This window comes from Phyllostomus hastatus, unplaced genomic scaffold (genome assembly GCF_019186645.2).
Source record: "Phyllostomus hastatus isolate PE091 unplaced genomic scaffold, TTU_PhHast_1.1 phas_contig_948, whole genome shotgun sequence".
In the NCBI taxonomy this organism is placed as follows: Eukaryota; Metazoa; Chordata; class Mammalia; order Chiroptera; family Phyllostomidae; genus Phyllostomus; species Phyllostomus hastatus.
Window position 1 is genome coordinate 5,029,694 of NW_025333993.1, and position 143,693 is coordinate 5,173,386.

General features: G+C 42.1%; 2 protein-coding genes and 2 pseudogenes across 3 annotated transcripts; 2 read left to right on the forward strand and 2 right to left on the reverse strand.

The window, feature by feature from the left end:
• The first annotated feature begins 3,112 nt into the window (after positions 1 to 3,112).
• Positions 3,113 to 109,486, forward strand: BRWD1 (bromodomain and WD repeat domain containing 1). 2 transcript variants are annotated; one of them, XM_045852455.1, is made up of 42 exons: positions 3,113 to 3,423; positions 3,521 to 3,579; positions 3,710 to 3,739; positions 3,914 to 3,973; positions 21,913 to 22,063; positions 24,130 to 24,228; positions 24,583 to 24,743; positions 25,960 to 26,181; positions 28,089 to 28,189; positions 29,870 to 29,940; positions 31,755 to 31,855; positions 32,615 to 32,655; positions 33,446 to 33,544; positions 38,443 to 38,593; positions 39,067 to 39,201; positions 40,021 to 40,149; positions 41,738 to 41,963; positions 44,612 to 44,797; positions 48,433 to 48,616; positions 52,050 to 52,143; positions 53,951 to 54,082; positions 59,366 to 59,460; positions 61,314 to 61,503; positions 62,884 to 63,009; positions 63,114 to 63,221; positions 64,126 to 64,250; positions 64,900 to 64,982; positions 68,694 to 68,805; positions 69,432 to 69,493; positions 71,745 to 71,900; positions 72,130 to 72,250; positions 73,525 to 73,650; positions 75,135 to 75,207; positions 76,107 to 76,145; positions 77,894 to 78,040; positions 79,000 to 79,152; positions 86,449 to 86,615; positions 88,943 to 89,169; positions 90,636 to 90,803; positions 93,168 to 94,076; positions 94,955 to 95,887; positions 105,385 to 109,486. In XM_045852455.1, exons 1-42 carry the CDS (start codon positions 3,375 to 3,377, stop codon positions 105,741 to 105,743), a joined length of 6,960 nt encoding a protein of 2,319 aa, XP_045708411.1. In that variant the 5' UTR covers positions 3,113 to 3,374; the 3' UTR covers positions 105,744 to 109,486. The 2 variants fall into 2 exon arrangements, with proteins under 2 accessions (XP_045708411.1, XP_045708410.1); XM_045852454.1 differs by lacking the exon at positions 105,385 to 109,486 and having other exon boundaries at positions 94,955 to 98,436.
• Positions 40,512 to 43,885, reverse strand: LOC123827985 (annotated as a pseudogene).
• LOC123828138 lies at positions 59,942 to 60,041 on the reverse strand (annotated as a pseudogene).
• Positions 109,487 to 109,836: 350 nt separating the features above from the next.
• On the forward strand, positions 109,837 to 118,798 carry PSMG1 (proteasome assembly chaperone 1). Its single transcript, XM_045852544.1, has 7 exons — positions 109,837 to 109,981; positions 111,445 to 111,551; positions 112,470 to 112,621; positions 114,325 to 114,387; positions 116,565 to 116,763; positions 117,767 to 117,903; positions 118,593 to 118,798. Exons 1-7 carry the CDS (start codon positions 109,845 to 109,847, stop codon positions 118,665 to 118,667), a joined length of 870 nt encoding a protein of 289 aa, XP_045708500.1. The 5' UTR covers positions 109,837 to 109,844; the 3' UTR covers positions 118,668 to 118,798.
• The last annotated feature ends 24,895 nt before the right edge of the window (positions 118,799 to 143,693 follow it).

Genomic DNA, 143,693 nt, shown 5'->3' on the forward strand with positions numbered 1-143,693 from the left:
AGAGAAACAGCAATGTGCAGTTGCCTCTCGTGCGCCCCCTTCTGGGGACCTGGCCCGCAAGCCAGGCATGTGCCCTGGCTGGGAATCAAACCAGTGACCCTTTGGTTCGCAGGCCGGTGCTCAATCCACGGAGCCACACCAGCCAGGGCTGTCATCTGCTTTCTTTATGTCCCTCTGAACTATGCTGATCTACTGTGCATGGGTGAACAACACCTGCTGGGTGAACCTAAATTCAGTTCATGTACATTTGCATCAGCATACCGATATTGGACTTTGAATTGGGCATAACGTTTTCTTTATGTGCTCTCCACTGCCGGTATTTACTTTTCAAACTCTTTCAAAATTGACCCCAATCTGCTCTCCAATCCTTATTTTTGACCACTCTCCTATGTGAATTATTGGAAACAGGCTGGTTTCCTCACCATTTTCCAGATAAGAATTTCACACTTAATGCCTTTGTGCCTCCTAAATGCTGACTTGGAGTGACCCAGTGCATTCTACTTTTTCACTTATTTTTTTTTTTTTTTAAGATTTTTCATTCTTGGGCAACTTCTTAAACTTTCAGCGCCTCAGTTTCCTCATCCTTAAAATTTAAAAAATGAGAATAACAGAATCTGAACTCCAAGTTGCCAGCGATGCGACCACGCCGGTATCTATGGCATGAATTTTCAGATTTGGCTCTCTCACGTACCAGCTGTGTGATCTTCTGCTCAGTCCTCTCCTTTTCAGGCCCCGATCTCCTCCTTTGTGGAAAGGGGTGAAGGGAGAAAGAATCTTGCTGTGGTTGTGTTCGGTCTGAGGTAGTGGTGTCCTCTCCCGGCTCACAGCCTGCCTGGCTGCACGCCCTGGGACCCTTCTCAGTCTCGCTGGGCCCCAACTCTCTCAGTGGTAGAGCACGTGAATGGCACCCGAGTAGGAGCTGTGTGAGGGTAGGTGACGTTTATCCAGGAGAGGGGCTGCTAAAATATCGTCATTCCCTTATAGCAGAGATGGGTGACAGCACATAGCTGATGTCACCAGCCATTAAGATTTTCCAACCCTTGCTCCCCAAACAACTTTTCAATAGCTTAGCTCTCCATACAGCTTTCCTGTGGTGAAATTCAAGTTATTTCCATGGACCCCAAAGCAAAACTTACTGTGTTTATCTGGAATGGCTTGGATTCAAAGGTGTGAGGGACACATACATGAATTCTTCTTGCCTTGTTTGGAGACCACTTCTGGCAGCTCCCCACCACCCCCCCTTTCCTTCTCTTCATTGGCAGCAGAGGGGGTCAAATCTGGGTCTCTGTCACTTAAGACTTGAGTGGGGAAGACATTCTGCCTTATCAGACCTCTGTCTCTATTTCAAGTCTAGTAACAGTATTTGTCATGGAGTAAGTTGGAACCACCAGAATTCTTGCAAAAAACCAAAAACCAAAAAAAACAAAAACAAACCCTCCTGTCATCATTCTTGATCTTTTGTGGTTACCATGCTGCCCACACCAGAACTATAGTTTTGGATAATGATCAGTGCTGGGGATATGCATTTTTATGACATGTTTTGGGGGCTATCTTTCTTATCTTCCTTTTATTACATTGTTACATAACAAAACATGCAACTCCTTGGTCAATCTTTGAAGGTTTCAATTCTTTTTTTCTTTCTCATTCGCTAACTTTGGTGGTGATCTTGTAGTAGCAGATCAGACTGTCTCACGGGAATGCATGCTGGCAACTTCAAGTAATCAAGTTGTCCCACAGTAGTTATCCATCTGAATGATTCAGCTCCAGCCTGTATGCCCTGCCTCAGCTGGTGACACAACCTTGACCTACCAAGGCCCAAACTGAGACTTTTTTGTGACTCTTCTCATTGCACCCAACCTCACCTCGCGGACTGAACCCATACTCAGTTCTGATCCTGTCTATTCCTCTCCATCCTTATAGCTCTTGCCCTAATGCACCTACACCTTTCCTATTTCAGGGGTCTCCTAAGTGCTTTTCCTGCCTCCTGGTTTTTACCCTCTTAGATCTATCCTGAAACTAAAACTATCTTAGAACCTTTCACTTGCTCCCAATTTTAACTTCTGACTGATCGGTCCCATCCACACCTCCAAAGTCACCCCAAGCTGTCACCCTAAAGTTGAGTTCCTTAAACTTGAAATTATTCATCTCGTGACCTTTTTGTTCATAAGCCTGGAATCCCTTTTTAGACACACCGGGTGGGGATCAGAAGGACAATGTGTATTGTACTCCGTGAAGGCAGGCATAGCATGGCAATTAAAGGAATGTTTCTGGCCTTTGTCCACTGCTCCTAAGAATATCCTAATTACACATGGTCCCCCCTGCGTTCCCCCAAGTTTCCTGCTTCTCTCCCTTGGAACAGAGTGCTGTCCGCTTCCTCCCATCCCTTTCCTATCCGTGGAGGCAACGCTCTGGGCGGCTTTCCCGGCCTAGCCAGGTTTACATCCTCTGGCTGTGCTGCATTTTCTTAACCCTTTCTCTCCACTAGCCTGCTGGGTTTTCCAAGGACTTCGGCTCGGTCTTATTTATTCTAATTTCTACCACTGCATGTGGCAACGTGGACGCTCCGCAAACGTTCGCTGTGCTCTCCCCACGACAGAGGGTCGAAGTCCGCGGACCCCTGCCCACACTCCCCCTCCCAACCTGCGGCTTCCCCGCCTTCCTCCTCCCCTCCCTGGGGAAGCTCCCCGGGCCGTTCTCTCTTTTGAGGTTGGCGGGATTCTCAGTTTTCAAGGTGTTTCGCAGCGAGCCATCTTCGTGGGGGGTCCAGGGGCGAATACCCTGGACCCAGATGACCATCCGTGCAACGTCCCTTCCGAAAGCCCGAAGAGGGCGACCCCGGCTGGCTTGCGACGAGTCCCAGAGCCTCACGTCTGGCCGGGGGCGCCAGGACCTGTCCCCACGCCCCCCGCCCGCGGCCCCCAGCTGGTCCCCCGCCCAGCAGGCCGCCCGACCTCCGCCCCTTGCACCGCCCCGCCGCGCAGCTGGGCCGCCGCGCCGGCGCCTCACCGCGCGCAGGGATCCGACACGCGCCGCCCCTCCCCCACTCGCCGTCGACCCTGAGCCGGGCCTTTGCCCTCCCAAATCCCCTTCTCGGCACCCCCTGAGACGGAGGACAGGGAGGCGAGGCTCGCCCTTCCCGGCCCCGCCCGACCACGCGTTGTCCAGTGGCGTCCCGCTGCCCCTTCGGTGGACTACTTTTCCTGCCGCGGAGGTACTACTTCTGCGGAAGCATCGGGACTGGCGGCGCGCACGACATGGCGGCGGCGGCGGCGGCGGCGCGCCTGAGCTAGAGGGACGCTGGCCCGGTCAGGCCTCGGCGCGGCCTATACGCTTCGCTCGCTCGCTCGCTCCCGCCCTTCGCCCCACGGCTGGCCATGGCCGAGTCGTCGCCAGCCCGACGCCCGGTGCCCCTCATCGAGTCGGGTAAGACGCGCCGCCCAAGCCCTCCCCGCGACGCCCCCGCCCCGGTCCCCTTCCCACGGCGCGCCCGCCCCTGACCCGACTCCCTCTCTCCCCTCAGAGCTGTACTTCTTAATCGCCCGGTACCTGTCGGCCGGCCCGTGTCGGAGAGCCGCCCAGGTGAGTGCGGGCCCTGCGGACGGCGGCGGCCGTGGCCCGGCCTCGCCATCGCCCGGGGTCCGGGAGGAGGGCGCAGGGTGGACCGGGGTGCGGCCCCCGCCCCTCTAACTGCGCGTCTCGTCGGCTGCAGGTGCTGGTGCAGGAGCTGGAGCAGTACCAGGTCTGTGCATCGCGTCGCCCTCCGCCCCGTGCCCGCCGCCCCCTCTCCCGGCCTGGTCCGAGCTCGCTCGCCCGGCCCCGCTGCCTGCGGCCCCGGCGTCGCGGCCCCCGGCCCGCCTCCCCTCCACCCCGGACCCACGCGGTGGTCACTCGTGTGCCTTTCGTGTCTTTGCAGTTGCTGCCGAAGAGGTTGGATTGGGAGGGCAACGAGCACAGCAGGAGCTACGAGGAATTGGTGAGGTTTTGACATCTCCGTCCCGGGTTTCCGAGCACCCGCCTCCCGCCCCCTTTTCGGGGCTCCCGCTCGTGGGGCGAAGTGACCGAGCCGCGCTCTGGGGCGGGCGGGCGGCGGGCCGGGGCGTCTCCGGGGCCGTGAGACTTCCCGCGGCAGGGTTGTGTTGCTTTGGGGGTGGCTGTGTTTGTTTTGGTAGGAAACGGCCCCGGGGGCGGCGGTGGGGGCACCGGGGCGCGGCGGTTTGCGGTGGGGTGGGCCCCAGGTGCGCCGCGCCTCCAGGTGCGCCGCTGGTGGAGAGAGGCACGGGCGCGCGTGCGCGGGGGCGGGGCCTCCTAACCCGACTGGTAACTCGAGCTCTGATTGGTCGTCCTCCTTGGGCCACGCCCAGGTCTTCAGACCACTTGTTCCCCAGGAATAACCTTTGGTGCCTGAGAGGTGGAGAAATGTTCCTCATCAGCGTAATGAAAATAAAAACATTGCGGCTGTGAGAATATGCCAGGCCTTCATTGGTTTTTGCTCGAAACTGCGCACTTGTTGAAGGCTTTAAAATATAGACTTTGATGATTTTTTTACAGTCACTTTCTGGACGTAATATAGGTTCTAGCTATGCAGTTTCTATTTTTGTCAATTTGTGTATAAAGACATAGAGTTTTTTGAGTTACCGGGCTGTGTTAAGCATTTTGTATGAGCAGGAAAACTGAATAAAGAGCTCTTGAATGATCTTTTACCACAGTTGTAGTATTGGGTTGGCCAAAAAGTCTGTGACTTTTTTTCGTAATGTCAAAGACACATTTCACCTTTTCACCAATAACTTTATGGACTTGGATATTTTGTGTACGTCAGCTATCTCACGCTATTGGCTTCTAGTGGGGAGAGGCCAGAGGTGCTGCTAAACATCTTCCAATGCATAGGGCAGCTGCTGCAAAGGATTATTTGGCCAAAATGTCAATAGGACCAAGATGCTTTGGGAACCACTTCTGACTTGTTTGGTCATTCACAGCACCTTCTCCATGTACTGCACAGTTCTTTTTTTTTGCATTTCAAAATGTTGTGCTTTTACTTTCCTTAAAATAATGAAGCACAATATGCTGAAATTTTGCGTATTTTTTATCTTCGATATTAAAGTGGCTGCACAAAAATTCACCAATTTTGACATTTTTAAAAATGCACGCCAATATGATAGTTGTCATAATACAAGCACTTACTAGAGTCATTGTATGCAAAAAAAATAATGGACTTTCTGGCCCACCCAATGCTGAAGCAGAAATTGTAGGATGTGATTGCCAATTTGTAAAAAAGACTTTTATTTATTTACTTTCAGAGAGGGGAGAAGGGAGGAAGACAGAGGAACATTCTGTGTGAGGTTGCCTCTTGCAGGCCCCCAACAGGGGACCCAGCCCACAACCCAAGCATATGCCCTGACTGGGAATGGAATCTGACTTTTTGGTTCCCAGGCCAGAGCTCAGTATACTAGTCACAACAGCCTCACCTCCTCTCCCCCCTCCTCACCTTTTTAACTTACTAATTAGAAAGACATGGATTTGTTTCGCTTATTTATGCATTCATTGGTTGATTAAAAAAAGATTATATTTTTAGAGGAAAAGGGAGGGGAAAAAGGGAGAGAAACGTCAGTGTGTGATTGCCTCTCGTGTGCCCCCTATTGGGCATCTGGCCTGCAACCCAGGCGTGTGCCCTGATTGGGAATGGAACCCGTGACTCCTTGGTTTGAAGGCCGGCACTCCCACTGAGCCACACCAGCCACAGCCATTGGTTGATTCTTTTATGTGCCCTGATGGGGTATTGAAAGCACAGTCTTGGCATATTGGGACTATGCTCTAACCAGCTGTGCTACCAGGCCAGGGCTGATTACCATTTTTTAATCAAATGGAAAGGACAAAACCAGGGGGATTTGTCATCTGTATGTAAACAGTTAAGTATTAACACTTAAAAGTCAGATTAACGGGGATTCTATTCCAATTGCCAGTTTTAATATGTCTTATTAGAGATTTTTTTGTTGCAAAAATTTTATCTATTTTTATTTTAAAAAGTTTTTTTAAAGGTTTTTGTTTATTTTTAGCGAGAGGGGACAGGAGGGGAAAAAGGGAGGAGAGAAACATCAGTTCATGGTTGCCTCTCACGTGGCCCTGGCCTGCAACCCGGGTGTGTGCCCTGACTGGGAATTGAACCAGTGACCCTTTAGTTCACAGCCTGCACTCAATCCACTGAGCTCAATACACCAGCCAGGGGTATTTATTTACTTTTAGAGGAGAAAGGAAGAAGAAAGGGAGAGAAATATCAACGTATGAGAGATAAATCTATCAGTTGCCTCTCACATGGACCAACTGGGGACCTGGGTTCAACCCAGGCATGTGCCCCGACTGGGAATCCAACTGTCAGGCTGGTTTGCAGGCTGGCATTCAGTCATCTGAGCCACACCAGGCAGGGCTTTTTGTTGCAAACTTTAAAAAAAATATCTTCCCCTGAGGATATGTTTTAAAAGAAATTGATTTTAGAGAGAGAGGAAGGGGGGAGAGAGAAAAAAAAAATCAGTGTAAGAGAAACATCGTTTACCTACCTTCCATACATACCCTGACTGGGTGTAGGCCTTGCCACCCAGACATGTGGATGGAACTTGAAACCTTTTGGTGTACAGGACAATGCTCTAATGAACAGAGCCACCAGGCCAGGGCTATTGCAAACTTTTTAAAAAAAATATTTATTTTCAGACAGAGGGGAAGGGAGGGAGAAAGAGAGGGAGAGAAGTATCAATGTGTGGTTGCTGCTTGCATGCCCACTGCTTGGGACCTGGCTGGCAACCCAGGCATGTGCCCTGACTGGTAATCATTCAGTGACCCTTTGATTCGCAGGGTGGTGCTCAGTCCACTGAGCCACATCAGCTAGGGCTGTTGCAAACTTTTAAAAGCAAATAATATTTTCCAGAAAGTGAGTTCTGAAAATACTGCATGGTGGCAGAATTTTTACTTTCATTGAGTTTGATCTTTTGCAAGGAAACATTTGAAGGATTGATCTGTTGTCTTGTTGGTGAGAGAGAATAGAGTATTTTTGGTGAGGCAGAGAAGTGTTGATGGTCAAGTCATGCTACTAAAGAGAACATCGTTTACATTTTAAAGCAAGTGTAATGTTATACCTCCTGGAAATAGATATATATTTTGGCTTTTGCTGTTAGAGTTGCTTAAAATCTTACTTAGCATTCTGCTTAAAAATTGTTCAAAATCTGTGATCCACTCCTGTGATGTGGCTGTGACATGTCATTGCTCATTGCCTGATTTGGTCTGTCCGGTGGGGTGTTCTCTTCCTCCTCTACTTCCTCTCTCTCCCCTATCCCAGCACTATGTGGAACAGGATGTGCTTCTCGTCTAGAGGAGTGTGAGTGTTTTGTCAAGGGTATGCGAGTAGATTCTAGCTCTCCAAAGAAAGCTTACCATAAACAGATTCGTAACTAATTTGCTATATTTGCTTTGGGTTCTGTGAGGTACATGTTTTTTTTCCTTACAAACTATCAAACCTTCAAACACGGAAAAATAGAATACTGAATTATCCACCATTCTTAGTGATTCTCAAACAGTGTTGTATCTATTATTTCCTTCCTCCAGGCTGTACTATTTTTAAGCCAATTTCAGACATTCTTTTTATTGGTTAATATGCTGAAGTATTTTATTTATTTTTTTAAAGATTTTATTTGTTTATTTGTAGAGAGAGGGGAAGGGAGTAAGAAAGAGAGGGAAGGAAATATCAGTGTGTGAAACATCAGTCAGTTGCCTCTTACATGCTCCCACCTGGAGACCTAGCCTGCAACCCAGGCATGTGCCCTGACTGGGAATTGAACTGGTGACCTTTTGGTTCACAGGCCGGCACTTAATACACTGAGCCATACCAGCCATGGCTGAAATATTTTAAAGTAAATCTCAGACATTACATTTTATCCCTAAATTTTAGAGAGTGCATCTCTAAAAAATTAAGGACAATTTCTTACGCCACCATCGTACCAGTATCATGTGTATAAAATAATCCATGGTTTCTTGGTACTGTGTGTGTGTGTATAGTTTATGTTTGATTTTTCTCTTATCTGGGTATCTTTTTATATTTAGCTTGAATTGGGCTTCAGACAAGGTCTATGCATTGCACTGATTATATCTTCTTTTTTAAAAGAGAGATATCAGTTTGTTGCATGTACTTTTTAAGAAGATTTTATTATTTAGATGGGGAAGGGAGAGAGAAAAAGAAGGAGAGAAACACCATTATGTGGTTGCTTCTCATGCGCCCCTTACTGGGGACCTGGCCTGCAACCCAGGCATGTGCCCTGACTGGGAATCGGACTGACCCTGTGCTTTGCAGGCTGGTGCTCAATCCACTGAGGGCCCTTAGTTGCCTCTTATGTGTGCCCTGACTAGGGATCGAACCTACAACCTTGGTGTATTGGGACAATGCTCTAACCAGTTAAGCTACCTGGCCAGGGCACTGCAGAGGTTCTAGAGGTATCGTGAACCTCTTATCTTGCATACTTTTTTCTTCTGTGTCATTGATTTACTGAAGAGACTGAATTAGTTATCCTGTGGAAGGTTACACATTCCAGTTTTGTCTGATTTCTTCTGTTTCATGTTGTCTTCTGTTGTTTAACTTACTCCTTTTTCTGAATAGTTCTCACTCTTGGATCACAGTCATCTGGGAGCTTTATTAAATCTGGATGCCTGGACCAGTTAAATCAGAATCTTACTGGTGGGACTGGACATTACTAATATTAAAGCCTATCAGATGATTCCAGTGTAATTGTTTATGAAGATACAGTTTATCTTACACTTAAAACCATGCTGTTATTCAATCCTGTCCTTTAAAAGCAAGAATATTTTTGATACTTAGGAAGATTGATATTATTTCTCAATACCTGCATTGGGCTGTAAATTCATAAAATTTAATTGGGATTTTCATGATTTATAAGTGGTGAAGAGGAAGAAAGAACAAGACCTATAGAACTGGACATGGGAATTTGGCAGGACTAGGTTTGTAAAGAAGGGGTGTATTTAGCCCTGTTTGGTGGGGCTCAGTGGATTGAGCATTGGCCTGTGAACTGAAAGGGTGCAGGTTTGATTCCTAGTCAGGGCACTTGCCTGGGTTGAGGGCCAGGTCCCTGGTTGGGGGCATGTGAGAAGCAACTGATCGATTTTCCTCTCCTCCTTTTTCTCCCCCCAATTCCCTTCTCTATAAAAGTAAAAGTAAATAAATTCTTTAAAAGAAATAGTATATTTAGAAAGGGGGGAAGAGATTTGATATATCCAGTAATTGAGTAACATTGTAATTTTTGTAGGCCAGTCTCTTCCTTAACCAGAAAACAAAAGTCAGAAGATCCTTATTATGTAGTCTTATTACTAGGGGATATATTGTCATTTATTAGTTTTTTAAATATTTTATGAGGAAGCCTTTTGTATAAGGAAAAGAGTTATATTTTAAGTTATTTGTATTGAAATTAGCATTTGGTTTATTAGAATTGTAAGAAGTCATTTTTCTTAAACCTTTAAATTCAGTTTCAAATTATAAATATAGTAATATGTGTAGGAACAATTATTTTTGGATTGTTTACTTTGTAATGTGATTTTAATCTTAAAATATTTAACATCACTTACATCCTTCATAAAGTCAATCAGCATATCCCACTATATTTACAAGTATATAAGTATCAGTCATCTCAAGATGGCAAACTTAGATAAATCTAAATATCTTTTTAAGGATTTAACTTGTAAATATAATATTTTAAATTTGTTAAGTTTTTTTTTTACTCTCAAACATTAGGAAAGTTAGGAAAATTTTTAATATATCAGAAAAAATATAACTTCCACACATCTGTCAGAACTTTCTTTTCCAACTTCTGGTCAAGACGGAAGCATAGGTAGACATGCTTTGCCTCCTCATGGCAACCACAAGAAGAATTACAGCTAACCTCAAAACAAGTAACACCCAGAACTCTAATCGAACTGATCAAACTGTTTAGAAGTCCGACAACCAGGGATTTAAAGAAGCCACATTCATCCAGATGGGTAGGAGGAGTGGAGAGGCAAGGAGACATGGTGTGGCACAGAGAAGTGATGGTGGCAGTGGCAGAGGCAGAATGGGCAGTCCCATATTCATTTGTGGTGGATAGGAATTGGGAGGGATACCTTGGGAAATGATGGACACATTGGGAGCAAGGGATCGAGCCCCGGGCCAGACCAGACACCCAGGGACATACTGCTGGGAAGATAAAGCCCTATAACTTCTCGCTGTAGGAACCAGTGGGGGTTGGAGCCGTGGAAGAAACTGGTGGTTTCTCAGGAGAGTCTGTGTAAAGGGCCTGCACAGACTTAGAACTTATGCAAACCCACCCACTCTGGCATTTACCACCAGGGCAACAGCTGGAAGGGTGCCAGTCACTTATGGGAAGTGGGCAAGTGCTGGGCAAGCCTCTAGAAGCCAGGCAGCAGCATTGTCCCCTCTCTGAGCCTTCCCCTCACACAGCCACAAAGCAGTAAAGGGGGTTGTCCTACTCTAGGAGTTAACTAAGGCTCTGCCATGTAGTACTTAACAAGTGTGCTAAGGCAGGGAGTCGGAGCAGTTCTAACTGATATGCAGAAACGAACAGGGAGGCTGTCAAATTGAGGAGACAAAGAAGTATGGCCCAAATGAAAGAACAGAAGAAAACCCCAGAAAAAGGACTAATAAACACAACAGAGATCTCCAGCCTATCAGATGCAGAGTTCAAAACACTGGCAGTCAGGGTTGTCCGAGAACTCACTCAGTACAGCAGCAACATGAATAAATAAATGAATGTTATGCTGAGTCTCATGTGGCAAACACAAGACCCCAGGCCGAATCCAGCCCGGCACCTTGTTTCTTCCCGGAGCAGCGCTGAGCTTTCGCTTAACTGTTAAGAAGAAGCGGTTACTTTACACAGCCCTAAAATTGTATCTGGCCCTTTGAAGGCAACTGCGAGGCTGATGTGGCCCCCGGTGAAAATGAGTTTGACACCCCGGCACTAAGTGAAATAAAAATTTACAGGAACCAATAATAAAGGGAAGAAAGCCGGGATTCAAATCAATGATTTTGAACATAAGGAAGAAATAAACATTCAATCAGAACAGAAAGAAGAAAAAGAATAAAAAAAACCTAGGATGGTGTAAGACTACTCTGGGACATCTCCAAATGTGCCAACAGTTGAACCATAGGGATGCCAGAAGGAGAAGAGGAAGAGCAAGAAATTGAAAACTTATTTGAAAAACAATGAAAGAAAACTTAACCTCATTTGGCGAAGAAACTAGACCTACAAGTCAGGAAGCACAGAGTCCCAAACAAATTGGATCCAAAGAGGACCACACCAAGACACATTTTTTTTTAAGATTTTATTTATTTTTAGAGAGGGGCAGGGAGGCAGAAAAACGATGTGTGTGAGGGAGACATTGATTGGTTGCCTCTTGCATCTGGGGATGCCAGATTTTGTCTCAGGTAAAACTTTCTTATAGCGAGTAGACGTCCTAATTTAAAATAAAAACAATGTTGTATTTTCTACCTGCATGGCAACTAATCTCATTACTATTTAATTTTTATTGTGAAATTCTGAAGGCCCTTCAGCCTGACCGCAGCTAATCTCTTTCCAGTCTGTATGGGTTCTGCATTTTCTTTGTTGTTGGCCGTAGAGATGTATCATTCTGTAGGCATTTCATTGGTAACTTGGGAACACGTGGTTGTGCCAGTGTGACGACAAGTCACAGTCTACAGTGCAGTGGTATGGAGGTTAGGGTCTTAAGTTTTGGTGCCAAGCAGCTGGGCTGTACACCGGACGTGGTCACATTGTTGTGTTGTGTCGATATTCCAATCTTAGGCAAATTATTTAATTTCTACCTGTTTCTTGGTTTGTATAACAAGGGTAATAATAATTGTATCAAATTCTAATAATTACATGGTATTAGATGGGTACCAGATTTATTGAGATGATCACTTAGTTAAATGATGTCTAATCACTAAAGTGTACATCTGAAAATAATATGTTTCAACTGCAATTGAAAACAAATTAAAAAAAAATTTGTATCAAAGGGTTGTTTTGAACATTGGAAAAAAAATGGCTTTAGAGTGCTTGGCACATGGTAATAGTAGTATTTATTCGTAACAATGCTGATGGAATGATAAGCCATAATTGTGTGAACTTCTTCACTTAATTTGTATTATGAGGTATAATGCTTGAATTAATGACCATTAATGGATGACCAGTCACAATGTGAGGTAGGGAACTAGTGGCAGTCTCTATGGCTCAGTGCTGAATAATGATAGTGGTATTACTTTTTGTGAGTTAGTTTTTTTTCTTTTAAAGATTTCATTTTTATTTTATTTTTAGAGACGGGAAGAGAGGGAGAACAAGAAAGAGAGAAATAATGTGTAGTTGCCTCTCACATGCTTCCCATTGGGGACCTGCCCCATAACCTAGGCTTATGCCTTAACTGAGAATCGAACTGGTGACCCTTTGGTTCACAGCCCATGCTCAATCCTCTCAGCTACACCAGCCAGGGCTATTCTGTTGGTTTTTGAGAAACACTTTCTTCAATTATGGTTGTGGAGTTGTCTTTGTTTTTTCCCCTCATTTCAGTTTTTTATTTTGGAGCTATGTTATTAGGTACATACAAGTTCAGAATTGTCACCTTCCTATTGAATTGTCCCCCCTTCCTTACCCATGGGGACATCCTTATTGATTTTAGGGTGGGGGATGGAAAGAGGGAGAGAGGGAGAGCCAACTGGTTGTCTCACACACCTCTGACTGGGGACCACACATGCCACCTAGGTATGTACCCTGGCTGGGAATTGAACCCACAGTCTTTCATTTTATAGGACAACCATTCAAGCCACACTGGCCAGGGCTGCCACCTTTTTTAAATAGACTTAATTTTTTTAGAGCAGTTTTACATTTATGGCAAAATTGAGTGAAAGATAACAGGTAGAGGATTTGCCATTTATATGCTTTGTTTTCTCATAATCCATAAATGCATTGTTTTCCTCATAATCCATATTCCCCAGCAGAGTGGTATATTTGTTATGGTTGATGAATCTGTATTGACACATAATCACTCATAGTCCATAGTTTACATTAGTGTCCTACTATATTTATATTAGGCCTCACATTACTATCACCCCAGCTTTCTTTTGGTTAGGGTTAGCAATGGCATAGTGTATCTTTTTCTGTCCTTTTACTCTTAACCTGTGTTCTCATTAAAGCATGTCTCCTGTAAAGAGCATATAGTTTTATTCAGGTTTTTGTTGGAGTGTCTCAACCATTTGCATGTAATATAATTAAACAGTTGTGTTAAATCTGCCAGGTATCTGTTTTATATATGTCCCATATCTTCTTTATTCTTCCTCTCACTTTATTTTGGGTTAAGCAAATATTGTTCTATTTATTCCTTTTTAGTTTCTAACCACCAGTGCATTCTGTTGGTGAGAAGTAACTGCTGGGAGGAGGGGGTTTCTCAGTACTGTACTAGGAGGTGGGGATCATTGGAGGTGGGGTCAGAAGCTGCCTATGTAGATTTCTTTGCACTTAACTTTGCTTGGGATTCTCTGAGCTTCTTAAGTCTGCAGCTCAGACAGTTTAATGTGTCAAGTCCCAAATGGAAAGAAAGAATAGAAGAGTGGTGTGAAATAATTATTTTGAAGAAATAACAGCTGAGCAGTTTTCAGCACCTGGGCCATCCCTGACTCTGCTTCTAGTGACAACTCTCTCTTCTTGACCATGGGTCACATAATGTGCTTGGTTATGTATCTCCTCATTTTTTGAAGTATGCTGGGCCTTTTTGTGTTAAATAGAGTAGAGTCCAAAGTAATACACATAATTAGCCCCAGTAAAGCACTTTCTCTTTTTGTCTCTCAAGCTAATAAAGGGTGTGGGGTTGAGTCAGTCTGATTTGTCTCTGAATGTCTATGGGCTTTTTGCAGTTTCAGTGGCATTCAGTTCATCACTGGCTTCCCTTTCAATGCAGTTTGGGATTTGGGCACTGGGGAGATTCCCGAGATAGCTTTCTTTACAGCCAAGCTGCCAGCTTCCTAAATGTTGTAAGGTCTTTCGGTAGTTTATTTGCCACTGGTAGCTTTTTTGGGTTGTGGAAGAGTACTCTTTGGTCTTCAGTCCTGCCCTTGGCTTTCCAGCCTGTCGTCTTATCCTTAGCCTTAGGAGGCCTCTGCAGGGCACTTGTGGAGGGGCTCTCCCCCAGCTGCTTTGCTTCTGGTTCTTGGTCCTGTGCAGTTGGTGAAGGCCTGTGAGAAGGAATTGGGGTGGGTGCACACTCACTGACTGAGACTCCTCAGCATTCTAAACAGTCATGTCAGCCCACAGGTGGCTGTCAACTTTTTAGGTGTATCTTGTACTTATAAGCACACGATCTTACCTATAGTTGTTTTTGTGTAAGAATTTAGAGTCTTAGTAGCTTGTCTGGAATGCTCTCCCTCCCAGGAGAGCATTCTTCTCCCCGCAGAGGTGTGAAGAATCTCCTAAACTATAAGGGGTCTACGAGACTCGAAGCAAGGGGAGCAATGGGCAGCGGTACATCTTCGAGGGCCAAGTCCCTGAACCTGTCTCCAAGGCCCCTGGGTTTCTCTTTTCTCCTCTAACTTTTCAGCGAGCCAGTGGCAGCCCCTCTCTGGCTCACTTTGTCACTGTGACTTTTATTTCTCAGTGAGCCAGAGCAGGCCGCCTCGCCTCTCTTCTGTTGCTGCTTCTGTCCCGAGCTCTTCCCTGTTTCACTGTCCCCAGCTTTAATGTACTCTCGAAAGGAAAAAAAAAAAGATAGGGAAATACCTCGTCCAGGATTTCATAACTAGTTGGATGTAGGGCTAGGACCGTTAACCACATCTCCTGTGGGTCAAGAGAGTCTCCTGCCCACTTTTTTCTAGTATCTGTTACCTTATCATTAGTATATTTGAAGGTGGCTTCAAACTGAGAGACTTTTGCTTGAAAAACACCTGTGGTCCTTTCAAGAACCTCAACTTAAAGTCTTTACTGGCCCTGGCTGGGTGGTAAACCCATTGGTTGAATGGAGCATTGTCTGTACACCAAAAAGTCGCGAGTGTAGCCCTGACTGGTGTGGTGCAGGGGATTGAATGCTGGTCTGTGAACCAAAAGGTCACTAGTTTGATTCCCGCCCAGGTCACATGCCTGGGTTGTGGATCGATTCCCAGTTGGGGGGCATGTGAGAGGCAACCACACACTGATTTCTACCTCACTTCTCCTCTTTCTTAAAAAAATTTTTTTTTTAAAGGAAAGGTTGTGAGTTTGATCCTTGGTCAGGGAGCTCACAGGAGGCAGTCTGTATTTCTCTCTCACATCAATGTTTCTCTCTCTCTCTCCCTTCTTTTCTCTCTAAAATCAGTAAACATATCCTTGGGTAAGGATTGAAAAAATTCATTATATTTGCCTATATTTATATGTAAATGTTTGGTGATGTTGATAGTGGCTTTTCTGTGGGGTGTAACTAAAAAGTGGTATGTCAGGGTGGAAGTTCACAGGTGGCTGGGCCTGCAGAGTCAGGAGACCTGGCCCTTCTCCCACAGATTCTGCCCCCACCCCGTGCTTCCCTGAACCATGTCCTGTCACTGGGAGGGGGCCACCTGGTACTTACTCGTGGGCCCAGGCTCTGGTGGGGGTGTCTGAACGGCCAGGCAGCGGCCTGATGATTTACTAGCTGCTGGGAGCCACCCAGTTGTTTCCGTAGGGGGGACCCCACAAATAAAACTCGAATTGTGTGTTGGCACTCTTAAGGTACTTTCCAAAGTGACATCACACTGTGAGGTGTCCTTAGGACGGGTGGTGGGGTGTCTGTCACCTGTTGTCCCCGTGCACACTGCCTTCCACTCGAGCAGTGGACCAGTGGTGGTTGGGGAGGCCTCAGTGTATCTGAGTGCAGACTCGGTGCTGCCACTCACTGGGCAGAAGCTGAGTGCAGTATGTTGGGCCATGGAAGTTAGGAATGTCAACCCTGCTCCCTCCCTGGTGCCAGTTCAACACCAGGGGGAATCCCTCGATTTGGGGATGTGCCAAGGAAAGAAACTACTCAGTGTAAACAGCTATATTGTGAAATAGCATGAAGTCATCTCCTAGATGGGTCAAACAGTGTTAGCCAGGTAGTGTCAGATGTGGCACCAGCCTGCTGGCTCCATGGCTCCATGGCTCCATTCCGGGAGGGATCAGATAAGGGACAATGGCCTTTGCTCGCCCCAATGCCAGACACTTCAGCTTCTCCCAGTATGCCGCTGGTGCCCTTCACGTTGCCGCCGTGGTGTTAGAGCTAAGAGGGAGTGAGTGTGAGTAGGTGAGTTCATGTGTAGATTTTTAAAGAGGAACTGATTGGGCTTCCAGAAGTTTCTTCCACCAACTCAATCCTTGCTGGTTTTGGCAGCCAGAAGTTGTGAGGACTTAACCATCCTGGCTCTGGAATCCTGGGCTTGGGGTGCTGGTGTGGGGCTGGGACTCCTTATTCCTGAGATATCCCCCAAATTTTTATCCACCACATGTGGATGAGAGATCAGCTGGTTCCGCATCTGCACCCCTTGATGGGTGCAGTCTCGATGGATGTGGTTTCTTTATTTCCCTAGTTGTCAGAATTCCATTTAACTTGGTTTCTGATGTTTCTGAGTGATAGTGGTTCTATATTTTAGTTGTAATATTGATGTAGTTGTGTGAAGAGGTGAACCATGTCTGCCTCTGCTGCCATCTTGACCAGAAGCCTCTGGTTAATGTTTCTGAATTAAAATAAGTAAATGCTTTTAAGTAAAGGATCTTCACACTAACACTAGGACATTTCTCTGCCTAGGTCCTTTTGTATAAACTGAGTGAAGCTCTTTCTCCTCTTCTATAGGAGTATTTATCCTGTCATTGACTACTAAACTTTCACTTCTTTATAAAGCATAGAATGTGAAGCATAGAAAAGAGGCCAAAAACATCCATCTCATCAGAAGTTGAGGGGAATTATTATTATTTTATAAATTGATCTTAGAGGAAGGGGTGGGGGGGGAGAGAGAAACATTGATCTGTTTTACTCATTTTGCATTTATTGGTTGACTCTTGTCTGTGCTCTGACCAGGGATTGAACTAAAACTTGGCTCATTGGGACAATGCTCTAAGCAACTGAGCTACCTGGCCAGGACTGAGGGGAATTATTTAAGCAAGGAAGACACAAAATTTTTATTTTGTGTAAAATAATTGTGCTTGCTCTGTCACTTTTCATTGTTGTACTTTTTTGACAGTTAAAAAATTTTATTGATTTTTGAGAGAGAGACAGAGAGGGAGGGAGGAAAAAAGAGGGATGGGGGGGGAGAGAGAGAGAGAGAGAGAGAGAGAGAGAGAGAGACGGAGACTGAAACATCAGTTGGTTGTTCCACTTATTTATGTATTCATGGGTTGATTCTTGTATGTGCCCTGACCTGGAATTGAACCCAAAACCTTGGTGTATCAGGATGATGCTCTAACTGAGTAAACTACCTGGCCAAGGCTGTACTGTCTTTTTTTTTTTTTTTTTAATCCTCATCCAAGGATATGTGTATTGATTTTAGAGAGAGAGGAATGAGGGCAGGTGCAGGTTGGGGTGGGGGGAAAGAGATTGATTGACTGATTGATTAGTTGCCTTCCATATACGCCTGGACCTAGGTATGTGCCCTGACCTGGGATCAGTCCTGCAACCTCTTGGTCCATGGGTCAACGCTCCGACTAAGCCATCTTGTCAGGGCTGTACTGTACTTTTTATTGAGGAATTGTGATATGATACTATAGTTTACTTATATAATCACCATTGTGAGGGTTGTAGATATAGTTTAAAGTAATTTTAGAGAAAGTTAAAGGTCAGATAGGCACATATAAAATATATTAAATATTTATTTTAGATCCTGGTTAGATTACAGCATCCCAAACTTGATAGAAAAAGTTACTTTTTCCCATAACTTTACAATTGGTCAGGCTATCTAGACCCTACTACCTCTTTCTATAACTCATGGACTTGAAGAGGCTCATGCTCACAGCAGTATTTGGTGGTGTAGTGATAGTAATGAAGCGATCCTAGGGTTGTGGCTGATCAAGTTGTGAGACTGCATATGGCAGGGTGTCAGACGCATTTTCACTGGGGGCCACATCAGCCTCACGGTTGCCTTCAAAGGACTGAATGTAATTTCAACTCCTTAACAGTTAAGGAGTAGTTACATTTATACAGTCCTAAAATTATTTTGGCCCTTTGAAGGCAACTGTGAGGCTGATGTGGCACCTGGCGAAAATGAGTTTTCACCCCTGGCATATGGCTACAAAAAACCAAGATGGTAGAGAGACTGGCTATTTGACTGTTGTAGGGACTTAGTTCTGCCCTGACTCCTGGGATCTTGTGTAACTGTGGCTTACTCATTGGAGTTGGTGGATAGAGACCATTCTCACATTCTTGTCTAGTACTAGAAAATACTGAAGGAAGATTACTCTACTGATTTGGTCAGTATACTACTAATTTTAATAATCCAGAACCATTATCTGTTATTTTTGTTGCCTTTTTTGGGACTAGAACCAAAAATTATTTTCCAGATGCACTTCATTTTGTACAAAAATAGGATAATTTTCCCCCTCTCTGCCCCCATCTTTGATGGTTTTCTATAATCCTTAGAAATTTGCAAGTAATCTGTGGTTCTCTTCAGGGAAATTGCAGCTGCTGCATGGGATTGATGTGTCTGGGCGCTGCCCAAACTGTGCTGAAGCCTCCTGTTTCAATGATTAGTTTTGTGGCATCAAGGCAGTGGGGTACCATGAGTGTTTATAAAGTTCTCCTTCCAGATCATTTAAGAGAGAAAGTGAGATCATGTCTAGCACTAGGAAGCAACTTGTTTAAAATGTTCTGTCCATACTTTTTGTATCTAGGGAAATTGCTTTTATCCATACCTTTTACATCTGATCTTCAAAAACAAACCTCCGTTCTCAGGTAGGCTTGATTGTGTAACTTGAAAACTTAAAGTCAGTTGTGTAAGTTCTCTAACTATGTGACTAGTGGAAATCTCAAAGCAAACTATTAGGTTAGAGATAAGTGATTTTCCCCCTTATAGAAGTCATATTGCCATTGCCCAGTGTCAATTTATCTTAAATATTTAACCCTTTTAGATACGTTGTTTAGGCTGATGAGTGCTATTTTTAGATTTGCATTACTGACAAGTTACTAGATCTGTAATTTCCTTGGTTTCTGTTAGAATTACCTTGTAGTTCCTCCTATCTTTCTTTTCCATCCTGTGATGAGCTAATCATCTACAATAGTTTTTGGACTTGTACATACTGACACTTTGAGTCACAGAGTGCTAATTAGTAATAAATACTTTTTGAGGTCTCTTTGAGCTTTGATATATCTTTTGAGTTATGCCTTGGAATATCTGTCAGGATAGGAAATGTAAGGTTGAAAAATTGAAAATATTTTATTATTTTCTGCATCAGGACTTATGAACAAAAACTTGATATTGAGTCTAGGTTTATTTTATATTTAAATTCATAATTAACAACCAAAAGTAAGATTTAGAACTACGTTTAAATTTTCTTTGGAGCAGTGTTTCTCTGGGAGTTTGAAAATGGGGTGTTGCTGGTGTCAGGAGCACGGGGGTACTGTCGGCATTAGTGGAAGGGCGCCAGGGACACCGTGTGTCTTGAACGTGGGGACGGTCCTGTACGCTGGTGTTTTGTTCTCGGTTGCTGTTAATGTCACACTGAGAAAACCTAAAGATAACTCCAAATACATTCATATCGGATAACATCAGCCATATTCATGAGTTAAACTTACACATTATTTTTGTGTTTTTTTGAGGTATAATTGACATGCAGTAAACTGCACATATTTCCCTGGCCAGGTACTCAGTGGTTAGAGTGTTGTCCCCATACACCAAGGTTGCGGGTTCAAGCTTCAGTCAGGGCACATACAAGAAGCAACCAGTGAATACGTAAATAAGTGGAACAACGAATCAGTGTTTCTCTCTCTCTCTCCCCCCTTCCTCTCTAAAATTCAGTAAGTAAAAATTATTTTTAAAAATCTCACATATTTACAAAGTGTTCAAGTTGATAAATTTGGGTGTGTTACATTTGTGAACCTACCGCTACAGTGAAGGTGGTAAACATACCTATCACATCCAAAAGTTTTCTCTTCCCCTTTGTAATTTTTTCTGCTTCTTCCCCTTCCCCTAGCTATCTCTGATCTGCTTGCTGTAACTGTATTTTAATTTGCATTTTGTGGACTTGAATATTAATGAAATCATATACTATATACTCTTACTTATTATTATTATTTTTAATATTGCTGTTCGAGTACCGTTGTCTCCAGTTTTCTACCAGCACTCCCCCCCACCCTCCCCATCCTCACTTCCTACCTTGATCCTACCCCCCTTTGGTTTTGTCCATGTGTCCTTCATACATGTCCGTGACTCTTTTTTAAAAATTTTTTAAAAAATTTATTTTTAGAGAGAGGGCAAGGGAGGGGGAAAGAGGGAGAGAAACAGCAATGTGTGTGAGATACAGTGATCGGTTGCCTTTCACATGCCCCCAACTGGGGACCTGGCCTGCAGCCCAGGCACAGCCCTGACTGGGAATGGAACACGCGACCTCTCAGTCCCCAGGCCGGTGCTCAGTCCACTGAGCCACACCAGCCAGCGCAGTGTGCTCTTCTTATGCCTTCGTTGAGTGTGATTATTTTGAGACTCACCCATGTCCTGTTTTGTTACTAGTAGTTCATTTTTAAATTCCTGTGTAGTATTCTGTTGTACAATGCAATAACGTGTATTCACATTTACTTGTTAATGGACATTTTGAATTGTGGCTACTCTTCAGCTTTTAAAAAGAAAGCTGTTTACAAACTTTTGTACACATGTATGCTTTCATTTTCTTGGGTAAACACCTAGGATTAGAATAGCTGGGTAATACGATAGGGGTATGTGCCCACCCATTTTCCAAAGTGGTTGTACTGTTTATGCCCACAAGCAGTTTCTTTATGTTCTTGCCCGTTTTTATCTGGTCAGTCTTTTTCATTTTAGGTAGTGATATCTCATGTTTGTAACTGGTATTTCATCAGTTACTGGTGATGTTGAGAATCTTTTCATGTGTTCACTTGTCATCTGTCTTCTTTGGTGAAGTGTCTGTTCAAATTTTTTGCCTATTTTAAAAATAAAGTTTTTTTTAATGATTGAATTTTTCGAGCACTTATTAGATAAGTGCTTTGCAAATATTTTAGTCTGTGGCTCATCTTTTTTTTTTAACAGTGCCTTTTGAAAAAACAAAAGTAGTTAGTTTTGATAAAGTCCAGTTTATTATTTTTTTTCTGTGAATTGTGCTTTTGGTGTTGTATTAGAAATATTTGCCTAATCTGAGGTCATAAAGATTTTCTCCAGTTTCTTCTTCTGTTATATGTTTCATGGTTTTAGATTATACATTTAAATTAGTGACCTGTCTGGAAATAATTTTTGTTTATGGAGTGATATATGGATCAAAGTAATGTTTTTGGCAAATGGATATCCAATTATGTCAGCAGCACTTGCTGAAAAGATTATCTTTTCTCCTTTGAATCTTTGTCAAAAACTAGTTGTCCTTATGTAACAAGTCATGAAATAAGGTATTGTTAGCTCTCAACTTTTTTTTTTAAAGCTTCTTTGAGTTTTCTAGGCTATTACATTTTCTAGGCTATTACTATATTAATTTTAGATTGAAATGATCAATTTCTACAAAAACATGCTGAGATTTGGGGATGGCTTTGAATCTATACATAAATTTACCATTTATTTAAATTTTCTTTAATTTTTCTCTGCAGTGTTTTATAGATTTCATTGTACATGTTTTTCACATGTTTTGTCAGACTTATCCCTAAGTATTTAATATTTTCAATACTATTATAAAATACTGTTTTTAAAACTTGCTTTCCAATCAGGTCTTGTCCAATAAACATGTGGCTCCTGATCATCTGTTGCAAATCTGCCAGCGCATCGGTCCCATGTTGGATAAAGAAATTCCACCCAGTATTTCAAGAGTCACTTCTTTACTTGGTGCAGGAAGGCAGTCTTTGCTACGTACAGCAAAAGGTACCTTAATTTGAAGAAGTGTTCTGCTTTGTATTACTAGCTTAATAATTATTATAATTGTGAAGTAATGTGAGCATTGTGGAAGAAAGGTGATATGTAACTATACACCGTACTGTGGACTATAAAATTCTCTGCATTTAGCATAGACATTGAATTTTATTACATAAGTGTTTAATGGGTCCTTCTGCATTTAAAAAAATGATGAAGGTATAGATGTTAAGCTAAAAAGTTTGAATTTATTCTGAGATGTGTTTGAGGTTTTATCAATGTGAGTTCTTAATTTTCCATTTTGTAGCTCACTTATAACTTCATTGAATGTAACTGTATGTGTCTAATAAACTCTTTAAATGCTAGAAGTATTTCATTTGATATTCAGATCTTTGAAAGCCCTTTGTTACAAAGGGAAAGTGATTTTCTAAATTTGGTAGCAGTTTGAAAACAAGCACCCAAAATGTATAATTGCATGGTTCTCTTTTCACCAACTTAATTTTTTTGCTAAGTTATGTGGTAGCAAACTGTTGGAATTGCTGTTCTTTTTCTGTTAGCTTGGTATAAATCACTTAGACTAAGTATATGTATGTGATATGATCTATGTATACAACATGGCTTAACTGCTAATGGGCAAGAATGTTGGCTCTTCTGATCCTGAGCATACGTGAAGTTCATCCCCCGCGATTATTTCTAAGATCTGTTGCTGATGTGATGCCGCCTCTTAGATGTACCACCAGTATAAAGTTTGACTGAGAAAGAACCAGCCTCCCTCTTGGTTCCATGCCAGACCGGTTTGTCAGCATTAGTCGTTTCTTTGTGCTCTATGGCCATGCCACACTGTGGCTTGAATTAGGAAACTGTTCACATTCTTCCTTTTTCTGTGTTCCTATTTATCTTGTAATTATTCTGTTTTAGGTTGTTACATAGTAGTTGCCTGGGTAGCCTGTTTTCTTTACTTGTGTCAAGCTCAATGTCGTTTTGTAATGAGCACTGCTTTAGAACTGGCAGACCTTAGAAGAGACTGCAGCAAGCTGTCCTAGGGTAGGGGCCATATTTTGCTGTTCGTTTTGTACTAGTGCCATGGGAGGATGCTCTTTGATCATTATAGTGGTAATGAATCCATTCATGTAAAACGTTAACATGCCTGTTAGTTTGGGGCACCCGAGGCTCAGTAGAAGTTTAGTAGGGTGTCTTCCTTCCTGTCCCCTTTCAGTTGTGAAGAAGCTAATTTCTAGCACAGAATACTCTGTGTTCTGCTACTCCTCCCTATAGAGGGGAAGACTTTTTTTTTTTTAGTATATTTGCTGGTAGGTCAAAGAGGGATGGGACTTTAGAATTAGTGTTTAGACTCATATATCCTACATATGTGCTCTTGTGTAAAGATCAGCTATGACCCTTAAACAAGAGGAAAGCCATTTAATTTTGTCTTTATTTCCGAAGGAGATTAAAGTCGTAATAATATTGGTCAAAATTGATTTTAAAACCTAATGATATTTAAATAGTTAATTAAATCAAGGATCTTCATATAAATCAAAGAAATTGAAATTTTCCTTACGAAAATTTTTGTTTTTTGGGAAGTTGGATCAGTTGTGATTAAGACTTTATCATTAATAATGTATGGTATAATTCCACTTTGAAAAATAAAAATTTATTTGGCATTGACTGGGACTTGGAGCCAGAAGATCTGGTGTTGTGGTCTATCTTGACTAAGCATTTGCAGCGGGTCTCCTTAAAGGTCCTGGAACCTTTGAGCCTCAGTTACCTCACTTGTAAATTGGCGATTAATACCTACCTCACAGGGTTGTTGTGAGGATTCCATGAGATAATGTATGTGGAAAGCACTTTGTAAATTGTAAAGTGCTGTACAATGTTAGTTGTTGTTGTTGTATCTGAGATGTCTTAAAATTTTTTTCCTTCAGAAATAGTCTAATAAACTTCTAGGGCTTTTCTGTTAAAGTATATTAGTTGGTAAAATTTTGAATAAACAGTTTATTAAAATATACGTAAGTATTCTATAAAATCTTTCTTGGGGTTAACTTTCAAGATTTTATGTGTATCTAAAATTCATTTTAAAGACTGCAGGCACACAGTTTGGAAGGGCTCTGCCTTTGCTGCTCTTCACAGAGGAAGACCTCCTGAAATGCCAGTGAATTACGGTTTCCCGCCAAGTCTTGGTAAGTGAGGCTGGCCTTTCAGATGCCCGAAACCGTTCTCTTAGTTTCTTGACCAAGTTTGTAACTGCTCTGTTAAGATTTTAAAGGAAATAGTGGTAGTAGCATTGTCTCAGTAGTAACGAGGATCAATTTTCACATTTGTTTTCCTAAAATATTAAAAGTAATAAAAATGAATGAAAAACCAATTTTATTATTATTAAAAAAAAAGCCTATACTAGTGATTATAATAGACCCTAACTGAGAAGAAACTTGTGTCCTTAGGATTTCTTGAACATAGATTTTTGTTTTGGAGATTTTCTTAGCTTTTTACATACTGGCACCCCCTTAACCATTTTTGTTGTTTTTATTTCCTAGTGGAGATACATCGAGGCAAACAACTCACAGGGTGTTCCACTTTTAGCACAGCATTTCCAGGAACTATGTACCAGCATATAAAAATGCACAGGAGGATTCTTGGACATCTATCTGCTGTTTACTGTGTAGCATTTGATAGGACAGGACATAGAATCTTTACAGTGAGTTAACATTTTCACCTCAATTTGTTATCATCTGGAGCACTTTGGTGTTCATCAGAATCTTTTAAGAAGAAATCTTTTAAAACACATAGATTCCATGTTTCCCATTCTCAGGGATTTTGACTCACTAGGCGTGGTGTGGGGCCTGTAAATTTGCATTTTTATTTAGTGTCTCAAGTGATTCAGATGTAGATAGGCCTTGTGTAGTGGTTGTGAGACTTGATTTAGAGCAGTGGTTCTTGGGAATGATCATCAAGGATGCTTAAAGATATACATGCCTAATACTTCTTCAGCCCATTGTAGACCTACTGACTTAGGTCAGTTTCCACTCTGTGAATTAACCGAAACCAAACCAAAACCCCTCCCACAAGTCTCTCAATCTTTCCAGGTGATTCATAGTCACATTGAGTGCTCATTGATCTAGGGAAATTGATTATTCAAACACAAATATTTCATAAATATTATAAAATTAATTGTAACTTTGGAATTTGATTTACATTTTTAATGTTGTAGGGGAAAATTAGGATGGGCAAAAAGTTCAAATTTTAGGTCCTGGTTGGGTAGCTCAGTTGGTTAGAGCACCATCTGATCTGCCAAGAATGTGAGTTTGATCCCCGGTCAGGGCACATTCAAGAAACAACCAATGAACGCATAAATAAGTGGAACAACAAATCAGTGTTTCTCTTTTAAAAAAAAAGTTTGAATTTTATTTCTCAGTTGTGAGATTCAGAGTAGATACTATTTGCAAAATGCTGGTACTATAAATTTTAGACTCTGTTGTTTGGTTATTTAAAATGAGGGTGCTAGTCCCATTATTTTTAGTTGTGTTTGGGAACAAACTACTCTTGTATCTCAGTCTGTGAAATGTAGATCTGTCCTAACAGTCATCAAATTATTTAGCTTTGTTTGATATTTAACCATTGTTATTAAAATAAGTGAGCCATGAACTTGTAGTTGGACTTATTATTTGGCAGAAAATTTTGAGAAGATAGTATTTATAATATGGTCTGATCCATAGAAATGAAAACTGAACAGTATCTTTATGTAGACATTGTTTGATTTTAAAAACTGTTATAGGTGTTCTCAGCATGAGCCAATCACATTGTTCTACAGTTGGAAAGAGGAGTTACAGATACTTGAGTGACATGTAAATGGTATTTTTTAAATGGTAAAGGACTTCTCTATTGACATTTATTGGGGGTGTATTTTTTCTTAGGGTTCAGATGATTGTTTGGTGAAGATTTGGTCAACGCACAATGGTCGCCTATTATCCACATTAAGAGGTCATTCTGCAGAAATTTCAGATATGGCAGTAAACTATGAGAATACGATGATTGCTGCAGGGAGCTGTGACAAAATCATCAGAGTGTGGTGCTTGAGGACCTGTGCCCCAGTGGCTGTGCTCCAGGGACACACAGGGTCAATTACATCTTTACAGGTAAACTGGTGTTTGTGGGCACTTTGTGTGTGGGCTCCTTTTTCTTTAAAACTCCTCTTTGGAAATGAGAAATGGTAAGATGCTTAGTAATTATATGCTGTATTTTAAATTTAGTAATCAAGAAAGAATATAATTAATCATAGTTCCATGATTCTTGGAAGGATGATTTAATAAATATGGGATGTGGTTAGAGCTTTATATGAAGGCTTAATGGATACTGAATGAGTCAATTACAAACTGATGAGTTAATGATTTTTCTACTTTAAAACTTACAGATTTTGGTAAGCTAATTAAATTTGCTACAATATATTTAAACTCACTTTTAGTCCATATTCTAGAATTTAGATTTAAATAGTCACTTTCAACATTGCTACCCTTCATTTTGTATACTTGAAGAGAGCGCTTAGAAGAAGCTTCTTCGAAAAGTCATAGGTTAAATCCTACCTCCATTAAAAAAGTATGTGAACTTGGGAGAAAAAGTCATAAAACAGATTATAGCCCTAGCTGGTGTGGCTCAATGGATTGAGCGTGAGCCTGCAAACTGAAAGGTCACTGGTTCGATTCCCAGTCAGGGTACATGCCTGGGTTGCCTGCCAGGTCCCCAGTTGGGGGCGCGTGAGAGGTAGCCAATCAATGTCTCTCTCATGCATTGGTGTTTTTCTCCCTCTCTTTCTCTCTCCCTTCTTCTTTCTCTCAAAGCAAATAAAATTATAAACTATACTCTGAGATACAAGGGTAACTATGTGAATCTTCGAAAAACCCCACCAAAACCAGTCCTTCCTCTTTCTTTTCTTCTCATGGTTTTCCTTTCCTAAGCTCCTTGTCATGAATGTCTCATGAATCAGCAAGGTTTGTTGCTTCTTCCAGGTTTCCCCCCCCATTCTGAGGGAAGAAGGAACAGTTAAAGTTAAGGTTCTTCGATTAGTTGGATTGATTGGATCAGTTCTTGGTTCTTTATCTTAACTGTTTCTTTTCAGTCACTATTTGTACATTGCCGTCAGACAAATCTTTTAGTTGACCTCAGAGTTTTATTTGATAACTACAGTTACCTCTTAATTGCTGTTATTGGACTTGGGTTCTCTGCTCATTTCAGCACCACTTCCACGCCATGTAGGTCTTGCCATTGCTATCAAATACTAAATTCCCTGTCACGTTTGTACTTTTGTTCATATTATTTCTTTGCCTAGTGTGTGTTTCTTGATGTCTTGTATTTTCCTCTTAATCTTTTAAGCCTTCTTGGGTATCTCTTGACAAGATCGAATTTTCTCTAGCTTAGTTGTGTAGCACAATTGGGCATTAACATTTATTAAATGCAAATGTTAGCCCTATTCTGAAGTCACAGTATAATTCTCACAGTTTCTTCAAATACTTGTATGATTTAAAAAAATGTTTAAATTGTGTTCACTTGGAATTTATTCTGGGGTGCAATCTGGAGGGTAGATCCAGCTCCCCCCGCCTCCCGGTTGCTGCACAGCTGTCCCTTTACCATTTATACAGTTGTTCACGGTTTCCCTGGTGGATTTGAGTTGGATTTTGGATAAATATTTTTTTGTTGGTTTTGTTAATGTACCAACTGTGCCCCATAGTTTTGATTTTTGAGGCTTGGTGATACACTTTCATACTGATAGGACTAGATCTTGACTCTGTCTTTGTAAAAGTTTTCCTGACTCTTTTGTTAATTAGTTTTGAAAATAATTTTTTACTGATATCATATTAATGTTTATGTTAATTTAGATATAGACTTTATTTTTTATTTATAGGTTATGCTTTCACTACAGTAGTGTCACCTTTATTTTTGGATGTCTTATATTTTAGATTGTCAGTGGAAGTTAACTTTGAAAAACTGTTTAAACTACAACTTTAGTAGAAGCTTAGGAAGTTGAGTTGTATATCTTATTGTTTTTTAGTTTAGCCCAATGGCCAAAGGCTCTCAAAGGTACATGGTCTCTACTGGTGCTGATGGGACAGTTTGTTTTTGGCAGTGGGATTTAGAATCTCTGAAATTCAGGTAAGTGACTTTAATCATGTAATAAGTTTTCTTTTTTGAAGTCTGGTTGTAAAGAGAAATTGCAGATAGTGGTTACCTTTTTACTTTTGAACTTAGTTTTTTAAAAAAGATTTTACTTATTTATTTTTAGAGAGAGAGGAGAGAGGGAGAAGGAGGGAAAGAAACATTTATCGGTTGCCTTCTGCGTGTGCCCTGACTGGGGACTGAACCCACAACCAGGGATGCATCCTGAGCAGAACTCGAACTGGTGACCTTCACTTCACGGGTGGACACCCAACCAACTGAGCCACACCAGTCAGGGCTGAACTTAATTTTTATTATATACAGCCCATGTGGCAAACACAAGGCCCACGGGCCGAATCTGCCTCTCCACCTTGTTTTATCCAGCCTGGCACTTTACCATTGTTTCTACCCAGCAGCAGCGCCGAGCTTCTTGCTCCTAGTTAAGGAGTAGTTACATTTGTACAGTCCTAAAATGACATTCGGCCCTTTGAAGGCGACTGTGAGGCTGATGTGGCCCCCAGTAAAAATGAGTTTGATGCCCCTGATATATAGCATATATGCCATATTGACTACTTACTGTTTCCAGTTTTCTATTTAGATAGTTGGGTATGTAAAAGAAGCGTAGCTATTCTATCTTAGTGCACATGTTTTTGTGGAAAAAAAGGATAGTATGTATTTGAAACATTTGAAAAATATTAGAAATGTATAATTAGATACATAGAAGTTTAGGCAGGATCATTTAAGAATCAGAAGACCTGGATTTTGGACCTTTGTTGTCCAGTACAGTATCCACTAGCCACATGTGACTGTCAAACACTTCAGATGTGACTAGTGTAATTAAGGAACTGGATTAGTTTAAATTTAAACTGATAACTGGATTCAGTTATTACAAAACTCTTAAGTATATTTCAAACCACTTGAAAATGTGAATTTAGTTTTTAGCTATGAGAACTGAACATTTGATGGAAACATTCAAGTTGAGATGTATTATAAATGTCCAGTATACTCAAAAAGATTTCAAAGATTTAATATGAGAGAAAGAATCCAAAGTTCTCATTAAAGGCCTTGGTGGAGCAGCTCAGTTGGTGAGAGTGTTGTCCCGACACGCCAAGTTTGTAGGTTTGATCCATGGTCAGGGCACGTACAAGAATCAACCATTGGACGTATAAGTAAGGGGAACAACAAGTTGATGGTTCCCTTCTCCTTTTCTCTCTCTCTAAAATCAATAAGTTAAAAAAAATAAAGTTCTCACTAAAATGTTATTAATACTGTGATATGTCAGCTATTTGGGGTTAAATGAAATAAAACTAATTTCATTTCCTTTTAATGTGGCTAATAAGAAATTTAAAGTTACATATGTGGCTTGCATTTTTTTCCGTTGGACAGTACTATAGCCTGGTGGTTTTATGCCCTGCTCTGTAGCCATGGTGATGGGTTCACTTAGGGACTCTGAGCTGTAGTCACCTCAGGTGCAAATGGGAGTTAGTAGGGTTGGTATGAAGATGGAAATTACAGTTTTCTAACAATCCATCCAGCTGTAATAGCATATATGGAAATATTTGGTGTACTGTGAAGCACTGTAGAAATAACATAATATTTAAATATGCTAGCTTAAAATCAATATTTAAATCATGTTAATTATAAAACTAATGTATTTTAAAACATCATCTTTTAAAGTCCACGTCCCTTGAAGTTTACTGAAAAGCCTAGACCAGGCGTTCAAATGCTTTGTTCTTCTTTTAGTGTTGGTAAGTACTTCTTTTCTTTATTTTAGCATTTATTGAATGACTGCATTATTGATAGATAGTAAGTTACTTTTGTTCATTTCATTAGGTTTAATCTGTGATGTTCATTTTATTGGCCTTTTTTTTCTCTTTCACTCCTTTATTTTGCCTTTTTTTTGATTTTGATTAGTAATCAGTCAGTGACAGAAGAGATAGCTGGCCAACAGGAGGCTCAAAGTGTTCACACCAGCAATTCCCGGGCACGTGCCCCTGGTGTTATGCTGTACCAAGATTGTGATTTTCTCTTAACAAGCTAACCTGTATATTTTTTTTGTAGGTTAAATTTGTCGTCTACACATCTTGGTGAAATTATTCCCCATGTTCTTTTCTTGCATAGTTAACTCATGTGCTAACCTTTCTGTTTAGGAGAGGTCAAGGATTTTTTCCCTGTAAAAGTCTGAAAACTTCAACAAGTGAACTTCATATTCCATAGCTAGGTTTAGGTATGAGAAGTTGTCTGGAAAGCAGAGCCCCTCCTGCCCAGCATTTTTAGAGCAGCAGCATTTAGGGCAGCACTTACTGCCACCACTCATAAAGCAGAGGGCAGCAGTGAACATTTCCAGATTGAATTAACTTTTAAAAATTAAAACCCAGCCTGGCTGGTGTAGCTCAGTGGATTGAGTGCGGGCTGCAAACCAAAGCATCACAGGTTCGATTCCCAGTCAGGGCACATGCCTGGGTTGCAGGCCACGGTCCCCAGCAACCTCACATTGATGTTTCTCTTTCTCTCTTTCTCCCTCCCTTCCCTCTCTAAAAATAAATAAATAAAATCTTTAAAAATATATTAAAAAAAAATTGAAACTCCATCAGATTTTTTTTCCCCCAGCTCCACCAAATAATTCTTGGGTGTCCCCACCATCTGGGCGTCCTACAGTTGAACCCAGTTCTGACACGGTTTACCTAGAGAATAGTGAGAGATGCCACAGGCTAAGGGCTCGTTCCTACATGATTCCCCCTCCCCCCACCTCAAGCTTCAGACCCGGTTGTCACCTGTGCTTCTGACCTGCTGACTATTAGGTTGGAGGTTTCCACACACTCCTTTGAAGTTCTCCGAAATCTTTCTGGGTTTTTATGGAGGCTTGCTTACATAGGAATGATTGAGTCAATCACTGGCCGTGGGGATTGATTACCATATTTTTTGGACTGTGATACGCACCCCCGCCCCAATTTGGAAGGAATAATGGTTGTTAATGCTGCTGTTCAGTTCTCTTTACATTTACATTGGTGAAATATGTTATTTGTTATTAAATATTTTACCATATTCTTTGCTTCGAAATTTTTTTTTCCTATTTTTCTCTTCTAAAACCTAGGTGCATCTTATGGTCTGAAAAAATACAGTAACTTCTTTCTCCCTCCCCAGAGGTTGGACTGAAAGTTTCAGTCCTCTCTTCACATGGTTGATTCTCCTGGCAGTCAAGCACCCTCCCCCTGCTCCCCCAGTCCTCATACAATGCTTTCTTAAAGTCACTTTGTTGTTATAAACTCTGGTGTGGTTGAAATGGGTTTGCTGTGACTATCAAGACACCTTTATTGCTCAGGAAATTTGAAAGGTTTTAGGAGCTCTGTGCCATGAACAGGGACAAAGGGCAAATATATTATTATAAACCTAATATCACACTACATTATATTAATTTTAACATGTCTTTATGTAGTGAATTGGAAAATGGATCTGTTGAGATAAACTTTTGTAATAAGAGCTCTAGCTTTAATACAGAAATTTAGTTTGTGCAGATATTTGTTATAAAGTGGATTTTTTAACGCTTAACATTTTATTTCAGGTGGTATGTTTCTGGCCACTGGCAGTACTGATCATGTAATTAGAATGTATTTTTTGGGTTTTGAAACACCTGAAAAAATTGCAGAACTTGAAAGCCACACTGTAAGTATTCATGTTTTAAAATTCTATAGGTTAATTTAAATAATATTCCTGTTGGTATATAGTAAAATACTGCTAACAGAAATTGATATGGATTCTAATTTTAACTTAATTATAGGAGGAATTGCATTTAGAGGTGAAGGATATTGACAACTCAGGTAGCACCTTGACAGTGCTACTATTTTCCAATGGTTATTTTAGCTTTAAGTTCAAAGTCTTTAATTACGACAGTTGATTTGGGTAGGTTAGGTTCAGGTGGGCCAGTTTATCTTAACCAAGCTTGTAAAATCAGAGTGCTACTTTATTTATGTGTGGTAAGATCCATAGCTTGGTGGTCTGGAATACTGGTTAGTGGTCAAGTCATGTTTTCTCCTAAATGCAGTTTTGTGAGGTTATTTGATAAACATAGGTTTGAATCACTTTAAAAGAAAAAAACCTTTTTGGATATAAATAATCATAAAACATGCATATTTAGCCTCGTTTTCAGCTGTTTAAACCTTTATATTTTGATTGCTTTACAAATGTATCAATTTTTATACAAATATTTTACTGCATATGTCTTTGAGACAAGAGTCCTGTTAGATTAATAGATTCTTTGCACTTAAATGTGTAATCTGTGTTTGAATAATAAGACTAAGCAGCACAAGTGCAAATTTCTTGTTCTAAACCAAATGTTCTTCTAGCTCTAAAGCTGTTTTTTGTTTCTTTGTTTAGAAACTATTTAAGTGATGACTTATGTGGTTTTTTTTCTTCCTGATTTAGGATAAAGTTGACAGTATCCAATTTTGTAACAATGGTGACCGGTAAGTGTGTTTGTATTTGTACGTGTTTTTAGGCATATATAACTGCTTCATATCAGCACAGCTAATGTGTCGCTTTGTATACTGCAGGTGGTTGTTAGTAAGTAGTATATTAATTGAATGAAAAGTGCCTGGGGCAGTGGGAAACACATGAAATATAAGGTTTTAGAATTGTGGTTTCTGCTGTCTCCTGTGACCAAATGTAGGTCCCCTTTAGCTTAAATCAGCTAAATTTTTGATTTACAGAAAAATTATGTGAAACTTCTTATGTTTGAATAGTTAAGTCTTTTCTCATCAACTACTGTGCTGTATCCTGAAATGTAATTATCACTTAAATCTTTTTTTGTGATTCCCAATGTCTCTCAGTTGTCTTTTCTAATCTGCTGTTTCTAACACTGTTAAAAGATTATTTTTACACAGTGGCCAGCATGAATTAATTTGAGTTTAGAGTTAAGGTGCTTAGAATGGAGGTTTTATTCTTACTATAGTAATTTTCCCACATCTTTAATTCTTCCTATTTTCCACCTCTCCAGGTGCTATTGTCTTGTCAAAACTAATCTATTTGACAAGCTATTGATTGAGTTTGAAGGGTGCTTTATTTCACAGAGCCAGGCAAATTATAACAAACCAGATTGTTTCCATTTAGATACACCCTAATGCTCTGACTTTTCACTTAACACCTGGAGATTTACCTGCAGTCAGGACAGCTACATTACATTTTTTTTTTTGCTTGTGATTTTAACTGTAGCTCTTGGCATGTGTGTGAGTATACATCTTCTTTGAATATTTTAAGGTTTTTAAGTGGTAGCAGAGATGGAACAGCACGGATTTGGAGATTTGAGCAGTTAGAATGGAGAAGCATTTTATTGGATATGGCTACCAGAATCTCAGGGTAAGTTGAGATGGTTTGTTTTAAGTATGATATAGCATAAGTTTTTGATTTTTCCTGATTGGTTGATGGCTTTGTTCAGGGGACTGGAGCCCCACCCCCTGTTATGAAAGCTATAATAGAAGGGAATGGCAGAAGGATGGGAGTGGGTGGAGGTGGAAGAGGGTATAAAGGAGGATGACTGATAATGGAAAAAAAATACAATAAAAAGAAACTATTAGCCTTGGCTGGTGTGGTGCAGTGGATTGAGTGCTGGGCTGTGAACCAAAAGGTCGCCAGTTTGATTCCCAGTCAGGGCACATGCCTGGGTTGTGGGCCAGGTCCCCAGTTGGGGTGTGTGAGAGGCAACCAATAGATGTATCTCTCACACATGGATGTTTCTCTCCCTCTCTTTCCCTTCCCCTCTCTCTAAAAATAAATAAATCTAAAAAAAATAAACTATTAAGAAATGAAGTAAATGGCTACCTCCTGTGTGTCTGAAAGACATGTAAATCTCATCTAGCCAAAAGAATTTATTCTTAACATTTACATAGCAAAGAACAACATATTATACTGTTTCTCAAAGCATTGACTTCTTCTTAGATGTTGTATTTAAAACCACCTACATTTTTAAAAAATTATAAAAATAACTCAGGCATGTCAAATGTGAGAATTTTACTTTTCTGTAGATAGGATTTTTTGGAATATTTTAAAAATTGGCTCTGGCTAAGTCTGATGAAGAAAGGATGCATAGTTTATTGTTGAGAGGAGAAAGTTGTGGTCAAATGGGAGAGATTTTTTTTGCATGCTAAAATTTTGGCTTGTAAAATGGCTTTGGAGGCAAGTTTGTCCTTCTATCCCCCTCCCCCAAAACTCCAAAGTTTCACACTTCTTTTTAGCATCTTATTGGTAAGTTTAGTACTTCCCAAGGTAAATATTACCAATTTGAAATACATTGCCTTCTTTTGTTTGTATTGGGAGGCAGTATAGGTGGTGAAAAGAGCACATGTTTTCGAATCAGACTTTTGCTCAGATACTACTTAGATTGTTTATATCTGTATAATTTTGAAAATGTCATTTACTAATAGTCTGTTTCATCATCTGGAAAATGAAACAACCCACCTTTAAGTATTATTGGAAATTTTAAATGATAGGACGAAAGATGCTGGCATGCTGCCTGGTCCAGCATTGGCATATCAGTATTCTTTTGCCCGGTGTAAATACTACTTTGGTTACACTGTAACAGAAACCTAAAGTTACACATTTCAGTTTACAGTTTATTTCCAAGGCTTAACTTTATACTTTTTCATACCAGTTTTTCTGAGAAGTGTTACACATTTTGTCTTATGGAAATCCTCATGTCTGCTCTATTTTCAATAATTGTAAGAGAAATTAACTCATAATCTGTGCTATGGCTCAAACAGTAGTACTTGGTTTCAAACTAAATTGATCTTAATATTTTTGTGGGATGATCTGTGGTAGAGTATGGAAGGACTATATATTAAAAATCTGACAATCCTTGTTCATAAATAGATCTTTTTTTTTTGGTAGATGTAGTATGTTGTGACTTTATCTATTTTAACATTATTTTTAACATTATTTTTTATTGTATTCTTTCCATTACCATTTATCCCTCCTATACTTTCTTTTTTAAAAAATATATTTTATTGATTGTGCTATTACAGTTGTCCCATTACCCCCTTTCATTCCCCTCCACCCTGTACACCCTTTCCCACCCACATTCCCCCCTTTAGTTCATGTCCATGTGTCATTAAGTTCTTCAGCTTCTAGATTTCCCATACTATTCTTGCCCTCTGTCTATTTTCTACCTACCATTTATGCTAGTTATTCTCTGTACCTTTTCCCCCTCTCTCCTCCTCCCACTCCCCTGTTGCTATCCCTCCATGTGATCTCCATTTCTGTGGTTCTGTTCCTGTTCTAGTTGTTTGCTTAGTTTGTTTTTGTTTTAGGTGTGGTTGTTAATAATTGTGAGTTTGCTGTCCTTTTACTATACATGTTTTTTCTTTATCTTCTTTTCTTAGATAAGTCCCTTTAACATTTCATAAAATAAGGGCTTGGGGATGATGAATTCCTTTAACTTGACCTTATCTGGGAAGCACTTTATCTGCCCTTCCATTCTATGTGAAAGCTTTGCTGGATAGAGCAATCTTGGATGGAGGTCCTTGCCTTTCATGACTTGGAATACTCCTTTCCAGCCCCTTCTTGCTTGCAAGGTCTCTTTTGAGAAATCAGCTGACAGTCTGATGGCAACTCCTTTGTAGGTTACTGTCTCCTTCTCTCTTGCTGCTTCTAGAATTCTCTCCTTCATTTTTTACCTTGGGTAATGTAATTATGATGTGCCTTGGTGTGTTCCTCCTTGGGTCCAACTTCTTTGGGACTCTCTGAGCTTCCTGGACTTCCTGGAAGTCCATTTCCTTTGCCAGATTAGGGAAGTTCTCCTTCATTATTTTTTCAAATAAGTTTTCCACTTGTTGCTCTTCCTCTGCTTCTGGTACCCCTATAATTTGGATGTTGGAACGTTTCAAGATGTCCTGGAGGTTTCTAAGCCTCTCCTCATTTTTTTGAATTCTTACTTCTTCATTCTTTTCTGATTGTATGTTGTTTTCTTCCTTCTGGTCCACTCCATTGATTTGAGACCCAGTTTTCTTTCCATCACTATTGGTTCCCTGTTCAATTTTCTTCATTTCACTCAGTGTAGCCTTCATTTTTTCATCTAATTTGTGACCAAAATCAACCAATTCTATGAGCATCCTGATCACCAGTGCTTTGAACTGTGCATCTGATAGGTTGGCTATCTCTTGGTCACTTAAAAGTATTGGCTCTGTGGCTTTGATTTGTTCTTCCATTTGAGCCATTTTTTGTGGGGGGCGGTCTGGTCACTCCTGTTACATATTGAGGGGTGGAGCCTTAGGTGTTCTCCAGGGCGGGGCAACCCAGTTGCTGGGTTGTGATGCTGTATGTGGGGGCAGGGTCCGAGAGGGAACAATAGTGCTTGCTCTGCTCTCCGTGGACTTCAGTCTCTTCCACCACTTCCCCCAAGCAAACTGGACCTCTCTGGTGCTGATTCCTGTGTGAGTGGGCTTGTGCACCCTGTGGGTCTTTCCAGCGAACTCTCCTGTGAGGTGGGGAGTCTCTCCCTGTGCCTCAACCCCCACAGGTGTTTTCAGTCAGTGCCCCGAGGCTCTGTTTCCCAGCGTTGGGATCCTGGGTTGTGCACAGTGCTTTGCTTCATCATCACCGCCTCCCTGGGTCTGCCAGTTGCCACCCCTTGGCCAGGGTTTGCCACCTGTCACTTGAGTGCACCCAGGGTCCGCCTGCTGCGGTCTTACGAGCCGGGTCCCAGTGCTCTTTGTGCCATGCGACCCCTCTTCCTCCAGCTGCCTGACTCCACCCGTCCTACCGGTCTAGATGAACGTGTCTATTTTAACTCCTTGGTTGTCCAACTTTCATATAGTTCAGTTGTCTGTCAGTTCTGGTTGTTATTCTATTTCTAAATTGTTGTTGTCCCTATCTTGGTTGTGTGGGGAGGCACAGTGTGTCTACCTATGCCTCCATCTTGGCCAGAAAGCCATAAATAGATCTTTATCATTATTTAAAAGTGTTACACCTGTATACTCAAAAGAATCTTAGTGTGAAAATGAGTACTGCTAACTGAGATTATGAAGGGGAATGGGAGTGAGGATAATTTGGAACCATATTCACTTATGAATGATTGCTTTATTAGCAAAATAGGAACATCAGTGTAAACACTGGAATAAAAATTTTAAAAATGAGACTGAAAACTGCTTAGTTTTCTTGCTCCCATAGTCTTTTCACGGAGGGAACTTTTCCTATAATTTTTTCATGGTGGGAATGTTCTTTTTCATTTAAAGTTTTACTTCTTACAAATCTTCAAAAACAGTTTTCTGTATGTAAGAATTGATGGATATATAATAGTTTTAGTGTTCTAATCATGCTTCTTCAACTTGATGAACTGTAATAGGTCTGTTAGTAAATTACAGGTTATTAATAGGGAATACCTTTTAGTTTAAAGGGGAGAGTGGAGTCTTAGTCTTCTTTATATTTCCCCTCTTTTATGTTATACTTTTCCCCTGCCCTGTCTAGTTAGAATTATTCTCTTATTTGTGTTCCATTGTGTTTACATCGGTAGCTATTACATAACACTTATTCCATATTTTATAGCTGTTTTCTTTAATGAAAATGTTTAGTACATGTTTGTAGTTCTCAGAATATGTTAGATGATTTCAGAAGCTGAAATCATTAGGCTTAGGCTTTTCCTCACCCTCCCACTATTTACTGCTGACTATATTTTACAGAGAAACTTTACAGCTCACTCTTATAAAGGGTGTCTGTTGCAAAGCATTGCAGACATAGGTATCCAAGACTATTCTTACCATGGCACCCATAGGAACAGTCTGTAGGGAAGTATAAAGAGATGAGTACAGTTTCACAGTTCACCAAATTGTGTGTCTGTGTCAGGCACTTTTCTAGACATTGGGAATATGAAGATAAATTGTTTCTTTTGTCTTCCTAAAATTTCTTGTTCTTTCTGGAGAGAGAAACAGTTGAAAGTATTACTATTAGGGCTGGGGTTTAGGAGAAAAGAGGTAGAGAGAAAAAGTTTTGCTTTTATGAGTAGCAGTGGTATCCTGAAATCTGCCTTAATTTAGTCTCTGAACTGCTTCTGAATCATTTCCTACCCTCTGGGTTTTGCCCTAATCTGTTTATATAGATTATCTGTTATAGGTTAGATATGACCAACCTTCTATAGAGTTGGTAAGGTAAGCCCATGAACTGGATTACTTTAGTTACTTTTGTATAGATGAGGGATTGTTTACATTGTATTGCCTACCATCCAAGTGTATTTACACATTGTGTGTGTGTTGTGTTTTTTTTTTTAGGGACTTAACTTCTGAAGAAGAAAGATTCATGAAACCCAAAGTAACAATGATAGCTTGGAATCAGAATGATAGCATTGTTGTCACAGCTGTGAATGATCATGTCCTCAAAGTATGGAATTCTTATACTGGACAATTGCTTCATAACTTACTGGTAGGTAGTTCTTACCCAATATAACAAACTAAGATTTTTTTGAGCTATAATTTTATTTTTCAAGCTATGAAATTAATATATTAAACATGTTTCTTTTTTTTAAGATTTTATTAGAGGAAAGGAGGGAGAGAGGGAGAGAAACATCAGTGTCTGGTTGCCTCTTGCACACTCCCTACCGGGGACCTGGCCTGCAACCCAGGCATGTGCCCTGACTGGGAATTGAACCAGTGACCCTTTGGTTCTCAGGCCAGCACTCAATCCACTGAGCCACACCAGCCAGGGCTAAACATGTTTCTTTTATTTATATTATCAAGTAAAGAGAAGTTTGTATATATACTGGTAAAAATTACTGTCAAATACATTTTTTTCAAATACATTTTTAAAAGCCCTTATACACTATGCAAATGTGAGTTTTTAATTAGAAACTTATAAATTGCAAACTCCCCTTAACTATATGACTTTGTTGAATGAAGGGACATGCTGATGAAGTATTTGTTTTGGAGACACATCCCTTTGATTCCAGAATTATGTTATCTGCAGGACATGATGGCAGCATATTTATATGGGATGTTACAAAAGGTACCAAGGTGAAACATTATTTTAATATGGTAAGTGAAGTCTGCTATATCTTCATGCGTGCTTGCATTTGTTCCAATTATCTAGATTAAAAAGTTTAGCCAAAAACAGCTCTGCATGTTTTGGCAGTTTGTATTTCTAAAAATCAGGGTATTTAATGCCTAATAAATATCTGACAACCATATATACATATGTACATGAAATTCTCTGTGTAACTGAGGGAAAGATTTTCAGAAGTCATCCATTTAGCTTTGTGTGTATTGTGAATATCTCTGTGTTTAAATTGGCAGAATTATAGTGATTATACACAACTTGAGACTGTGCAGCAATATAAATTTTACATGGTGATCACTCAATCTTAGTAGAAAGTTTAAACTCTAGAAAAGTATTGATTTTTAGTTATAAATACTATATTAATTTTTAATTAGTTATTAATTTTTAGTTATTTACCTTGTAGGCTATCAGTCAATAGCCTTTTGTTATGTATTAAAACAAAAGTTTCTGAAGGTGATTGTCATATATTTGTCTGAAAAAAAAGCCCTCATTTTGGATTCATTTAATCATTTTGAGAACTGATTCTTAGATCTTTCAAAATTTCTTCAAGGGTAGCGGTATCTAAAAGTGAATTTTCTTTACTGAAAATGTAAATTGACATGGTTAGTGAAAAGACTGTTTTTAAATTTATTTACCTGAATCATTATATTGTAGCAGGGCAGCAACAATGAAAACAGTTGATACAGCAAAAACAGTTGCATAAACTTGGTCATAACTTTATTCCTTTTTTTATGGTTAGCATGTGCCAGACTTTTATTCGACTCATGAATGAGGCTTTTTCCCTCTGTGTTTCCTAGATTGAAGGACAAGGGCATGGAGCTGTATTTGACTGTAAGTTTTCACAGGATGGACAGCATTTCGCCTGTACAGACTCTCATGGGCATCTTCTGATATTTGGGTTTGGATGCAGCAAGCCATATGAAAAGGTTATTTTAATTTTTTTTTAAAAAAGAGACATTTATTCAGCGTCATGATCAGACTATTACACTTAGCAATCAACAGCATGGGTGCAAAAAGAAAAAAAACCTACATTAAAAACCCTTTGTTGGAATGCTTTACACTTTCCACAGAACAGAAACTAAAATGACCTGTTACACAACTAGTCACAAATACAGTCCTCGAGTTTTTTGCCCATTCATATGAGCATTGTCTAAAACATGTCTTCTGTGTAGCAGCTAGGCCCTGCCATCACTATACTTGGCTGAGTTCACAAATCTGTTGTAACCTGTAGTTTCCCGGTCACTTCTCTGGCTCTCCTCTCCTGCTAAGCTTCGTTTCCTGGCAATAATTAAAACCTTCTGCCACTGCCATACTGCTGCTGCTGGAAGCGCCATAGCCACTTTGGTTTTGTGGTTTGGCAGAGTATTGGCCTCCACCACCATAGGGGCCAGAGCTGCCATCTCCCAAGTTTCCTCCTTTCCTGGGTCCAAAATTTGAAGACTGATTGTTGTAATTGCCAAAATCATTGTAGCTTCCTCCACCTCCAAAATTGCTTCCATCATTGCCAAATCCATTATAGCCATCCCCACTTCCACCGTAACCACCACCACCACGGCTACCACCAAAGCCACCTCGACCACTGAAGTTTCCTCCATGACCAAAGTTGTCATTCCCACCAAAACCACCTCCACGACCCCCTCTGAAGTTTCCAGAACCACTTCGACCTCTTTGGCTGGATGAAGCACTAGCCACCTCTTGCTTAGATAGGGCTTTCCTTACCTCTCAGCTGTGGCTGTGTACAGTATGATATTTCTGAACCACACTCCTGTCGACAGAGTCATGGTCGTCAAAGGTTACAAAAGCGAACCCTCTCTTTTTACCACTGCTTCGGTCAGTCATCGTTTCAGTCACTTTGTAGTTTTCCCATGCTGTTCAAAATAATCTCTCAGGTGATGTTCTTCAGCGTCTTCTCTAATACCACTGACAGCTATCTTTTTCACAGTTAAATGGGCACCTGGTCTTTAAGAATCTTCTCTTAAGACCGCCCGCCCTCTTTGGTTCCACAACTCTTCTGTCCACCTTGCGTGGCCTTGCATTCACGGCTGCACCCGCCGCCTCCGCAGTGGCCTATGTGACAACCCCAGAGCCTCTCATGGGCGTGGTGCTTGGACCGCTCATCGCCACACAGCCTGTGCGCGTGCTCCATTGCCCAGAATGCTGCCTCGGGCTCCCATCTGCTGTGCAGAGCTCAGACCTCTGAGACAGAGCTGGCGTGGCTGTTCTGGCTCCTTAGGAGACTGACCTGGACATGACGACTGCAGGACAGGGAGCTTTTCCACAGTGCTTACTCAGCAGCGTTCACCGGCAGAAACGTTAAATGTTTTTTACAGCATGTAAAATAAGTAGTTACGAAGGATATTTTGAAAATAGGTTAGTTGTATTATATTTCCCTGTCTTTTCTAATTATAATTAACTGCTTAATATTTTTCTTCTAACATGTATACACCTCATAGTATCAAGTATCAACATGTAAACTTCCTTCCCTTTTTTTTGTTTTTAACTTGCCTTTTCTAGATTCCTGATCAGATGTTCTTCCATACTGACTATCGACCTCTGATTAGAGATTCTAATAATTATGTCTTAGATGAGCAAACTCAGCAGGCTCCTCACCTTATGCCTCCGCCATTCTTAGTAGATGTAGATGGAAATCCTCATCCAACTAAGTACCAGAGATTAGTACCAGGCCGAGAAAATTCTGCAGATGAGCATTTGGTTCCACAGCTAGGCTATGTGGCAACAAGTAAGTACCAAGTCTTTTTTTTTTAAACAAAACAAAGCAACTTTATTTGAAAAATGTAAAGAAAAATACAAAGAACTCCTATCCTTTCAAATTCACCAGTTAATAGTTTGTAATAATTGTTTTATCATTTATCTCTAGATAGAATTGTTTTTGATTCACTTGAGGCTCAAGTTCAGAACCTCATGTTTATTTACTCCTAAGTACTTCAGTCTATTTTCTAAGAACAAAGATATTTTCTTTTCTTTTTTTTAAAGACTTTATTTATTTATTTTTTAGAGAGGGAAGGGAGGGAGAAAGAAACATCAATGTGTGGTTACTGGGGGTCATGGCCTGCAACCCAGGCATGTACCCTGACTGGGAATCAAACCTGCGACACTTTGGTTCACAGCCTGCTCAATCCACTGAGCTGCACCAGCTAGGGCTCCTTTCCCATCTCTCTAAATATAAATAAATAAAATCTTAAAAAAATTTTAGTGATATTAAGATGAATCTAATCGTAGATTATTTAGTGATACTAAGTGAATCTACAGACAATTAATGACATTCAGCTCTTGTAAGTTCCTCATTGATTTCCATAGTGAAATGGAAGTGTTATCAGTGAGCTATAAGGGAATTAACTTAGTAGGATGGAAGTATTTGTTGTTGTTGTTGATATAGCAAATAACATTTTTCAGTTTCTGGGTCTGTTATATGAAAGTGAATTAAATCTTTGCATTTCTTTTGCTTAATATGCTAACTAATTTCAGTTAGGGTTTTGCTTAAAAGTTGGTGAGGGGCTGGTCTGTGTTATATATTATGTTCAAAGAAGATGCATTTTATGGTGGGAGGGCTATGTAAAGAATATTTCACACGAAAATGTTAATGTTTTGATGAATTTCCAGATCCACAACTGTTGATGGGAGAGACCTGGTTCTTCTTGCTGATGCATGTAAAGAATTACAGATCAGCAAATCTATTAGCATGTAATCAGTTTATTAGTGACCCATTCCCATGGAAGAGAACAGGAGTGGGTAGAGTAGGGGGTGAAAGGGAAAGTTTCAGGGCAAAGCAGGGTGGCAAAAGAGCAGCTGAAGACCCAGGGTGGCAGCCCCCAGGCAGCCTGAGGCCCGGTGGCCAGAGGCCCAGTGGCAAGGGAGCCAAGAGTGTCAAGAGTGCCCCAAGCTCCCGAGAGGGAGCTCTTGGTTCTGAGGACTTATATAGTTGGTGGGATCGGAGAAAAGAAGTTACATATTGGTTAACGGGTAAATGTGGTGCCAGCTTTCCTGGGGGAACGTGACCACCCAAACTCAGGTATGTGTGGGGGTCTGTTAGCCCAAAGTCCTTATCTTGCTCCAGACTCCGTTTGTTTATCTTGCTGTGAAACAAATACGTGACAGGAGGCAGTTAATTAAAATTGGGGCACTTTCCAGAGTTATTTATGGGCTCTTTCTGTAAGCATCAGGGACTCCCTCATAACACAGATAGTGACCAGAGGTAGACAATTAACCAAAGTTGTTTTATGAACTCCTTTGGGCACCTTGAACCCTCTCCCACATTCTGGGCCTTGGGATGAAAGCACAGTTTCAAGGCTTTCTTTCCCAGATAGTGCAAATGCTATACAGAATTTCAAGGACTTCCCTTCTTTCTTGCTAACATAGTGTTTCTTGTGATGTTGGAACACCTGGCAATATTATTGGACCAGGCTCAGGACAGCTGAGTTAGTATGTGAGACATGTCTCCTTCCTCGCTGCCTTGGTTTATTACTTAATCTACCTAATTGGTAGATTAGGTAAATGCCTTTTACCAATTAGGTAAATACCTAACATGGTAAAAGGCATTTTCTGGCAACCAGAATGCTAGATGCTGGCCAATAGCAGTATTGCAGTCTCAGAGTTCTTCCTATGCTGTCTCCTGCCTCACAACTACCGAACACTTTTATTCATTAACACTTATTCTGAACTTATCAAATATCTCTGAAAATGTATTATTTGAAAAATGAAGAAAAGACACTTAAAACTATCTGATTTTGTACTTGAAGTAAGAATTATGGGTATTGGCTATGCTAAAAGCATATCTCAGGGTGGGGGAGAAACTTAAGCTTAGTGGGAGAGGCATGTATAGCTACTTCCCTCAAAGGCACCTGCTCTCTCAGGATGCTTGGAGAGGGGGGAAAGCCAGAGTTACATGGTTTGCTGAAGGTTAAAGAGGTATACTCCCCCTTTAAAAAATTTTTTTAAACAGTGGAGAAGACATGCCACTGCTTTTTCTCCCTCATAAATCATGCATTGTTGCTGTGTTCTAGTGCGAGAACTAGAACACAGAACTAAAACTTACTCTTTGGGAATAAGATTTTAATTTTAATGAGGCATATTTTGTATAAATGAGGGGTGTGGGTTAGTGTAAACTAGCAAAATAAAATTTTCACTGAAATGTGTTTCCATGTGCTCACTTGCTGGGGTCTCAAAGGCTCTACTGAGGTTTCTGTGGCATTTATTATTTTCTAAAGGAAAGGTCTTGTCTGACTTAGTTATGAATGTATAGAATATCTTTTTTTATAAAATAGGAACTCTGACAATTGCTAATGTAATTTTAATTGTAGCCTACTGGAAGTTTTTTTTTTCCTGTTTATATATGGATTATGATTTTATCTTCATTCATTGAATTTGCAGGTGATGGAGAGGTAATTGAACAAATTATAAGCCTACAAACTAATGATAGTGGTGAAGGAAGCCCAGAATCCAGTGTTCTTGATGGGATGATAAGACAGTTGCAGCAGCAGCAAGATCAGAGAATGGGAGCTGGTCAGGATACTAGTCCAAATGGACTTCCAAATGGGGAAGAAACACCACGAAGAGGTAATAAATATGTGAGATATGTTTTACCTTAATATGGCTGGATTGAAATTGAAGAGTAAATGAAGTCATTGTCAGTTACACGTTATGTGAAAAGAAAAACTAAAGCAGTGTTTTTTTTTTTTTATAATTTAAGTACTAGTTTGGATAGCTTTATTAGATGTAGAGTTGATATGCTGACAAATGGACATTTGATTTTCAAGTACTGTGAAAGGTTTTATAAAGGAAAACTACATTTCTAGGTTTTCCTTGCTTTAAACACTTACAATTTTTTAAAAACTGAATTTAATTGGGACCTGGCCGGTGTGGCACAGTTGGTTGGAGCATCATCTCATAATGGAAAGGTTTTGGGTTTGTAGCCCAGTCTGGGCATATACCCAGGTTGTGGGTTCAGTCCCTGGTCTGGGCGCAGGCACCTGCAACCCCTGGATGCAAAGGATTCCCAGTCCAGGGGCCAATCCCCGTTGGGGCACCAGTCCCCATTCAGGTCTGGGCAGCAACCAATCAGTGCTTCTCTCATGTCTCTCGATGTTTCTCTCCCTTCCTCTCTCTCTGAAAGCAATAAGAAAAATGTCCTTGGGTGAGGAATTAAGGAAAACTGAATTGGGTAGAGCACTGGTTGTGTTTTGTGAATTAGGAGGCTTGAAGTGAATTTTCAGGGCCAAGTACTTGATATTGGAATATAGTAGTAAGTACATTAGTAGTGGAAATAATCTGGAGGAGGCTGATAATTGTTATGTAAATGAAATGTCACTCTTGGAGAGATAATTATGGAAGATTATTAGAGAAGCTTTGAGAAATGTCTCAAATGCCATAAAATCCCAGCAGTGCCACAAAGATAATATTGGTCATACCATACCTGCATGGCCACTTGGCCGTGAATTTCAATACCTTCTTTTTTGGCCGTCTTTCTACTTGTCTGTTTGTGAATTTGCTTTTTCTTTTATGTAGACTTTTAATTTTTATTTTGTAATGGCAAAATAATTTACTTCAAAGAAAGCTACTTTGGACAAATTAATTTATAGGTAGTAAAGGTATGCTTTTGTTTGTAGAAGGAAACTTTAACATGTATTTGCCAAGTTTACTCTATTTCCTGAGTCTCTGTTATTCAGTTCTGTCCTCTGGACAGTTTCTTCACAGGTGTCTCTGCCCTGTCACTCTTGGTCTGATCTGCCACGTAAGTGGTCTTTCGATTTTTATTTGCAGTGGCTATCAAGTCTAGAAGTTCTATTGATTCTCTTTAAAACCTCACTTTAAATTCAGTGATTTTTGCTTTAAATTTTACTTTTTTAATGTGTTTTATTGTTTTGGATCCTAGCTGCTCAGAATTGGGTCTGTCAGTCCTTTGTTTATGACCTACTCTTACCAGTTGTTTACATGAGGTTCTCTTTTATTTGTTTTAAATCATGTTGATAACCTACATCTGTTTATGTGAGATAGCAATTATTTCAAATCTTGTTTTGGTCCTTTCTTTGCCTTTTTAAAATACACTAAAAATACATTTGTATATGTATTACTAGAAAGCATTTGTTTTCAAACTTTATAAAAAGATTATTAGGTTATATATGCTCATGTGAGACTGACTTTTTTCACATGATGTTGTATCTTCAGATTGCTCCACTGTTGCATCAGGTTCAGTTTGACAGTTGTGTATTACTCCTTGTGTGACTATATCTAATTTATACATTCTCTCGGGCTTTTGAGTAGTTTTGACATTTTGCCAGTCATGAAGAGAAATAATATTAATAGTCCTGTATGGGTCTTGTTTACATTTGAAGGATTTTCTTTTAAATATTAATCTTAGAGTGAAATTGTTGCATATAGATATATTATGCCAAACTTGTCCACAGTGGTTGTAGGATATATATGAAGGGTGCTATTGATTAATTTCTCTGATATTTGGTGGGTTTCTTGATTTTTGGCATTCAGATGGGTGTCAAATGGTAATGCAGTCATAATTTGAAATTTAAAAAATTCACTAATGAAGTTGAATTTTTTGGCCATATTTTCTTTTTTCTTTATAAGTTATTTTATAGTATATATTTCTTATTGTCTGCAGTTCTTTGGATAGCCTAATTTTATATTGTCATGTATCTGTATTATATATTATTATGTATTATTTTGGATTTTGAGTTCGTCTGTAGTAGGAAATTATCATTCCTTTGGGAATGATGAGGGCTTTTCATTCCAGAATGGTTTAAATGATTCTGTAAGTTACCCAGGTTTATCACCAACCATCAGGCCCTTTTTTTCAGTGAAATATTTGTTTAATCTATGGTCTTACCTGTTTCAGAAGTCTCGTAAAACATTGAATTAAATATCCGACAGATTGCCTTTTACTGGTAAGAAAAAAATGATGTAAAAATCAGGCTACCCCAAAGACAGGTAGTAACTGTATATAGGGTAGTCTTGGTGGAAGGTGGCATTGAAATATGCAGGTTCCACCAGGACCACTTTGTATTTTACCTTACCTTCTTTGTGGGGTTTGGATCATTGGGTTTTTGGGGGATTGGCTTTGGGGGGATCTATTTCTCATTTGTAGATGTGCACCTGGTATAGGACAGAGGCCTTATTTCTGATGGTGTGAATGATGGTTGTTCTATAGTTTAGTTATAATTTTGATGTTATGTGAGGAGGTGAGCCATGTTTACCTATGCCTCCATCTTGATGGAAAGTTCTAGAATTTGTTTGTAGTTCTCCATTCAAAATTATTTGCTTAAACATCAGTACATCTTAATATAAATGTTTAATGCCATTTTAGTAGTTTAACCAATTTGATGCAGAGTGGTTCCTTTGGTAAACAGAATGCAGAACAGAAGAATGCAGAATTTATTTTACTTATGTGGATTTTACCCTAGGCCAGGAGAGCTGGCATGGCTTGAGTAGAATTTTATAGCCTCCAGCAGGAAAGGATATAGCCCCCCAATTTCTCTGGTGCATTTGTAGCAGGAGCCCTTTTCCCTGTGTTTTAAGAAAACAAACACTTGCCCAGGACTCCCTTCTCCCTCAGACAGGTCTGCATATTCTATGACTTGCACCTCCTGGCAGGTTGCCTTGCTTCCACTGCTCACCTGATCAGCTCTGCACAGGCTCAGAGCTCACTGTTGTCTGAGTTGCCCTTTCACCCACTCGCCCAGCTTCAGTTCGAGTGCTGCCAGCATTTCCCCACTTGGCAGTTTTGTGAATTTTTAATACCCGCTCTGGCTGCTGCCTGCCTGAGTGGCTTGGATTGATTATATTATCTCGGAGGTTACAGTTAATGGTGTTAGAGCTCTTGTTATAAAGCCACTGCAGTTTGAGGAGTCTGTCTTCAATGCTGATTTCTCCAAAAAGATGTGTTTTTAATGTGCACTTTTGAAGAAGGCAAGGTTTTTAGGAATGTAAATATAATGTAATAGAAAATGCCTGCACATTAAAAAATTTCAGAAAGTCTGGTAAAAATGGAAATTGAGGTTAGTAGTTAATGTTTGTTCTCTAGTCTATGTTTTGAGCTCAGTCACATGAAGATTTTTCAGACTTTTTTCTGTAGATTTTTGTTTTTGGTGTGTGTTTCAGAAGGACTGTATATGCTTATTACATGTTAAATGCATATAGATTGAATTTTGTTTTAGAATCATTTCTTGATAATTTTTTCCTAGGTTTTAGAAGACTAAGCTTAGATATCCAGTCCCCTCCAAATATTGGTCTGCGTCGTAGCGGACAAGTTGAAGGTGTTCGCCAGATGCACCAGAATGCTCCCCGTAGTCAGATTGCTACAGAGCGTGACCTGCAGGCCTGGAAACGGAGAGTGGTTGTGCCAGAGGTACCACTAGGCATATTTAGGTTTGTTTTAGGATATCTATTTACATTGTTTATAATCTATGAAAATATATCTATATGATTATTTACATATCTTAATCCATTAGTGGTACAAATAATCATGTAAATATATTTTAGTAATAGGTTGGAGTCTTTTAATTGTGGCAAGAAAATGTCAAACTTGTTCTCTAACTCTTTACTATGGTAAATTTTTTTATAACCAGTCTTGTTTCATCTACATCGTTTTGTCCAAAATATGTGAGTATAAATTTCAAATGATAAGGGATTATCTTAAAATATAACTATAATGCCATTATTATATTTTATAAACAATTTTCAATAAAACTATCTTAGTGTTTCAGTTTCAAATCATCTCATGTCATAAATGTTTTTAGTTCTTTTGTAAAATTTCATTTGTACGTTAGGAATAATTTTGTTAGAAGGCTCTTAAAATCTATATTTTTCGTGATTCTAGCAGGCATTGGTGCTCACTGCTTAGACTCATTATTTTATTAGGGATTAGAGTGATATTTCAACTCTATGAAGTCTTCATTTATTACTTTGAATATTTCTAAAAAAGAAATTTTCCCAAGTCTAATATTTGATAATTCAGTAGTATAGTTTGTATATATAAGACAGGATAGATGCTTGATTACTTGCTGTATTTGCCTTCAAAATAAAGATTTATTCTCTTTCATCTTTTAGTAATGGCCCAGTTTGTGTGTGTTTGTGTTTTTCACTGTATAAATCATACTGCTGTGATTTAGCTTATTCTGATATTCCTTATTGATATTTAAGTTTTCCTTTATCTGACCTGGGTCTCTTCAAATTGGCTTCCTAGTCCTTTTGAAATGAACGTAGCAGCCTTCCATTCTGTCCTTGCTGTTAGGCACGGCAAGATGTCATAGGTTTGTCTTGTGAATTTCTTGACCTAGACTTGGAATTAGTCTTTTCTCTTAAGCAGCCCCATTTTCTTTTAGTGAGAAATAATGTTTCATAATTATAGCCCAGGCAGTAAGTAGGGTCTTTCTGGTACTGAGTTGTTGAAGTAGAGGCAGCAAGTACTGTTTTTCATTAATATCTAAAATCTTTTCAATATTTTGTCATATTTGTGTCTCATAATAATACTTTGAAGATCATTTTGAAAAAGTATTTCCTTCATGTGTTTATTAGCAAGAGTTTCAGTGATTGGTAGAATAATATTGCATAATACTTATAAATTGTACAGTGAATTTGAGGTATTTGAAGTATATAATAAAATAGTGAAAAGCAAAATCTGAAATGGGGATAAGAAGTATAGCAAATCATTATCGTTTATGTAGAATGCTATAATTGAGCCTTACAATTGTGTCTGAGCTGTATAGTTGTTAGAACAGGAAGTGTCATTTCGGGATACTTTTTGTTGTCAAAACCATGGGAAGTAAACAGATATAAGGAGTGAAAGACCTGAAGAATGAGTCCCTAAAACGTTGAACAAGCATCTGTTCTCTTAACATAAAGGAAGACTGGAAGTAGTTTAAGTCTGGAATCATGGTTCTGGTTTATTAGGGACTCATGTGCCTTTGTTTCTGGTCTTCATCTTAGAGTATAGCTTTTAATCCTAAGGTCAGCTCAAAGTCCAAGATAGCATTTGTGATGGATGCTGAGATTTAGACCAGAAGAAGGAAGAGGAAAGACAGAAGGCAGATTCCTTTATTTAAGCAGCCTTAATGACCCCATGTGACATTTCTACTTATAACTCATTGACTAGAATGTCATCGTATGGCCATACAAAGCTACAGAAGAGGCTAGGTAATAGTTTCCATTTAGGGCAACATAGAGCCTAGATAAAAATTGAGATTGTTTCTAAGGAAGAAAGGGAGAATGGATTTTGAGAGTCAGCTGTCTGCCACAAAATAATTTTTTCAAAGAAGAGCACTGCTCTTTCTACTACTGTATTCTGCACATACATTGAGAGTTTATGAAGGAGATGCTGAGTGACAGAATAGTGGTCAGTGCCCCTGACAACAGCCCTTATAGTGGAGAAGAATGGCAAATGTCATGTGAGATTAGAGTGTCATTTGATAAGGATCAAGAGAGACTAAAACTTTGTTTTCTGCCTATAAAAGGAGTTTGTATCCATACTGAAAAATTGAGGTAGTAGATAGAAGTGAGAAGATAGATAACCCTTTTGTGCAGAAAGATGAGCACACTGTGTTGCTTCCTAGTAGAGAAATTCCGTTTGGGGCTATCGTTCAGGCATATCACTTGTCTTTATCCAATAATGGTAGAAATTCTGTTCATTCTAAAACCTTCTATAATATCACTTTTCATAGCTGAGTGATACTGGCAATTCATTAGGCTTGTAATTGTACTCACAGGTGATAGTTTTGCAGCCTAGATAGTTCCTTTGTTTTATTATTGATTGAGAATGAATGGTATGTAGTGTTTTATCAAAACAAATATGTGGTAGGAGTTTCATTTGGCTGCAAGTGAGAAACCTCATATAATTTCTTAAATACACATAAAAGTGGTGAAATTGACAACTTGTGAAGGGTTGAGTCTAATTTAGAATTTCCCTGTGGAAAGAATAATGTTTCACTGTCTTTTGAGCATGGGCTGCAGATGAAGCTTGAGAAAAAAGGTGGTTTCCTTAGAAACCAGTTTTTGCCCTTACAGCATTTGTGCTTGTACTCATTTGAGTGTCCAGTTATATCTTGGAGCATGACCAAGATGCCAGTTTTGAGTTTTTTTCTGGTGAGGTTTTAAAAAAGTGAACAAAAACAAAGCTGTGTATTAATAATGTTCAGATTGGAGAATGAAGACATTCATTCATTCTCTTAACCATGGGGAAGGAAAATAATAATCTGTCAGTACCTTCCTCCTGGTAGAAGGTCCCTTGCTTTGAAATTGGTCACAGTAACATTATAATGTTTCTTTTATATCATGTAAGTAAAATGTAGGTGATTAGAAGAAGTACTAACATTGCTATTCTGGTTTTCTACAAATTATAAAACATTCATTTTGAGTAGTTTGGAGGAGGATTCTGCTCCTACCCGTTCATTTGAGAAAGGCATTGCAATCTGGGAAAACTACAGGGACATTTTGAGTAGCTAATTTGAGAGATCCTGTTAGAGTTGGTCCTACTAGAGCCAATCAAAATACAAATAACCATTTCTGTGTAAAATATGAAAAATAGGCCTTCCTAGCTACTACTGAGATTTTATTTTTATTCATACTAAATTTCTAACATAAAATACAACTTGACTTAAGTTATGCTATAACTAGGTACTTGACTTAAGTTATGCTATAACTTTAGGTACTTAAGTTATGCTATAACTTTAGGTATTTCCTATATTAATTTAAAAAGTATATAAACTTATGATTTCTAGAATCACAGTGATTACTTTTCTCTGTTGATATCCTCTACTTATCTATCAGTTTAGTAACTAATATAACTGGGTTACTAACTTTGTAGGAAATTGGAAGACTTCAGAATAGAGAAAGGTGAAGAAGAAAGAAATCTTTATGTAATTGGGAGAAAAAAGAAGACTCTTCAGCTCTCACAAAAGGTAACCTAAATTCTGCTTTTCTTAGGAATGAGTAAATTAGAAATAAAACTGGAATTTATAGTTTTCTTTTCAGTGAGAATATTAGTAATTTTTACCTGAAGTAGAATAATGTATCTTGTTGAAAGCCTTCTGTTTGGGATTTAAAATGGTAGACATAAGGTTGTACAGCTGTTAGGAAGGAGTAATAATTTGAACAGTTAGGAAAAGTAGTCTAATACCTAATAGTGCTAATGGATTCTAGAAAATTACTGCCTAATGACCACTTAGGTCAAGAACTAGAACATTACCAGCCCTTTAAAAGCATTTTGTGTCCATTCCCAATCACTACACTCATTTCTCCCATAGGTAACCAGTTGTTTTACTTCTAAACTGTTGATTAGCTTTGTCTGTTTCTGAAGTTTATCCAAATCATGCATTTATAAACATTTTTAGATGTTACAGTGGTTGGTAATCCTTGAAACTCAAGACAATCTTATTCCTTAGCATTTAATTTTCTATTTAGAGTTTCTTGAACATCACATGAACAGCATTAACATTGAGTTCGTGGAAGATGCACACAATGTATGTAAGATTAGTGCTACCAAACTGGTGAAAAATAGTTGTGTATTTGCAGGATTTTCTCAGAATTCATCACAAGGATGGACTTTAGTGTTTGGGATTATTTTGTCTAATTGTTCATAGCCTAGTTAGGTATATAATGCCCTCAAACTAATTTAAAAAAATATGTATTTTGACAGATTGCTTGTTTTTCTGAGTAGTAATTTTTTTTAGGGCTTGTGTATTTCATTTTTATTTTTTAATAGTTTATTTTTTATTGTATTTTCCCCCTTACCATTTATCCCTCTTATATCCTCTTCTACCTGCACCAAACCCCTTCACTCCTCAAATCACCACACTGCTGTCCAAGTCCATGAGTTCTTTTTCCTTTTGATCCAACTGTTTTTATGTATTACCAGTAATGAAACTCATGAGTTTTTGCTTTAACATAAATTAGTACTGACAAATTAATGAAAACATAATTGATTTTGGAATCAGCCAGTGATATATCGAGATGTTGGTACACAGTACTGATTATCAAACAAAAGACACTAATATACTCTTATTGAGTGATTTCATATATGACTTTGGGGTTTGAGCAATATAGGTTGCTCCTCCCCCCTTTAAAATATATTCTGTTTGGCTGAATTTTAGAGTTTGATTATTTTGTTTTGATTAAAATATGATATTTTCCATGGGTGGGAATAGTGGAGGGAAAATGGAAACAATTGTACTTGAACAACAATAAAAAGAAAAAAAATACGATATTTTCAAAATTCAAGCAGAATTTAAAAGTACTGACAACAAATCATCCAAAAAATTAAAACTTGGACGTAACTAAGGTTAATATTGGAGGATAATTTCAGATATTTCTCTATACCTGTATATGCACAGAATGATATATTTCTCAAGGTTGGTTATGCCTCATAATATGTATTTTCACTTCTAAGATATATATTTCTAAAGTGATGAACTTTTTGAGTTGTTATTTCATTCATGGTGAACCAATTAACTGACAGTTTTATTTGGAAAATACTAAGCTAATGTGCCTAATTTAGCTTTGTGTTCCAAGTATCTCAGAACTACCAAGGTTGATTTAACAGCATATGGCAAAAATAAAATCTATTAAAGAATATTTTATTTTTTTCATCTATTATTATTATTTTTTTTTTTTGCCTTAAATCTTTTTGGAAATTTGAATGCCTGTTTTGTTGAAGATTGTACTTATTTTGGTGTTGATTTTCATCTGCCCGTTTTCTTCATGTTGCAGTCTGAGTCGGTGGTTTTGATGTCACAGTCTAGGCAGAGGACATGCAGGCGTAAATATCCAAATTACGGTAGAAGAAATGTTGGACGGATTGAGTTATCTTCTGGAAATGAGTCTTCAAGCTCTATAAGACATGTGAGTTTTAACTTTAAAATATACAAGATAATCTTAAATAATTTTTCTTAACTTTGACTCTACCCTGAAATTATATGAAAATCTACTATTCTTATTTTTTTGTTTTTAAAATAAAATAATTATTTATTTTTAGAGAGAGGGGAAGGGAGGGAGAACGGGAGGGAGAGAAACATCAATGTTTGGATGCTTCTCCTGCACCCCATGTTGGGAACGTGGCCCGTAACCCAGGCATGTGCCCTGACTGGGAATCAAACCAGCAACCCTTTGGTTTGCAGACCAGCACTCAATCCACTGAGCCATAGCAGCCAGGGCTGAAAATATACTATTCTGTAGAGATTAAGATGAAATTTCACATTTTGAATTTAAACAAAAATTATGCACAGCTTTGTTGAGATACTCATTATACTAGTGTACCATCCAGTAGTTTTTGTGTATTAACACAACAGTGCCATTATCACCACTATTTAATTTCAGAATACTTTTATTACCTCTAAAAAGAAACCCTATACTCCTCATTCCCATCATCCCCCAGCCCCTGGCAACCACTAATCTACTTTCAGTCTCTGTGGATTTGCCTGTTCTGGACATTGCATAGAAATGGAATAATATATGATTTTTTGACTGGATTTTTCACTTACCTGTAATATTTTCAGGGTTGATTCATATGTAGCATGTATGAATACTTGATTCTTTTTCATTGTCCAATATGTGAACATACCACATTTTCTTTATTCACTCATCTGCTGAGGGACATTTGTATTGTTTCCACTTTTGGCTATTAATGAACAATGCTTCTTACTACCATCCATGTGTGGGTTTTTGTTTGAACATAAGTTTTCAGTTCATTTTAGTATTTACCTATGAGTCATATGGTAACCCAATGTTTAAACCTATTGAGGAATTTCCAAACTCTCTTCCTAAATGGCTGCATATTTTATATTCCGTCAGTATTGTATGAGGGTTTCGGTTTCTCTCCATCTTTGCTAACACTTGTTATTGTCTGTCCTGATTTTAGCTGTCTTAGTGAGTGTGAACTGGTATTTCACTGAGGTTTTGGTTTGCATTTCCCTAATGACTGATGATGTTGAACATGTTTTCATGTGCTTATTTTCCATCTGTATATCTTTGGAAAGATTTCTGTGCAAATTTGTTGCTCTTTTTTTAGTTTGGTTATTTTTAATTGTTGTAAATGTTCTTTTGATATTCTGGATATAAGTCCTTTATTGAGTACATGACTTGCAAACATTTTCTCATTCAACAGTTTGTCTTTTCACTTCTTTGATGGTTTCTTTTGAAGTGCAAAAGTTTGACATCTGATGGAGTCCAGTTTATTTTTCCCTTAGTTGCTTTTACTGTTGTATCTAATCTCTTTCCTTGACTTTGAGTAATCGTATGTTAGTCACTGGTCTTCATTTTGATTTTCTTGGGAAACCAATATTTTTGGTAAAGTATATTTAAAAATTAATAATAGAATGTTAATATATTACTTAAGTAATATTTTGAGGAATGAAATGTTCCATATGGATGAATAATTTATTTTACTACTTTATAAAGCATTAGGATAATAGTGAACATACTGGGTTCTAGTTTAAACCCGAATTCTTCCACTTTAATAACTTGTTTAACCTTTCTGTACCACTGCCATGTCTGTGAAAGTAATTGGTAGTAGTGTGTCCTCAGAGGTGTGGTGAGAATTGATTTAAGGGAAGTGCTTAAAACAGTGCCTAATATCCAGTAATGTTACCTGCTGTTATCATTAAAACTGTTCATTGGCACGATTTGATCTTTTTCTGTCACCCTTTATTCCTTCATACCCTCTTCCACCTCCGCCCATCCTGCTTTCCCGCTGCCTCCACCACCACACTGTCGTCCCTGTCCCTGAGTTCTTTCTTTTTATTTTCACTCTTTTGCTCAGTCCCTTACCCCCAGTCCTCCCGTTAAATGGTCTTGCTTTAGATATTGTGAGACTATTTTATCATTTTATTGACTTCAAAAGATATTTCATGTTTTAGAACAGTTCATAGGATTTACAGAAAAATTGCACAGTAAGTACATCAAGTTCTCATACACTCCCTTGCTGCCCGAACACTGACTTGAATTACTGTGGTATCTGTGCTGCAGCTGATGAACCAAATCAGTTTTTCTGTGGTCATAAATAGTTTACTTTAGGGAGCAGTCCGTTGTGCAGTTCTGTGGGTGTTGACAAATGTATAATGTTGTGTATCAGAACAGTATTATACAGAAAAGTTTTACTGCCCTAAAGTCCCCCTGTGCTGTATACTCAGTCATACCACCCTCCCTGCTGAGCCACTCGTAACCACTAATCTTTTATTTATTTACTTTTCATCTTAAATTTATTATTTGCTTCACATTTTATTATGTCCTTTTTTTAAAAACTTTTTTCGATCATCTTTTTTATTGTTGTTCAAATACAGTTGTCTCCATTTTCCCACCACCACTTTCCCCTGCTCCACTCACCCTGGCCTCCCACCCTCAACCCTACCTCCCTTTGGCTTTGTCCGTGGGTCCTTTATACATGTTCCTTGATGACCCTTCCCCTTCTTCCCATCTCCCCTCTGGTTACTGTCAGTGTTCTTTGTTTCAATGTCTGTGGTTATATTTTGCTTGCTTGCTTGTTTTGTCGATTAGGTTCCTGTTATAGGTGAGATCATATGGTATTTGTCTGTCACTGCCTGGCTTGTTTCACTTAGCATAATGCTCTCCAGTTCCATCCATGCTGTTGCAAAGGGTAGGAGCTCCTTCTTTCTTTCTGCTGCATAGAATTCCATTGTGTAAATGTACCACAGTTTTTTGATCCACTCATTTACTGATGGGTGCCTAGGTTGCTTCCAGCACTTGGCTATTGTAAATAGCACTGCTATGAACATTGGGGTGCAAAGGTTCTTTTGAATGATCTTTTAACTGTTTCCATAGTTTTGACTTTTCCAGAATGTCATGTAGTTGGATTATATAACATGTAGCCTTTTCAGGTTAGCTACTCTTTAATGATAAGAGTTTATGTTTCCTTTTTGTCTTTTCATGACTTCTTAGCTCATTTCTTATTCATGTTAAAACTCTTGTCTGGATTTACCACAGTTTGTTTATCCATTCACCTACTGTTGGACATACTGGTTACTTCCAAGATTTGACAGTTATGAATAAAATTGCTGTAAACATCCATGTGCAGCCCTGGCTGGGTAGCTCAGTTGGTTGGAAGTATCATCCCAATATTCCAGGGTTGTAGGTTCAGTCCCTGGTCAGGCATGTGTAAGAATCAACCAATGAATGCATGTATGGGTGGAACAACAAATTGATGTTTCTCTCTTTCTTTCTCCCCTCCCCCTATTTCTCCTTCCTCTCCCTCCTTCTTCCTTTTCTTTCTTCCTCTTTCGAAAACTAATTTTTAAAAAATCTGTGTGCAGGTTATTGTGTGGACATAATTTTTCAGTATATTTGGAAAATACCAAAGAGCATGATTATTGGATCATATACTATAACCAGGGGTGTCAAACTCATTTTCACGGGGGGCCACATCAGCCTCACAGTTGCCTTCAAAGGGCCGAATGTCATTTTAGGACTGTATAAGTGCAACTACTCCTTAACTAGGGGCAAGGAGCTTGGTGCTGCCACTGGGTAGAAACAAGGTGCCGGGCCAAATAAACAAGGTGGAGGGCCGGATTCAGCCTATGGGCCTTGTGTTTGCCACCTGTGCTAAGCCCGTGTTTAGATTTGTACAAAACTGCCAAACTGTCCTCCAAAGTGTCTGTACTATTTTGCATTCCCATCAGCAGTGAATGAGAGTGGGTGAAGTGGGTGGAAGGAGTCAAGAGGTTCGAACATACAGTCATAAATAAGTCATGGGGGTATAATGTACACAGTGGTGACTATAGTTAATACTGTATTGCATATTTGAAAGTTGCTAAGAGAGTAAATCTTAAAAGGTCTTATTACAAGAAGAGAAATTCTGTATTGTGGATGTTAATCAGACTTATTGTGGTAAACATTTTGCAATATATACAAATAGCAAATCATTATGTTATATACCTAAAATGAATGTAATGTATGTCAATTATACTTCAGTTAATAAAATAGTTCTTTCTAACTTCATCTATAGATTCAACCATCCCAATAAAAATTCTAGCAAGATAATTTGGTGGATATTGACAGTGATTCTTAAATTTATAAGGAGAGGAAAAAGATCTAGAATAGCTGACAATACTGAAGAACAAGAAAGTTGGAGGACTGATACTACTTGACATTAAGATTTGCTATAAATCTACTGTTTTTGAGACAGTGTGGTATTGGTGAAGAATATACGAATAGACCAGTGGAACAGAATAAGAAACCTAGCAATAGACCAATGCAAATACAGTCAACTAGTCTTTGACAAAGGATCAAAGACAACTCAATGGACAAAGTATTTTCTTTTTCTTTTTTTTTTTTTAAGATTTTATTTATTTATTTTTAGAGAGGGAAGGGAGGGAGATAGAGAGAGAAACATCAATGTGTGGTTGCTGGGGGTCATGGCCTGCAACCCAGGCATGTGTCCTGACTGGGAATTGAACCTGCGACACTTTGATTCGCAGCCTGCGCTCAGTCCACTGAGCTACACCAGCCAGGGCTGACAAAGTACTTTCTTTTCAGCAAATGGTGCTGGAACAACTGGATATCCACATCCACATTAAAAAAAAAAGTTAATCTAGACACAGAACTTGCACAAAAATTAAACATGGATCATAAACTTAAAGCATAAAATTATAAAATTTCTAGAAGATAACGTGGTAAAATCTAGGTACCTTTGGGTACATTGCTGACTTTTTAGAAAATAGAATACCAAAAGCACTGATCTATGAAAGAAAAACTTGACAAGTTGCCCTTCATTGAGATTAAAATCTACTGCTCTGGGAAAGACTGTTAGGAGAATGAAAAGACAAGCTGCAGAATGGGATAAAATATCTGTGTAACTCCTATCTGATAAAGGACTTGTATTCAAAATATACCACAACTTCTTAAAACTTATCAGTAAGAAACTGCATTTAAAAATCGGCAAAAGATCTGACAGACACCCCTCAAAGAAGATATAAGATGACAAATAAGCATATAGAGAGGTGCTCGACATCCTATGCGCTAGGGAATTGAAAGTGAAACAATGGTGAGATGCCATGACGTACCTGTTACAGTGCCTGAAGTCCAAAACACTGAGAACATATACACAACTTTTTATTACCTTCACTCAGAGATCAAGATTTTTATTTTATTCTCCCCCCTCCCCCCACCAATTAGGAGACCTCCTGTGATCAGAGTGAAGGTTCTTGTTCTTCGGAAGAAGAAGAATGGAAAAGTGATAGAAGAAGTGAAAGTGACAGTGAAAGTTCAAGGTATCTGTTTTTGATTGTTTTGATCTTTTAAGCATTATAGTCATAGCCTTGGTTGGAACTGTATTTGGATGGCATGGGTTTGCAACTTTGGAACAGTTTACATTGAGTTTTTAATACATTTAAAAGGAGAAGGAAACTGGGTTAACAACTGTTTTTATAGGTAATACTTTGTCTATTTTTATTTGACTGTAAACACTTTAGCCAGGAGTGTAAAATATGTTTACTCAAAACATCGATTGTCTTTGGCTGCATTTATATAAAGAGTAGTATCCAGAGTATGTAGTAAAACGATTATTACATTCATTACTAGTTATTTTTTGTGTTTTGTTTACTTTTGATAACCAGATTTCATTGGACCAAGATGTTAACATCTATTTTTTTCATGATTGCGTGATCTCTTTTTAAATTTTTAAAAATTTATTGTTCAGTTACAGTTGTCCCACCCTTTTCCCCATTGCTCTCCGCTACCCCGTCCCCCCACTGAAACATGGAACGCGTCACGAATTTGCCTGTCACCCTTGCTCAGGGGCCATGCCAGTCTCTCGTTCCAATCTGAGTATATATGCTACAGAAGTGAGCACTTGTCTGTGTTTTATCTTGGTAAATGTCAATTTTGTTTTGACAGATGCTTAAGCCATATACCTGGACATAATTTTCTCTTCACAATGTATCCATCACCAAGTCTAGAAAATTTCCTTTTAAATATGACTCAAATAATCTCACTTCTGTTTCCACTGATACTGGGCTAGTCCATGTTGTCATACTATTCTTTCTGCTTGCTTTCTTGTCTAATTTTATCCCATTATGAGTAAGAGCTGAAGTGATTTTTAGAACACTTGTCTACTCTTAAGATTTTTTTTAATATTGTGACAAAATTTACCTAGCATAAAATTTACCATCTGAACCATTTTTAACCATACAGTTCAGTAGTGTTAAGTATATTCACAATGTTGTGCACCCAGTCTCCAGAACTCTCTTTATCTCGCACAACTAAAGCTGTATGTCCATTAAACAACAGTTCTCTGTCTTACCCCTGCCCCTGGCAACCCTCATTTTCCTTTCTATTTCTACATTCATTGTTTTTCAGTTCAGCTTTTCTCGGATGTTATCATATAAAGTAGATGCTCTTATATTTTCTCAAACACCTCTTTTTACAATAGAAAGCTTTTGGAAATGTGTTTGTGTGAGTGTGTTTTATCGAGCCTGTGAGGTAAGTGGTTGGCCAGTGACGGTCTCAATAGAGGCCTCCGTGTGTTTGCTGAAGCTGGTAGTGGATCTATATGGCTAGTATTCTGTGTCTCATTTCCCATTTGACTCTGCTTTTGCTCAGGGTAGGCGAGGAGTGGTCCCTTTCTTGGGTCTTCTGTCATAGCTGGGAAGGTCCCTTTCTTGGCAAGAAACTGACCTCTTAGCGCTTTCTGGTGGGGCTGTGTTTTCCTTGGGCTTCTCAGTGTGTTCACTAATGGTTTGTCAATCCAGTTAAAATTTCTAGTCTATTCCTGAGCCGCCTCTTTCTAGTGTGGAGCGCTACTTCCAGTTCTGTGTGAACACTACTGTTTTCATCACTACACTTTATTTTTTAAAAGGGGAATTGTTAGTTGGCTCTAGATGTTGTCTTCATGAGACCTTATTTATGTTATAATTTACAGAAATCCCTCAGGCTTACATTCTTTCCTAATTCCCAGTGTCTGTGAAGGTTTCTTTTTCACGATCTTTGATTGTTTCAGTATTTGTTGATGGAGAGGGCAGATCGTTCAAGTTGAAGGTTCTTGGAGGTCTTTTTTCTCCTCCTCATAGTCTCTCAAGGCTTAGACTCTGGTTTCCTACAGCTTAAAATGTTTTTCTTTTTTTAGTGACTCTTCATCTCAATATTCTGATTGGACAGCTGATGCAGGCATCAATTTGCAGCCTCCTTTAAGAACTTCATCTCGTCGGCGTATTACCCGATTTTGCAGTAGTTCAGAGGATGAAGTGTCTACTGAGAATTTATCTCCTCCTAAAAGGAGACAAAAGAGAAAGAAAGAAAATAAGCCCCCCAAAGAGGTAAGAAAAGTATATCTTTAGAAATAACATACATCTATAGTTTTATAGAGGTGTTTCTGTCCATATTTAAAATTAGAAATCTTTTTTAAATTGGAGCTCTTTTTTTCTGTTGACAGTGTTATGTCATCAGGAGTTAAATGTAAAAATGCAAACTTATTTATGGAAGAGCTACTTTGTTATTAAACTTCTCTTTCTAATCTGCTCTGAGTTGGACTTGGGGCTTAAGCCCTTCTAAATCTGAAACTGAAAGGGAAAGTTCTGTTTTGCTCAGGATCCTACCCTTACACATTTTTTCTATTAATTTCAACACCAGAAATATACTTCAAGGCATTTTAAGGATTTTTCTTGTTGTTTTGTCTGTTACTGCCATGTTTCCCATTTTCATTTGTTGTGTTCTCCCTTCATACTTTTCCTTCTAATTGTCATATCCCTATTCCTATGTGTATAGTGCGCGTGCTCCTGTTGTGCAGGTAGCTTTCATTCTATAATAATGCCATGTCTTTGTGTTAGTTATCTGTTTATTTTTAACATATCACCCTGAAACCCAGCTGTATAAAATAGCAAATGTGTACTTCATGTTTTGATGGGAAAGGAATTTGGGAGCTGATTAGCTAGGAAATTTGGGCTCATGAGGTTGCATAATCATTTGGCTGGGGTTGAAGTTGTCTGAAGGCTTGATCGGGGCTAGATAATCATCTTTGAAGCCCATTCATGTGGCAGCTGGCTGGTGGCCTCAGTTCTCCACTGCATGAGCCTCTCCATAGGGCAGCTTGAATGTCTTCAAAATGTGGAAGCTGTGTTCCCCAGAGCTAGTGACCCAAAAGTGTAAGCAAGGGGTATACTCATATGCTTTCTATTACCTAATCTTAACGTCACACATTGTCATTTCTGCTTTACTCTTTGTGTTAGAAACAAGTTGAGCCCATATTCAAGCAGAGGAGACTTTGGAGAGGACGAGTATCAATGAACTTGGGCCTTATTTGAAAATTGCCAGTATTAAATCCTCAAATCAAGAGGAGATTGCCTGTGCCTGTGATGATTAGTCTGTGGTGAAATTCAGAGTGGTGTCTCAGGCAGAGCAGGCTGTGTATTGAAGAGGATTTAGGGTGGAAATTAGTTCCTTTGCGTATAGCATGTCAAGTGTTATAACAATCTGTTAAATTCAGGAGATGCCAGAAAGTGCCAGGTAGATCTACAGTGCAGACTAGCGTGTGTCCCTGTGTGTGTTCAGGAACCAAACATGTATGGTTCAAAAACCAGTCATCAGGTGACTTGCAGTCAAGAGTCATCCTGAATGGTGACGTTTCTGTTATCTTTCAATTAAAGAGTATGTGCTGCTCCTTTATTTCCTACTAAACTCTGTTCTCTTCCTCTTGGCAGAATTTGCGGAGAATGACTCCATCAGAGCTTGCAAATATGGAACATTTGTATGAATTTCATCCTCCAGTTTGGATAACCGACACCACACTTCGAAGGTCTCCTTTTGTTCCGCAAATGGGTGATGAGGTGAGAGTAATAATAACATTTGAAAACTTGAATATGGAATATAAAATTAATGTTACTCTTATGTTTTTATTTTTATTTATTATATTTCAATTATCCTTTTGTAGGTAATATATTTTCGACAGGGTCATGAAGCTTATATTGAGGCTGTGAGAAGAAATAACATTTATGAACTGAACTGTAACAAAGAGCCATGGAGAAAAATGGATCTTAGGGTAAGATGATGGTATTATTAAACATTTAGCAAATATAGAATTGAATTACTTATAAATCATTTAAAAAACCTGGAGGCATATTTCATTGCTATCTTTACATTAATTTCCTATTTAAAAACATTCCTGTTATTAATCTAAGGTTTAAGATCCAGTAGGAAAACTAATGTTTATCAGTGGGTAATCTTCATATTGCTGATTAACATGTAAAATTCTAAGTGTGTTTGAGTTTCTTAGGGAGGCAGCTTTGCAGTATGTATCAGTAATCTTAAAATGTGCATACCCAGGATAGATTTTAGAAAGCAGTGCAAATTTTCAAAAAAAGAAATACAAATTGGAAAAAAGGTTCAACCTCATGCATAGTATACAAAAGCTTTAGCTCCCCTGTACTGAAACAGTTGTCAGTCTGATAACTCAGAAGGCCCCTAAGTAACTAATGGGTGAGTGGTTTATAAGGTGTGGATACGCTGGACAAAGGGATGATTCATGTCTCAGGTGGGGCAGAGTGGCGAGTTGCATGAAGCTTTATCATGCTATTCAGTATGGGCACGATTTAAAACATGAATTGCTTATCTCTGGAATTTTTTATTTAATATTTTTGGACTTTGCATATAGTTGACCACAAGTAACTGAAACAGCAGAAATCGAAACCATGGATGAGGGAGCATTATTGTATTTTCCAAAGTGAATATATTTCTTACATTAGAAACAGTGTTAAATGTCTGTCTTCAAAAAGATGCAAAGGTAAACGTCAGCAAAAATGATTGTAATTAATAGTCACCTAAATTTATCTGCTAGTTTGGAAGTCTAAATTGTGAGTTAGCTAATTTTTCCAATATGTAGAGAATTGGAGTCTTGAGGAATTGCTTTATTTTAACTGTTTATTCTTTAAAAAAATCTGTTGAAGGATCAAGAATTGGTCAAAATTGTTGGAATACGCTATGAGGTTGGGCCCCCTACACTCTGTTGCCTCAAACTGGCATTTATAGATCCTGCATCTGGGAAACTTATGGACAAGTCTTTCTCTATTAGGTATGTGTTATTTTTTATGGAGTTATGTAAATTTAGGTTTCCTCGCTTGCTGGGTAGCATGTTATTTTTATTTAGCTGCAGGGTAAATAGCAGAGTACTGCAGACAGCCCACGATATGGGTTTAAGTTCTGATAGATGCGACCCCACTAGAGGTGAAGCTAAAGATGCTACAGCAGCCGCAGTTAGGCCACCGGCACTGGCCTTTTTTATACAGTTTTCCATGCCAGTTAAATGTGAGGAGAGTTCTGACCTGTAGGTGAAATGACTTCTGCTTTCGTTTTTGAGAAAATGTTAGAATTAATAATTTTTTAAACCTGTGCTGTCCAGATGGTAGCCATTAGCCATATGTGGCTTTTGAGCACTGGAAATGTGGCTGATCAGAATTGAGTGTGATGTAAGTATATACACTGAATTTTGAAAACTTGGTGTGAAGAAAACGAATGTAAAATACCATTATTTTGAATTCATTACATGGTGAAACGATGCGAGGACATGTTGAATTAAATATGATACACTATTAAGATGAAGCTCACTGGTTTCTCTTTATAAAAATTATATATACAGTTCCCATTGTATTTCATTTGCACAGTGTTGCTCTGGAGTATAACCTGCTATACAAGGAATTTAATAATCTTTTATTTTTGTTTAGATACCATGATATGCCAGATGTTATTGACTTTCTTGTGTTGCGTCAGTTTTATGATGAAGCAAGACAGAGGAATTGGCAGTCTAGTAAGTCTGTTTTTTACTGAGTTTTATGTATCCTTAGATATTAATTTCTCCTTTGGTTGGTAGGTACAAACATGTAAATTCTGGAAAGAAATACAAGGGACTGATAAGTATATTTTGCTTAGGGCTTGGTGTTTGCTACTTCTTAGTAGGTTTGTTAGCCAAACAGCATTTCTTCTTATGGTAGGTGACATTGTGAAGGGATGTTTCTCACTCATTGACTGTAGTGTAGACCTTTGATGTCCTTTCAGACTTCCCCGTACTGCATTATCTGTGATGACATTTAACGTGACCCTGGTCAATTCACAGAATTACCCTATGATGTAAAATAATCAGAAAGTTGAAAAATAATGCAAATTTTACACAGATAATGTCTGGCATAGCAGAAAACTTTACCTTTGTTATCATATCAGCTCAGACTTAAAGAGGCTGACTCGAGGATACCATTTCTTTAAAAAATAAAAAATATATGTAACATGCTTTATAATCATGACATATGTAGGTGGACAGAAAAAATAAATCACTTCAGCATGGGCACTGACTTGAATGTGGTTTTCTTGATGGCTGTAATTAATTTGTGCTGTAGGTCATTAACCCCTTCAGGTCATAATTGATGACTGATTAGGCCAGGTAATATCACTTAGCAATTGTAATGCCTGTTTCACAGGTGCACATAAAATATTCTCAGTATGCACTGTTTTCTTGGGGGGCTCATATCGTTAGTCACTTAGGATATATCATTCTATGATTATCAGTTTTGATAATATCTCTTATCAGATGTATTAAGTTTTACCCAGGCTGTGTCTTTTGGTATACACATTCATTCATAAATGATATTAGGACCTCATTCATTTTCCTAGTTTCTGCTGCTTTTTTCTACAGATACTATAAACAGGTACGTTTCAGATAAATTCCTTGAGCCATCTCAAGTCAAACAAAAGATTGTCAAAGTGTTGCTGTTCTTAGTAAACTATTTTTACCAGTATATGAGAACAAATAATCAAGATTATTTTGGGACTAGAGGTAAAGTAATTGTTTCTGAAGAAAAGCATCTAGCCATTTACACACAAAAAGAGACAGCTAGAATAAGTGAGTGCTAACAAGTCATACAGCCAAGTCCCAAATAACTTAGTTTCTTATCTGTTAATATTTTTTCAACCTTTTATGACATGTAAGTCAGAAGCTCTTATTTTGCTCTGCTAGCATGTCCATTCAAAAATGTTTTTAAACTTAATTTTCTATAGCTAGACTCTAGATACGGATTCCCAGTTGCCTCTTACAATATAGTGATTTTTGTTTTATTTTTGTGGCTGAGAAATTATTGTACTAGATCTTCTATACTACTGTTCAATAATTAATTCATTTTTGCTTCCCCACAAAATCTTACCTATTCTCCCGAAGTTTGAGCTGTGCTATTAGAGGAATTTGCCTGTTTCTGTTTATACTATGTTGAGAACTTACCAGAAGTTTACTCTACTTGTGAATAGCAAAATAGGTTTATTTGAAATTCTTAATGGAAATTCAGGATGGCAGCAGAGTAGGTGGAAGTTCTACTTACTCATCACCTCCCAGGAGCAAATTGGAATTACAACTAAATTATAGAACAGTCAACTTGAATAACCAAGAAAAGAATTAATGGAATAGAAAAACCAATTTTTACGAGGAGAAAAGTAATATTTATAGCTCCCTTTAAAATGTTAGCGTTAACTAAAGAAATATTTTTGTCTAAACTGAGTGAATCTTCTAGTATTAGGTAAATAGAGAAGAAAAATATTATAAAGTAAATTTTTGTTCTCTGAGACTGGCACTCTAGCCCATACTGGTGTGGCTCGGTTGGGTGTCATCCTGCAAACCAAAAGATCACTGGTTCGATTCCTGGTTGGGGCACATGTCTGGGTTGCGAGTTTGAGTCCTGGTTTGGGGTGTGTATGAGGGACAACCAATTGATGGTTCTCTCCTTCTAGTTCTCCCTCCCTTCTCTCTCTCTCAAAAGAAATTAAAAAAAAAAAAAAGACTGGTTCTCTTATAACCATGTTTACAGGCATCTCAAAATGAAGCCATTGGATTTGTTATTATAATATTTCTTATAGTAAATATGTAATTGATATCCATGTTACATTAGGTTATTTACATTATAGGATTGGACAAAAACCGTGGTTATTACATCAGATTTGTAGTACATGCCTTAAATTTAAAAAGTTAGAAAAAATTTATTAAGGTTTATTTTTAAAGTTGAAGTTTCAGAATATCTGTATATTAATGAAATACTTTCAAAAGTGGAATTTTACTAAAGGTAGAGAAGGTGGGTGGAAGGAATGATGGAAAATATATGTAGAAGTCATCTTTACATGAGTTTGAAAATACACTAAGAATATTAAAACATGTAACACTGATAGTTGTGATATTGCTGTTTTTACAGGATTCACTATAAGCATACTCTTTTTAATCAAGACTATGTGTATATTTTATTACGTAAATATTCTTTTTTTTAGGGGTGAAACATAGCTTTGATTTTGATTGGTATTGTTTCTGCAAAACTTTCATTGAAGAAGGAATTGTTAATCTACTAAATAATTATTTTATTTTTTTAAATGACAGTATCTAAAGAATTATTAATGCTAGATGGACTTTTTTCTCATTTACTTTGTTTTGAAAATGGTAGGATTGATGGGAAGGAGAGATAGAGTTCTTAGAGCAGTCTGTGTTTCTTTTGGAATATATGTAATACAAAGGTCAAATGCAGTTTATTTTCCCTGGAAGTGTTATAATTGCAGGATACATTTAGAAATGGGTGTGACCTAAAATCCTTGAAGTCATTGAAGTATTTGTTCCACAGTTGGTTTGTACAGAGGCCTTCCTAGGACCTGCTTGCCTGCTTTTATATTATGCTGAGATAATAGGATATGTGGATGTTTAACATTTCAAAACAGTAAATATGTATTATTGAAGATAGATGTACACCTGATTTTTATTATGAGATCTTAAGAATTAGAACACTGTTTGATGTGAAGATACTTATACAGGAACAACTTTAAAATAATCATGGATTAAATCTAATCATAGTTTTATAATTTGTTTTATTTTTCAGGAAATGTTTTTTTAAACATTCCATTTATTTATTTTTAGAGGGAACGGGAGGGAATAAGAGAGGGAAGAGGGAGGGAAACGATGTGCCAAGAGATACATCGTTCGGTTGCCTCTCCTAGGCCCCGAACTGGGGGCCTGGCCCTCAACCCAGGCGTGTGCCCTGACTGGGAATTGAACTAGGTCGGAACTCAATCCACTGAGCCACACCAGCCAGGGCAGGAAATGTTATATTTTATAAGTATGTATTTAATGTAGTTATTATACAAGTATTTAGTGATAGTGTACATTGTTATAAAAGATTTTTGTTAAATTTTTTCTTTATTATAAAATATAATAGAACTTATTTTGGAGTGGGCATTTCAATTCACTAAACAATGGAACCTAGTCATAAACCATTTTCGTCAATTATGTTGTATGGTTGTATACTTTCAGTGAATCGCTGAGTGTAACATTACATATTTTTTACATCTGTTTGATCACTGAAGATTGCTGGAAAGTGGGGAGGAATGGCTAATTTTGATATAGAAAAATGCTTTGATTACTTTACTGAAATCTTTATCATATGATGTAAATTAAAAATATTACTGTTTCAAACTGGTGTCTCAGACTGGGTCATATCTCTTCTAGGTGACAGATTCCGTTCTATCATTGACGATGCCTGGTGGTTTGGAACGGTGCTAAGTCAAGAGCCCTATCAGCCACAGTACCCTGATAGTCATTTCCAGTGTTACATTGTTAGGTCTGTATGCAGATGGAAACGAATCATCTACAAACATTTGTTCATTATGGCAGGTTGTTGTATGAACAACTAACACATTTCAGGTTAAAAAATCCCCACGATTTAATCTGTCATTAAGTCACATTAGTCTCACTTCTACAGTGCCTGTTAAAGATCTTAACAAGTCCCTGCCATTTCTTGTACACTAGTACCCCTAAGGGTGCAATCTCCACTTCCTTCCCCAGGGCCTTTCCTGTAGCTTCTTGATACTTCTCTATCTAACACTGCAGGATTATCTCCTTTGTACAAAAAAAAATCTTTGCTGCCTTTCCATTGGCTGTGGGATAAAATCCACATGCTGAAGCGTCACATTCGAGGTCTTCACAATATGTGTGAGGTTTTCTTCGCTTACCCTAGTGCAGACTACAAAAGGTTTCTGGTTTTGTCCTGAACGCGCCATACATTTTACACCTATTTCTTATATCTTTCTAAAAAAATTTTACTGTTGATATTTAAACTTTTACTGCTATAGTCAGGTTAATTTTCACATTTTCTCTCTTCCTCTTTCCTCTTGTAGTGGATCCTAGGTATTAGCCACAGGTTGTCTTTATGAAAGACTAACCAAACTTTCCTTTTGCTTTTAACAGGTGGGACAACACTGAAATTGAAAAGCTTAGCCCATGGGATATGGAACCAATTCCTGATAATGGTATGTAATTGCTAATTAAAGTATTTTATTTTGATATTTTTCGTTTTCTTATCTCACTAAAGTACATAGAAGAAATTGTATTCTTTGAGAAATGTTTTTAAATTACTACGGTAACTGTGAGCTTTACTAAAAGAAGTCAGCAGAATTATGTGTATCTGGTTTCTTTTTTTTTTATCCTGAGCTTCCAGCGTGATGCTGGATGTATTGTAGTAGACCACTGTCATTTCTCATGTAAACCTGCTTAAACTCACATGGCCTGCAGTTCCTGTTCCTCATCCTTACTCTGTTATCCGTGTTCTTCCTTCAAAGGACAGCTCTCACTGGACTACTTCTGTCTTTTGCTTTGCCTCAACCTGTCTGTCCACTGTGGATTGTCCGTGCCTTCCCTGTGAGAGAGGCGTGTCTGTGCTACATCCAGCCTCTCCCTTCAGTGCTTCCGGTCCCGCTGCTTTTAACTGCTGCTGGTCCTGACACTTACACTTAACTTACTCCTCGCAACAGTTTCAGTGTCCTCCTCTTTTTCTTCTTTTGAGTTTGCATTTGTCTCTTGTACCTGAAAATGCCTTTCGTTTGACATTCTTGAATGTTTTATCTACTGAATTATTTTCCTCTTACAAATTTTTTGGAGGAGTGCTCTGTGTCTCTTGCCTCCATTTCTTCACTCTCAAGCTTTCTTTTATATTAGTGTTTATTCAATGTAAAAACATACAGAAACTTTTGTCCTTCCACCCTCACCTTTTTTTTTTGACGTATGAAATTGTTGCTTCGCAAGTTTTACCTGTTTCTATTTTAGTTGAGCCCTTTGTGTTTACTCTCTGGTAGATCTTCATCAATCATGGTCTTGGTTTACTTTGGGAATAAAGATGTTTATGGAAATGAGAATTTTTTTTCAAAAAATGTTTTTCTAATAACTGCATTCTTTAGAGTCACTAGTGACCTCCCTTTGTTAGATTTTTATTTGAGCTTTTATCTTACAAATAGTAGGAGATGATATTTTTGCAATGTAGAAAGCATATCAAAAGTAAGTAAAAACCAACATTTGTTGAGGTCTTACTTTGTTTCTAAGAACTGTGTGTATCAGTCAGTCAGTTCATCCCTCCTCTGGGGTTGGTGCTCTGTTACTGAGTTTGCAGATGAAGGAGCTAAGCTCAGGGAGTTGGCAGTAGCTTGTTTAAGGTAATACACACATCTAGAAAAACGGACAGGAGCTGGGATTCTAACCCAAGCTGTGTGCTCCAACCAGTGCCTTTACTACTGACTATAGCTGCTCTTTTGTAAAGGATGCTGCAAATCGGTGAAAGCATTTATATGAAGAGATTTTTCATGTTAATGAGGTCAGTAAGTCTTTAGAAGAATTGTCAAAAGACATCAGTAGGCAGAAAAATAAACGTAGGAAGAGAGACTCACTTGCATTAATACTCTTGGAAATATATATTAAAATAACAACACTATGGTTTTATTTATTAGATTGTTAGATAGGTAAGTGTATTTTCTAGTCCTGTTAACATCTTTCTCCTTTTATTTATGATTTTCAAGAAAATGTCCTCTGAATATTAACAGTGCCCCTTGTTCCTTTTTAAAATGTGCACTTTTATTATCAATTTTTATTACACTTTTTAAATAATTTGTTTTGAAATAATTTCAGACTTATAAAATTATACAAAAGTAGTACATAAAATTTATGAATATCCAACTTTCTCAAACATTAACATCTTAGATAACTATAGTGCAGCTATCAAAATCAGGAAATTATCATTGATACAATTCTAATCTGTAGACCTTCAAATTTGGACTGTTGTCCTAATGTCCTTTCATGTACTGGATTTCACTGCCATGCCTTCTTAATCTCTTCCAGTCTGGGGTCCCTGGGTCTTTCCACTATTTTTCATGACCGTGACACTTTTTGAAAAGTACCAGCCAGTTATTTTGTAGAATTTCTTTTAGTTTGGGTTTGTCTGATGTTTTGTCATGATTAAATGCAGGGTTTGCATTTGGGGTGAGAGTGGCAGAGCAGTGATGTTGTGTTTTCAGGCCTCACGTGGGGGGCGCGGGATACCAGTCTGTCCTGTTAGTGGGAATGCCAGCTTCAGTCATTTGGTCGTGGTGTCTGCCAGGTTTCTCTGCTGTTTAGTAACTATTTTGTCCTTTGTAATTAGTGTCTTGTATATGACCTTCGACAGTTGAATGTATAGTGTATATTTGGTTTTCAGTTTGTTTTACCCTTTTTGTTCTTTTTTAATGAAATTCTTAGTTGATCCACCTGAAGAATTAGGAGCTAGTATTTCTGTCACTTCAGATGAACTAGAGAAATTGCTCTACAAACCACAAGATGGTGAATGGGGTCATAAATCGAGAGATGAAGAATGTGAACGAATTATTAGTGGTATAGATCAACTTTTGAATCTTGGTGAGTACTTTTAGTATGAAAAGTTTCACGTTCAAGCTCTCTTTTCCACACAGTATTTAAAAAAAATCATAATTGTGGTTGTGTTTATTATTACAATTTCTATTTGTTACCTTTCAGTTAAGCCTGAAGTATAAAATGTAGCTGTAGCATATTTTATGAATGATTTGTAGAGAAATACCAGTTACAGGTCATGAATTATTGATGAAAACTCTTCTGTCTGCCCTGACAGATATAGCGGCAGCGTTTGCAGGTCCAGTGGATCTGTGTACGTACCCGAAGTACTGTACTGTCGTGGCTTACCCGACTGACCTTTACACAATTCGAATGAGACTTGTTAATCGATTTTACAGGTTAGTAGAAACCTACTTTAAAAACAGCTTGAAAAGATATTTGGCCACACCAACTAGAGCAGATAGAGGTAATGGTAGTTGATTGTGGCAGCGGTAGACTGGGGAGGGTCTAACATCATTTTCTGTGTTTTTTTTTTTTGTTTTTTTTTAATTATAATTCTTGGTCCTGTAAGACAGTGGTGTCCAACCTTTTTGGTACCAGGGACTGGTTTAGTGAGCTGGGGTGGGGGGGTTGGGGGGTGGCTTGTGAGGGACTCACAGGAAGTGGAGCTCAGAGCTCAGGTGAGCTTGGTTTGCTCATGCTCACCTGCTGTGGCTGAGGGGGGTGGGTTACAGGAGGAGGGTTTTCTCAGGTGGGCTTGTTTTGCTGCTCTCACCTGCTCACCTGCCTGCTATGTGGAAGGGGTGAGAAGGAGACAGCAGGTTGGTGGCCTGGTTCCTGACCCACAGGGGTCCTCAGCTCAGGGGTGGGGATCCCTCCTGTAAGACATGGTGTTAGGTGCTTGTGGGTCGGTGTGGATAGAATCTGGGTAAGAAAAATTTCCAGATTTCATTCTTCAAGTAGTCTGTTCTTCTTACAAATTATTGTTAAGTAGTAGTTAGAAACGGTATTTTTTATTTGTATGTTTTACATTCCTATTTAGCTATAACATTTAAAAATAAAATTTAATTTTGTTAATAATTGGCCTTTGACCTTTGAAAAATTAATTCCCTAGAGTCATGTACTTTTTATGTCTGGCTTCTAGAGCATTCTATTCTCAGTGATTTTTTTTAAAAGCAGTTGATGGTATCTAATTTTTAATAATTCAACTACTTCAAAAAATTGTTATAAAAATTGACTTTTTGAGTTTAATTACATTGTTGGCATAATTTATCTCAAACATGGAAATGTGCATTTGATCAGAAACCCCTTTGCAAATTTACAGTGAGACTGACTCCCAGGATTGATGGTATTGAACACATTTTCTTCACTGAGTCTCAGCAGCTTCAAATGTACCCATAGGCAGCGTGAAAAGGGAGAGTTGTCCCTCTGTTGGTTTTCTGGATGTGAATAAGTGGTCTGTTAGGATTTTTATCCTTGAATGTATTCTCTGTAGTTCAGCATCCAGTATAATTGCGTATGACTACGATCAAGTTGACAGCATGAGAAGGTTATTCATTGTTACTTTGCAGTTATGATTTAAGTAATATTATCATGCTGCCTTAACATGTTGGATTTTTTTACTAGGTTTCTTTTTGTTGTCCAAACCCTAAATTGCCTTTTTGTTTTGAAGGAGGCTATCTGCATTGATTTGGGAAGTCAGATACATAGAACATAATGCCAGGACATTTAACGAACCTGAGAGTGTAATTGCACGATCAGCTAAGAAGATAACTGACCAACTTTTAAAATTTATCAAGTAAGTGACTTCATATGTAGGTGTTGTGGAAAAGTGAATGACTTTGCGTTTTGCGTTCTTGCTATCCACTGCTTAATTTAAGCTCTCCAGTGCTTAGTTTTTACTCTCTGAATTCTATATCCTTTCAATATGTTATTTAAATGCTATTTCTTTACATACTTAACTATGATTGTAATTTCTGTAAAGGAATAAAGAAATAATTTTTGTACTTCCAAAAATTTTGAAATAATTTTATACTAGACAGATGTTACACACACACACACATATATATATATATATATATCTTTCACCTGTTCACCGTGATTAACATTTTTTTTTCACTTATTTATGGTGTCCCGATAAAATGCAACAGAATTATTCTTGGTACAATACTATTGACTAAGCTGTAGCACTTACTTGGGTTTATTCGATTTTATATCAGTGTCCTTTTTCTGTTTCAGGGTCCTCTCCAGTATCTCCATCTTACTTACTATTTTGTTTTCTTAATTTTCTTTAACCCACTTCCCCAGTCTTTCCTTCGTGATCTCTTCATTTTTTACAAGTCTTAGACAATTTGTTGCGGGTACTTAATTTGGGTTTGTCTAGTGTTTTCTCATGATTAGATTGAATTTTAATTTTTGGATTGTGTCCTATGAGAGTGTTTGTACATGCATGAATGTACCACATGCTTTTGTGCATCAGGAAATCAGGTTTGGAATAGTATGGTGAAAATTGACCTGGAAGTTGAAATCCAAGGTCTAGCCCAATCTGTTCTAGTGAGTATGTTTTGTGTGGTTTGGACAATTTTTCAACCTGTTATCTTTTAAAATTAGTGATTTCTGCTATGTGAACTTATATGTCTCTTCCCCATAGCTCTAAATTCTGTGAAAGAATATATTAGAGAACACAGTTTATAAACTGTGCCATTATTTTCAATAGGTAGCAATACACTGAGGAGTAACTGATTATAGTCTGTCTCACCTTCCAGGAACACGTGGACTTTCCCAGAACTGTCTTCTTTTTTTCTTTAGGAAGATCACATACCCGTTTTCATCTTCTTTATGCTTATTTCTACTTCAGGCGTCTTTCTGTGTTTACAGTTGAGGTTAAGGTGTAATTTGCTTTATTCTTTCCTTTTTCTTGTATCCACTTTTATCTCAAATCAGCCATTTTTCTGGTACTCAAACTCTATGACTATTACTATTGATGATACTTAGAAAAACTCATCTGTGTAGTCATTACCTGTTATTTCTGGATTACCAGCTAAATTTGCATATGTACTTAACTGGGGATAGGGGATACACTTTTACTTTCCGTATTCTCAGTTGGTCAGTTGTTTCCATAGAGGATGGAATAAAAACCTGATATTTCTCTGCTTGAAATTCAGTATGCACAGTTGGGCAGCTGTTTATATCTAACCAGTAGTTCGTTTGAATCTTTGGCAACAATAATGACCATCTGTATACTGTTAAAAGAAAGAATTATTATTATTTTTTTTTTTTTAGGAATCAAGACTGTACAGATATCTCAGAACTTTCTATCACTTCTGAAAATGATGAGCAAAATGCCAAATCTTTGGTATGAAGTTTGTCAGTTTTACAATGACTTTTGTTAATTTCAAATGGTAACTTGAAAATAGTGAAATAGAAAAATGTTGATTTCCTATATCAGTTCTTGCTATATTCCAATGAACTATGAAAATAGGGCACTTGATAAATGTATATATTTTTATTATCTAGATGGTCAGTGATGGGATTTGCTTTAGCCAATATCAATATAGCAAACAAAATATGTCTAAGTGAGTTTCTTAGGTGTGGAATATGTTCTCTTTCCAAATTTAGTTTAAGAAAGGTGTGTTAAAGAAGTACCTTGGGAATATTTTTTTGTAAAACCAATGTCTGAGAATTGAATCTATTTGTAATTAAAAATTAATGAACTTTACCATGCTCAAAGTACCCTAAAGTTCTTCACTCAGGATGGTCTTGAAGTGTCAGAAAGGTGAATATCAGAGATGTTGAATTACAGAATCAGGCTGTTCAATTTGGTGGCAGGGCAGATACTCTTAAAAAACAATAGAGTGTGATTTCTACACAAACTTTTATTGTAGTATACCCATTTCATTTTCATGCTGATTTATATTGGAATAAAAATAGGTACAAATTTAGGGAATAAGAAAATGTGGAGAGTATGGATTATAGGCATTGTAGGGGACTCCGTATGAATAGATATAAAATGTAAATTAAAAGTTGCATTTTATAGCTATATTTTGGAGTTAGTACATGTTGTTAGGGATTGAAAAAGGTTATTAAGGTTGCTTGGTTTGTTGGAGTCTGCCTGCCACAAAGATCATATGATACAGTTTGTCTTTTGAGATTTTAACAAGTTATAACCTTGTCTTTCATATGCTTTTAAAATTAAGATTATTACTTTTCTAATGAGAATATTGATACTTAAAGTGCTCTGATTTTTGTTCCTAGGATGATAGTGATCTCCCTAAAACATCTTCTGGAAGGAGAGTAAGTTATCTGCCTGATTGACATTTGTGGTTTAGTTATTCTTTATTTAAAATCAACCTCAGATCTTAAGTGTCGCCTTGGGAAAGCCAGGGGATATAGATAGGGAATATTTTGTTAGAGAAAGAGGAGCAAACACTGAAAGCTGGATAGCTAAGGTTTAGTGGAAGAGCTGGTATTTGAAGTATGTTCTCAGAATGAGACGGAGTTCAGACAGCCAGAAAGTAGGGGATATTGTGATCCAAGCTGGAAAAGGAGGGAAAAGTGGCATGTCATTGGACTACCAAGGGCACTGGCCTGCCTGGTATCAAGGTTGAATGTCGGCATGAGCAAAGTGGCTGTGTCTGGTTATAATTTGGGAGCAGATTATGGTAATATTAACGACCAAGGTTTTTCTTTAAAGTAGAGAATCAATTGCATAGCCAAAATAGATAGATTTTGAGGGATAAGAAGATAGGTAGTAGCCCTGACTGGTGGGGCTTAGTGGGTTGGGTATTGTTCTGCAAACTGAAAGGTTGCTGGTTTGATTCCAGGTCAGGGCACATGCCTGGGTTGCGAGCCATGCCACTGGTTGGAGGCCCGTATGAGAGAGACAACCAGTGGATGTTTTCTCTGGCACATTGATGTTTCTCTCCTTTCCTTTTTCCCTCTCTGCCTTCTCTCTAAAAATAAAAAATAAAATCTTAAAAAGAAAAGGTAGTGAAGGATGTGAATCAGGGGTCTTGCAAGAATCTAGGAGTAAAGCATGGGAACCTAGTCAAGGATAGTGTTTACTTGGAATGCGGGAGAAGGGAAAAAGATAAGACCTTTGGAGGGAAAAATTAACTAGCATTTGGTGACTGAAACTTTTTTCAAAAATGAGGATTAGTTGGGGGAATGTATGGAAATGTTTTGGATATTGTATAGTTAGAATTGTGGTATGACTAGCAGAACTCTTAAAGTTCTAATGTAATATGTTAGTTAAAAGTTAAGGTTATTAATCTGAAAATGATAAAAAATGTTAACATTTTAAGTTTTATCTAAATGGTGCTTATACTGAAGCTTTTTACAACAGTTTTCATAATACGCTCGCCCCAGATAACATTGAAAAGTTAGACTTGAAGTACTGTCAGCTGATTTGTCATCTTCATACAGTTCTCCCAAGTGCTTAGTACTCGTTTAGAATTTATTTGCTATGACTGCTCTAGCAAATTACAAATCTAGCAGCGTAAACAACAAAAACACTGGGTTCCAGTTCTGTAAATTAGAAGTGTGACATGGGTTTCACTGGGCTGAAATCAAGGCGTCAGCATGGCTGTGCTCCTCTCTGGAAGCTCTAGGGTGGAAGTTGTTTCTTCACTTTTTTCCACTGCTGGAGGCCCATGGCCCCTTCCTCCCACCTTCAGGGTAACCTCTCCCAGTCTCCTCCTCTGACCCTCTGCCTCCCTCTTGTACGGACCCTGGTGGTTACATTGTGCCCACCCAGATGATCCAGGACAGTCTCCCCATCGCAAGGTCATATCTGTAGTCACAGATTCAGTTTGCTTCCTGCCATGTAAAATCACGTCCAATGTAGTATTTCAAAATCTGTGATAACATTGTCTAAACATGAGAGAGAAGTGCTGGAGTGAAAGGTGTTTCTAGAGAAATGTATGTGACATCACTGGATTTTTACAGAAGAGTGGATGTTTTTCAAGTAGATAGAAAAACAAATATCATAGAGTCACTTTCCAACACTGAAAATACTTTTAATATTGTGAATATATTTTTAGGTCCATGTTTGGAAAAAAAGGAGTGGCAAAGCAAGCAACTATGTTGAAAGCAACTGGAAGAAACAGTGTAAGGAACTAGTGAACTTAATTTTTCAGTGTGAAGATTCTGAACCATTTAGACAACCTGTTGATTTGGTTGAATATCCAGTAAGTTGCCATTGTTTGACTGTTTGGGGCTTTTCTTATTTGTGTAGAGGAGATGGGGGGTGGAGGTATTTAAATTAAACTTTTAAAGAATAAGATGTCGAGTTGTCATATTAGCTTTTTTCTCTTACTCGAGTCAGTTACAGGATGATGGAAGGCCTGTACATGGTGCCCATTGTCTAAGAAGGCCCAGCTCCAGGGAGACGATGAGATAAAAAGTGCCTATCATGGCTCTGGTGGGGTTGCTCAGTTAGTTGGAATATCGTCCCATGCACCGAAAGGTTGTGGGTTTGATTCCTGGTCAGGGCACATACCTAGGTTGCAGGTTTGATCCCCAGTTGGGGCGCATGTGGGAGGCAGTCAGTCAGTGTTTTTCTGTTACATTGACATGTCTCTCTGTCTGCCGCCTGTCTCTCTGTCTCTCTTTCTCTCGCCCTCCCTACTGTGCACCCACCTTCTCTAAAATCAATAAACATATCCTCAAGTGAAGATTTTAAAAAAAAGTGTCTCCACTCCAGTAATAGGGGAATGGAAAATGACCCTCTAGGGGGCATGCTCACAGTTCTCCGTGCCCCCGCCCCTCAGACCCTCAGGCATGCTACCTTTGCCTTTTCTTCTGCTAAACTCCAAGAGCCCTTCTTTTGCTTCTGTAATTTGTTTCCTGAGCCTACACAGCCCAGCTGGCTCACTTCTACCTTTGTAACTTTCCAAGTAAACTTTCTCTTATAATTTGGGGAGTAGGGGGAAGAAAATAACCAGTCCATGTCTTACTATCAAGTATAACTTTTTAGTATATTTCTTACCTTGTCTCTGTGTGTGGGTCTTTTTAAAAAAAATTAATGATTTTTAATCTTCTATTTGTGTTCTCTTCTATAGTTTGGAATATCTTAGAGATCTGATGTATTTACATTTCTAAAATCAGGAATGAAATCTTTGAACTAATTATTGTTTTTAAAACCTAGGACTACAGAGATATTATAGATACTCCAATGGATTTTGGAACAGTAAGGGAAACTTTAGAAGCGGAAAATTATGACAGCCCTTTGGAATTTTGCAAAGACATCCGGTTGATATTTAGCAATGCAAAAGCATACACGCCAAATAAAAGATCAAAGGTAATTTAAAGCTGGTTTATAAGAAAAAAGAGGATGATCTGTGTAGATGATTTTCTGCTGTCTGGTAGAGGTTGGAACATTAAAAATAAGTGAGTAGAGTAGGACTACTATTGAAAATAGAGTTTATGCCACTGACCAAATATCTGCTGTTGCTACCTCACAACAATTAATGTTTATCTTTCCTAAAGTTTTATAAACAAATGAGGATTGGTGGGTGAAGGCCTCACTGAAAAATTTACAAATTTAAATTTGATATGTGGAATGGGGAAAATCTATATTTTCATACATATGGAAATCTTGAAAAGTGGGTTGAAAACTTGTGATAGAGCTGGGAGAACATTAAAAGGAAGAAAAGGAAAGTCTGAAGGTGGGAGTGGGATTACTGATGTAAACTAGTATTTTGGATCCCAGGAAGAAGCACATGAGCTATTATTTAAGAATACAAGTATGGAGTACATTCCTAAATCTTTGTTTAAAAAGTTACACATCGGATAAATTTTGAGAACTTGTTGAAGCGTAATAAATGTACAAAGGAGCACATATACTGTCAGGGAATTTTTACAAACAACACAAACCCGTGTGGCCAAGGTGCTAGGTAATTTTAAAAAACAGCATTAATTTGAGAAGATTTTAAAGTAAAGCACTTGCTTGATACAGTACTTCCTCTGTCATCAGTGACTGTCATTATTAAGTAATCATTTTGTCTTAATTTCACTTTCCTCCTTATACTTACTATCAGACTTCCCTTACATTATCGGTGCTTGTCTCAATTTGAGAACTCATCATTGCATTTAGCACCCAGATTGCTTATCGGATCAGTTTAACACTCAAGTCTAAATTTTTCAGGCTTCTGTCATTGTCAGTATTCACCATTTTTGAGACTGTTCCTTTCTAGAAAGAAAATAAATTTCCTTCATGTCTTTTTTTCCTTTTATTTTAAACACATTTGAGGATTTATACCATAAAATTCACCATTTACAGTGTAGAATGTAATGGTTTTTAGTATATTATCAAATTTTCAAATTGTTCAATCTATGTAACATAAAATGTATGATTATGACCATTTAAGTGTATAACTTAGTGGCATTAATTACATTTACAATATTGTTTAACTACCACTGCTGTCTGTTTCCAAAACTCTTTCATCATGCCTAACAGAATCTCAGTAACCATTAAGCAATAACTCCACACTCTGCCCTTCCCTTAGCCTTTGGTAGCCTCTGATCTATTTTCTATTTCTAAGAATTTGCCTGTTCTAGATATTTCATATAAGTTGAATAATATAATTTGTCCCTTTGTGTCTAGCTTATTTCACTTTTTCATAATGTCTTAAAGGTTCATCCATGTTGTAGCATGTATCAACTATTTTTTTTACTGTAGTTGTCCATTGTATGGGGCATTTTGACATTTTGTTTATCCATTTATTTCTTATAGACAATGGAGCTATTTTTACTTTTTGTCTATTGTGATTAATGTTGCAGTGAATATTGTAGTAAAGGTATCTGTAAGAGTTCTTGCCCTCAATTTCCTTGGGTATATACCTAAGTGTGGAATTGCTGGTTCATAGGGTCATTGAATGTTTAGCTTTTTAAGGAACCAGCAAACTGTGTTCCATCATGGCTGAATTTTACATTCCCACCAGCCATGTGTGAGGATTCCAGTTTCTCCACATCTTTGCCAACAGTGGTCATCTTCTTAGTTGTAGCCATCCTAGTGAATGTGAAATATTATCTCAAATTGTGTGTGTGTGTGTTGTTTTTTCTTTTTTAAGAAAAAAGAAAAATTTTTATTCAAATGAGTTTTTTAAATATTTATTTTTTAGAGGGGAAGGGAGAGAGACAGAGAGGTAGAGAAAGAAACATCGATGTGAGAGAAACATCGATTGGGTTGGCTCTCACAGGCCCACAGCCTTGGACCTGGCCCTCAGTCTAGGCATGTGCCCTGACTGGGAATTGAACCAGTGACTTTTTGGTTTGTAGGCTAGCGCTTAATCCACTGAGCCACACCAGCCAGGCCTCTCATTGTGGTTTTGATCTGCATTACTCTTGTGACTTACTACAAATCGTACCTGGGATATATTTTAATCAGGTATGGCAGGACATGCGGATGAAATGACTGCCATGAAGGGGTAAGTTTATACTGACAGATTCCAAAAACAAGGAGGCATGACTCCACATGTAGGGCCACGTTGGGATGGACCAGCATTGGTCAGTAGGCAGAGGAGAGGAAGGGGAAGATTATAGCACAGAGCCTATAGTATTGAGGTTTTTGCAGGAAGGCAAGGCAGGGCAAAGTAAAGAGTTTTTAGGATTGGCTATCTTGAATATTCCCTGGAGCTCTGAGTTACAGGGGTGGTCTCCAGATGTCTGGTTCCTGGCTCTGGGGTGATTTAGGATGGGAGGAATGGAATAGTGGCTTGATATGTGAGAATTTGATAAAGAAGTTAGGGGTGGGGGCTCTGCATTGTTTTGTATATCAAAGGCATGCTTTTAAGAGAATCCTTTGCTTGCTCTAGGAATTAGCTAGCTACGTGAGGGGCAGTTTCTCCAGAATCAAGTTTCCAGCTGGTTGCAAACCAAAAGTTCACTGGTTTGCTTCCCAGTCAGGTCACATAACTGGGCTTCAGGCCAGGTCCCTGGCTGGGGGGCATGCGAGAGGCAGCTGATTGATGTTTCTCCTGCACATCAATGTTTCTCTCTCTCTCTGTCCCTCTCTTCCCCACTCCCTGTAAAATCTTAAAAAAAAAAACAAAACACAGAAAATATAGTTAATATACTCATGTTGACATCTTTTCATGTGCTTATTAGCCACTTGTATATCTTCTTTGGAGAAATATCTATCTAAATGCTGTGCCCATTTTCTTTTGTTTTAAGATTTTATTTATTTATTTTCAGGGAGAGGGGAAGGGAGGGAGAAAGAGAAACATCAGTGTGTGGTTGCCTCTCATGTGCCCCGCACTGGGGACCTGGCCTGCAACCCAGGCAGGTGCTCTGACTGGGAATTGAAACAGCGACCCTTTGGTTTGCAGGACAGCATTCAATCCATTGAGCCACACCAGCCAGGTGCTCTGTCCATTTTCTAATTGGATTTTTTTTTGTCTTTTTGTTGAGTTGTAGGAATTTGTTACTATATTCTGGATATTAAACCCTTGTCACATAAATGTTTTCCAGATATTTTCTCTCATTCTGTAGTTTGGCTTTTTTTTTCTGATCTTTAAAAAATATATTTTATTGATTATGCTATTACAGTTGTCCCATTTCTCCCCTTCACTCCCCTCCCTCTTTACATCCCTTCACACCCAAATTTCCTCCTTTAGTTCATGTCCATGTGTCGTAAGTTCTTCAGTTCCTGCATTTCCCATACCATTCTTGCCCTCCCCCTATCTGTTTTCTACCTACCATCTATGCTACTTATTCTCTGTACCTTTTTCCCCTCTCTCCTCCTCCCACTCCCCTGTTGCTGTCCCTCCATGTGATCTCCATTTCTGTGGTTCCATTCCTATTCTAGTTGTTTGCTTTTATTTTAGGTGTGGTTGTTAATAACTGTGAGTTTGCTGTCCTTTTACTGTTCATATTTTCTATCTTCTTTTTCTTAGATAAGTCCCTTTAACATTTCATAAAATAAGGGCTTGGTAATGATGAATTCCTTTAACTTGACCTTATCTGAGAAGCACTTTATCTGCCCTTCCGTTCTAAATGAAAGCTTTGCTGGATAGAGCAATCTTGGATGGAAGTCCTCGCCTTTCATGACTTGGAATACTCCTTTCCAGCCCCTTCTTGCCTGCAAGGTCTCTTTTGAGAAATCAGCTGACAGTCTGATGGCAACTCCTTTGTAGGTTACTGTCTCCTTCTCTCTTGCTGCTTCTAGAATTCTCTCCTTCATTTTAATCTTGGGTAATGTAATTATGATGTGCCTTGGGGTGTTCCTCCTTGGGTCCAACTTCTTTGGGACTCTCTGAGCTTCCTGGACTTCCTGGAAGTCTATTTCCTTTGCCAGATTGAGGAAGTTCTCCTTTATTATTTTTTCAAATAAGTTTTCCACTTGTTGCTCTTCCTCTGCTTCTGGTACCCCTATAATTTGGATGTTGGAACGTTTCAAGATGTCTTGGAGGTTTCTAAGCCTCTCCTCATTTTTTTGAATTCTTACTTCTTCATTCTTTTCTGATTGTATGTTGTTTTCTTCCTTCTGGTCCACTCCATTGATTTGAGACCCAGTTTTCTTTCCATCACTATTGGTTTCCTGTTCATTTTTCTTCATTTCACTTAGTGTAGCCTTCATTTTTTCATCTAATTTGTGACCAAAATCAACCAATTCTGCGGGCATCCTGATCATCAGTGCTTTGAACTGTGCATTTGATAGGTTGGCTATCTCTTGGTCACTTAAAAGTACTGGCTCTAGGGCTTTGATTTTTTTCTTCCGTTTGAGCCTTGGGGGGGGGTCTGGTTGTGCCTGTTACATATGAGGGGTGGAGCCTTAGGTGTTCTCCAGGGTGGGGCAACCCAGTTGCTGGGTTGTGATGCTGTATGTGGGGGCGAGGTCAGAGAGGGAACAGTGGTACTTGCTCTGCTCTCTGTTGGCTTTCAGTCCCTTTTGCTGCTTTCCCCAAGCAAACTGGACCTTTCTGGTGCTGGTTCCTGGGTGGGTGGGTTTGTGTACGTTCTTGGACCCTGTGGGTCTCTCCAACGAACTCTCCTATGAGGCTGGGAGTCTCTCCTGGTACCTCCACAAGTGTTTTCAATCAGTGCTTTTAGGCTTTATTTCCTGGCATTGGGGCCCTGGGTTGCACAGTCTGTCTTGCTGCCCGTTTTCATCTGGTTTATCTGTGCTCGAATATGTGACTGTGGACAGCCAGCTGCCGTTCACACTGCATTGGGTCTGCTAGTTGCCTCCCCGAGCTTGGAGTCTGCCAGCCACCATTTTTTCCTGCTGCGACCCCTCCCTGCTGGGCACCGACTCCACCCCTCTTACCAGTCTGGATGAATGGTTGTTGGGACTTCTGTACAGTTCAGTTTTCTGTCTGTTCTGGTGGTTTTTTTGGTTTCTAAATTTTTGTTGTCCTTAATTTTGATGGTACAAGGAGGCTCGGTGTGTCCACCTGGGCCTCCATCTTGGCCAGAAGTCTGTAGTTTGTCTTTTACCTTGTTCATAATGTCCTTTGATGTATAAAAGTTTCTCATTTAGATGATATCCATTTAATCTTTTTTTTATTTGGTGTTTTTGCTTTTGTTTTTATGTCTGACTCCTTTGTCAAATCCAGTGTCATAAAGATTCACCCATGTGTTCTTCTAAGAGTTTTGTGGTCTAGCTCTTATGTTTAAGTTGTTGATCCGTATTCAGTTAATATTTATGTATGGTGTAAGGTGGAAATACCTTTGTCCCAGCACCATCTATTGAAGATACTATTCTGTTCCCATTGAATAAACTGGGCACCATCTGAACTCAGTTCTGTTCATTGCATGTGGATATATGTGTTTGTATGTCTGCCTGTCTGTGTCTATGTCAGTACCATAATGTTTTATTTACTGTAGCTTTGTAGTAAGTTTTAAAATCAGGAAGCGTGAGTCCTCACACTTCTTCTTTTTCAAGATTTGGCTACTCAGGGTCAGGGTCCCTTGTAATTCATTGTGAATTTGAGGAATGGCTTTTGCCATTCCGAAAAAGTCCTTTGCATTTTTTATAGAGTTTGCACTGAATGTGTATATTGCTTTGCACAGTAGTGACATCTTGATAATATTACGCCTTCCTCTTTCTTAACAGGGGATGTCTTTTCATTTATTTAGGTCTAATGTCTTCAGCAGTGTGTTGGAATTTTTGGTGACAAGTCTTCACACTTCCTCGGTTAAACTAATTCCCAGTTTATTGTTTTAGATGGTAGTGAAATGCGGTTGCTTTCTGAATTTCTTTTTTTGATTGTTCATTGTTGGTGTATAGAAACACAACTGATTCTTGTGTGTTGTTGTCCCCTATAATTTTGCTGAGTTCTTTATTAGCACTGATAACTTCTTGTGGATTCTTTGAGAATTATATATAGAATCATGTCATCTGTGAATAGAGATAGTTTTACTTGTACCATTCCATTTTGAATGATTTTTATTTCTTTCTTATTGTTTAATTGTTCTGGCTAGAATTTAAAGTATGGTGTTGAATAGCAGTCATGAAAGCAGGCATCTTTGTCTTATTTCTGACCAATTTCAGTCCTTGGGGAAGGATTTTTCAGTTTTTCACCATTGTGTATGATGCTAACTGGGTTTTTCATACATGCCCTTCTTCATGACAATTTTAGCATCCATTTTTGTTAATGCTTATTTTCAATTCAAATGTATTCTTGAATTTTACATGAAAGCTAATGAGAAAACATGAAAAATGATAAGATAATTAGAGGTTTCAAACAGAATGAGAAAAAATCACTCTTGTTAAAATTGGTGACTTCTTTTAGACTTCAGGTTTGAATGAAAAGAATTTAGTGTATGCACAAAATATTGGAAATAATTGTTAAAGATTATATCAAAGATATCAGGGATCACAAATTTCACATATTTTATACTTAATATGGTATGCATATGACACATATAAGAAACTGAGTTATCTCACATGCTTTTTTATTAAAGCTTCTGTAGTGTTAGAGTCTCTCCACTCACCTCTCCCGTGCATCAGAGTGATTTATAATTACCTTTTGAACATAAGACTTTTATACTTATTTTCAGGAGTGGTTGTGGACGAATAAAGAGTACTTCCTAGAAATACATAGCTGTACCAAATGTTCCTTATAGTAGCACTTAACACCACATTACTGTTCTTTTAAAGATTTGATGTTATTTAATTATAAAAATGGTTAAAACTCGATCTTTCATATCAAAGTTTTAGGGCATATTTTCATCCTTCTACAAGGATGCAAGTAATTCTATCTGTAATTCATAGTTAGATCTGTATCAAAGGGAGTCAAATTTCAAGTAGACACTGGTGTAAAAGTTCCCTTATGTCAAGGAGATACTACTCTTTTGCTGCCTAAGTAGCACCCTGAAAACCAAGTTCCCATCTAACTTTCGGAAAAGGGGGCTTTATTAGGTTTGTACATGTAGATGTGAAAATGGGAAAAACCAAATACTTTCTCTTTCTTGCAGACTCTTGCAGATGTCATTGAAGGGAAGGGATGGGAAATAAAGTCAGTAACAGCTATTGTCTATGACAGTAATATAATACAATAGATGGCAAGTAGCCTCAATGATTACAATCTTATTTAGAAAAGTATTTTTAAAGACATTTTGTGGTTATAGTTTTGCTTTCATATTCTTACAGATTTACAGTATGACTTTGAGACTATCTGCCTTATTTGAAGAAAAAATGAAGAAAATATCCTCTGATTTTAAAATTGGTCAAAAATTCAATGAAAAACTTCGAAGAAGCCAGAGGTTCAGGAGACAGCAAAACTGTAACCGTGTCAATCAGGCTAACAGAAGTATCAGGTGATTTACCAGCTTTGTATGCAATATTGTAAAATTTCAGGTTGTAAGACCATCTTTAATTTTATTATGATAAAATTTCTCAATCATTGTATAGTATATTCAGAGTAGTCCGTTTTTGGCTGGAAAGCATTCCATGTGTATATAGAACTGGTGCATTGATTTGTAATTACATAAATTTATAAGCATTTAAATTTATCTGGCAACTAAATATAATGCACTTAGGTGTGGATTTCCTTGAGTTTATTCATCTTAGAATTTGTCCAGCTTTGTGGATGCATAATATTTTTCATGAAATTTGGGTGGTTGTCAGCTGTATTTCTTCCAATATTTTTTTTTGCCTTTTTCTTCTCTTTCTAGTGTTGCAGTTATACGTATATTGGTGGATGTATAACTCTGATGCTCTCTTCATTTTTCCCCCCCGTATTTTTCCTTTATGTTTTTCAGATTGGATCATCTTTATTGACTGACCTAACTTTGCATTCACTGTTTCTTGTACCAGCTCAAATCTGCCCTTGGGTCCATATTGGTGTATTTGTTTTCAGTTGTAATTTTTAACTCCAGAATTTCCATTTGGTTTATTTTCCATAACTCATCCCTCTTTACTGATATTCTGTCATCATATTTTCCTTTGATTCTGTATACAAGAATTTATTTCATTTTCAGATATTTATAATTGTTGACTTATTTGGTCAAAAAGCTCAGAAACAGCTGAAGTAAAATCAATGAATTTAGAAGTAATAATTAGTAAGTTTATTGTGCATTAACCAAAAAGACTTCGTAAAACAAGAGCACTCAAACGAAAACATGGAATGAGACTCGGTGTATTGTTAAAAAGCAGTTTATAGAGAGAACTGTGACTGTTTCTTCTTCATGGTGATTGATTATAATACTTGAATTTTCAGTGTTTACCCAACGATAGCTTTGGGAAATAGTGCAAGTTTTGCTTAGGATTTCCAGAGGCATAAGTAAGAAGTGATGTAGGTCAAGTTAGTTGTGCAAAATAAGCTAAATTAAGCTTTATTTGTATGGCTAAATTGCCTTTGCTCAGAATTTTCAAGGCTTGTTGCTGTTTTTCATCTGGGTCCTATCAGACAGTTTCTGTTGATGGTATCTTTTTCCTGTAGATGGACAAACACTCCTGTTTCTTCATATGTCATGTAATTATTTTTTTGTTGAAAACAGCATATTTATTTATTTTTATTGATTTTCAGAGAGAGAGAAACACCCATTTGTTGTCCCACTTATTTATGCACTTATTGGTTGCTTCTTGTATGTGCCCTGATCAGGGATCAGACCCGTAACTTGGCGTTATCAGGATCAGGCTCTAGCTAACTGAGCTACCTAGCCAGGGCCCAAACTGGGCATATTTAATTATATAATCTGGCAATTCTGGAAATCACATCTGTCCCAGGTTTTATTATTGCTGTTTGTAGAAATGCAGGATTCTGATCCTTCTCCCTTAGTGATAGGAGCTGGCAACCTTTCGGCTCGCAGGCTGACACACAGCCCACTGAGCCACACCAGCCTCAGCACAGTTATTACTTTAAAAAATTGTGGTCATCTTTTAGCCGAAATGCTTGAGATACTCCAGGAAAGCCCTTACCCAGATCTGTAATAGAAATGCAACAATTAACTTGTTTTACATTTCTACTATTTTCCCCATGGCTCAGGGGCCAAACATGGTGAATTGGCACATAGATGTAAGCAGTTTGGCCTTAGAAAAAGCCTTTTTGTTCATTTTTTTTTAGTTGAATTCACTAGGGTGACATTGGTTAATAAAATTACAGGCCTAAGGGGTACAGTTCAGTAATACAGCAGGTGTGTACTGTGTGTTCATCACCCCGAGTCAGGTCTCCTTCCGTCACCGTGTCACTCCCCACCTTGACTTTTTCCTGCCATCCCCACTCACCTGTTTGCCTCTGTTCTTTCTGCTCAGGTTTTGTTGATTTCTCTTCTTAATTTTATAGTGTGTTTAGAAACATAAATAGGAGACTAGAGAGAAAGTTGGGTCATACTGAGATGCAGATTCATAATGTGGAAAATGCCTATATTACATAAATCCTGGCTCACCTAAGTGTTTAATTCAAAGAACTTGAGATATTCAGTGTGATTTTCTCTAATTGTTACTTGGATCAGTTGTTCATTACTTCAGTTTGTAATAAAATGATGTCAAATTTAGAGTAAGAGTATTAATAGTAATTCATGCCAGAATAAGATGTTATTAATGAATGTTTTGATCTAAAATTATTTTTTGATTAAATAAGACACTTTTATTTAAGCATTTTGTTTTGTTAAATATTGTTTCCTTTGTTCATCTCTTTGACCAGAAATATGAAGCAGAAGCGTTTAAAATCTCAGACAAGAGTAGTTACTGAGTCGGTGGGCTCTCCTACCCAGTCTACCTCCAGTCAGGCAGCTTACTCTGCAAGCCACAAGACAAGCGCTAGTGTCTCTTCAGGCGTTACTTCTGGCGACTCTTCAGATTCAACAGGATCATCAGAAAGAATAAGAAGAAATAGAACTGTCACTCTAACAAATGGTTCTGCCTTATCTGGTGAGAAGTGGAACATTATGTTACTCAACTGCTGAGCGCTTAGATGTTTAATACTGCTAGTTACTGTGGGTTTGTAGGAAGGAATAAATATGACATGGCCTTCACAACTCAGGGAACTTAAAATTCAGTGGGAGACAAAAGTAACAAACATAGAGCAATTAGATTATGTTTGATAAGTATTGTCCTTTGCAAATGGTACTGCCCCATTTTATGCAAATTTGAATCCTCCACATTTTAAATAATGTGATATCACACATACGCAAACTTTGGCATTTAAGTTAAAAAAAACTTTGACATTTAAATAAAAAGAGGCATCGTAATTACAGCTGATGACCTAGTAAATTCTAAGTTATGTTACTGTTATTTGGTAGTATAACCAGCTGATGCTAATCCTTTGCTGGCATTGTGTGGGTAAGGCTGTAGTGTTTATGTGCTTCAGTGTTGCTCTGAGTGATTTTGGTGAATTGTGATGATAATATAATTGTTGTAATTAAAATAATAGGATCAAGCAGGTAGAATGTACTCATGTTTAAGAGACTGGCAAGCCTTGCAGAAGAGTCCCTTAATTGGGTCTGTTGTTGAGTAAGGGAGTCACATGAAGAATCCTGTTTTAAGAAGATAGATCATTTTGGAAGTGATATGCAGGGAAGAGGAAGAATCTGGAAACAGTCCACGTAGCAGGTAGTGGAATAGAGTGGGAGCAGTCAAAGTGGACAAACGGCAGAGCAATTTCAAAGGAAGGAACACAGTTTGGTGACCAGCATTTTTCTAACATATTCACTTTTTTCTAACAGAGAGTTGGGTCACGTAAGGTGTAAAATTTGTCTTTTAACAGTGTTCCCATTCATTTTGATGTTTTCATTCTGTGATAGGCATGTAAGAAGTAAGTCTGGATGAAGGAACAGGAAATTTGAGTTTCCTGTCTTGTGCTCCCACTGGGGCATACACTTTTTTATTGGGAATATAAGGGCGAAATGACCTGTATTATTGAAATTATTTCTTTCTTTTTCCATTTTTTTAAAGCATGTAAAAATGACCATTATTGAGCTGAAAGGTACAATTATACTGTTAGGAAGGGCTATTAGGGAGAATTCCTAGATTTGAAATGTTGGATTTGAAATGATAGGTCTTTTCTGTTGGAAATGCCTGTTTCATAACAGAAGGAAGTGGATAGCAAGGCTAATTAAATGTTTAAATGCAAGTTTGTTTATTAAATATATAAATTGAATTTTCTGAAACCAGGAGAAATATGTTACTTTCAGAAATAAGAAAACAGATTTGATTTGGTATAATGATTATGTACCTTTGATACCAAAATTTTACCAGCTGTTTTTTCAAATAATTTTTAAGAATATACTCTTAAGTATTTTAAGAATCTGCTCCAAGTCTTCTGTTGTGAAGTAACTGCTTATGTGTGTAAAGATAGAATATGTATAATGAACTGTTGATGGCTTTATTTTTTTTAGAAAGTGAAATGGAAGATTCCTTAGGTACCTCTTCATCATCTTCAGCTTCAAGTAGTTCTGAGGAAAGCAAAGAGAGTTCAAGAGCTCGTGAACCCTCCTTACGTGGAAGGCTGGCCAGAAGCAGCAGTCTCAGAGTGACCAGAACCAGAGCTGCCCAGAGAAAAACTGGTAAGAGACTCTCAGTGGTGCTTTGGAGGAATGTATATCAGGAGAATTCAAAAGTTAAACATTAAATGGCTTATTGATTTAATGCATCTACATATGATTATATGTTTTTTAGGCTTTTTAAAAAATTGAGGTGTAACTGACACATAACATTATATTAGTTTCAGGTGTACAACATAATGATTTGATATTTGTATACACTGTGAAATGACCACAAGTCTAGCTCCCATGCATCACAATATATAGTTACAGAAGTTCCTTTTTCATTTTTCTCTTGAGATGAGGACTTTTAAGATTTACTCTTTTAGAACTTTTAAACATGCAATACAATACTAACTCTAGTCACCATGCTGTACATTAAATCCCCATGATTTAGATTTATTTATTTTACTCGAAGTTTGGACCCTTTGACCCCTTTCACCTATTTCAGTGTTGTCTGTATTCATGAGCTTGGTTTTGTTTGTTTTTTAGATTCCACATACAAGTGAGATCATATGGTATTTGTTTTCCTCTAACTTATTTCACTTAGCATAATGCTCTTAAGGTCCCTGTGTGTTGTTGCAAATATGAGGAATCCATTCTTCTTATGGCTGAATAGTATTCCATTGTATCTGTATATCACATCATCTTTATCCATTCATCTATTGATGGACACTGCTTGTTTCCATATCTTGACTATTGCAAATAATGCTACAATGAACATGTAGGTTCATAGAACTTCTGGAATTGTTTTTGTTTTCTTTGGATAAATACCCAAAAGTGGAGTAGCTGGATGATATGGTAGTTGTAGTTTTAATTTTTTGAGGACCCTCTGTGCTGTTTTCCATAGCAGCTGCACTGATTGACATTCCCACCGACAGTAGGCAAGGGTTCCCTTTTCTTCACACCTTGCAAACACTTGTTATTTCTTATTGATTTATTTTTTTTGATACTAGCCACTCTGATACCTCACTGTGTTTTGATTCGTATTGCCCTGATGATGAGTGGTGTCGAGCATCTTTTCATGAGCACGCTGGCCATCTGTATCTTTTTTGGAAAATGTCTATTCAGGTTCTTTGCCTGTTTTGATTTCGATTTTTTTTTTTTTTGAGTTGTAGAAGTTCATGATTTCCTTTGCTCTGCAGAAGCTTTTAGTTTGATGATTTAGTCCCACCTGTTTGTTTTTGCTTCTGTTGCCTTTGTTGGTCAAACAAATGGGTCTCCTAAGAGTCAAAGAGTCATCAAGGCCAATGTCAAGAGTTTATTGCCTATGATTTCTCTAGGAGTTTTATAGTTTCAGGTTTACATTTAGGTCTTAAATCTATTTTGAGTTAATTTTTGTGTGTGGTGGTGTAAGATAGTAGTCTAGTTTCTTTTACATGTAGCTGTCCAGTTTTTTCTATACCATTTATTTATTTTTAAGCATTTTTTAAATTGTTGTTCAAGTACAGTTTTCTGCTCTCCCCACTACCACAGGCCCCCCCGTTTCTGTCCCTCCTTGTTATTGTCCATGTGTCCTTCATACTTGTTCTGCAGACCCTTTGCCCTTCCCCCTATAATCCCCTCCCCTCTCCGCTCTGGTCACAGTCAGCCTGTTCTCAGTATCAGTGTCTGGTTATATTTTGCTTGTTTGTTCATTTTGTTCATTAGATTCCTCTTAAAGGTGAGAGCATATGGTATTTGTCTTTCATCGCCTGGCTTATTTCACTTAGCATAATGTTCTCCAGTTCCATCCATGCTGTTGAGAAGGGTAGAAGCTCCTTCTTTCTTTCTGCTGCATAGAATTCCATTGTGTCAATGTACCATAGTTTTTTGATCCACTCATTTACTGATGGGCACCTGGGTTGCTTCCAACACTTGGCTATTGTAAATTGTGCTGCCATGAACATTGGGGTGCATAGGCTCTTTTGGATTGGTGTTTCAGGGTTCTTAGGATATAATCCTAGCAGTGGAATTCCTGGGTCAAAAGGCAGTTCATTTTTAGTTTTTTTGAGAAAATTCCATACTGTTTTCCATAGTGGTTGCACCAGTCTGCATTTCCACCAGCAGTGCACTAGGGTTCCCTTTTCTCCTCACCCTCTCCAGCACTTGTTTGTTACTCTGTTTATGATGGCCATTCTCAGCGGTCCTACACCATTTATTGAAGAGTCTGTCCTTTCCCCATTGTATATTTTTGGCTCCATTGTAGTAAATTTATTGACCATGTACGTGTGGGTTTATTTCTAGATTGTCTATTCTTTTCCCTCCTTCAGGCCTTTTAGATTTAGAAAGAAAAATCTGGTTTGGGTAGTAAAATGTAAGCAGTATCAGTACTAAAATAATAAGAGTCATTTTAAAAATGTTGAAATAAGGAAGACCTTTCTAATCTTATTGTTACTTTATTTCTAGGTCCAGTTTCTTTAGAAAATGGATGTGGCAGAAAAGCCACTAGAAAGAGGGTCTATTTAAGTGACTCTGATAACAATTCAGCGGAGACTGGTGAAAGTCTAAAAGCTCGAGGTGGAAATAACCGGAAAGTGCTACGAAAGTGTGCTGCTGTGGCTGCCAATAAGATAAAGCTGATGAGTGATGTAGAGGAAAATTCTAGCTCTGAAAGTGTCTGTTCTGGCCGTAAGCTGCCTCACCGCAACGCTTCTGCTGTAGCTAGAAAAAAGTTATTATATAATTCTGAAGATGATCAGAGCTTAAAGTCAGAAACTGAAGAAGAGGAGCCGAAAGAAAAAAATCAACCATCACCAGTGTCCAGCTCTCATGCTGCCCAGAATAATGTGAGTGAATCTGAAAATGGAGATTCGGAGTCAGAAAGCGACTTGCAGGTAGTCCGGAAAAGTTGGCACACTAATGGTTACAAGTCACACACTCCAACAACCTCTAAAACAAAATTTCTTAAAATAGAGTCCTCTGAGGAAGACTCTAAAAGTCATGGTTCGGATAACGGACGTAACAGAACTACTGGCCCGTCAACTTCTGGGCAGAAACTTAAGGCAAGAAGCATCTCAGGGGAGGAGGAGGAAGCAGATTCTGAACCAAGAAAATATGATGGTAGGAAATACAACACAGGTTGCAAGAATGCTGCTTTCCTTAAAAAAGCAAAGATCTTCAGTGATTCAGAGGACTCTGAATCTGAAGAAGATAAAAAAGATGGTAGATGTCACAAGATGGCAACAAACCCGATGTCAGGAAATCTGAAGTGCGAACCTATTGCTGGGTCCCACTGTTTCTCAGATCATGTATCTGAAACTGATTTGGAGTCAGATGATGACAAAACAAAAGAAAAACCAAACAATTTTATGAAAGGTAATTGAAAACATTTCACCGATTTATTCTTACTGTCCTTTTCTCATAGCATACGTTGCTGTGTGCTCACATAACTGTTTGTTGAGCACATTTAGTTTAATTCCCGTAACAGGCAATCTTGGCCTTAAGTATTTCTGTAAAGATTTCATTTCTTGTATTGGTAATGGGGGTATTGTATTGGCTAATAAGGGTTTAAGAAAAGCAGAGGCAAGCACATTTATGACCTGTTGGTAGTGTGAGAAGAGGAAAGAAGAGGGTAGGACTGGTTGAATGTGGTAAGTAATAATAATAATAGCAGCTAACAGAACAGTTACTGAGATGTTCTGTGTGTCATGATATTTTTCTGAATGCTTTGTTGATTAATCAGTTTAGCATTCTTATCTTTTATGAGAGAGGAACTATTACCATTATTGTCAGTTTTACTGATAACTCTGGAGCATGGAGAGGTGACCTAAGTTGCTGAATTGAGATTGCACTCCTGGTAAATGGGGATTGATGAGAAATATTAATGAGCAGGGGGCAGCTAAAGCTGGGATGAAAGGTTGTCAGTGTGATAGGAACTTCTAAAGTTAAGAAGAGTTTCAGGAAGGCTGAGAGTAAGTGGTTTGTGTGCATATGCTAGTGTGGTGGTAAAGAGAGTTTAGTCTGTATTCATGTAAAATGTTTCAGTGTCACGTGTTTTGTTGGAGTAGCTGGAAAGGCATGGGATTTTACTGATGAGAGTATGTAGTACCTGTGAATGAATGGTGCTGAGGCTAACAAGTTACTTCTTTCCACCATGCTGTCATCCTCCTTCCAAGTTAATAAGAATGAAGAATTCTGGACTGAAGTTGTTTAAATGTTCTATTAAAGATTAAAGGAATACTTTTAATTTTTAGATTCTGCATCACAAGACCATGGACAAAGAAGAAAAGTTTCCAGGAAAAGGGTCTGTTCCAGTGACTCAGAGAGCAATTCGAAGGTGGTTAAGAAATCCTCCAAAGCCAAAACGGGTCTCCTAAGGATTCCTCGAAGGTGTGCAACCACCGCTGCCAGTAAGATTAAACTTATGAGTGATGTGGAAGATGTTAGTTTAGGAACTATGTGTACTAGAAGCAAAAGTGGAAGGAAAAAGCCCCTCCATTTTGCATGTGCCACAGCTAAGACCACAGGGAGCGATTCCGACGTAGATGTAAACTGTGAAGTGCCAAACGACCAGGATGCCTGTGAAGGAGAGTCACCTGAAGTCGACTCAGAAGGGAGTACAAAGAGCATCCATCAGTCTTCAAATGGAGACTCAGGTTCTGAAGGTATGTCAGACTCGGAACATAGGAACAGGCCTGTGAGGCATACCAATAATCACAACACAAAAGCTGCACCTTCTAGAACCAAGAATTCATTGATTGCGTCTTCAGAGGAAGATTCAAAAAGCCATATTCCAGGGGGTGAGATTGGTAGAAAATTTTCTTCCGAGTCAGCTTTGGAGCAGAAAGATACTGCAGAGACTAACTTTGAAGAGGAACTGAACTACGGGCTGCGCAGGTGGAACGGCAGAAGACTCAGGACCTATGGGAAGGCTCCTTTCAGTAAGACAGAAGTGATCCAGGACTCGCAGGAAGCAGCCAAGACAGAAATAAAAAGAAAGAGACTACATCCTGAGTTGGGGAATGTGAAAACTTCAGAAACAACAGGGAATTCTGAGTGTGGGCCCGACACTAGCCCCAGATCTGATTCAGAGTTGGGGTCTGTAACTGAATCGGATGTTGACTGTGCCGATGAGACAAAAACCAAAAAGAGGAAAATGAGAGGAAAAGCAAAAGTAGTTAGAAAAGGTAAAACTTTTACAGCTAACGTATCTAAAACTGTGAGGCGACAAAGACAGAGCAAGCGCCCTAGGTTGAGTGTGGATGATAATGACTGGGAGGGTTTGGACTATGCAAGATCTAAGCGAGTTCTTCGGCGTTCAAAAATAAAAACGAGAAATCAGGGTAGAAGGACCGTGAGATACCATGATGGGGATGATGACAGAAACTTAGAAAATGTGTTAGATTTTGATGATTGCACCTTATGACCTTGAGGGAAGACCAGTTCATTTAAACAGAAAATGGACTGGAGTTTATGTGAAACCTGGCTGTTGAAATTATTTTTTGTCCTAAAATTCAGGGAATATATTTATATTTTTCTATGAAAAGTTATGAATGTGACTAAATCATGACTGTTATTTTTATTTGCACTTGCTTGCCTTTGTAGCAGCATTCAGCACAGGTGCCAAAATATGCTTCATTTTGGGGGCAGATCTACTTAAACAGTATGTGACTACATACATGTAGCAGGAGTTCGAGATATGTTAAACACTAGACATCTTGGTTATCATAACCAATGAGCATTACTTTCATGGTAGCAAGTGCCATGCAGATGTTTTCTAAATTCGTGAAGAGGTGGTCGTTTCTAACCCGTGTCCCATTGTAGTAGAACAATTTCACATGACCTATGTTTACGGATTTTTCATGAATATTACGTGCATACCGACATTACAATCATGGGGGGTGTTGACCATGATTAGTAGTAGGGAAAGTACCTACCACTTTTTTTTCTTTCCCTGGCTACTTTAGAATGCATTATCCCAGATTTGGTCATTTTCATTGAAATGGTTTTCAGTTTTCTTTCCAAATATTGTTGAGTCTCTTTATTTTAAAGTAAAATATCATTTTTATTTTATAAACTTGAATTTATAAAGTGCTGGTAAATTATTTTTAATGTTTTGATTGTATATTTCAAACCTCTAAGGCCAGACCTTCGTCCTAGCATTTTCTTTTAAATTGTGCACTAACAAATGCCATGTCATTTTCTTTCCAAGACCTCCTGGTCTCCATGTAAGGGATTTAACCAAACTCTTGGTCTTCCATAGTCTTACTCTGTGAATTAGAGGAATTTGTGTGCCTTAGATTTAGGAAAAGTTTGTTCTTTAATAGAGTGTACAGGACTAAAAGTGTTTAAATTATATGTAGTTTCCCCCATTTTTACTGAAATCGTAGGGTTGAGTGAAGTGTGCAATTACAGATCTCATCTATCCAGGAAACCAGTTCAATGTTACTCTCCATCTCTTTGTTTTAGCTTTGCTGCCTTGTGCAATCTCAAGCATTCTTCGCTGGGCAACTAAGTGTATCTTTACTAGTGACCTCTAGTTACAATCGAAGAAAGTCATGTTTTGTGGGAAAATAATTTTGGAATCCATTTAAAGTGAAACTTATATCATCAAATACCATAGTACACTTATTTTTTTCGAGCCAAATAATTTCTTACTTGATAGGTTGTGCTACTCCAAACAGTGTAGGTAGCCATTCCTAGCTTGTTGTGCCTGAAGATGGACTTGATTCAAATGGTTTACATATTTTGTTGTGAAGGGGTATGTTACAGTACTTCCACCTTTGCTGTTTATTGGCCCTAACTATTTGGTTTCAGACAAAATTAACCTTTTTTTCTCCTGTGTATCCTTAAGATGGCAGATATGGAAAAGCACCAGACTCTGGTATTAGTGTTAGAAAATGTTCTTAAGTGCTGTTACGTCGTTGTTACCTATTCTGTTGGACATGGTAGGAGCTATTTTCTCTTCCTACGTTAATGTAAGGGGAAGGATATTTTTGGACATTGCCAGCGGAGATAGGTGGTATACCGCCTTCCCTTTGGTGGTTTAGAGAGCTGTCACCACTGTAGAACTAGGACGTGCTTCTTCTCAAAGCTTGTGTTAAGTTTGTAGTAGACAGTTTGATGCAGGGTAATTGTCCTTGGTTTTTGACCTGAAAAAATTAATGGAATGCTCTTTCCTTCCTGAATTTTAAGAAGTGGTGACAGATGTCATATCCATTTATTTATTTAAACTCTTCTTTAAGTTTAATGTCTCTTCTCAGGGTTTTAACTCCATGTTTACCATCATTTGCAAAAAGGTACCAAAAACCCAAAAATAAATACGGAACACATTCATAAACACACATTCTTTTGGTAAAATGATACTTTGACCATTTAGCTTTCACCAATAGAACTATTCTTATCTCTTAGACTGAATTAATGATTTAGTTAATGATTGGCTAGTCAACTAATTACTAATTTTTCATTTTGTCCAAAATGGTTAGAGCCTTGTTTACAGAAGAAGTATTCTGGTTTCATCTGAAAAAAACAAAACAAGAATTGACCTGGTGACTTTGAAGGCATGATTGACAATGGTAGCTTCTCAAGTGCTGAAGTAAAACTAAGGGATTACAGAGAGAATAATTTTTATGGTGTTTTTTGGTCATGGTGCTATTCTTAAGTTGAACTTGGAATATGTGACACACACTCCTAAATACCTTTCAGGAAAATTAATAAATAATGGTTCAAAATGTTTACATTGAGCACTAGAAGGCTTGACTTTTTTCTGCTTGTCTTTCTGCGATAGTGCACAAGGATTTAATGCACAGATGTACTTGACTGTGTTTGGGATCAGCCTGAATGTGGACTGATCCAGGAGTGCTGAAGCTTCCCATTGCACTTGAAATAACTTAATGGTATATGATAAAAAAAGACTACTGTGGTTGTGTATATCCAAAGTCCTATGATTTTATTCATTTATGGTTTAAACAAAAAGGTTTGAGCTAACTTAGATTTGATTTTTGATTTCTTTGAAAGGCTAATTTTACCAAGCGTATTAAGAAAAAAAGTTTTCATTTAGAAAGTAGGTGAGATTTTAAAAGCATTTTTTCCATATCCTACTTATTTAAAAAAGGGTATGCTGACAATGTATAGTAATTTCTGAATAAAAGGAAAGTTTATTCCTAGATTTCTAGGGTGGTCATTCTCCCTTTTTTATTTTAGGGTAAAATCTCTGATTAAATCCTTTCTCAATTTGGTAATCCATAGAAAAGAATAACGCAGTTACGGCTTCTAAGTTAGAAAACAAAAGTTTCTTTTAAATAGTAGAGAGTTGTACCTGAAAAGGGAAATAGTTTTTTAATAACGAAGTGGGAGGAAAGACCTTCTGTTTTAGGAAAATGCACTTCAAAACCTGGAAGTGCAACTGGGAAAAGGAGACACAAACCAATAAAAATGCTGTCCGAGGGGTACTCCTGTCCAAAACCACCACCGCACATCACCAGTCTTCCCACTCCACTGGTTGATGACATTGTAAGTAAAAACTCAAATTTAGGATCACATTGGGTCCATACTACATTTCCTGTCCCTCTGCTAGTTTTTGTTTACTTTAGAATAATTAGAACACAAAATTTATTAACCTCATTGTATAGTATTAAAAACTAAGCTGAAAGGATTTAATGTCTTCTGTCAGTACAAATTGGATTTGCTTGTGCCACTTGAACAAAATGAAGGTTTTGTATATCAGAACGCAAGAACATCGTTAAAGGTGCCTAACATATATTTTTGGTTTTCTTTTCTACTAAATTGCATTGCTTTTTCGAGTGACTTATAAATGGCCAGGTAAGGGCTTTTTGTCTTGTCCTTTACTGTAGCTGAAATACCAGCCCCATTTTTTCATTGATAAATCAGCGTATCTACTTTGGCAGGTATCTTGTACCTGTTACCAAATACAGTTACTGTAGTTTTCTTACATTGTATGGAAATTATAGCTCAATTCTAGTATGATGGGGTACAGCAAAGTGTCTTCAATGTAGAAGAAATTTTTGTTTGTAAATTACTTAAGTATACCTCACACTCTGCTGTGGAGATCAGGGGATAATAAAGCAGAGAGCCTAAGAACTTGGCAGCTTCACAGCTTAAAGACTGTCTCTTATCTAGTATTTGGGAACAGAAAGACCAAATAAATATGTCAAAGCTAGGAAGGAAATGGAGTGTTGTGGAAAAAATACAGTCCAAAATATAGATTAGTAAATGTTAATCCTACTTGTAGCTCAATTGTGAGTTAATGGCAAGGAATGAAGTTTACATAGTATAATGATGAGACCCGTGTTATGTCTTCTCACATTTAAAGAGTATTTTTATAGCTGTTTTCTTATAGATGTTACCTAAGGATACACGGGAATTCTCAAAGTTCAGGGGGATTTTTAACAGTAACTCAACCTGCCAAGCTTGTTCCTACTGTATTGTTAATATGGTAGAAAAATATGTAGACTTCTCCTAGTCTCTTCAAGGACTGCTCTTACGGATTTGATGGGGGGAGGTCGGCTCCTGTATGTGGCAGCATGTCCTAGAGGGGTCCAGCCTTCTGGCATCTCTGGGCCACACTGGGAGAAAAAGAGTTGTCTTGGGCCACCCATTAAATACACAAACACTAACAAAAACTGACGAGCAAAAAAAAAAAAAAAAGTTCTAAGTAAATTTACAGTTTTGTGTTGGGCTGCATTCATAGCCATCCTGGGCCGTGGGTTCGACACCCTAACGAGTCAAGACTAAAAGTTTCACTCAAAATAATAATCAGTGTTACAATATATTTTCTGGTCACACTTTAGTTGTGAAGTTAATTTTAAGGTAAGTTTTATCATTTACTAAAAACTTTAGTGGGGATCTGGACTGCTGAAGAAGAAGGGGCATTCTGACTGACCCGCCCGACAGGGGCTGACCGGCTACGTGCAGCAGCTGGCCCTGCCCCTGTTGGTGCCGCCAGAACACACTCAGAAATTAGTACCCTTCTCAGTGGTTAAATGTTAAAGGGTTCTCATTTTTTAATATATTGAAGTTAGTTTTGTAAGTGTTGATGCATATTTTGTCCCTGGACTGCACACATTCAGTAAAATTCTCACTCACCATTTTACTGGTTGGGAAAGAGCTAGATCTTTTAATTTTCCTCTCCCACACAAGATCTCTAACTCTCTTAACTCTCTAACTCATTAGCACATCTGAGTCGTAGCATTTTCATTTAGGAACCAGTTTTTTAGTCCAGTATTATAATAAATTTAGTAAGGCCCTTTTCTAAAAAATTACTTCAGTCCTCCTCGCTGATTCAGGAAGGTCTGCAATACGGGGTCATTTGTCTGCACAGCTCACCTCTACCTCCTGTCTTCTGCAGCTCCCTCCCCTCTGCCCGGTTGTGACTCCTGGGGCAGGCAGAGCACGGGCTACAAGTTGGGGGAGCAGGGGGTGCGGAAGGGAGGCCCGAGGTGTGCCCGAGTCCCTTGTCACTGGGCTGTCTGTGTGCCTGCTGCTTTTCATTAGGGAAGCAGGAAAGTCGATGGGAAATGCAGCATTTACCTCTGGCACCTTGTCCTGTCTACGCTAGTTTAAAATGTCCTGAGATAACCTCTTAAAAGTTCATTAAGCAGATAAGGATCAGATTCCTTTCATACTTCCTCGAGCTTTCATCAGACTTTTAGAAAAAAGTTGGAAGAGCCATCACCAGTCTTGTGAGAATCCTAAGAATGTTACCAGTTAACTTTTCTAGAGATGAGAGAGAGCTGTAGATCAGCTGTAGGTGCACAATAAAACAAGGTTTTGTGGGGCCTTCACTAGATGTATGGAAGACTTCCTAAGTTCATCTATTCAACCATAAAGGTGACCAAACTCGTGGAGAATGGCTCTAGATGAGGTAATTATTTTTGACAGTCTCTTCACCTGACACTGCCATACAGTAGGAGCTGACTTCTCAACATTAGCAACTCCCCTAGGAAAGAAAACGTTAAACCCACAGAATTACAGAGAACATGTTATTCTATATTCTCTAAAGAGACACTTCAGTTTGTGGGATTCTTTTGGGAACTTCAGGGCAGGGGTGAACATCGGTGACATGCTGTTGGCCTCCTGAGCTTTGGTTAACAGTGAAGGAAAACAATGAAGAAAGGACATCTCAAGCCAGTTCTGATGAAGGCTTGAGAGAGGTCAGGATTTGCCACTAAAAGGTTTACCCTGTGCATGGAATTGATGTATCCACCACCCACACCCAGCCGTAGTGTCAGTACTTGAGAAGCGTGTGAGATAGGCCCGTGTATTGTTTTCAGTTCTGATTCAGGCATTCCCTTTCCATCTTAAGTTTGTTTTTAATATTCCAATTACAATGCTGGTCACATTAAAATTTTTTGTACTTCTACAGCAATGATGCGTAGTTTGGATTTAGGAAGACAATTTAGTATGAAGTATAATTGGAATATGAATCCTTAAAATATAGAACCTGGAGATTACTGCTTTCAGTCACAGCTGTACTGTACTATACCCATTTCTGTGCACTATGGACCCTCTTACAATACACAGGGACAAGAGTTATGACTTAAAGTGGTCACTTAGGTAACCTGATCAAACACTACTACAGGTGTAAGTTTTTATTCTACTTACGGGGTTCTTGCCATTCCCAGACAGGGATTTATTTGTAGGAGAGCAACAATGCGTCAAGGCAGTCGGTGACGTTCCAGCACACTCCACTGACCCAAGACCATCTGAGACAGAAGGACTTTGAATTATACTGTTCGCATTAAATGACACTCTAACAAGTGAATTGTGAGAGTAGCATCCTCCAAAATTGTGAAGCTTGTACACTAACATAAATTGGACTTCTCTAACTGCATTATCTGTATATATTTCTAAAAACGAGTTTTCCGAGGAAAAGAAAGTACTTCATAATTTACCAAATTCTCAGTAATAAAATTAACAGACTTACATGTATGTATTACTTTTTAGTTCCACACATTACTCATGTCTTACATTGTATGTTCTAAGACTTCGGAGATACAGCTTTATCAAGTTTGAGTTGCTATATGCAATATAACTTATTCCCCATATTATTCTCCACTCTGGATAGTTACTTGAAGTCAAATTTCCTTATTTTTTAAAGCTACTTGTAGTTTCTTCCGTAGAATCTTAACTTTCCCCTTATTTTGGATTACAAATAAGCATTTACTAAAATGCCTTACAGTTAGTTTACTGGGTTCCTAAATTGTTAGTATAGGGTACTTGCATCCCTCTGTCACAAAGGAATTAATCATTGCAATTTAAGTCATTTTGTCCCACAAAACTTTTTAGTTGTAATAGGACTTTGTATGTGCTTGTCAACGGGGTATATTGCTGGGAATGAACCAGTTGCCTGTTTTTATTGATGTTTCAATATGCAAGTGGATGCACTTAGTTGAATGATGCTAGTATATTTTTAAGTCTAAGTTCAAATTCCACCTTAATTTTGCTGTATATTTTTATTCATTTTATCTGTTGTAGCATGCTAACATACAGGTGGGCCAAAAGGTTTACAATTGTAATACAAACGAATAATGCAATAATTGATACAAGAACAAACCTCTGTGGGTTCACAACTGTAAGCCTGATTCTGCCCACCCCTGTATGTTGTAGCGTTTGCCTGACACTGATCACATGCTCAGGACTGGCTTTGGACTGAGGGTTGGTTTGCAGAGGCTAATGTTCACAATGTGAAAATTGTTAAAACTCTTTGAAGTGGTAGAAAAGCTGCACTTTGAACCACTTCCCACTTCAGTCCCCCAGCCCCACAGGCATCTCCGACCTCACCGAGCCCAAAGGAGGGAGGGGGAGGGCGCTGTGTGGGGCGCCGCTGTGCTCATGGTCGTCGGCTAGAACACCCTGTTTGCAGTGCCTGGCGACTTGTATTTAACCAAACGTGACATCTTTAGAAATAGAACGTCATCGGAAAGGCACGTCAAACACCTGGCAAAAGGGACTAAGGTGTGTGTGGGAGGTTTCTTTTATTCAAGTAGTTCCTAACCTATTTGGGGAGAACTCTTACGGGTGTTGGAGAAAGCACAGGCACATCTTTGAAACGAGTTTCATAGACTTAAGGTAAAATGTAAAGGACTTTCAAGGGCAGAAGACTTTCCTCATGATCCTCCCTGTTAACGTGTCAATTCAAAGGAGCCACTTTCACGTGTGCTCTTGTTCTCGGCCGTGGGAGGGCAGACACCTTCATTCACGAGAGAAAACTAACAGGATTGGTGGTTGGCACTTGCACTGATAGAGAACACTGCTTGACAGCCAGCAGACCCCGAAGCCTTATTTCTAGTCCTTCGTAGTGCAAAGGCTGTTGTGGGCATCAGTTCTCCAAGATGTTAATAAGCATGATGGTTTCTTGACCTACAGCCCGTCTTGGTGGACTGCTGAATCTGTGGGGGCCAGGCGGGGACCCACAAACTCATCCCCAGCCAGACTTGTCTGCTTCTAAGACGGTTTTAGTTAGTTTCCTTCTTAGTTACGTCAAGACTGGGCTGCCCAGAGATAAGGCCTCACACTCCGGGGCTACTTCAGGGGCGTTTTCGTCAAGCAGTACTCCGGCCCCAGAAGAGGGCTAACTCAGCTTGTTCTGCAATTTGAAAATCTGGCTCTGGGTCCACCTCAATCGCTAACACCCGGTGGCTCCTCAGCACAGCTCCAGGGGGGACAGATCTCAAGCTGCCCCTGAAAGTTGCTGCCTCAGTGGGCCCGGAGGAGCTGCTTCCCCGAACGCTCTCTGTTCTACCTTTATCGGGGGGCTCTCTTCCCCTCCTAGCTCCTGGCTGCAAGGACACTTCCGCGGAGGCAGCCTTCCCTGCCCCTCGCCGGAGGTTCAGTTTCTAGAATATGTCCTCACAGCACTCGGCACTGCTTAGCTCTTTCTGGCAGCTGTGCTTACACAGGTAGAATTAGTTCTTGAACCTTTATGCGGATCCTCCCTGTGCCTGGCGCATCCCTAGCTCAGAAACTGTTTGAATAATGACGCTAGGGTTCAACAATTCCAGTTATGTAAAATGCGCAAATATTTGGAAAAAGTGAATCTGGGATTAAAACTACATTTCAATATACAATTCCTTTCTATCTACTAGTTAACCAATTTAATTTTTTTGTGGGGGGGTGGGGGAACCAAAGGAAGTACTGGTCCACATTCCAGTTAAAACCTTAACAAGGATCCTGGAAGACAGCTGCTGCTGTGTCGTCATGCCGTGATGGCCTCTCCTCCTCGTTTAGGTTCTAGGAAAATCACAGAACTATTGAGTATGTTAAAGTAGTTCAACCCAGAGCACTGGAAATGATACCAAAACTGTAAAACCTGTAAGTGGTCCTATTTTAAAATTGAGATTTCTGGTAAATGGCTTCATGACGTTTTATGATACTTAACACCATTCTTACAAGTCTGCTACTGTTTTTAGTGCCTGTTGTCCTTACAGATTATAAAATATGCTAGGTGAAGGGAACTTAGCTTCTTGAATAGACTTCCTTTTGTAGATAATGAAATGAAAGGTTATATCAATGTCAAAAACATATTGATCACTTACGTATTTTATTTAGCAGTGTGACTGGTTTTACAGTTTATTGTTTAGGAATGTATTGTTGTGGAATGTAAATAGTAAAATCTTGTGTTACAAGATTTTTGCATTTACACGAACTTTCACTCATTTTTCAGAATCTGTTCCTAGAGACAGAAAACCCAATACAAAAATGAGAACATGTTTGCATAATCAGAAGGATGCAGTGCAGATGCCTAGTGACACTCTGAAAGCAAAAATGGTGCCTGAGAGAGTTCCCCGCAGATGTGCTACTGTTGCTGCAAATAAAATAAAGATAATGAGTAATCTAAAGGAAGCGATTTCAGGACCAGAAAATGTCTGGATTAGGAAGAGTAGCAGAAAACTGCCCCATCGAAATGCTTCTGCTGCGGCTAAGAAAAAGTTACTGAATGTTTATAAAGAGGATGATACAAGTATAAATTCTGAAAGTGAAAAAGAGCTAGAAGATACTAATAGCAGAATGCTTTTGTTTTAGATCAGATCCTGGAAAGCAAAAGCACAGTAGTTAGTGTGTATGAAAACGTAGAAATGGAACAGAAAAACCATCCGGGGCCACAAGTAAACCGGCAGTTGCATTTTACTCTTAGCTCTAAAGTTAATCCCTTGTTGGTACCTTTTGAGGAATTTTCTGAAAGCCATAATCCAGAGAGTCAAGGTGGGTCCTGGGAAGGCTCCTTCCTCCCAGCAAGCCTCGTACAGACTCAAACTACAAAGGATTCTGGGGAGCAAATAGATTTGTGAAGCTGGTAGTTGCAGAGGTGCAAAGAAAAGACTAATGGCCTCTCCTAAGATTATTCCTCTTCCGAAAGGAAGGACCTTGGAGAAATTTCTTGACTCCTTAGAAGGAGAAAATACAGTCATCCCTCTGTATCCCAGGGGCGGAGTTAGTTCCAGGACCCCCCAAAATCTACACATGCTCAAGTTCCTTCTATAAAACGGGGAAGTCTTTGCTATAACCTCTTTGCATATAACGTACATTTGCTATAACCTCTTTGCATATAACGTACATCCTCCCATATATTTTAAATCATCTCTACGTTACTTACAGTATCTAATACAGTGCAAATGCTATGTAAATAGTTGTCACACTGTATTGTTTAAGGACTAATGACAAAAAAAGTATATTCAGTACAAAGCAACTACAGTTGGCCTAACCACATAGTACATGTCAGCACCAATGTGACTTCCCCACAAATAGTGCATGTGGAACCCTTGGAGATGGAGGGCCCACTCTAATGGGAAGTGTAGAGGGACTATAGGAAAAACCTAAAGGAATGAAAGACACTCAAAATCTCAACCTGCTAATTTTAAGGGTTTTGCATTAGAGAATAAAAACTCAGCCCACTACGACTATGGATGGTGTCATTATTAAATAAAAGGTAGGCACATTTCAAGCAGTGCCATTGAGCCTATTTGACTTTTGAGTGAAACAAATAATTCAGCAAGGTGTAGTCTGGGTAAGGCACAACTCCAACATCAAAACAACTTTAGGACATGAGGGTTCAGTGATGTGGGCTTTAATAATCGAGTTCTGAAGTAGTGTTGGAAACAGAAAATCCATTAATGTCTTATTTTGTTCATAATATTGGAATTCATATTGAATGATGACCACTTGGTATGACTATTCAGGGAATATATATTTTTCTACGAAAGCCATGAATGTGACTATCACAACTTCGTGTCTTCATTTTTACTTTCAGGCAGCAGCATTTACAGAGATGCCAAAATGTGTCTCATGATGAGGCCGGTCTTAGTTTTAATCAGTTAGAAAATAAAGTATAGATTAAGATCAAAACAGGCATATTTTTAGATGATTCAGTGATGTCCTCTTATGTTTCTCTACAGCAGCTTAAAAGTTAGAACTTTATGGAAACTTGGAGAGAATTTATTAGAATCTTATCACAACAAACTTGAAAGGCAGTGTGTCTGGGCTATTTCATGGTGGCCTTCACTAGGATTAGAAAATCTGGTTTTGTTACTATAAAGAATTTTTTTGAAATGATGTTTAATTTGTTCATAGGTAGTTGTTGAAATTAAAGTCACCAGATTAAACGAATGCACTGTCAAATCTTAATATAGAACATAATACTGGAAAGCTGAATTGTTGTTTTCCTACTTAAACATCGATGAATATTAATATATGATTTGCATGTTTAAATCTGAAAAAGTAAAACATGGAAACCTAAGGGTTTCTACTCCTTTTTCATTAAAAGACTAACACAATGCGTATTTTATGGCTATACAGATTGGCCAAGTGTCTAGATTATTTGAGAAATTTGTTTGTGGTTGCATGTCTGCTTAAAAAAAGGCTTTTTTGTTTTTTCTTAGTGTAAGACAGAATACTTCTACCCTACAGTTCATGTCCTTTGCTCTGTTCATAGTATATTTTCATGTGAAATACTGCTACTAGTATCTTGTTAACTAGTGCAGTTGAGGAAGGGGAGAATTCCTAACAAATGATATTTTTAGGTGCATGGGGTTTGATTTTTGATCTCTAATTAAATCTATTTCCAGTCCTACATTTATATTTATTGGGTATATCATCAACAAATACCACAAAATGAAAATATCTGAATCTCAGTTAAGATTCTATTTATTTATTCTTAGTAAGGGAGGGAAACGTTGATCATTTGGCTCTCAAATGGTGGGCCAAATGGGGACCTGGCCTGAAACCCAGGCATGTGCCCTGACTGGGAATCTTACCTGCAACCATTCAGTTCACAGGCCCGCAGGCAGTCCAGTGAGCCACACCAGCTAGAGCTCAGTTAAGATTATTTTATGCAGAATTTTTTGACAATTTCAGTGTCATGAAAGAATTTCACTTTTGAATTTGTAATTTGCTCTGTTGGGGTTAAATTCTGTCAGTATTTGAGATTGTATCATCAGCCTTCTTTCATAATGGAACTCCTCTGGTTTAGTATTTAATTTGAACATATATTTGCCTTTTTTTAAGTGCTTGGCTTAAACTTATTGTAACTGTATGAAATAAGCTTTTGTTTAAAACTTAACATTTTTGTAAAACGCTCTTGCTAAAATGTGTGCAGAATCTTAATCATGGCCAAATGTATTATTACTCTATAATTATAATCAGCTTTCCAGAAATGATTTCTTCATCATTGTGAAATCAAGTTGAGGATCTTAATGGTAAAAAAAATGACATTATTTTGTTCAGCAAAAGGACTAAGACAAACTAATACCCAAAGTTTTTTATTCTGCAATTCAGTCATTCCATAAAACCAATTAACCCAGGAATCTTAGTGCAATTTTAAAACATATTGGTAATCTTGTATATTCTAGCTCTCTAACTTCCCCTAAAGTTTCCTAAGCTCTTACAGGATAGCAATTTGGGTCTTAATGTTTCTACTTAAGGGTTCAAATTTTGCTTCTAAGCCCAGTCTTAAATTTTGCAGTAATGTGTAAAATTGCTAAATGTCGGTTTTATGTAAATGGTTTTGTTGATCATTGTTTCTCCACATCTTAAAACGAGATGTTTCTAGCACCTTTCTGGGATTTTTTTTTTTTTTTTATTAAGAGGCTTTACGAAACCCCAAATTAGTACTTAACTTCGTGGTGACCTATTGACAGGGTTACAAAATGTAAGCAACGCCATCTAGTTTCAGTGCCGCTAAATTTAGGTAATTTCTTTAATTTTCCATTGCAATTCCGGATATTTTCATTTGTATTTGAACTATGTGGTACAGTTGTCCTTTTTTCCCCTCCTGTTTGGAATAGTGCTCTGTGAACTTTGTCTTCCAGCACATTTTAAAGAGAACCAATGGAACACTTACTTTGCTTACTAGTGAAAGGCTATTTAAAGCGGAAGTAAACTTTGTATTAGAAATGGCCAAGTTTTAAAAAAGCTAATATTTTTGCAGTCTCATAAAGTCTTTTCGATCAGCTTGACGACCATCATGTTTTGAAATGTGAATTCCTACTGCCAGAGTAAAGGCCTCATTTTTACAACACCACGAAGCACTGTGTTTCTTCCTGCCCTGCCATCCGCCCACTGCCTCCCGTCCCTTGGACGCGCCGGGCCCGGGCCGACACCTACCTGGGATCGATCGCGGTTTGGAGCAGGGTGACTAATAAACTAAAGCTCAACCAGTTTCTCTCCTAACGGAGCAGGAAAACGGAAACCGAGCGCGGGAGGGAAAGGTACAGGGGTCCGCTTCTTCGGAGCACTACAGAAGGGAGAGGGGACGGCCGAGCCCTTCCCTTTCCCGGCCAGTTACCTGTCGGGACAGGAGGCGCAGCCCCGCGTCCGCCTCTGGACTCCTCCTCTCCAGCCCGCAGTCATCCGATCTTTCGGTCTCCCCGCAAGGGTCCTGAGGGGGGACAAGACGCCCCGATTTTGCTTGACCCTAGAGTCCCGCGGCGCGTGCGCGGTAGGTGTTGGAAGGGGGTGGGGCGCGTGCGCGGAGGCAGCGTAGGGGGCGTGGCAGTGAACAAGGGCAGGGCTCAGGGGCGTGGCGATACTCTGGGCTGCTCTCAGGGTTGGTTGGCGGGAAGGGGCGGGGCGCGGGGGGCGCCTGCGCGGTCCGTGACACCGCTGTTAGGCGGGGCGGGTGGGAGGGGGATGATGGCGGCCACGTTCTTCGGTGAGGTGGTTAAGGCGCCATGCCGAACCAGGACGGAGGACGAGGAGGAAGAAGACGAGGAGAGAACGGAGACGCCCGAAGACAGGGAGGTCCGGCGGCAGTTGGCACGGAAGAGGTGAGGTCCTGGGCGCGGGGACCTAGCGGCGCCTTTGGGACCGCGGTCCCGGGCTGTCGCGGGAGCGGGATAGGTTCGCGGGACGCTGGCTGCGGCCGCTGATTCCCGGCCCTGCTCTGCCCTCGGGCGCGGGAAGTCGTCGGAGGGTCTGGCAAAACCAGCTCCTGGGGCGTTGGGTGGAGGTGGGCTCGGGGTGGCCTGCTGCAGTTTCGCTGGGCTGGTTGGACTCACGTGTTGTTCAAAGGGGCGGTCTGCAAGACTTCCGTTAGCTTTGATTTAGGGGGTTTCTTGCCGCCTTGAACTTTTTCCAGGGCTGCAGTGCTATATATCTCTTCGTGCCCCATATACGTTGTCGTGTATTTGGTTCATTAAACATGAGACAACGCTCTTAGAACTTTTATTCTCCGCCCCACATTTCAGTTAGCATTGTGTGTCAGTGGCAGGTGGTGTTTTTTTTTTTTAAAGTATTATTTCCAAACGCACGAAAATTAGAGGAAAGAACGAAATGAAGATTTTGGCACCCTTGTCTCCCGTGAGTTCCAGAACCATGGGCTTTCCCCGACCTGAACCTTTTCCAGAATTCATCGCAAATGCTATGGGCATTCTCTTCCACAAGATATTGTCAACCCTAACAATATTAGTATTTTTTTTTTAGTTTTTATTTATTTATTTTTAGAGAGGGAAGGGAGGGAGATAGAGAGAGAAACACCAATGTGCAGTTGCTGGGTGTCATGGCCTGCAACCCAGGCATGTACCCTGGCTGGGAATCGAACCTGCGACACTACAATATTAATAATTTTTTATACTGTTTAATAGCCAGTCCATGGTCAAATCTGGCTGGCTGCCTCTGATATGACATTTGACGGTGCATTTGTATAAATCAGAGTCCCAACAAGGCCCACATGTTACATGTAGATGTTTTGTCTTCTCAGCTTGTTTTCATTCGGAGCAGCGCCCCTCCTTTTTCTCCCTTGCTGAGAGCCTGGCTGTCCTGTGGGATGACCCACACAGTCTGGATTTGTCTGATTGCTTCCTCTTGGTGCCCTTGAACGTGTTTCCCTCACCTGCATTTCCTGTAAATGGAAGTTCCTTCTAGAGGCTTGTCCTGATTCAGGTTCAATATTTTGCTGGCGAGAATGCTTCAAAGGTGGTGGCCGGTGTTCCTTACGGCTTGCTGTGTCCCGTTGGGTCATCCCGCTTTGGGGGAAGCTAAGGTTGATTGGTTGGTGGGTTAGGTGGCAGCCTGATCTCTGTTGTGGAATTCTCTGGGAACTTTGTATCGAATGGTTTTTTCTGTTAGTTATCATCACCTGGTTCTGTTGTTTCCTGAAGATTATAATTATGTTCTTGATAAAATCAAAGTTTATATTTTACTTAATACAAAATTATAGTAAGTATTCTTTTTATCATAGTAAGGTACCATTTATATTTAAATTAATTTTGTCTTTCGTGTCTTGTGTTAGGGAGGTGCGGCTCCATCGAAGACAAACAAAAACATCCTTGGAAGTCTCTCTGCTGGAAAAATATCCTTGCTCCAGGTTTATCCTTGCGGTGGGAAATAATGCAGTAGGTGAGTGGAAGTGCATTAGACTAGACGTTTGTTGAAAGAATAAAATCTCAAGTTACTTCTTTCCATCATAAAAGATTTTAATTTTTTTTTTTTAAGAATAAGCTATAGTAGAGTAACTTTGTATTGGGTAAATCTGCCATTGTTCACGTAGCACTTTTTCATAAACTTAAAAAAATAAGATTTAAAGGAAACATTCTTGGCTTTAGGAACTTACAAACTCAAGGAATTGGTTCTGTTGTGTCCGGTGTCCAGAATTCCTTAAGTTCGAGGGCCTGTTTTGGCCAGACTTGGAGGAGCAGAGGTAGTACACGTACATGGCCCCCTTGTAGCAAAGGTTCTTACCTGTGTTTGAACTTTTCTTAAATGTTTCTTTAAGAACATAACGGTAACTCTAAAAACAACTAATCACTATCTTTGAGTACTTAAGTTCTAAAGTCTTTATGTAAATGAATCCGTTTGAGAAGTTGGAGTGAGAACGGTGCAGGATTTGGCTAGAACGGTGTACACGTGCAAGAGCACAAACCCGTGTGATTTTAGGGACTCCAGGAGGACCCTTTGTTCTGTCAGGTAGCCTCAGTGCTTGCAAAACCAGTGCAGGCTAAGTAAGTACTGAGTCGTGTATGTAAGGTTCTCCTGGCCTACGCTTTTCCAGGTAAGTATTGCATCGTGAGAGCATCGCAGAGTGTGTCAGTAAACCTTGTCACCTGCTGGGTCTGTGATACTGTCTGTACTCGGCGTGGCCTTTGACTCCTTAAGGCCTCAGTTTCCTTTTCTGCAGAATGGTGGTGTGAGGTCAGTGGCCTGGAGTGGCTCCTTCAGCTCTAGAATTCTGCAGTAACTTGAGTGACCTTATTTTTTATCAAATAGAGAATGCCGCTTGCAGAACTGAACACTAACTTGCGTCAATTGTTTTTACAGCATTTTTGTCATCATTTGTCATGAATTCGGGAGCCTGGGAAGAAGTTGGCTGTGCTAAACTCTGGAATGAGTGGTGTAGAACAACAGGCACTGCACATCTCTCCCCCTCAGAGGCTTTCTGTGTGTTTTATCACCTGAAATCAAACCCCTCGGTATGTGGGACCTGTCTCGTCTGTTTAAGAAGCAGTTGTGTGGGCCTCATTCATGTCGTGGTCCTTGGAATGCCACGTTCCTCTGTGTGTGCTTTTGGCCTGAGGAATTCTGCCTGTAGGCAGTGGGAGTTATATAAACCACTTCGTTGTTTGTATAAATATTCACGGGGGCATATACATTGTGTCGGTAAAGTTGTTAGGAAATTCTGATGTAACTTTGTTAGAAAGAAACCATAAACACTAGATATTTAAAATGTTGCCCTTATTCAAAAAAGCATTTTGGTCGGTGACTCCGAACGTGCAAAAATGTATTCATTCTGGGAAAGCAGGGATCCTGCTTCACCTCTGTATAACGCGGTGTCTGGCCAGCACCTGGTGCACGCCAGAAACGCAGTTAATGCGTGCCGGGCACACGAACGCCGTGCGCATTCTCAGTGCAGTCCCGCTGACGTCAGACTTGCATCCTACCCCAGCGTGTCCCGATTTCTTACGTCGGACAGGCGCTGTGCAGCGGATGCTGCGCGACTTCTTGGGCTTGTGTTTGTCCTCCTCCTCCTCCTCCTCCTCCTCTTGGGCTCATTCGGAGACCGCGGTGTGCTGGGCAGTGTGGGCGGCAGGTTAGGCAGGGGGCTGGCCCCGCAGGCGAGGTGTCTCCCCGTCTGCGGCCCGACAGAGTTCCGTCCCACACCCGCTGGACACGCGCACAAGGCCGCAAGGGGAGTCACAGCGGGGGCCGTCAGTCATTCCCTAATGCACAGTGTTGCTTATTTTGGAAGGTCAGGAGCCAGTGTTAGCCCGAAAAACCAGCCGTAGAGTTTGATTTTATAGTACTTAGAGTTTGTTTCTGTAGCACGTACTCTGAAGTTACTGAAGTTTCATGAGGATTTTTATAAAATATCCAGTGTTTATAAGGAGTGAAGCAGGAAACTAAGCATGTTCTGTATCTGATCCTTAGTGCAGGGGTTTCACTTTAGATAGTGAGAGGCGAGTAGGAGAAATTTCTGTTCCTGTGTCTAGGTGTGCCATTTTGGTTAGATATCTTGAGTAAGCAGAACCCTCTGCGTGCAGCTAAATATCTGTGCAGTCTTCCTGTTCCCCCCTGTCCTGTGGCCCCTTTCCCCCTCGGGCTTGCCTTGTGCAGGCGGTGCACCTGGCAGAGCTTACCAGGAGACACGGCCGCCTTCTGTGGGTAGTACCGTGGGAGAGCATCCATATAGTCATCCTTTTGTGGCCTCGTGGCACTGCCGGTTATTTCACCTGAGCGTGCGGCCTGGGACTTGGTTCCTAAACTAACACCGTCTTCACAGGCATCGGCGGCGCTGCAGGGTGCCACTGGGGTGGGGTCCCTCCGGCCTCCCCGTCACCGCGCCAGCACCTGCGGTGCCCGCAGGCTCCTGGCGGTGGGTCTGGTCTTCTGAGGGCGTGTGGCCCTCAGAGGGCAGCAGGGCTGAAGTGGATCCTGGCGGACGTGTCTTCAGCGTCTCGTGTGCCAGCTCTGGCCGTGGGCACTTTATTCTGGCCATTAAAATTGCCAGTAGTGGCTTGATTCTTAAACGTTAAAAAAAACAGGCCAGTGGCAAGTTCAGGAGAATAAGTGTTAGCTAGGTGTTGTATCAGGACATACATGATGTGTATCTGGTGACAGTCTGGGCTGCGTATAAAATTGGTTTGACCATACAGAAACTCGGACTTTGGTTTTTCAGGTTTTCCTTTGTCAGTGCAGTTGCTACGTGGCTGAGGACCAGCAGTACCAGTGGCTGGAGAAGGTGAGAGGGACGTGGGCGGCGGGCGGGGAGGGCCTGGGTGGCAGGGGGCGGGTAGTTCTGCGTCAGTGTCTCTGCACTTAAACCTTCATGGTCAGACAGTGCAGTGGGGCAAGTACTTGTTTTTGTTTTTTTCCTTAAAAATATTGTTGAAATTTGTTAGAGCATATAAAGAATAGAAGGACTTATTTAACAAACAGAATTAGCATTGTGCTAATTGTAGGGCGGAGAGGCATAAAACGGGAGTTGAATTAGTCCTTCCCTTCCGCTTTATTACTTTATTTGAAAGAAGTACAAGCTGCGCGCGTGAAGCAGAGCAGGGTCACGGCCAGGGTGGAAACCGCGGACCTGAAGCTGTGTGGGGATGGGGGCCGGGGATTGGCTCTCGGCCAGCCCGGCTCCAACGTACTGTTGCACCGTTTTCCTCAGCGTTATGGTGCATCCGCGGGGCTTCCTGTCGTGGGAGATTACGCACATGGCGTGTGCCGAATAATACAGATTTCTCAGTGCAGAAATTAGCTAGGAATTTTAGAGAATAATCATAATCTTGGCAGTTATGGGCAATATTATTTTTAAATGAAGTAGACCTATTATGTGCATCTTAGCAGCATTTCAGCTTAAATCTTAGGTATATTTTCTATAGGTATTACAGTTAATTAGAAATAAGAAATGTGATGTAGTCTCATTTTAAACTAGATTGGCATACTTAGAAACACTCATTAAAAGTTATTAAATGCATTTTATTAATTGAAGGATTGTTTAAGAAGGTCTGAATCTTTTGATAATTATATACGTTTTATATTCATGTACCTATTTGTATTTCCGAGGGATATCACAGCTGTAATAATTTTTATTTTAAGTTTATGTACAATGCTTAGTAAGAAGAAATATCTTTTTATTTTTGTACCATGTAAGTACTTTTCTAGACTTTAAAAAATGTGCAATTACACATTTCTAAAACAACAATTTTTAGTTAATATTTTTTTCCCTGGGGACAATCGTTGGGCCCCTTTACCGTTTGGTTCACGTGGGCCCCACAGCGCTGAGACCCCGCACAGCCCGGCGGCGCCGCGTTGTGGGTCCGGACCGCGAGTGTCACAGGGCAGGTGTGAATTAGGCCCGTGAACGTGTTGCGTCTCAAACGGGACGGGCACCGTAGCAGGGGTGCACAGTGGCAGCTGTCCTGGTGTTTATTTACAAAGCTGTACGAGGAAATGAGTCCTGCAAATCATTTATGATATACCATAAAATCTTCGCTGCTTTCGTTATTTGAAATAGCCATTTCTTTCTCTTCACAAAATATTTTCAAACAAGGTGCAATGGCCTAAAATCTGTTTTCTTTAAAAAATAGCTGCTTTTTTTTTGCTGACACTGTCATAGATTTTTAAGAGCTGGCAGCACCCTTGGAAGGCCGTCAGGCGCACACTTGGGAGGACAGTGTTGTCAGAGCTCTGGAAGCGCGCCTGCCTGCAGTCGCGGCGTGCAGTGGCCCTCCTGCAGGCGGGGTTTCCGGCCTGCGAGGACGTTTACCTTGCAAACAGAGAGAGTAACCGCTAGTGACAAAACAGAACAACTGCAGCGAAATGGAGCAGCGGTGCCCCAGCAGTGGGTCTGGGAAGGGAGACGGCTGCTCGGCCACAGGTGCCGGGCACGGCGCCGTTGCCCGGGCGACAGGGCAACTCACGTTCGGGGTGGGATGGCGTGGGGTTTCATCACACCCCACGGAACGGCGTGACTTTGAAACGTATGATTTGCTTATTTCTGGGATTTTTCATATATTTTCAAAACATGGTTGACCACGGGTAACCGAAACCACGGAAAGCAAAACCTCAGAGAGCAAAACTCCGGATGAGGGGGGACTGCTTTAAATTCTTCAAAATTTCATTTAAATTTGATTTTTAGGAAGACTCGTTTGCAGGCACTGGTGGTGGGGGAGGGAGTGGACGGGCCGGCTGATGGGGCCCGCAGTCGGGGACGCGTCACTCACTCGGGATGGCGCTGCTGGCTGCTGGCTGCTGGGACGGCCGCCCCGGCCGTCTTTGCTCCGGATTCACTGCCCGAGCCTGCAGCGCCCCTGGGTGGGCGGCGCTGGCCCTAGTTCGCCGGCAGGGAGTTGGCCTGGGGGTCCCTCAGCCAGAGTCACGTGTGCCTGTTGTAACCTGCTCTCGATTTCGTGTCAGGTGTTTGGCTCTTGCCCGAAGAAGAACATGGAAGTCACTGTCCTCACGAGTCGGCACGTCACCGACTATAAGGCCTCGGAGTCTCCCAGCAGCCTCCGCTGTCCCTTCCTGAGGGCCCTGAAGACGCAGGCGCTCAAGGAGCCCCCGTGCTGCCCGCTGCTGGAGCAGCCGAACATCGTGCACGACCTCCCTGCGGCAGGTGGCGCCCGCTTGTCACGCTCTCGTCAGGGCCTGTCACTGCTTCGTGGCAGTGGTCACCTGGATGCCAGAGATCTTTCCTTTTCTCTTTCCTACTGGGTTTAGTGGGGTGACATCCGTTAACAAAATCATGTAGGCTTCCGAGCGACCGGTAGAGCTCTGTTTAAGGGCGTTTGCTAGTGGTTGCTAGTGCGTTGCGGTTTACATGCACTCCCTGCCGTTGCCGGCCCGCCCTCTCTGGTCTGAGTTTAAAAACTCCCAGACGCAGTCATGTGAGGTCCGCTCAGGCTTCCTGACTGCTGCCCTTCAGAGTTGCCGCTCTGTTCCTTCTCGGTCTCGGTAACTCCCGTGAGCCGGCGTCAGATGTGAATCGCATAAAGAGGTGGTGAGGTAGGTTTTAATACTCAGAATGGCAGGTTTCAGATACTGAATCTCCGTAGTAATATGTTTTGTTTCTGTTATTCATATCACATCAAAATTAGATTGTCACTTTTCAGTAGTTCCTGTTACTATGTATAATAAGTTCTTATTTGTTAATAAACAAAAGGGTTTTTCCCTTTAAATGTTAAGTTTAATAGAGTAAGTAGTTCAGTAGTTTGTATTATGCTTCATATGTTATTTATGTTTAATTTACTTTTTTTATTATAGTCAGGAAAATTTTAATCCTGTAGCTCCTCAAGGTATATCTCAGTGTGTTCAGGAAGTGCAAAATAAACAATATTTGCCTATTTCGTATACCTGAAACTAATATAAAATACTGTTGAATGTAAACTGAAATTGCAAACCAAATTTAAAAAGCCCAGTACTCGCAAAGTCAGGGGAATACCTAAGAAAATAATTGGCTTGGAAAGAAAATGTGCGTTAGAATTAATGCAAAATGGCAGTAAATGCTTTGATTAAAGGAGGCCACGGAGACAACTGTTTTTTAAAAGCAGCCTTCACTTCAGGTGTTTAAGTTGAAATTCTGCAATGGAAAACTGAAACGCTTTTTCTCACGTATTCAGTTTTGAGTTACTGTCAAGTGTGGAAGCTCCCTGCCGTCCTGTACCTGTGTTACACGGACGTGATGAAGTTAGACCTGGTCACGATGGAAGCTTTTAAGCCCGTACTTTCTTCCCGAAGCTTCAAAGGTTTGGTTAAGGTAAGGTTTTATTTAACTCATGAACTTAATAGCTGAGTTGTTATAGTGAGCACACATAAGAACAGCCATAAATGTATGGTGTCAGTTTAAAACCTAAGTACTACTTAGAGATTCTTTTGCCACACAACGAAGCTTCCTCACCTGGCGGTTGGACTTGCTCCGGCACCTGTCTTGTAGATGTCCCCGCAACCCGGGTTTCGGTGCTGTGGTAGGTCAGCTGGGGCCTTCGGGGCGCAGGTGACTGTCCCGCCGACAGAGGGCGCTGTTGCGCGGCAGCCTAGGGAGGGCGAGGTCCCTTGGGGACAGTGGCACTGCAGCTGGATTTGAAAGATGGGTGGATGGATCCCAGTGGGTGGCTGTGTGCCGAGGGCAGCACTGGGAGCCCGGGAGTGGGTGAGTCTGGGAGCCCCGAGGAGGGTGATGAGCGAGGCCCTGGGCTGCAGAGGGAAGTCAGCGCTCACGAGGAGAGGGGGGCCGGGCTAGTGCGTGGTGTCTGCCTAAAGGCTTTCGACGGCCAGTCCGCAGCCAGGGTTGGACGACGGAAGGACACGCGTAGGTGTGTGGCCTGCTTGTCTGTGTGCTGGGAAGCAGGGGCGAGCCACGGCGCCTGTCCAGCCGGCCATCGGCTGCCTGGGGTCTCGCTGAACTTGCAGTCTCACTGTGTTAACGCCGTTCCTCTCTCCTTTCAGAACATTCCCCAGAGCACGGAGATCCTGAAGGGACTGGTGACGTCAGACGAGATCCAGAGTAACATTTACACGTGACCCCAGACACGTGACCCCACCGGTGTCACCTGTCCCTTCCTTGGGGCCAGCTGCACTGTTCCATTAGGTTCCTTTTCCTCCAGGGGGCGTTTGGAGGGTGTTAATAACAGAATAAATTGATATTAAAGTCATTGTAGTTACAGTTCCTTTTTTATGGTGGTGCTGTCCACGGCTGCAGTAAGCAGACTTTTTCTTTATCCACTAGGTGGGAGTATTGTTCTCTCTGAATATTTTGAGGTAATACAGCTAAAATTTCCAAAAGCTACCGGTCGTGCTAACGTGGCAGAGCATAGTTAATCTGGCGTGGAAGTTCTCTGTGCCACCTGAAGGTTGGTGAGCTGCTGGAGACCCTAGTGAAGGGAGGGTTCCTGGCCAGGAGTTCGCCAGTGTGTTGGCTTTGTGGATGAACATGGACGGCGAGGTAGCCGTTACACGTGTCTCCTACTGAAAGAGGAGGAACGTGGCGCCGTCACTTCGGGATCACCTGCCAGCGAGCCTCTCCCCCCAGCCCTGCCCGGGGCTCTCTGCGGCCTCCTGGGCGCAGCCGCAGCGAGGGCCCTGTCGTCAGGACGAGACCTAGTCAGGCCCTGCGGTCACCCCGCCGCTTCCCCGAACCACAGGCTGACGTGCGTCTGTGAAAATGAGTTTCACAGTCGGGCCGTTGATGAATGCTGCCTATCCTTCTTATCCTTCTTATCCTTCTAGTTATGGAATCACAGATCTACACATCTTACCCACGCACGCAGTCCGCATTTTAGCGGGTTGACTGGTTGGTTGGAGTGGGAGACACTGTGTGCTGACTCCTTGGCCTCCTTCCAGGAGTGGAGTGTGAGCATGGTATGAGTGTGTCTTGGTGATAGAAAGTGAGGTGTTTTCCTTGTTGCAGAAAAAAAAAGCACGTATCCGTTTGGAAACGTGTTTGCAGCCCCCCTGGAGGTGACGTCAGTTTGTGAAAACGAAAAGACGTAAAGCTCGAGACACAGTGATTTTTAAGGCCAAAGTCTCCAGGCAGGTGAGAACAAAACGGTGACCTACCTTGTCCGTCAGCTGTTACTGCCCGGTGCCCACACTTGACCTTGGAGGCTGAAAGCAGCCGCCGCCATTTCTCGCGAGCCTGTAGGTTGGAGGGGCGCCCCTGCCAGTCCACGCCACGCGCAGCAGTCTCTGCCCCCGAGCTTGCAGTCACGTCTCGGACGCGAGTTGGCTGTGGCCTGGCTGGTCTAGGGTGGCCCGGCCCGGCGATATCCAGCCGTCTTCCCCGAGTGGCTCTTGTCCGCCCAGCAGGCCTGCCCAGGCGTTTCTGCTGGTTGCTGAGGAGCAGAAGAGGGGGCGGGAGTGTGCAAGCGCCCCTTCAAGCCTTGTCTCGAGGTTGCTGTAGTCTCCATACTGTCACGTGTAGAGGCGGCACGGGGGGCGGCACCACCAGAAGGTTTGAATTGGGGGGGGTGGCGTGACAAATCGGGGCTGGCCATTAACACAACCAGTCTGCCTGCATCTGCCCCCCCCACCACAGTCACTGCGCTCCCCTATCCCTGCCAGGTGCGCACACACGCGTCCCAGGCCCCCGGAGTCGTACCTGGTTACCTCAGACGTGCAGTGCAGGGGCCGGTCATCTAGGTGCCTCTCCTGCAGAGGCTTCTGCAAAGTACACAGACAAGTCGAGCTCGACACACGAGTGCACGGTGGTGAGGCCGGCACAGGCCGTCTGCGAGCACTACTTCCACGTGAGAGGCAAAGACCAGGACACACGGTCTGCCAGCTCTGAGACGCCCCTGGACACGTGGGGCCGGGCCCGCGGTCTGCTCTGGGAGCGAGCAGTGTTCCTCGCTGGGGTCCAGCCCGTGTCCTCGGGCAGAGCCCCGCCAGTCTAGGCCTTGTTCATCGCGTGCCACGCCTAGTTCTTGATCTTGAGTAGCAGCTAAGTAGCTTTCTTATCCACGGATAGATGAGTGCCTGTGATATAATATCCTTAAAAACTGTGGGCTTCCTATGTATCGAATTACAGCCTACTCCGTGTTCTTTTTTTTTTTTAAATTGATTTGAGAGGGAGAGACATCGTTCAGTTGCCTCTCGTATGTGCCCTAACTGGGGATCAACCCCACAACCTAGGTATGAGCCCTTGATTGGGGATCAAACCTGCAACCTTTTGGTGCACAGGGTGCCACTCCCACCAACCAAGCCACCCAGGACCACCGCCACCATTTCTGAATATGAAAAATGTCACCCGCCCCTATCTGGTGGCCTGTTTAAGAACTATCTGCTGCCACTCACACTATTACAACCGGGAACAGAAGTCTCTTCTCGGCATTCTCTCTGCAAATTACATCTGATCTCCAGCGAGAGCCCAGGCAGAGCTGCTCCTTGTCCATGCCTTTGGGAAGGAGAGGAGCGGAGGTGGAAGTCACGTCACTTTGCTCCTCGATCACCGGCCCCACCAAGGCAATCCTGAGTTCCCTGCCGGTGCGCCTGTGCTGTCTGGGTTCGCTGCCACACACCCACGGGAGACAGGGGACGGGAGAGATTTTCTGAGAAGCTGGTTCAGTGTAGGTACTTGTGTGAAGGATAACTGAAGAAGCCAGGGGTGTCTGCGTTGCCCACTCAGAAGGATGAACAGTGCGCTAAACAGACCCCCTCTCCCTGCATCCTCATTGCCACGGTGGTCGCCGCATTTCGTCCCCTCCCGCCCGAGTTCCCCAGTGCGCTCGACGTTGCCCGGACAAGTTTGTGTTTGTCACTTCATGTCATTTTTTAAAAAGTGGTAGTTTCCGTTCTAATTGTTAGTACTAATTTTTAGCACGTTTAGTACAGTGTACAAATCAAGCTTTCATAGTACCAACAGGTATATCATTCACATCACTTGAGGTTGGGGATGCAAACTGGTACAAAGCTAGTCTGACACGCAGCAAAGGCACAAAACACACTAACGTCAGTCGTTCAATAGTTTTGGCCCCACTGTCCTTGACGCAGGCCTAGGCAGAGCCTGTCTGTCTTACACACGACAGCCAGCAGGGGGCCCCAGGGAGCCCCGCGGGGCGCTGGCCTGGCCCGCCCTGCCCTGCCCGAGGGGCGGTGCCCGCTTCCGGGCCTCACCGCCGGAACCACCCAGAGGACCGGACACCCGGCGGCCACCACGGGGGTGGGCTCGGCCAGGCAGGGAGGGAGTCGGCCCAGGAGAACCAGGGGCCTGGCCGCAGCAGCTCTGCATCCCGAGAGGACCTGTGGGCGGAGCCGCAGCCCGCGGCCGGGCCAGACAGACGCTGGGCCAAGGCGTTGAGCTGTGGCGTCTCCCAGCTCCGCCCACGTGTCCCCGTCCCAGGCTCCTGTGCAGGGTGTGCTTGCTCCAGCTCCGGGCCTGGCTCTCCTGGCGCTCACTCCCTCCTCTGGATTCAAAAGTCTCCGTCGGGAACCGGTGTCCTCCAGTGCCAGTTTGAGAGCCGTGGGCAGGAGGCCCGGCGGAGCCAGGGCCCAGGTCCTGGACGCCAGTCCTGCCGCGAAGGCAGTCGGAGGTCGTGCGGGCCCTGGCTCAAAGCAGGTCAGGCTGCACACCTGTGCAGGTGTCTGCTGAGGGGAAGGTGCCCTGGAAACAGCAGCGCTGGCCTCAGCACTGGGCTCACGCAGCAAAGCCGTGTTTGCAGGCCTGTCTTGGGGGAACGCCAGCTCCTGCGCCCGCGCCTACGCCTGGTGACGCCCTGCCAGCGGCAGCCACGTGCCAGGCCGGCCGTCCCAGGGCACGCACCCCGCGGCCTCGGGGCGGCATCCAGACGGCGTGGCCCGCAAGGCCTGGGTCCACAGGCCCCGTGGCCCTTCTTGGTGCCAGCCGGCTCAGCCAACGCGAACCCCACCCTCAGGCCTGGCGGTCCAGGCCGGTTTCAGGGCTCACCTCAGAAGAGGTTGGGTTTCTCTCTGATTCCAGAAAGCTGCCAACTTCAAGAGGTGCTGGGCCTGGGCCGAGGCCCCTGAGGCCCGGCCTGTCCTGTCCACGAGGCGCAGGCCCGTCACAGGGTCCCCGGGCCAGGCCAGGCTCTGGGCACCTCCGGTCCTTGTCTCGACTGGACACTGAGTTCTGCACAGTGGTCTTGTCCTATGAGTGCTCTCAGCAGTGGGGGTCTCCGCAGGGTCACGTGAGGGCCTTTGATGTTTACAACCACACAGCCCTCGTCGCGGCTGCCATGTGGCCGCCAGACTGCTGAGCTCGCCTGGCGGTGACTCAGAAATTCCGCTGCGTGTGCTCCGACGGCTGGAACGCTGGGCTTCAACCACATGCTAATAACTTGGCCGCCTGCTCAATCTCTTAATATTAAAATGTGAGATTGCTCATATATTCATGTCTATACGTTGTAAACCCAGCATTAAACATGACCGATACCAAAATAGCTCCGAGTGTATTTATTTCAAAGGAAATGGAGTGATTTACATCTGAGTCCCCATGGCCGCAGGGAACTTGAAAGGCGCCCAGAGAAATGGGTAAAAAAACACCATGTGATTATTACTGCAAGTTCACAGAAGTGTTTGGCCTTTTAAGAGACGAAGTCCGTTCTGTTTAAAAACTTTTAAATGTTATTTATGACTGCAGAAGCATGTCTGCTTTTAGACTAATGATCTGCTTAGAGTTCTGACTGAGTCTTCATCCCGTTTTTCTCCCTGAAATTCTGTATTTCCATCCTCGGACATGCTGTAACTCTCCCCAGTTGTAAAACTCCCAACCTCCCTTCAGTCCTGAAGCTGTCTGATGTGGCCGCACCGTCCCTGCGCCCCTGGCCCTCCTGGAATCCTCCGCGTGGGAACAGGATGCAAGCTCTGTCTCCCAGCTCACTGGCCCAGCTCCTCCTAAATAAACCCTCTGCCGCCTTTTCTCAGAGGAGCCTCGAGCTCTGCTCCTTGGAGACCATCAGGTCTCGGGTAAGCAGAAGGCTCACTTCATCGCCACCTCGGTCTTTCCACCAGTCCCGGTGCCTCTGCTTCCTCCAGCCCACTTCTCTTCAGGCTGCACAGGACACTCACCAGGTGAGCTTGCGACTTCTCCCTCGACTCCTCCCTGTCGCTCATCAGATAAACTCCAAATACCTGACCCCCACCCGGGCTCCTGCATGGTCCGCATCTCACTGATCTTGCTCACCTTAGCTCCCCTTTCTTCAGACCCAGCTCTGACAGCACCCCCCCACCCCCGCCCCGCTGCTCGCCCCAGGCCATCTGTTTGTCTCTGGACTTCCGCAGGGCCCAGCGGCCCGTGGGACCATCCGTTCACTGGGGCTGGGACCCTCTGTGCAGACACCGCCACTGGAGGAGACCTCCGAGGGCGCAGGCCACGCTCAGTCTGCATTTTGGGGAGCTCACGGGTGGGGCAAACACGTGTGTAAACGTCGGGGGGTGAAGAGTCGCCTGGAGGACCTGCCTGCCGTGCAGCCCGCACAGGTAAGAATTCTCTGCGGTGAGAGAGCGTTCGGGCCCTGAAGCCAGAAGCCAGCACAGCGTGGAGATCGGGGAGAGGCCAGGTGGTTCCCCACAACTGGAGGCAGAATGTGGGCTACAGCCGTTCAGGGTCATCATGAGTTTAGTTAGAGGTTAGAGTAGGGGTTAGAAACACCAGAACACACCGTGTGAGTGTGAGGCATCTCTGACAGGGATAAAGGTCACACACACACGACCCTGTTCCCTGTCAAAGACACATATATACATACTATGTACATACACATATATGTAAATACCAGGTGCCAATCTCAGCATCCAGACTCCAGCAGCTATCCGAGTTCTTGACTTTTCTGTAATTGGATTGTCATTTCTCTTGTGGGCCCACGTGCCACCAGCCACAGAAACTAAATGGCCGCCAGTTCAGAGACGGCCCTTTCCCTGGGGTGTGTCTCCACGCCGGGGGCGGGGCCAGGGCGGGGCCAGGGCGGGGCCTGGGGAGGGTGCCACACCTGGAGGGCGCACGACCGCCTTTACTAGCCCTTGTCTGTGCACGTGGCCCCCGCTCCACGTTCTCTGTCCCGTTGGGGCCCCCCCGCAGCCAGGCAGGAGCGCTTTGGACAGTGTCCTGCCTGCTGGGTGTCCAGAGACCATGTGGGCTGTTTCGGGGCGTTCGGTGACACTGCGGGGGCGGGGTCAGGGATGTCTTCCGTTCCCACATTGAGGGCCCCTGTTTCTTTTGCCACTCACTCGTGCACGTGACTAGTACAAATTCTGGGCGGGGCCGCGTGGCTGGGCGCCGCTTCTGCTTCGGGAAGGCCCGTCTGCCCTGAGATGCTGGCAACCTGCGTCTCAGCCTCCGCCTGGCCCTGGCTTTAGGCCGGGTGGGCACTGGGACCCCAACAACGTGTACGCTCTTCCTCACTCAGTACCCTCTCATGTCTCTGGGGTGGAAGGATCAGCCCGGACCGACCCTGTATTTCCGTCCGTCCGTCTGTCTGAGCCCAGCCCGAGCGGGACTGGCTCCTGGCCTCCCAGCCCGCTCTCCGCGGCGCTGGGCAGCGGGGGCTGGAGCGGCGCAGGGCGCAGGGATCCACGCGGAAAACAAAGCGCGAAGAACTGTGGGCCGACCAGCAGCGGCAGTCTATGTGCTTACAGTTTAGCTATAATTGTTTCTAGGTGGTGGGGATTGCATAGTTTTCTGCTTTTTACTTAAAAAAAAATCTTTTTTTAAACAGTGAACATGAACTGCTTTTACACTTAGGAAAAAAAAAAACCCAAACCAGCGAATTGTAAAAATGACCCACACCGTTTCGTTTTCAAACGCGTCCGGCGTGGATCTCCCTTCAGAGCGGGCACTCGTGTCCGCGCATCTCATCCACTGTTCCGTCTTCATCGAGAGCCGCGTTAACGGTCTAACTGGGAGCCCGATCGCTCTTCTCCCTCCGGCCGCCGCTCCGCTTGGACTGACTTCCAGGGGCCGGGAGGCAGCGATGGGTGACACAGTCTCCGTCCCCTGGAGGTGCGGTCAGTGCGGAGTTCACCCGATGAACGTGGGTCGGACCTGCAGAGGCCCCGCCCTGGGCGCGCAGGTGTCATCCACGGCGTTCACGGGGCCGCTGCAGAAAGGGCAGCCTCTGTTCGCCGTATTTGTGGATTCCCTGTTTGAAAGCTGCCCGTTCGCTAAAGCCCAATTGTAAGCCCCAAATGATCACTCGGCACTTTTTTCGTCCTTTGTGTGGACGCACACAGAGCGGCGCGGGCTGGACTCTCCGACCATGGTGGACGGTGGGCGGGGCCGGGCCTTCCCGCTTCCCGCTCGGCCGTTTCCGCCCGGTGGTCCTGTCCCTCGGCCCCTGTCCTCGTGACCCCTCCCGGCACTGCAGGGAAACCTTGTGGTTTTTAGTGACGTGGTGCTGGGCATTTATTTATTTATCGATTTATGCGTTTATTTGCTGCAGGCTCTGGGCGGGAAAACAAACCTTGCCCATCACACCCTGGCTCCAGGAGCACACCAGGGGCACCCGAGGACATCTGCCAGCTCACAAAGCTGTGGACACAGCTTTGACTTTTCTCAGGGTCACTGCAACCCAGGACGTACAAGCTCCCCTGAGGGCAGGCAGCTCGCTGCCCCAGGCCTCCGGGACCTCTCAGGAGCCTCCCTGAAGCCCAGCGAACCCCTTGCTCCCCCTCTCCTTCCCTCCTCCCTGCCCTCCTCCCTTCCTTCCTCCCTTCTCTCCCCCCACCCCTCCCTCCTGCCCTGCTGGGCAGACACCACAGTGCCCTCCATCGTCAAGGCCTTCTTCCGTGTCCTCTCTCAAGGAGGATATGTGTGGGCTCCTGGCGAGTCCTTCCCACGCATCAACGTCTTTTCATCAAATAATCACAAAGCTCAGCAAGACTCGACGAGAGAGGATTTCTGATTTCTCCCTTTGCTCCCCTGAGGGCGGCGGTTCCCAGCCGTGCTGCCCCTGGGAACCCCCTGGGAGATTTTTCACATGCTCAGTGCCCAGACCACACGCCACGCACGCTGCGGTGTTTCTGGGGACAGGACGCAGGTGTCGGCATTGTTTGCGACCCCCAGTAACGCTGGCGTGCAGCCCAGGTTGGGACCCAGTGTGGTGGCCAGACTGGCGTCACCCGGACTCGGTAGACATGGCAGGTTGCGGGCGGCTCACCTCGGACTCATGGAGGCAGATACTCGGTGGGCCCGGCGTTTGAACAGGTGTTTGAACACGCCCTCTGGGTGAGGCTGACGGCCCTCACTTCTGACGCCGGCCAGAGCGTCTCCAACTCTAATGCAAACCTTGTGGGGGGTCTTGTCAGCAGGGGGTGCGGGGGGGTGGGGGGCGGCTGCAGTCCTGTATCTCCCAGGGATGTGGCTGATGGACGCCTCGGCTGGGGAGTGAGGGCTCGGGGCCCTAGCGACACTTGGCATACAGTAGGTGTGTAGTGAGTGCCCGTTACCTGATCAGGTAACTGCCCGGTGAATATGGGTATTAGGGGTGACATGGGACAGGGCCAACACGCACACACCATAAACGGGAAAAGTGACCACAGGGAAACTCTCTTTGGAGACGGTCCTGGAAGTCACCCGGAGTGTTCTGAGCAGCCGTCTCTTGTTACTGCAAAAAATCTGGGAGGAAGGTTGTGTGGGCTGGAAGGAATCTGCACTCTACCTCCCTCGGGTGTTTGCAGTTCACCTATTCTTGGGGAAGGTTAAGAAAAAAAAACAAAAAACCAAACAACAAACAGCCAGGATGGAAGTGAGGCCTTCTCCACACCAGCAGCCACATTTTCTGAAGTCCCCCAGCCATCTGCATGGTGCACACGCGATGACAGTGTCCTTGAACCCAACGACCCTCACGTAGAAGTGGTACCACACCTGCCGGAAGGGAGTACAACAGCGTTAAAGGCCGTGGCCCCTCCCTGAAACTTGTACAACCAGGAGCCGGTGTCTAGAGACGATTTTACGGAAATAGTTAAGCAAACATTGGCCACAAGGGGGCAGTGTTGCCCCACAGAGATTCTTTGCTGGGCAGGTGAGACTCCTTCACAACCTGCTCCGTCTGAAGACTTACCTGTATCAATAACACTCTTTGTTCTTCCTTGTCCAAGGACCCCGAAGCAATTAAAAACATACCAGAGGAATCTATATGCATCAGACCGCTAAAGATGTCTGTGGACTGCTTGAAGAAATATTGCCAAAGATTTTTTTTTCTCTGGCAGGTTTTATGCAACTTGAGCTCGTTCTTACCGGCGATAAAAAAGGGGCCCTGTCCTGGAAGATGCCGCTCTTGGTGGGCAGTGCTGGAACCTTCGGCCCGGAGGGGCTCACGTTCTTCAGGTCCGGGAGCTTCTGTTCTCGAGAAGGCATCGAAGTGGGGGAGCCCACCGGTGTGGAAAGGCAGCTGCGTACTATGTTGAGTGTTTCGGGGGCTGCCTCCGTCTCCTCGAGGCGCACGTGGTTGCTGGGGCCGCTGAGGGTTCTCCCAGCACCTGCGACCCATTCCTGCTGCTCCGCCCACATCTGCTCCGAACTCCGGCCCCCACCCCACCCGGCGTCAGGCCCCGGCACATCCTCCCCAGCGCCGGTCTGAGCGAGTCTCTTGGTAGAGGGTGACGTGGGCTGAGGCTCGAACAGCGGGATTTCCCGCGGCCCCCCTTTCCAGGCGTCCTACCTAACGCAGTGGCTGGGACGCCCAGCGGTTTACCCGCTCCGGCAGCCCCGGCTCTGCGCCCGCGGTCGGGGCGGCACGTTAACGAGGCCCCTGCTTTGGTTAATTGCGCAGCCCCCCACCGGGCCGCGTCTCCAGACGCCCAGGTCCTCGCCCCTCGATGGTTTCCATATGTGACCCCACGCGCTCTCGGCGGCCACCTGCGAGGCGGCGGGCCCCCCAGCCGCCCTCTCCAGAGCAGTAAATTGCCGGCGTCTGCGGGGCTTCCTTCCCGGCCGCGCGTCCCCTGGCACCGGGCCGCGCTTGGGAGCCTTCAAGGCAGGTCTCGGTGGAGCCTTGTGCCTCGGGCGCCAGGCCCTTCCCGACACAGGAGGGACGTGGCAGGCCCCAGGGTTCGGCCTGGTGCTTCCCGTGTGGCCTGCTGAGGGCTCCCTTCCCTGGGCTGAGGCCACGGCAGGGTTTCGGCTGGACATTGTCTAACAAACCCCGAGGGAGTCCCCGCGGGGTGCCGGCTCCGTCCACCCTGGGAGAAGGCAGGCTGTGGAGCCTGCTGGTTGGAAATGCGTGTGGTCACGCAGCTGAGAACACCTGACTGGCCAGGTGGGAACACACGGGCAGGAACGGCCACATGGACAGTATGGGTATTTTAGGGTAACGGACCTTTTCTTTTTTAGGTCAGTTTAGGTTCACAGAAGGCACAGAGATTTCCTGTACACCCCCTGCGCTCCCCCATCGCCAGCCTCCCCCTGGAGCGGCGTGCTTGTTCCAGCGGATGAACCTACAGCCACACGTCATCGCCACCCGGAGGCCGAAGTGGGCACTGGGGTTCACCGTTGGTGTGCATTCTGTGGGTCTGGACAAACGTGCAATGACACGCGACCACCCTTACGTGCCACACGGGGTCATTGTGCTGCTCACACACCCTGCGTGCCCCGCCTGTCCACCCTCCCCGCCCCCAGCCCCCGGCGACGGCCCATGTCTTCACCCTTCCCCAGTTTCGCCTTCTCCAGGATGTCATCAAAAGTTGCAATCCTGCAGCACGTAGCCTGTTCGGGCTGGCTTCCTCCACCTAGTAAAAAGCAATAAGTGTGTTTTTTCGTGGCTTGATAGCTGTGTCCTTTCCGCGCTGAGTAATTGGGTACTCCCGTTTATCAAGAAGCCCCGTGGGGCGGCTGCTGGGCTCCAGGCCCCCTCACTCGTGGGGCCCTCACAGGAGCAGAGGCGGCCAGGACTGCAGCGGGAGGGACAGGGACGGCAGAGGGGAGGGTGCTGCTACCCAAGGCCGTCCCTTTTGTGTGGGAGAGCACAGGGGCTCCTAGAAACCCCCACAGGGACCGTCTTCTTAACACTTCTGTGGCCAGGTGGGGTCAGGGGGCCACCTCTGCACTGCTTCAGAACATGGCAGGGGTTTCTTAGCCGAGGCGTGCATGAGTGTGCGTGCATGCATGTGAGTGTGCATGTGTGTGTTGAAGGGCATCGGGTAGGTCCTGGCAGGTGTCTGTGGGCCACAGAGCTCGCTAATGGACATTTGCATGCAGGAAATAGCAGTGTTCCCCCCCTGGAGGTGCTTAGAGGCATAGAGGAGATTCGGGGGTCAGCTGGGGGAGGGGCCATGGGAGATTAATTGTCCTGTGAATGCTACAGATAACGTTTGGAAGGGGAAAGAATCACTGTGAGTTCAGGGGTGTGCACTGAAGGATGGGCAGAATTTTTAAAAAGTAGTTTTGTTATACAAGAGCATCAAAGATTGCTAAACGTCTCTTAATATCCACTTGTCTCACCGTTGACTGTAGTGGTGACCCCAACTTTGGGCTACTTGAGGGCCACCTTTCCCCGCTTCCCTTGCAGCTAGGTGCGGGCAGGGGAAGCGGAGGGAAGCGGTAAACACACCTTCCGCATTGTGCCCTCCGCAGGAACGGGCCCTTCCCTTTCTCTTCTTTGGCCCATTGGTGTGAGGCCAAAGGGTGCTGAGCCACCCCTGGGAGAGGAGAAGCCGCGAGACAGCGAGAGGGAGTCTTGGCTACTCTGGACCTTCCACCTGGACTGGAACGCGAGAGAACGATAAAGTGCTTTCTTGTTCAAACCAGTATTAATGTGGTTATAGCTTTGAGTTTATATTGTAATTAAAAGTAATAAGCTTTTAGTGCCTCCTGAAAGCTGCCTTAATCATATTTATCTACATCGATGCTTACTGGGCCTTTCATGGTTAGGGAGCGATTTACTGCTTCCTTTTTAAAAAAGGAGTTTTCTGCACTATGGTTGGTTGGTGGTCCCATTGGTTGTTTCTTTTTCTTTTGAAAAGATTTTATTTCTTTTTCGAGGGAGGTAAAGGGAGGGAGGGAGGAAGAAAGGGAGAAAAACATCGATCACTTGCCTCTTGTGTACCCCCGACCAGGGACCTGGCTTACAACCCAGGAGTATGCCCTGACCAGGAATCGAACCTGTGATCTTTCAGGTCACAGGCTGGCGCTCAACCCATTGAGCCACACCAGGTAGGGCCCAGTGTGTTTCTTGAGTCTGAATGTCCCTGTGGTGTGCGAGCCGCTCTGGCGAGCGTGATGAGATGCGAAGGTTACACTTGACTCTCTGCCCTCCAGCCCATCACTCAGATAGGTGCTGGCTGTCACAGGGCTGGGCTGGGCTGGGCTGGGGCCGAGGAAAGACAGAAAACTGGAGTCAGGACTGGAGTCACTTGCTAAAAAATAAAAAGCAAAGTGCTTTCAGTTTTTCAGAGTCCAGCCCTTGGGGGCGCCAGCGAGAGCTGTGCTCAGACCACGGGGCAGGGAGGCGGGTGGACGGGAGACACACGCAGAGAGCGCCAGGCCAAGGGGGCCTTGGGGTGGAAGGCAGGGAAACTCAGCAGGACCGGCAGGAATGGGGTCACCTCAGCGGGGGCGGGCACGGACAAGTGGCCCCTCAGGTCCTCTCAAACACCTAGGACCTAAGTGAGTACCCTGGGACTTAGCCACCTCTCGGGAAAGGGGAGGGGACCCGGGTCTGACTGCTGGAGATTCCGCTGAGCTACGGAGAAGTAGCCGGGGGCCCCGTCCCTCACACACCTGCGCGTATCGACAGAGGGTGGTTGGTTCTGGGGTGTCAGTTCTGGGCTTGGCCAACCGATGGGCAGGGATGATTCAAAACATGCCGCAGATGCCAAGACGCAGGAGACATCGGTCTCTTCCCTCCACCCTCTTACTCTCTGCTGTCCCCGCCAGGGCCCTGGGTGGCCCTGCTTGAAGGCCTTGATGCTCCTTGGTAGTCTGAATATTATAACATTATCACAAGGGTAGAAACCATAGAGATAAAATGTGGCGTTCCTGTGTTGGTGGCGGTTTCACGGTGTTTTTTTTTTCCCCCAGCAGCTCCTCACCTCCCATAGGATGGTTTGCCCAGCGAGGGGGTGCCCTAGATATTTGCTGGAGGAAAAGCGGGGCGTGTTTCTCTGCGATTTCCCAACAAGCGAGCCCCTGTTTGAGCGGGGGTGGCTGCACGTGAATGGACCCCATTGACACGGCCTCAGTGATTTTCTGTTTGGAAGGAAACGCACAGCAGCGGAGGGGCCCGCGGGGCAGACGGCCTCGGCCGCCACCGAGCGCCGCCGCGCCTGCGCAGGAAAGACCAGGGGCACTGAGGCACGCGGCATCGCTGCCTGCACGCGAATGATGCTGATTTTGCACCCAAAAAGAGCGTTCCGTGAAAATTTTATTGCTTATCTTAGAGCCAGAATAAGAGTTGTATATTAAAGGGTGAAAATAATTTGCTGAAATCCCACTTCTTTCCCCTCAAAAAGTCACTGATTAGCAAAACTGTGAACAAATAGCTTTTAAAGCAAGTCAGCAGCAAAAGAGTTTATACAAACAAATCACCCTGGGAGTGAAGAAAAAGTTCCCCCCAGATAAAATGCTTGGCCATGATAATGAGTTATTTTAGGAGAAAACGTGGATGGAATTTTACATGTTCTTGGAGGGCGACGATCTTTCATGACATAACGTAAATCATAACATTCGGAAGCTGTAATGGAAAATACTGATAAATCTGACTTCCCATAAGTTCAACAATCCCGTAAACAAATTTAAAATGCCAACCACAAAACAACCATCTAATTAGACTACGAAGCCAGTCTCCAGCCTAGGAATGTTGCACCACTAAGAAAAACACTCGCGCCATAACTGTGGTGGAGGCTGAGAGCTGGTTGAACTCGGAGATTTCCCTTCTTCTGCTGTCATGCAGTTCTAGGGGGCATCAACCCCGCTCCAGGTGGTGCCCCCCGTCTGTCCCTGGCTCCCGTGCCCTCGCCCTCTAGTGGTCTCCTCCCCTGGAGTGTTGGCAGGACATGTGAGTTGCTTCTCACCAACAGACAATGGCAAAGATGGCAGGACACACCGGATGGGGTGTGTGTGATCATGCCTATAAAATAGTATCCCTCCTTTTGCTGGCGTCTCTCTCTTTGGTCGGCTTCGAGGAGCTCCCCTATGACAAGGAACAGAAGTGGCTTTGAGGAACTGAGGGAAGCTCCCTGTGGATCACCAGCAGGAAACGGAAGCCTTTGCCCTGATTGGGCAGTTCAGTTGGTTAGAGCATCATGCCGATACGCCAAGGTGGCAGGTTCGATCCCCGGTCAGAGCACATAGAACAATGAACCCCTGAATGCATACATAAGTGGAACAACAAATCTCTTTTTCTCTTTTCCCCCTTCCTCTCTCTTTAAAACCAATACATTAAAAAAAAAAAAAGAAAGTGAAAACTTCAGCTGTACAACAGCAAAGCCCCGAGTTCTGCCAACGACCAGAGTGGGTGTGTGGGGGCACAGCCTGCCTCGGTGGAGCCCAGGTGAGGCTGCAGCCCTGGCCAATTTCTCACCTGCAGTTCTGCAAGGGACCCAGGGGAGCGGCGCCCAAGCTCCCGACCCACAGGAACTGCAAGACAGAAAAGTTGAGTTTTAAGCTACTGGGTTAGTGGTGATGTCGTCAGGCAGGACAGACCGCCACCGCACAGCTGAACGGCCTGGCGTCTCCCAGCCTTCCGTGTGGTTGGATGTTGCCGTGTGACCAAGTTCTAACCCACAGAACAAGAACAAGACCACATGCAAATGGCCAAGAAGCATGTGAGAAAAAGGATCAGCATCACTGATCGTTAGGCCACTCAGGAAGTGCAAACCCAGACCACCAGGAGATCCCACCGCCCACCCGTTAAGATGGCCATCGCCAAAACAACTCAGCCAGCCAGTGCTGGCGAGCACGCGGAGACGCGGGCGCCCTTGAGCGCTGCCGGTGGGGATGGAAAGCGGTGCGGCCTCTGCAGAAAAGTTTGGCACGTCCTCAGAAAATTAAATCACCGTATGAGGCAGCAATTCCAGAGACTTGAAAGCCGAGTCTCGAAGAGATGTTTGTTCATTCACGTTCGTAGCAGCACAATTCACCGCATCCGAAGGGTGGGAGCGACCCCGTGCCCACCAACGGGGGAATGGGTTAGCATACTGTGGTCCATACACACGATGGGATATTATCCCGTCTCAAAACGGAAGGGCGAAATCCTGACACAGGCTACCACGCGGGTGCACCTTGAGGACGTTATGCTCAGTGAAATGAGCCAGTCACACAAAAGGGCAACTACTGTGTGACTCTGCTGACCTAAGGTCACTGGGGTTGTCCAGTTCACAGAGACAGAGAGGGGAGCGGTGGCTGCCTGGTGTGGGGCAGGAGGGCAGGAGCAGGTGCTCATTGCGGACAGTTCCCGGCGTTGTGCCGTGGGTGGGGGTGCGGGTGCGGGTGGGGGTGGGGCGGCGAGGATGTGAATGCGCCGCGCACTACGTGAACGCGCTGCGCACTACGCAACGGCGCCCTTAGAAATGGTTCCGATGGTAAATTTTATCTTCAGTGCGTTTTACTGCATTAGAAAATTTTAAAAAACAAGCCTGCAGAAACAATGTGTTTGTGAGCTGCACGCGGGGAGAATTCGTGAAAGAACGCACAAAAACTGTCCATGACTGTGGAGACCGCGCGCTCGCTCACCGCAGACCCTCGGTGCTGTTGGGGGGTTCAGTTTCCCCTGCATGGGAAACTGGGCCACTTTTGAAATCTAAAACACACCGTGGATGCGATGCGAGGTTGGATTCCCTCCCGCCCTGATTCCTTAGGTCGGTCGCTCTCTCCGGGGCGGCCCCGAGGGTCACACCCATTCCTCCGGCTGGTTTCTGCGGAGATGTTTTGAGCTGCTGGGTTTTGGTTTCTTCCAGAAAACTGTGTTTTCCAAAGGATAAAACCTAGCTCTTCAAGAGCGGAACAGCCAGAGTCAATTTTGGAATTCAGCTGGGCTGTATTTCAGTGGCATGAATTATAAGCAAAAGGTAACTAAGAGAGACGTCCCGTTCCTGCAGCGCCCGAGAGCGCCCCCGTCCGGACAAGGTCCCGCCAGCCAAGAGCGAACACGCAGAGCCCGCCTGTGCAGGGCCCGTGTCTCCTACCGCGTTTGTGCCTCCCACGGCGCCCGGCAAAATCTGTGCGGTGGTAGGTAAACGCTTAGGAAATTCACGGTGAGATTTTGGCTAGTTCATGTTGACTATGTTGACCTTTAGCTCATCAATCCCATAGTTAAAAATAACCGAATTACCCGATTAGGCCAGAAGAACACGGAGTAAGACATCACCCTTCGGGGAGCAAAGAACGTGCAGAAGTGTTTTCCTCTCCCTCTGCGCCGCGCTCACAGGGTGGAGGTGAAGCGGCGGCGCGGCCGCGGGAGAACCGAGCGCCCCCGCGCGGTTGCTAAGGGCGTGTTGCACACGTGGGCACGGCTGAGTGACAGACGCCAGTCGGAGAAAGACAAGTGCCGTATGATGTCACCCCGTGTGGGATCTAATGAACTAACGACACAGAGGCAGACTCGGAGACACAGAGAACAGACTGACAGCTGTCAGAGGGGGTGGCGGGGTGGGGCTGGTGAAGAAGGGAAAGGGTTTAAACAACCCGCGCCCCAAACCTCACAGACAGAGAGCAGGGTGGTGAGCACCAGAGGGAGAGGGGCGGGGGAGGTAGGAGAGGGGAAAGGCGGGATCAGGGGGGGAAGGGACAGAGACGTGACTTGGGGGGCGGTGAACACACAGTACAATACACAGATGATGTATGATGCACTTGCACCCTGAGACCTATACAATTTTATTAACCAGTGTTACTCCCATAAATCAGGGAAATTAAAAAGAATGAACACGTGCCCAAAGCTCTGGAAAGCGCATACTCTCGCTCTTTGACATTTCTTCACGCGGCTTCGTGCTTTCCAGCACAGGCAGGATGCGTCTACCTTGGAACAGGGCTCTCCTGGGGGTTTTTGCCTCTGAACTTCCAGCTAAAACGTCGCTTCACTTCCCAGCGGTGATAACTCGCGGCGCCCAGTGCAGCACGGAAGGCGGGTGTCTCAGCCTCCCGTCTCTGACATTGGGGCCGAAGTCCTGCTGGCGGGGTCTGCCCTGTGCACTGTGGGGTGTCAGCAGCACCCCCAGCCTTGCCCCACTAGGGGCCAGTAGCCCCCCTTCCCCAGCTGTGCCAATCAAAAGTGTCTCCAGGCACTGTCAGGTGTCCCCCTGGAGGGGGTGGGTGACGTGTCTGGGTGACACTGCTTCTTGGCAGGTATGGGCTGACAAGTGGGAAGGATGGAGGGGGCCACACCTGTGATGTCACTGTGTCTGGAAGCCACCTGGGCTGGGGCCACCTGCAAGGGTGAAGGGTGCCGCTGAGGGGGCTGGGGGCTTCCGAGTCCTTATTCTGCCCCCCTGGGGCGGGCAGTGGGCCTTTGGGTCTGCATATGTGTTGGCCGGATGCCGGGGGTGGACGGTGCTGCGGAGGGCCACACACGGTCACCTGTAAGCGCCACAGTTCCGCAAGGGACTGGCCCCTTCTTGACGCCAGTCCCTCTGTGCTCCCCGTTTTTTTTTTTCAGAATTGCCAACACTGCAACAGAGGAGCCTCTAGGTGGCGCTGAATCCTGCAGGTTCGGAAGGCATGGCGCAGCGCTCCAAACTGCGGGGGCTTGGCTGTGGTCGGGGGCGCTGGCGAGCCTGCCCTGCACCTGGACTCAGGAACGCGCGGGAGGTGTCCCACGGGCCGCGGGGGTGGAGGAAGACGCTTCCCCGACAGAGGCACACGTGCGCGTGCATGAGGTGTGTGAGATGTGTGTTTCGTGTGGGGGGCAGGGTGTGTACAGTGCGTGAATGTTACATGCGGTGTGTTGAGGTGTGTGTGTTAATCGTCATGTGTGATGTGTGTGTTGGGGTGGGCGGGGAGGGGGGGCAGGGTGTACTCCCAACGAGGGTGGGTAGTGGCTGGGGTTTAGGACGTTGTGCCAGACCCTCCTAGAGGACCACAGTTCACCCGCAGGGCACATGCGCACAGATTAACGCTTTCAAGGACCCAGTTCAAAAGGCACAGAGGGACATGCAGGGTAAAGGAAGTTCGTTCTTTGCTTCATCCCCAGCCTCTGCCTGTCTCTTCTCTGCAGCGGAAATGTTTAAACACAGTCACACACACACACACACAGTATGATGCTCCTGTGTGGGGTGGTGGCAGGGTCTCCCTTGGGCCTGTGTTGCTCCGCCCCCGGCTCCCTTGGGGCTGGAGCCCCTCCCACGAGGGCTGGTTTCCTGCTGTGACGGAAGGGATGGGGGGGCCCCTCTGGAAGGCCCAGGCCCCCCGCCCTCCATCCGGAGTGCGCACACACACACACACACACACACACACACACACACACACACACTGGTTTCCTCTGGCATTCGGCCTGCGGGCCGTTGGCTAGTGGCAGTTTGGGCAGGGTCCCTCCGAGAGAGATTCCGCTTCCTCGGAAAGTGGAAATGTTTCTTCGCGCTATTGTTTCCTTTTCCTTCGCCGATGCCCTTTCAAATGGAAAAATATCATAAATATAATCAGAAAAGGAATTAGCAGATATTTTTGCTCCCAAATTATTTGAGGAACAAAAGGTCAGATTTCTTTAATTAGAGCTTCCCGTTGAGCATTTTCTGGCCCCGGGCCTTCCTTTCCCAGCAGGGCCGGCGCTGGTGCCGGAGGGCCTGTCCAGTCTGGACCCAGCTCTGCCTGTGGCCCAGCAGGCCTCCAGTGGGACACGCTCCCCTGGAACCCGGATCTGGGGGGGTGTGTGTGTGTCTGTGCATGTTGTTTAAAAGGTCTGATACCAGTAAGGGTAGGAGACAACCCCCCACCCCCATCCCCAGCACACACACATGATTTTTTGACCATGAACGTGGAGCGATGGGAGTTGAACCCTTCATGCGGTCCTCGGGTCCCTTTACCATCTTTTGACTGCAAGTGTGGGCGAGTCCTGTGTCTCTCTGACGTCTTTGACGGTGACAGATCGGGGTCTGGGGTTAATGGAGTGCCCAGCTGTGCTCAGTTTCCCAGAAGCAAGTCGGTTCCGTTTACTTAAAGCGAAGTTCGTGAGAGTCTCTGAAGACGAGTGTCTCTCTGCGTGCGCAGCGAGGCCGCTGCTTGGGGGGCTGACCCCCCCCACCCTTCTCCAGCATCACGTCGTCGTCGCCGACGGGCCCCACGGCCCCTGGTGGCTTCTCCCAGTGCCACTTGCTCCCAGCTGCTCTGCTCAGAAGCCTGTGGCCCCGAGCAGCAGCGGACTGCCCCAGACCCTGGTGACCTCTGCTTTACAATGGGGATAACAGTGACGGCATGGCCATTAGACATTTGTCCGCCTTACGAAGGGATCGCCCCGTCTACCCGGTACCCATCTGACACCGCACACAGTTATTACAGGATTCCCGACCGTGTTCCCTGTGCTGCACTTCCCGCCTCCCTGTCTGTTCGGTACCCGCCAGTTTGTCCCTCTCAGCCCCTTCCCCTTCCCCACCCCTCCCCCAGCCCTGCTCCCCTCTGGCGGCCGTCAGAATGTTCTCTTCGTCTACGGGTCTGTTGCTGTTCTGCTTGACCACTTATTTTGTTTCCCAGACTCCACATGTAAGTGAAGTCATCTGGCACTTGCCTTTCTCTGGCCGACTTACTTCACTCAGCACGACACCCTGCAGGTCTGCCCATGCTGTGCTGACCTTCTTCTTTGTCGTGGTGCAGTCACGTTCCGTGGTCTGGATGCACCCCTTCTTTATGCGTCTGTCGGTGGGCACCTGCGTCGCCTCTGTATGCTGGCTGTTGTAAATAACGCTGCCACGAACGTATGGGTGCATGTGTCGTTTTGATTTAGTGTTTCGGGTTTCTTAGGAGGGGAATAGCTAGGTCCTTCTTTGTTTCTTGTTGTAACCTTTGTTTTAGAGTCTACTGTGCCTGGTGTAAGTATTGCTACCTCAGCTTTCTTTTTGTTTCTATTTCTATTTCTATTTTTTTTTAATATATATTTTTAAGATTTTATTTATTTATTTTTAGAGAAGGAAGGGAGATAGAGAAAGAGAGAGAGAGATAAACATCAATGTGCGGTTGCTGGGGGTCATGGCCTGCAACCCAGGCATGTGCCCTGACTGGTAATCGAACCTGTGATACTTTGGTTAGCAGCCCGCGCTCAATCCACTGAGCTACTCCAGCCAGGGCCTTATTTCTATTTTTATTAAATATTTTTCTCCATCTCTTTACTCTCGGTCTGTATGTGTGTCTTTGGATCTGAAGCGAGTGTCTTGTGGACGGCAAGTCTGGTTTTGCTATCCATTTGGCCACCATATGTCTTTTGATTGGAACATTCAATGCATTTGCATTCGAAGTAATTGTTCTTAGATACGTGTTTATTGCCATTGTATAACTCATGGTTTTTGATCTTCTTTCTTTTTCTTACAGAAGACCCTTTAATATTTCTTTTAATACTACTTTGGGGGTGATGAACTCCCTTAGCTTTCTCTTGTCCGGGAGGTTCCTTATTGTTCCTTCATTCTAAATGACACTTTTGCTGGATGGAGTAATCCTGGCTGTAGGTCTTCATTTTTCATCTCTTTGAATATTCGATGCCCATCCCTTCTGGCCTGCAAACTTTCTGCTGAGAAATCAACTAACAGTCTTACGGGAGCTCACTTGTCAGTAACTGTCTCTCTCTTGCTGCTTTTAATTTTTTCCTCTTTAACCTTTGGCGTTTTAATGATGATGTGTCTTGGTATGGGGCCTTTTGGGTTTGTCTTGTTTGGGACTCTGTGCTTCCTGTACTTGTGTCTACTTCCTTTCCCGGGTTTTCAAATAGGTTTTCAGTTTCTCGCTCTCTCTGTTTTCCTTCTGGCACCCCCATGACGTGAAGGTTGGTGCACTTGGAAGAGGGGATGATGTTTGGAGGGGGTTCTCATTAGGCCTGATGTGTGGTAGGAGGTGGGGAGGCTCCTGGCCTCTGCCCTCATCTGCAACCCTGACCTTTGGCCCGGGCCGCTGAGGAGCCCAGGATGAGAAAGATCCAGGGGCTTGTTGTGTGTGTGAGGGGCCTGCGGACTGATGTGCAGCTGTGCTGTCCACAGAGCACCCACAGCGACCCCAGCGCTGGGCTCTCGAGACTTGGGGCTGAGGCTCCAGAATCCTGAGCCCGGGGCTAAGCTCACTGCAGGGGAAGCATTGAGACATCCCTCAAGGACGGTGTCCCCCATTAGAGACAACCTTGGGATGAGGCTGGTGGAGAATTGCCCACTAACCCCACAAGCCAGGAGACCTTCTGACAGCTGTCCTGTCTTCTGAGGGGCTTGAATGCCCCACTCCTGGTGGGGTGGAAGTTAAGACTAATAGGTAGGTTGATTGACAGCACAGAAGCCTGAATGGTGAGCTGATTCAAGTCACTAGAGGGACCATCTCCAGGTGTCAGCTTGAGAGAGGTGGCAAACCTTGCCCAAGGCCCAGCCTGGTGTGGGCCTGTTCCCCCACTGGGAGCTGGCTGTGGGTTCTCACCTGTGTGCCGAGAAAACATGCTGGTTTTCTGTGTCGGCTCCCACTGTGTCACCTGGAGGCCATTCAATACCTTCGCAGGGAGGTTTCCTTTTCCATTTCCCCCGTTGTCTGAAGGGGCCTGAGCTCCCCAAGCTGGAGGGCATCGCGCCTGCTCTCTGTGAGAGGATAGGACACTCGCTGAACAGTTCACCCTTGAGTAGAGATGCTATTCGCAGTGCAAGGTCAGCAGGGGCGCCCGCGGGGAGGCCCTGGAGCACGGTGGGTGCCTGGAGGGACGCTGAGGGCCTGCATTGCTGTGGGCAGGTGTGGGGTCAACCCCCGATGGGGTTCGGTGCCTCTCGACACACAGCGGGCAGCCCAGTCTGTGGGATGGGGAGGAGGGTCAGGTAGAAATGACAGCAGGCTAAGATGGCTGGGTGGGTCTTGGGTGCGGGGTCCACTCAGAAGAGGGTCTGGCTTCTGCACCAGGACCCCCACGGTGGGCCCCTTACAGCTTGCAAACCCTTCCGGGAAGGCCTTCAGGTTCTGTTATGAGGCCTGCAGAGAGGCCTGTGCATTGCAGTTTCCATCCACATAGTGAAGGTTATTCTCAAGAGAAACTCCAAGGTCAGGCATCTAAGGGAAGGGTCTGCGTTTGCACCGGGAGAGGTGCAGCGGGCCTTGGGGCGCATGGGGTCGGTGGGCAGTGGGCGAACCGAGGCAGACAGAGAGTTGTTTAACCGGTTGTGGAAGATTCTTGAATCTGTGACCACCCTAAACAACTCCCAGAGAAGAAATCATCGTTCCCCGCAAAACTATGTTGTATTATCTCTGAATGAATAATGTCTTCATTTTTGTTGAACAGTAGGTCAATATATAAAGTATTTTTTAAGTACATTTTATTGATTGTGCTATTGCAGTTGTCCCATTTCCCCCCTTTGTTCCTCTCCTCCCTGCACACCCCCTCCCACCCACATTCTTCCCCTTAGTTCATGTCCATGGGTCATACATATAAGTTCTTTGGCTTCTACATTTCCTATACTGTTCTTACCCTCCCCTGTCTATTTTCTACCTACCATTTATGCTACTATTCTCTGTACCTTTTCCCCCTCTCTCCCCTTCCCACTCCCTCACTGATAACCCTCCATGTGATCTCCATTTCTGTGGTTCTGTTTCTATTCTAGTTGTTTGCTTAGTTTTTTTTTTTTTTTAAGTTCGGTTGTTAATAGCTGTGAGTTTCTTATCATTTTGCTGTTCATATTTTTGATCATCTTCTTTTTCTTAGATAAGTCCCTTAAACATTTCATATAATAAGGGCTGATGAAGAACTCCTTTAACTTGACCTTATCTGGGAAGCACTTTATCTGCCCTTCTAATTGATAGCTTTGCTGAATAGAGCAATCTTGGATGTAGGTCCTTGCCTTTCATGACTTCGAATACTTCTTTCCAGCCCCTTCTGGCCTGCAAGGTTTCTTTTGAGAAATCAGCTGACAGTCTAATGGGAACTCCTTTGCAGGTAACTTTCTCCTTTTCTCTTGCTGCTTTTCAGATTCTCTCCTTATCTTTAATCTTGGCTAATGTAATTTTGATGTGCCTTGGTGTGTGCTTCCTTGGGTCCAACTTCTTTGGGACTCTGTGAGCTTCCTGGACTTCCTGGAAGTCTATTTCCTTTGCCAGATTAGGGAAGTTCTCCTTCATTAGTTTTTCAAATAAGTTTTCAATTTCTTGCTCTTCCTCTTCTCCTTTTGGCACCCCTATGATTCAGATGTTGGAACATTTAAAGTTGTCCCAGAGGATGCTAAGCCTCTCCTCAATTCAATTTTTTGAATTCAATTTTTTTGAATTCTTGTTTCTTCATTCTGTTCTGGTTGAATGTTTATTTCTTCCTTCTGCTCCAAACCATTGAACTGAGTCCCGGTTTCCTTCCTGTCACTGTTGGTTCCATGCACATTTTCCTTTATTTTACTTTTCATAGCCTTCACTTTTTCTTTTAATTTGCTACCATATTCAAACGTGAGCTTCCTGATTACCAGTGTTTCGAACTGTGCATCTGATAGGTTGGCTATCTTTTCATCACTTAGTTGTATTTTTTTCTGGAGCTTTGATCTGTTCCTTTATTTGGGCCATTTTCTTTTGTCTTGGCACACCTGTTATGTAGTGAGGGGCGGAGCCTTAGGTACTCACGTAGTAAGGGGCAGTGCCTTGTGGTACTGTGTGTGGTTAGCCCTCTGGGAGGAGTCTGAGAGGGAACGGGGCTGCTCACTCTGCTCTCAGCTGGCTTTCAGTCACTTCCCCTGCTACCCACAAGCAAATTGGGCCCTTCTGGTGCTGATTCCCAGGTGGGTAGGTTTGTGCATGTTCTAGGACCCTGTGGGTCTCTCCAACAAATGCTTCTGTGAGGCTGGGAGTTTCTTGTGCTGCTGCCTTAACCCCCACAGGTGTTTTCAGTCAGAGGCTTTGAGTCTTTATCCCAAACTGGAGCCCTGGGTTGCATGGTCTATCACGATCCCCAGTTGTTCCTCTCGGTTTATCTGCATACAAATGTGGGACCCCCCTGCCCACCAGCTGCCACCTTGCCACTAGTCCTCTCCACCCTGCTGCTCGTCTCCACCCCTCCTACCAGTCTGGATGAATATTTCTTCTTTAACTCCTTGGTTGTCGGATTTCCATACAATTCAGTTTTCTGTGAGTTCTGGTTGTTTTTTTGTTTTTAAACTTGTTGTTGTCATCCTCCTTTTGGTTGTGTGAGGACGCACAGTGTGGCTAGCTACACCTCCATCTTGGCGGGAAGTCCTAAAGCATTTCTTTAAAAGATTTTATTTATTTTTAAAGGGAAAGGGAAAGGGAGAGAAACAATGTGCGGTTGCCTCTCACGTGTCCCCTACTGGGGATCTGGCCTGCAACCCAGGCATATGCCCTCACTGGGAATTGAACCAGTGATCCCTTGCTTCCCAGGCTGGCGCTCAATCCACTGAGCCACACCAGCCAGGGCTTACTATATAAAGTATTTACCATGACGTTTCCCTGAGAGTGAGTTACACTTGTTCCAAACTGCACCTGGTAGACCCACTGGGTCCTCCTGGGCAGCAGCAGGGAGGTGGTCTGGGCAACGCTGGGAGCACGTATATTATTGACTCTCAGTTTCCCCCTCAGGTTATCTAAACGTGTACATTTTGACCGTCTCTAGGAGAACACTCTCCTCCCCACCCTGTGTCCCTCTGCAGAAGGGGTGGGAGCCTGTGTCTGGTCCCTTCCCCCACGCCAGTGCTTGGGGTGGGGCTGGCCCAGGGGCTGAAGCTCATACTGCAGTTCCTCGAACCTGCCGTGCATCTTTCAGTGTGGCACATCTAAAAAATCATGCTGAGAAAGATTATAAAGAGAACAGTCAAGGTAGCAGACCAGGTTGGAGTCCTGCTTCTGTCGTGGAGGACCTCAGAAAAGTGGGGGGGCCTCCCGAGCCTTAGCCTCCTCACCTGTGAAGGCGTGGCCAGGCCCCGTGTCCGGAGGGCTCTGTGAGACTTGGACAAGAGAATGTGTAAGAAACATTATCGGCTGAGCCAATGGTTATAGATGAGAGGTCTTGAAAATTATAATGG

Coding starts and splice junctions, on each gene's coding strand:
- BRWD1 (XM_045852455.1), top strand. CDS start 3,375: ATGGCCGAGTCGTCGCCAGCCCGACGCCCGGTGCCCCTCATCGAGTCG. Junction 61,504..62,883: donor AAAATAAGCCCCCCAAAGAG/GTAAGAAAAGTA, acceptor TCCTCTTGGCAG/AATTTGCGGAGAATGACTCC. Junction 64,983..68,693: donor ACAGAGGAATTGGCAGTCTA/GTAAGTCTGTTT, acceptor TATCTCTTCTAG/GTGACAGATTCCGTTCTATC.
- PSMG1 (XM_045852544.1), top strand. CDS start 109,845: ATGATGGCGGCCACGTTCTTCGGTGAGGTGGTTAAGGCGCCATGCCGA. Junction 109,982..111,444: donor CGGCAGTTGGCACGGAAGAG/GTGAGGTCCTGG, acceptor GTCTTGTGTTAG/GGAGGTGCGGCTCCATCGAA. Junction 111,552..112,469: donor GGTGGGAAATAATGCAGTAG/GTGAGTGGAAGT, acceptor TTGTTTTTACAG/CATTTTTGTCATCATTTGTC.